We start from the raw sequence: 144,179 nt of genomic DNA on the forward strand, positions 1-144,179 counted from the left end.
AGAAATCACATTTCCTCTTTGCAGCTCTCCTCATTTATTACAAGGTGCTGCACTCACTCAACTTGAAATCAAGTAGAGACACTTGGGATGCCTGAAAATAAAACAGCTAATTACAGAGCAGCTACACAGGCAAGTAACAGGGCAAAGAAGTTAATTTTATATACAAAACCAAAATACTATTGTAATCAGTCAGGAATAATTCATCTAGTCATTGCTGCCTAGCAATTTTATAGCAGGTAACATAAATATGCAAAAGGATTGGAACAAAGGTTTAATAGACATAGGACAGGCTAGACACAGAAGGTAGACTGTATATATTTTGAATCATCACCCATCATAAATTCATAATAAACTAGGATGATTTCAAGTGTAAAAACCCTAGGCAAGACAGGTACGACCCAGAAAAAAAAAATCTGTTAATTGTTCTAAAATTATCTAATTTTACTAATCTGGTAATTCAGCAAGTAGTATTCTCTTCAAAAGAGAAAACAATCAGATATTTTCTTATCCTTTCATTATGAGTTGGATTCAGACCACTGAATACTGTAAAATCAATAGATTTTAGGTAAGCTATAATAAAAAGAAAGAATTAGAGAAAGATTAGGAATAAAAACAATACTTGATACAAATCAACAGTGACTGTTGATTATTAAGAACTTTCCAATTGTTCATGATTGGCTTCTGAAGTTAGAAAAAAAAAAGAAAAAAGAGCTGAATTAAGTCAAACAATAATAAAAGTAAGAATTCTGAATAAATGAAAATAAAAGAGTTCATAGGATGGTCCAGGACAAAGAAGACTTAGATAAGTCTTGATTAATCTAACAAAATAGATGCTGAGAAACAAGTATACACTAGAGAAGTCAAAGAGCTAGTAAAGCTGAGAAACCAACATTTATCCAAGGATGATCAAAAAAAAAGTATTCTTGGTAAAGATTAGACTGGAAAATTAGAAGGAGGTTTTTAATTGCTAAAGAAGTAAAACAGCAGCTTAGCTACTTCTAAGACCAAACTGGAAAAAAAATTATGGCTGCCAGCAAGAGCAGAGAGCTGTTACCCAGGAGGTTGTAGCTGCTGCCCATTACCCAGGATGTCCTTTCACATCTCATGTCCTTACCAGACGGAGAGGCCAGTCAGCACTGTTTGATATTCTACAAACAGAAAAAAGAGGCTGAATATGTCAAATGCACTTTAGAAGTAAATTATCCACAGCAAATTATTCACACGTTTTATTATTCTATAACTCATGCAGTGAATGAAGTTCATCTACTATTAATGAATTCTCTTAGTAGGATTAATTTAAAGATTTGTGGTTAAGCACTCAAATGACATGCATCAGACTCTCAGAGAATGCCGGCTACTATTTAGTTCCCCAATATCAAGATTTTGCAGTCTTCCTTTTCCTTTCTTTTTCTGTGACACATATTTTCCATCAAGTATTTATGCAAAAATGTCAAAGTTAAAATGTATTTTGAAAGTAAGAACTGGGTCCAAAACCCATGTGTGTTGATACACCCCCAAGTTACTCCACGGAGGTAGCACCCAGTCTCTCTGCTGAAAGTTATCGATATATGATGAAAGATATATATATATATATACACACACATATATAGTTATAGGCAAATATCTATATTGCAATCCTAAAGTTGTAGGTAGACAATCACAATAGACTTACTTATCAGTGGAGAGAGCATCAGTAATGGAAAACATTAAATGTGTGGCAAAAGAAGTGAACACACTAAATCAGCTTGGAAATGCCTGCACACAGATAGTAAAAATGAGAAAGAGAAACTCTATATTCTGACTTAAAGGAAGGATCCAGAAGGCTGCTTTGAAATCTTAAGCATCACTTTGAATGAAATTGATAGAAGAATGGAGAAGGATGAACTCTGACCAGAGAAAGATGCTGAAGCTTAATGAAGAGTCTTTTTGTCATCACACCTGGGGATTTGTCAGCTTCCTATATATTTACTAAGTAAGAGACTGAGCTACAGGTTTGGCACAGGGACACTAAAGTTCAATGTTTAGTTGTATTTAATTTATATAAGAGCTTTTAAAGGAAAGTTTTATTTAATTTACTTGTAATTGTTCTTCATTTTCTCTCTGATTTGGATCTGGTTAACCCATTGTGGTTTATAGATAAGAAATTATTGGTTTAGGCATGCTGTTGATGGGAAACACATGGCTTCTTGTTTCATTTGTTCCTATCACCAGCAGCAAGCTTCCTGCCAACAATATTCCCACCTTTTGTTCAAGGATGTTTAGAGATACTTAAAAGATATTAACAGCCCGACAAGCAGGAGCAGAGGCCATGTATCAGGTACATGTCCCAAAGCATCATTCACTCTGCTCCCTTCTCTTTCTCAGCCAATGGTTGTTTCTATTTCTGCAAAGAAGAGGAAATTTGGAAGACCTCTGAAACATTTTACAGAACAGACTTTGAGCAGTAGCTGGAGAGTTTTGAATTCCTGGAAGCTAGATCTCACATTACCTGGGTACCACACACACACTTTATGCGTTACCCAGGCTTTATGCGGTGTTCATGATCCAGAACAGTCTTCAGGCAGGCATGCAGGTGTGAATCACTGAAATGAGCCTGGGCATGCTACAGTTTGCCAGATTTTCTCCTTGTCTAAATCTAAATCTGCACTCTCCAAAACCAGACAAGTGGAGAAAGTGGAAGAGCCTACCCTTATTCAGAGGTACTTAATTTACAGTCATGTACCTTCAAAATGAATTACACATTTGCACATATAGGTCGTTGTATTCTCTTGTTTATAGCTCTAAATTAAAAGGAATTTTTACCCAGCAAGTTTAAGTGATGCTACGGCTTTGTAAACTGAGTGACACAATCAGAAAGACATAGAAGGAAATAACACCTAAATAGTGAAATGAGCCCCTTCCTTTCTTGCAAGAGAAAGAGAGAGGGAAGTGAAGGTGTGAGTCATTTCCAGATTTAGTTCTGGAGCTCTCTGGGAGGTACTCAACTACAGCTAAAATGGCTGCTATTATAAAGTCCTGGATAGATGAGATGCATAGAAGATAAAGTGGTAACCAGAGTCTCCCCTGGAGCACTTTAACAACTCGGTTTGAATTCGTAAGCGGCCTGATTGTACATGTGCAAATACTTCCATATAAAGGTTAGGCACCCATTGTTATTGCAGCGTCTGTTAAAAAAAGATAGCCATATCGGTTGCTAGGAGATGGCAGACTTCTCCTGGAGAAAAATCGCTCCTGATAAAAAAAAAAAAATATTTTACATAAAGACCCTCTTAAATATAAATATCTTTGACAGCAGCTATTACTATTCACTGAGTTTCTTCACAAATGAATAAATGGCAGAAAAATATATTATTTGAATACCATTATATTCTAAAGTGTTAAATAGATTTTTCTCCCACTTCTCCCCTCCCTTTTTTTGTTACACAGAAGCGATATTTACTTCCAGCTAAAATTGCTGCCTTCCTTTTTCTAAAGACCATTCAGTGAAAGAAACATTTGGAGAACTGAGCTCAAAAATTGAACTCACTTGTCTTTCCTTCCACTGTAAAACCAGCTTTGATTAAAATGAACTGTACTGTAGGATAAATACTTTGTGGGAAAGGAACTTGATGCAAAATGATGAAAAAAAGCTGCAGCAAGTCTTCACAAATGGATAGCTGGGAGAAAGCAGGTGGGAGGCTGTGCCACATGAAAGAAACTAACCATCCAATTTCATTTCAATAATGTTTGGAATTTTCATCCTACTGAGGTGGCTGGAAGTACAGCTGCCCTATAGCTGTGTCCATGTGCCCAGCTTTTGGTGAAAATGACCTTAACAAATAAAACATGAAACAAGCTATATACTTGCTGTTTTAAACTTCTGTAGTCAACAAATGAAACAATAATCTTTCCTAATTTAGTGTGCTCAGATTGGCTATTGTGGACATGAGAACTCCCCAGCTGCAAAACACAAAGGCACGCTGCCTACACAATATGGGGATTCAGCAGCTGTGCCTTCCATTGACCAGAGCTGGGAGAAATGTAGATCAAATACCGACAATAAGAGATCGATGTTGTAGATATTAGCATGAGAAAGAGTGCACCAAACTCTGAGTGTGTGCTTCTTTTTTTGTGCGTGTAATAAAGTTTCTCTAGAATTTTGCATGCAGTGGGTGTGTGTGCGCGTGCATGTGTGTGAAGTGCTTCCAAATCAGGGAGCAGCATGTTTCCTTATACAAATATTGACAGGAATCCTTCAGTTTATTTGGAATTTTCCTGAGAAAGCTGCAACAATATGGTAATACCTCTTCACTACTTTTCACACAGTTGTTTCAACTGTTGGCACCAGGAAATCCTTATTGTTTTAATCAATACCACTTGGAGTGATGACATGTTTCTTTTTTACTTTAAGTGACTGACACAGTGCATTTCCTTGCACAAAGTTCTCATGAGACACTTTTGTGCTGTGCTCAATATATCCAACAGAAAATATGTATTTGCCAGAAGGCTGAAAGAATGGGCCGCTATTTTTTCCTCTTACATTTTTCATCCTGATACTTTATGCTTCATTGCTGTACTTTCAAACTCACAAATGACCCCAGGAAAAGCAATGAGACTTCTGTCAATGGTTATAATGAAACATCTGAGTAATATCTGGAAGATCAGGATTTGTTCATGTAATGAAATTTTGACTTTAACCTTGATGGTGCCTTCCTCCTCCATCTCCTTTCTATTGCTTACACTTGAACAAAAAACCTATACAATAATGCTTTAAATGTATTCTTTGATGTTTTACATTAATTTCATAACTGATTAAATTTATTAAGACAATTTGAATATAATATGCATATACTCAACTAATAGACTATGATGCATGAAAGCAGCTCAGTAGTCTGTTCCTGTGCTAGAAACAGCAAACAATACTCCATTTTGAGTACTCAGAGAACAGGCAGGACCCTCATTCCCTCCTCCCACAGACCCTGAGCAGTGAAGGAATTCAACACCCGCAGCACAGTGTTTGGGATAAATAGAGAAAATGCACTTGTTTGCATATGTTCATCACCCAACACAATGAATGAGCGTGCAAAATAAACATTTCTGAGTTCAAACTTTTACAACTTAACACATGCCCCTTAATGAGCTTAATTGCCACAGCTGCACATCCACTGATCTGCTGAAGCTTATGTGCTATGACATCCTCTCTGTTCTTTTTTTCCTGACTTGATCAAGCAAATTTGTAGCTTCCAAGCTTCACTCAGCTAAGTACTGCAAAACAAACAGCATTTTGTGCTTTCTGAGTTTGTTTGTTTGGGTTCTTTTTTCCCATTTCTCCTCTCTTTCCATGACTGGGACTTCCTGTTTACCTCTCTAGGACCTTCAAATCATCCCTCAGTTGCAAATTTCTTCTTTCTGAGCCATCTTGTACCACTCCAGACAGCAAAACAATTAGACATCTGCTTTAATGAAGGTGGGATTAAAGCCCAAATTTTATCTATATCACAAGGCCCAAATTTCTGAGATGTTGACTTTCCTTTTCATGGATTCTTGAGTGTAAGTGACGGCATGATGGTCCACATTTCTATAGTTAAGGCACAAAAAGTGACAACCATCTCATCTTATTTCTCTGGTGAAAAACCAATGTGGGTAACTAAAGGAAGTGGCAGTAAAGCATATTCTGCTTTCTGACAAGATGCAGCTATGAGATGGAAAATACAAATGGTTGGATTGCCATTTCTTTAAACTCTGAACTAATTTCTTCATTTCAAACAGAGCCAGTCTTAAAAGAAGATCTATACCAACCAGTTCAATGAGTTAAAAAGTAATTATCAACATTTAGACTTTGCAGTAATACAACACATGAGTATAATTTTTCCATTCTGTTAAGTTATAAACCAGTCACTAGGTAAATTCCCCAAAATAGTTATGTTTTAGAACACTCATAATTAACCATCTTATTTGGGGCAAATGCAGGGACTTATTCCTTAAAACAAAGTTTAAGAGCAAATAGAAATCATAGCTATTTTCCTGGGAATCCTTCCAAAAAAGAGAACTATGTGAGTGAAAAATTATTACTGCAATGTTGTAAGATTAACAGGACATTCTGGAAAAAGTTTACACACTGAAAAAAAAGTATGCATAGCACTTCTTATATTTGTAAGACTTAAATTCAACAACAGAAAGTTCAAAATAAAGGGGTAAAAAATAAATACATCAAGAAACATGTCTACAGCCCTAAAGATTACCTTTATTTTTTTTTTTCCTAATTCACAAAAAATTTATTGCTGTTTCACATGCAGCAGCAGCTTTGGACAATGGCATTCTGACTGTAAAATGCTCTTGAAAGAGAACTTGGTGAGACTTGCCCTTGTTAAGCTTGAAGAAGTTTTTTTTCCTTGAAAAATAAAGGAAAGGAAAAACAACTCTAGACATGCAGGAAAATACCTGGTTTTGTGTTGTAGTCAGTCATGAGAATTAGGAAATATATTTTGAACTGTACTGAACTACAGACCATTTAACTATGCTAGACATTTGGCTCTTATGTCACTGGCGTTTAATGCTGATTCTATGACTAATAAATGCACAGAGTTGGAAAGGACACAGCTGGGTGCATGGCTGAGTACAGCACGAAATTTTCAAAGTGTTAGGGATGGTGAAATTACCTTTGACTTCAGTCAGCATAGTAGGGCATACTTCACTTAAACAACTGACTTGCAACACTTTTGACATTTATCCCGTCCACCTCTTTAAAAACACATCTAATTAGTTTACCTTGATCCGACAACTTTTAAAAATTACAAAATAAACAAATAAATCCCCTGCATCCCCATTTTACTAGCAATAAGTAGAGAAAAGTCTGAGTTTAAATGCTAGCTTTGACCCCTGCTCCTCAGAGAAAGTTAATGTGCAAAAAAAAAGAGGAAAAAAAAAAAAGGGAGAGAATTCAGTATGTCTTTTATCAAAAGTCAATTCAAATCTCAATCTAAAGTTCAAACCTCCTGCAGCATACATTATCATTAGGATGAAATATTTAGTGGTTCTGTATTCTGGTCATCTTTTGACAATAACCTACAATGTCTCAGAGGTGGCAGATGCTGGAGAATTAAGTGAATTTTTAAAGAATATCTCATTTTTCAGGAAGGATGGTTGAAAACTGCTAATTTATATTAGCATGCCATTGATTAAATTGCACCTTCCATTTTAAAAGTCCTGAACAACTCCTATAAGTATTAAAAATTTTAGCTGCTTTGAATCTTTTACACGCAGTTTATAAAACTTGAAGCATTGCTATTTAACAGCCATCTCCATCTGTTGCCCCAGTGAATGGGTATAAGTCTTTGTCCTGTGGAAAATAGGAAGTCACATTTTTGGACTTCATGCAATGTGCTTTAGAGATAAGCTTTTCACAAATCATAGCTACTAATAATGTTTCGGGCTTCCCTGTGTGATAGCTGCAAGGTGAACACAAGGTTGGAGGAAAATTAAAGTAGAACTGCTTTAACAATTTTTTTCAGATTAAAACCTCACTAACATTTAATATTTGAATTCAAGCAAGTGGCAGATGTTTAAAAAGTAAAGCTTTTGTGATCATTAAATGAGCACTAACACAATATGAAAACTTGCATTGCTAAACATCCCATTGCATTCATATGGATATACACACAGAAGATAGTTCACATTTTGGAAAGCATGTTCCAAGGAAAAAAGCTTTTAAGTATTTATTTTTGTGTGGAACTCTATTCACAGAATTAATTCGCACTACACACAGGGCAGAGCAAAATGTACCTCTCTTGGGGGTTTCAGAACAGCACTCCAAGCTCCCTGAGACTTTCAATATCTTCATCATAAATTGCATTACATTTCCATGAGTCTTTACTAATCAAAGGGAATTAGGCTGATCTGGTACCAAGGGGTAAGACCTCTGGGGCTGGTACCACACTTCATGTCCACTGTTACCAGCTATGCTTACAAAAAGTGTCTCCTTCATGAGTAGTCCCACTCCATCAGCAGGTTCAGCTGTGACAGCCAGATGTAACTGGAGCATGTGACAATGCAGTCATAAATTATACAATCATACAATCATCAAGGCTGGAAGAGACTTTTAAGATCATCATTAAGTCCAACCATCAACCCAGCACTGCCACTGCAGCCCCTAAACCACTAAACCATCCCCAGCATCAGACCCAGGCATCTCTTAAGCACCTCCAGAGATGGTGACTCCACCACGTTCCTGGGCAACCTATTCCAATGCCTCACCACCTTAACAGTGAAAAAGATTTTTCCAATATCTAATCTGAATCTTCCCTGTCTCAGCTTAAGGCCATTTCCTCTAGTCCTCTCACTGTAGGCATGGTAGAAGACACCAGCACTCACCTCACCACAACCTCCTTTCAGGGAGCTGCAGAGTTGTGCCACTGCAGGACAAAGTAAAGGGGAAGCCTCTGCCTCCAAGATGTACAGCCCAGGTCTCTCTGACAGGGAAGGAGAAGGTAATCTTGGATAGTTTTGTGAGATCTGATGAGCAGTAAGGGCTTGATATGAGCACGACTCCGTTGTCTCTTTCACTCCCTTCATCTTTCTTTTCTTTGATGCCATAGAGGACAAAAAAGCAGCTATTTTGCACTTGCCTGAATGAAAAGTTCTGGGTAATACTTACACATGCCACACTTAAGGGGATACCCGTACATTTTAAGAAAAGATCATTTCTATAAATATTTCAGCCTCAATATATGCAAAGCAAAACATTAACTGAAAAGGGTGGGAATGAAGCTGAAGTAAGCTTACAAAACCAGCTATATTAACAATGGAAAGCTTCTTTTCTTCTTTTAATTTCCTCTCCTCTGGCAATAGGATTCCAGAGAAACCAGCTTCATAGAAAATGAGCAAGTGAACAAGTGCCTAGTAACTAGACCCACACTGGAAATAAGGACTTTCCAGATGTAATCTAATGCCATTTTGAGACTGACTTCACAGAGGAAATGAACCCTTCAATTAATATTTGACTGATTTTGTTTCCTTGTCTTTAGTGATATTTTTTTTAGTCTGAGAGAGTAAAATCCAGATTGTTGTGACAATTGTGAGAACAAGTTAGTCAGCATTTATAAATCACTTGGAAGAAAAATTGGTATCGCTGATAATTATGAAATTGTATGAAATCAGCAAAACATGTTGCATTGAAAAACCAGTTGTTTTCTGCTTTTTTTTCATCTCAAAGTTAGAAACGCAGAACTGCAGTAATCTCTTCTTGGTGATGTGGTGGTGGAGGCTCCAGTACTCCAATTAAGGCTGTTGGAACTCATACTCCTAGCTCAGTATTGACATAATTTTGCCTTTCCAGTTTTGTAGGAATGTGAAGACAACTAATCATTTGCACAAAATATCAGAAGTCTGAAAACTTTAATAAGTTTTCCCTCAGCTTACAGCCACCTAAACTGTGCAAGAAATAACTTTGATCAGGCTTACAAATACAGCAGATGACTCCTGGAGTCTTAAAAGTATAATTCACACCTCAGTTAACCCATATCTCCTAGGAAACACTGGCACTTGACTGTGTGTGGAATTGAAGGTAGAAAATTATTGGGGAAGGTAAACCTCAGGGATCTGCTTCCCCTGCAGCCAGGCAGCCACACCTGCACACATACATGTACACATACAACCCATGCCTCTCATAGCATAGTTGTGTTTTCCCTGCATTTTGTTTACATTTTATTTTATTATCTTACTTTATTTTATTTTTATAGTTAACCCAAGGCTTGCATGAACAAAACTACAATAGTTCTTTCTTAGCTGTATGATGAATAAAGGCCACTGTTTGTTCTTGAATTACAAAACATTGGTACTGAAATATGTAAGAATAAACACTGGAAAGAAGGGATAAGTTTTTGGTTTTAAACATCTGTTTTAAAGTGATATGAGGGAGTGAAATTAAATTTAATAATCTCTCTTCCTTCCTCTGCTTTTGAAATCATAAGACAATGTGGTAGGACATGTGTTTCAGATCTAGTGTGGTATTTTCAGATGTAGACAATTCATTATCCGTGGTTCTCCTTTTCTGCATAAACCATGATTTTTCTAAGTACAAAATTGTCTGCTAAATTGTCCCCAGGTTACACAACATAAAACAGCATTTATGTATAATAAGGCATTACCTCCACCTGCTATAGACAGTGTTTATTCTGCACATTTTGTTTTCCCTGTTGGATTGTAGCCAGTGAACTCAATAGTTTATTGGAAAGTAACGGATCTTACGTGTCAAATTGTCTGATTTATTTTACATAAGTTTAATCATCTGTCAGCCTTTTTTTCAAAGGAATAGAAGGGAAGTTCTTCCATGCTTTTTAAGAGATATTTCTCCAGTGAGGTTTTTCCATGCTTTTTAATGGATATTTCTCCAGTGAAAAACTTATTTTTAATATCTTTGCCATATTCTAATCACACATGTGTGTGTTTAAATCAGGCCACAGGGTGTGAGCTGATTTAGGTACTGAGCTAGAGGACTTCTGCACTCACATTAATCACACACTTGAAAATACTCATCAGTTGTGCCAACCACCTGCTCATTCTGATTTATACAATGGATTATACTTATGCCCATTTTTATGCCTACAGCTGTATGCCTCAGGGCATCACACCTCCTTGGACCAGTGGATCAGCCTAATCAAGAGAACTTTATCACACAGAAGCTAAATCTTTTGACTGACTGTCCATTTGGATAAGTCAGTTGAGAAAAAAGCAGTAAGTGACATAACATTTTTCTGTTATGTTCTCTTCTGTGCAAGACAGAACTGTGCTTAATTAGGCATTTAAGAGAGACTTCACTTCTGTAGTTCTTACCACACGTTATTTTCAAGCAGCTCAATGATCTGAAACACCAATTAGTTTCAATTCACACCTATTATCCTCCTTTAGTGTACTATTAATTCAAAGTCCAAATTTCCCCTTGTCAAAAAGTGGTAATTTTCTCTTTTTGTAAGTGTTTCCTCTGAAGTTCTGAAACATATAGTGCCAAATGCCATTACTTAGAACTTCACACGGAGGCCTTATACCACTTGCCAAGTTTCCAGTTTTCATGTTTTTAGGCGCAGCATATTCTCTTGCTGTCTCTCCATTGATGAACACATTGTTTCAACTCCCTAGAAACATTCTCTCTTCAAAATTCTTCTTTCTAAACCAGTTATAGATTTTTACAGGACACCAGTGGTATCGCCGAAGACTACTCAGATGACTGCAGTCTCATAAACCACTTCAAACAAACACATAATATATGTTAGAAAGGTTGAAACATGAGGTCTTCATCCTTTTCACATATCACACTCCATTCTGCACTAACATCAGAAAAACATTCAATGCTTAATATGAAAAAAACTCCGGACACTTTCAGGTAAGAATGTCTAAAAAAGAAAAATCTCCATTATTTACCAGTCAATTTTCAGATCACTCATTTTCACCAAGCCATAGTCCAAAGATAGGAAAATTCTTAGCCAGGTTTTTACCATATATTAATACAAACCTGTACAATCAGTGATTCCTACAGCTGTAGCTAATACTAATCCCTTATTTGTTCCAAATATTTCTATTTACATAGCAGGTGAAAGAAATGGGGGCAATAACTTATTGCATAAATATGGCTTTTGTTTGAATGTCTTTAATGCAACTTAATTCAGGTCATGCTTAGAAGAAGAATCAGAAAAATAATGACCAAGTATCAAAATAAGCACTTAAAAATGCATTTGTTACTTTAGCTTTTCCTTTAGAAAACTATTGCTCAGAAATGCTGATGACTGATTATATTAATTGTCCTTATTAACTTTTTTAATAATAATCATGAAATTGTTCAGCTGTTCCTTAGCTTTTGAGTGCTTATTTTGAATTTTGGGAGAAATATAAGAGGTGGGATAACATTTCCAATCTCCCGCTTATGAATTGACAGTACAGGATTATCCATCACTATGCGATAACTTTCCTTCCACATAGAAAGTTACTTACATGTGCACCTGCTGATGTTCTTTCAGGCATGCTGTCTAAACAAGTTAGCATGTTTCATAAACTGCTTCCAGCTACTACAAACTAAAATATCAGTTACGCATTAGTCTTTTCAGTTAAGCTGCCAATGTTACTCAAAATCTGTTGGAGCTGCCACAGAGTGCTTTGTCAGTCCAGCCTACAATCAAATATCTGTACATTTCACATCTATCTGACTAGTTTTACGTGTGATCCTCTTCATTATGGTGGCAGATTGCATAAAAATTTATTGTGTTTGTAAGTAAGAAAACAAAAACTTTTTTTCCCCAAAAGCTGGAGATACAGATCTAGACTTCTTGATTGGATTTTCAGAAAAATATTATGTAAATCCATTGGTTTGGATGGAAATCTGGAATTACCTCTGATATGAACTATGGGCATGTCTTATTTCAGCATAAATGTAAATCTCAGTTTATATATATGCGCAGTATATGATACTGCCAAAAAAAAAAATCTCCAAGTTCAATTTTGTATGTGTACTGCACACTTCCAGTCAAATGTACATATGGAAACCACTCAAAGAAAAAAATTAAGTTTCCCTCATATCAGCAGCTAAGAGATCTAGCATATGTACAAGGGTCAAAATTTGCAGCTAGCTGTATTAAAGACACAAGTAACCACAAAGCCAGACAAAATGTAAAAACCAGACTAGAATGCATCCAAAAGGGACTATTCAATTGAGACCATTTTTATTTAGATTCATAGAACCACCTTCTCATACTCAAAATGAACAGGCTAGACAGCACAGAGCACCAGCATTCAAGTCCCAAAAAACTGTTAAACAAAACAGTCCCTCTCTGTATGTAAATTTGCACAGACCCTCCACAGTGTTTGAAGACATCATAACAAAGCAAGGACAAATCTCATCCACAAATGTAATTAATAACCTTCATATTTGTCTAAAGATAGTGAACAAGGATTAACAAAAAACCAAGCAAAGCACAACTATATATCATAATTATTTCTCCAAACCAACAAGTAATATAACTGCACTTTCTTTGCCAAGGGTTAATTCTGGATAGCTCAATAGCACATTTTCTAGAGATTTTTGTTCCAGATTGCAGTTAAATCTGGCCAGGGATTCAGACTCTTCAAATTGAGGATGTTCACCCTCTAAACAATCACAAATGCTCAGCTTTTCATCCACAGTTCCTATCAAATATAGAAACATCTTTCAAATGTTTAGTTTTTACACAGATTTCAGTACTCTTCAAACTTATTTTAAACCATTTCATTGCTATCCTTCCTGCCTGTTAAAGACATCAAGTGCTTCAGTGCCAGCTGGTGTCAGAAAAGAAAGTCTAAAAACAAAAACCATACTGCTGGCTGTCTTCTACCCTTGCTGGCACCCATTGCTTGAAGAGAGATTATAACACTACTTGTAGCTCTTCCAGCTTTCCACAGACACCAGAATTTTATAGTGGGACAGGCAATTAACAATACTGCTGTCCTGCAAGGGGCATTTTCTGAGTTCCTTTCCTTAGTTCCTTTATGACCTTCTATTCTGACCCCCTTTTGTTTGCAAAACAGCTTTCTAAAAAAGAAAAAAAAAAGAAAAAAAAAAAAAGGAAAAAAAAAAAAAACACACAACTGAGAGAAATGCAATGTAACTCTTATTTTTTAAATTCTATCCTGGTGTAACCAGTGAACAGAGGAAAAAATGCCTTTGTATTGGGTGTATTCAAAACTTTCAGGAGATTTGTGCATTCAATCCAGTAATGTCTCCACCTTCCCTTTCAGCTCTCCCACACTGTTCCCTCACAAAAAAGAGGCTTCAACCACCTTATTTCCCTCTGTGCTCACCATAAGAATTGGAAGAGATGCTAAAGTACACCACCACATCAGATGAGACAGAGCCATTTAGATCCATGTGTTCAAGAGTACAATAACATTGAAAAAAAAAAGGGAGATTATATAAATCTTTTCAATCTAACATGCTTGAGTTATGCCCTAGTTTGGCATTTGGTTAAAAAGATAATTAGGAGATGTCTCATTTACTCCATACATTGATCCTGGGTTTTTTTTTGCAAAATCATAATTTTTTACAGTCAGTGTGATAATTTTCCTACAAGCAGGAAAGTTTTGTACATAGAAACATTTTGAAAACACTCAGATTTGCAGCTCTTTTGGCTTTAATCGGATCCATGTTGTGGAGCACCTTTAAGTGAAGACTATACATTTTCAAACAAACTCTTACAGGTCCAAACTGTTATGCAGTAATTGTAGGAAGCTTTAATAAAGCAATTGCCTAATATTTTCAGTTATTATTTTAATTTTATTTTCATAAATTTATTATTTAAAATCATATAAAAATTAGATGGTAAGTGCATACCAGCTCTCTCACCATTAGAAATTTTAAAAATACCTGCAATGCTAGTCTGATTAGAAGAACAAAGTCTAATTCAGTCAATGTTAATCAAGTTTGTGGAAAAATATCAGCATATTAGAAATTACAGTATGTGTCTCCTAATTTTACCTCCTAGTAGTAAAATTGAATGATCTGCATGTAATGTAGTCATTTTTTAAATATAAGTAATGTGCACTTTTCTTCCAATAAAATGTTTTCTATCATGATTAAAATACTTTTATCCCTATTGCTGTTACTTGTCATAGACTCATGGGATCATTAAGGTTGGAAAAGATCTCCCAGATAATCTGGTCCAACCTTTGACTGAACACCTCCATGACAATGAAACCATAGCACGAACTGCCATGTCCTGCTGTTTCTTGTAAAACAATACCTTACATTTTTTACCAAATGCACTGAAATAAGTATATAAATAAACTGGTAAAAGTAGCTGCAACTGAATAGAAACATCACTTCATATAACTCTGGTTTGCATGACTACTACTTTTATGAGACACAAAAGCCTTTTTTACCTATAAATAGATATTTCAAATGAAAAATTCAACCCAAAGCATTATTAAAAGTTTAAATCCAATGTCTTCGGTTATTATTCATTGCTTGGAACAAAAAGAAACAATAGTAAAAACTTACATTGGCTATGCCCATTTTGGCAGACAGTTTATGAACCAAATTAATAACTACTTTGAAGCATAACTTTTGAACTTGCAGAATAATAGACATTTTGGCACTGTTGTAGATGTTCTGATAGAATTGCATTTGCTTCCAATTTCCAAATTTCTAGATAAAGGAGAATAAATCTTATGGCTCAGTTCCACCTAAAGACAGCTAATTCTAAATAAACTATCCAAATCAGGAGAGAAAGTATAATTGTCTTATGGACATACTTCAGCCAGACTAACTTACTTCTCAGAGAGAACCTGTTCCAATATTTCTATAGTAGAATTTTCTGCACTTTGTAGACAAAACTAAGAATGAGGACCATGGGAGGATGCAGGCATCTGAGGCAAAAGATAGGCCAATGCAAAGACCTGTATACAAAAATACCAGTTTCATATTGGAGGTGCTTACCAACAGCCCAGCAATAGGTAATAGAGAATAAAGGTTTTTAAATATATCACTGTACTCCCTGTTTTCCAGTTCACAGTTCTGTAAACCCCCTGCAAAGCCATGCCTTCTTCTCTCAATGGCTATGCTTAAACAACCAAATTGGGAATTCCCAAGCACCACAGTCCACTTACATTTGCCAAAGTGATCTTTCATATAGATGACAATTCTCCCTCTTCCACCCTTTTCCTTTTTCTCATTGCCAGTGATGAAACCCTACTGCATAACCACAGTCATCTTCCTAAGGAACTTTAATCTCCCTGCACATTGTATAGATATATGAGGTTTCCAATTCTGGCACCTGAAAAGGGAAGAGTTTCAGTGCCCAAGTCTCAGTAGTGGACCTATATCTGAAAGTGGTTACATTATATATATATATATAGTTTTATATATATAGTTGCAGCCAACTCCACAATCCTATTGCATCTAAAAGAAACACTATAAATGTGCCACACTCTATAAAAATAATCAGCCTGGATGCCAATCTCAATCTGGTCTTGTAAACAAAGATTAGAATGCCTATTTCTGAGCCAGTTAAAATAAAGCAAAGGGGCACTCTACAGTTACAGAATAAGATAACACCAGCAAATACAATTCAGGAGTTTAAACTCAAACTGGTTTAGTTAAAACTAAAACTAAACTTAAATCCAATTTAGTTTCCAAAACTCGTTATTAGTAAGTGTAGAAATTTAAAAATAAATATTTTAAATTAACAGATCAAGAATGCTCAAGAACATCTCAATTGAAGTGACACTGTCAAACTTTTGTGTGGTGTCAAAGTGCAAAGCTAAGACTTTCCAAACCAGGAATGATGTACTGATTCCTGCTCCCTCCTCCCCCTTTTCATGTAACCCTTTCAACACTTAAAAAATGAAAACACATCTTATTGCAATAGTTGCTGATGGTTACTTATATTTGCTTTTTCTAAAAATATCCAACTTTGACAGAATAACTTGGACACATGTCAGATGTTGATGTATTTTGAACTAATCTTAAGGTAAACAAAGATATTTCATCCAAAAATATTCAAGTAACTTACAAATATGATTCATAGGTGATTAATTATGGCCTTGCTATTACTTGCTATACCAATAAAAACAGTAACTCAAGACTTCAAACCTTTTTGAAACTGGTCCAAAAACACTTATGAAACTTTTTGAAAGAGATGTCCAAACCCAAAAGCATTAATCTTCAAAGGTATTATACAGTTTTAATATAAAACCTATACATGTACTCAAATTCAGGTTGATACTTGGCAAAATCATTTTTATAACAGTAAATACTTGTAATAGTTCCAAATTGACTATTTCTTACAATCCCCATTTAGAAATCTTATTATTCCAGGATTTGCAATTGCTGTTTTGTGAGGATGGAGAAAATTTCTCTCTTCTATACTGTTTATTATTTTTTCACTGGTTTTAAATGTTAAGATTCCTCTTTTGCAATGGATTTTAGGTAAAATTCTAGAAAATTATATCTAATTTTATGATTAACTCTAAAGTTCCAGCTTTTCAGAGACTGTTCATGTATAGACTATATGCAAAAATAACATAACCCAGACAGATTTAAAAACAAAACAAAGCCACTCAACTTCTGTGAACCAGACTAATGACATAGGTCTGTGATGTTTTTGTCCCTGTTTCTAGGCACTCTCTGGTGCCAAAAAGAATACAGTTTAAGCCAGTCTTCATCTGACCATGGGAAAGAAACAGCCAAAGATATATAGCCAGAACTGTTTACGAGATAAACAAAAAGTTTACTGCTTCCCACATACTAGGGAAACAGTTGGATTACACATCAGCATCTGGTTGCTCCAGACAATACTACCAGGAAGTTAATGAAATTGGAACAAGGAAATTACTATGACTCGGCACTCCATAAAAAAGTGTAATTTATCATCAGTAAAAAAACAATGGGAGCTTTGCTGATAAATTAACAAAAGAAAATAAAAAGGCGGTATTGCTGTAAAACAATAAATCTATTTTTTTTTTCTGGATATGTTAGTTCTGTTCCAAAAGCTGATGTCACCTAATATTAGAAAAACGGCAACCTCGTTCTGATGAGAATTGGTGACCTTTTCGGGTTACAAGTAAGATGTTTATCTGAAGTTTCAAGATATTAATGACATGATATTCAAATGAAAACTCTCTTTGTTCTGTTCTAAAGGGGTTTGATTCCAGCAAGATGAGGAAACCAGAACAAATTCAGCATTTAGGAAAGTTTATTCCTCCAACTATAGGCAAAATAAGTTTTTCAATTAAAAGACTCATTTCCCAGGAATTAAACTTGAGCTGGCAGTTTGGTCACCTGACAGGAAAAATATTCTGAAACTGGCATTTCATTGCCTGAAACTTCTCAACTTTACTTTTTCAATCTTTACTCAATCCACATTGTCTGTGGAGTACTACAAAATGTCTTGTATGAAAATTCCTAAGAAATAATTTCCTTCAGAGCCAGAGAATTTCTCTTTCGGGAATGTACTTTTCATTCTCTTTGGCCATTTCCACAGCAGATTTATTCCTGAATAAGATATCAGTTATGACACTACAATGGAGAAGACTATTTCCACTTCAGGCTCTTAAGAGTGTCTTCAGATCACTCTGGGCAGAGCACACCTAGGTCAGGTACACCCCGAGGGACTGCATTTATCCACTAGCTTTGGCCCAGAAAATTTTTCTCAGGCTGGCCCATCCCTTCTCCTGCATCTGCATGCCAGCAACCTGGCATACCCATGGCCTACACAAAATTCCCTGTCTGACTTACATCAGCAACTGGCAGCACTTTTCAACAAAAGGAGGAAACTTTGGCCCTGGACTGGGTTCCTTACTCATAAGGCATATTTATCCACATGCTAACACAGGAGCAGGCAGCAAGAAGTCACCCTAAAGGCTCAGTCTTCTCTCATTAGCAAATTCATCTTCTCTAAAGACAGCTTGAAGAGGATGGTGTGCCTTCTCTACTTATTTCTCATGCACAGACCTAAGAACACAAGTGCTCCATACCAGGTCAAAACCCTCCTTTGGATCAGTATGAGCAGATAGCAGCAGCAGGCAGAAACACAGCTCTTTAGTCTGGAGGGAATAAAGGATAGCACCACACGTATGCATGCTGGGGGCAGAAAATTGAGTTAATGGCAAAGAATCCCAGTTCTCTAGAAGTTTCTATTAGAAGACATGTATAAAATGAAACATTACCCCCTTCAACTTTAATAATAATAATAATAATAATAATAATAATAATAATAATAATAATAATTTAAAATCCTGTTGTCTTTGTTTGGTTGGGGGTTTTTTTGAGCAAATACATTGCTCCCCCTATTCTTGTAACTGCTGAGGAACATGTGTTCACTGCCAGCCCCCAAACTACATGTAGTTATCTTGAAAACCTGTAGCAGTAGACAGGATAGTCTCTTCCTCTAAGCAACCTCTACTCTAAAATAATGCCCACCTAGAGTCAGGCCAGTGTTTGTTTGCACTACACCCAATTAGGAAAGTCTGGCAATGTTACAAAATGCCTCTTCTTAAAAGACCCTCCAAAGATATTCTGCAAACTAAAGGTGTTGTAGCACCTACAGTCCTTGGTTGCAAGCAGTACAGAACTGCAGTAAAGACTCAGTATGTGTCCCTTGGGGCTGACCTTCAAATCAAGATGAATGAGGCCTCTTTTCCTGATTATCCAACTGACCAAAGTAAGTGATTTCACTCCACAAGGGAAGTTCCAGTGGGAAAATGGCACCCTCAAAGATGCAGACGTACGGTTGGCCTCTACTTACATTCAGCATGTGTTCACCAAAATTGAGCCCAGGGGCTCTTGGGAGAAGGTGGGCTGTGGGGAAGTTTGCTTCAGAGAGATGGCATGGTTTGTCAGAGCTCTTTTCTCAGACAGTTGTCAGTATAGAAAGTCAGCTGTCATCAGATCCTTTTGTAAGCCAATGCATTTTACTAATCTGGCAGAAAAATACAGCAGAAGAAAACCTGACTAGTTTTCTGCCAGACTAGTAAGACGAATTTGTCTTACTGCAAAAGCTGACACAGGGGAAGGGGTGGAACCATATGGCTAGAAATCGGAGCAGGGGTACAAATGAATATGGGGAAAAGATTATCCAGTTTTCTTGGCAGCAAATACATCGGACACTTACCCACAGTCTGGATACTCACCCGGTTCACAGCACAAGATGGTAAGAGCTTTAGAGAATGTGCAGTTGATGAATGGTAAAGGGCAGGAAGATGCAGCAGCATTTCAATGAGACACTAAGGTTCAGGGACATGGCCCTGGCTCCCCTCAAGTCAGTGGAACAACTACAATCTTCTCCATCTGGCTGGGCTTCTGTCTGTCTGTCTGTCCCATCAAAAATCCACTGCAGTGTTTCCAAAACAATAGCCACTCAGAGGAGTACTCATATATTGGATAAAATTTGTTGCTTTATCTGCAACTGCAAATAAAGGAAAAAAAAAAAAACCAACACTGTAGGATAGAAGTGCCTCTAGCATTTGAAGCTACAGTGCTCAAGAAATATATTGCCTTGTTATGAAAAATATTGCTTATTGGCAAACTTTTACCAACATTTTGTCACTCCATAAAATTAGTACACTGAGACTGTTCCCACTGAAACGGCAAAAATTTCCACTGTATAAAAGGCAGTGTATAAGTCATTACACGATTTAAGCCACAGATATGAAACTCTACAGCCTGGAAAATACAAACAGTAGCATTGTAACAACCCAGGAACTGTACTAAAAGTTAAACAATGCCTTTGGACATTAAAGATAAGACATAGAATAGGCTAACAAACTACACAGCTGATGAAAACAGTAATGAATTGAAGACTTGAACAAAAAGCATGAAAAGGAAGAACATCTGCAATACTTAACTACTGGAGGAAACAAAGGACAAATATTCCTGTTTCTTTAGCTGCAATCTATATCCCCACAACAGTTAAGTTAAAATTGAATGTATCTAGGAGGTAGTACAGCCCAGCAGGAGAAGTATACACAAGCCAAGGACAACCATATGCAATTTTATAACCCCATAGGCAAAACACTAATTCTATAGCTATGTGAAAAAGAGCAGACCAGTTGGAGATTTATAATTTTTCAGAGAGAAATATAAAGTATCCTTATTACTGAGAATGCTTTGCTAACAACTCAGTCGTTACACACTTTCACACACACATTCTAAGCAGGAAGGACCACACTACCACACTATTTAGTTGACTGATTTCATGTATAAATTATGAAAGTTTCTTAACAGCTATATTTTCAGTAAATTCCTAATTTCAGGAAACCATCAAGAAGGTCATCCATATTGTAAACCCTTCAAGAGATGGGATTATACTGCTAAATAAAGGGGAGCTAGCAGGGGGGCCAGGCATTAGACCTGACTTGTTGCGTAACTGTTATTCCAGTCCCTGGCTCTCTTTAGGGATGCTGCAACTAGTTATGTCCAGTAACCATACTCCAAAATCCATAAATAATGCCAGCTTATTGCAATGACCACTCCCAAAATCAAAACAGGGGCTGAAAAGCTGAGAAAAGCATGTCAGAATTCCAGTAAATTCTTTTTGCCATCAAAACCATAGAAATATTAATACAGCAAACATTATTTCAAAATGACAATTTTGTACAGTAGCTTTTAGTCCAATTTGAAGATCCTGACTCAAAATAGCATGAAGAGGAAAAACTTCTGATTTGAAGACAATTTGATAATGGGCGATTAGGTACTGAAGGTAGGTAGGAAGTTAGTAGGTACTGAAGAGTTTCTAAAGAAAGTACTGCTGAATGTTGCATACCACATAAAATCATCTTAAATCCTGATGAAAACCACAGGACATATATTCTCCCTATTAACGCAAAAGAAACAGACTAAAATTAAAAGAAGCACCAAGCCTTGTAATGATACTGTTGAGTTCTTTTAGTGAGACATTTAAAAAAGACATAGAGAAATGTAGGGCTGTGATCGAATTATTAATGGTGGGCAGAGCCCAAATACTAGAGAGATTGAAACAGATATTAAACAGATTAAAATAAAGCCGGCCTACACTTGTACTGCTGGCTAAGGAAGGCTCCACAATATATATTTATATACAGATGATGTTAAAGTAATGTGAAGCTTAGAGAAGGATGTTGCAAGTCCACTATCTCAGTCTTGAATATTGCACACTCTAAAGCCTAAAATAAAGGTTGGAAAGTCTAAGACTCCAATTCCCGAGTTAGTTCATTTGGCTAACACAGGATTAATACAGGGCACTGTTTGCTGATCACCATAATGAAATTGCTCCACATGGGATGCTGAGCCAAGGTAATTAATAAACTTAAGAATTTCTGGACCATGAATACTAGTGAGACATTTGACTCATGAACACTTTTTTTCTAAAAAGATTTTAATGGAATGTAGATTTAGATGTGTCTACATACTGTATAAAAGACCAGTGCACTCAGGTGGATAATTAATCTGTAATTAGATCAATAAGGCTAAACAGACAGATAAACCAGGAATGCTGTTATATGTCCTGTATTACTTAACCAAGCTATTGCATTTTTATCTTTATTAAATTAAAGGATTACTGCTATAGAAGGCATGCAGATATTGGAACAGGGAAAAAAGATCACTTTCCCTGATAATGATGTGAAAGTCTTTGTTAAGGATTTGTAAAAGGTCTGACTATGTTTCTGAAGGCTTAAGGAATTGCTCAGGATTGTTGTAGTACAACATGAAATATGCTAAATCTGAAAAAAAAAAACCAAAAAAAGGACAAGCAGCAGCCTAATTTGTCCAGCGCCATTAGAAGGGAATGAGGTAAGGAAAAAAAAATCAAACAAAAAAAAAACACTTAAGAGATTTGTCATTCTCTTTCTATCACTCTATTAATGCTGAACTTTTGACCAATAAAATATTTTGTGATCTGATAAAACAATATTCGGTCTTACATAAAATGTAGTTTTAGGTAGACATATGGATATGTGAGGGTGAAAAAAATGTTTACATCTATTTACCAAATTTCACTCAGACTTTTGCATATCTGAATATGTATAGACTTAAAAGTGTTTCAAATGATGCATCACTATAAAATATTTCAAGTAAGGAAAAGGATACACAAAATTGCAGCATCACCAAACCTAGTTCGGATGGAAAAAAACCCCAAAAATAACCATATGGGTTTAGATTCATAACATTTTACAGCTTGCTATCTCTCCGACTCTGTGCACAACAAGCAGAAGTTTTTGTGAAACCTCTGATAATATTTTCACATATTTATCATGTAGACTGAATCTTTTTCCACAGTCAGCAACCCTTCCACAAACTCTGCAATTAACTGGGAAGCATTTTCCCTCAATGGGAAAAGATAATTAATTAAGAAGAATTTTCCCTCCAAATTTAGGACCTCAGATGCACAGTAACTTCCCTGTTTACTTGTACAGAATGGAAAAATGACCTGACAACACTTCTCCCCAAGAAAATGAGACTGTAACTAAAATCTGGAAGAGCAAAATGTTACACCACACAATTGTTCTTTGTGGCCTAAAACATTTTATTTGTAATATGGCCTACAAGAAACGTGTGAGAAGCAGTATCTCTGAAATACAGCATATTTTCCAGTGATGAGAACTGTACCTCCTGGGTGCAGGTAACAGTAACCTGCTTTGTACAAAAGGCACAGAAGACTATAAGGAGTCACAAATTATATATTATTACATACCCAAATGTAAATGAATTACATAATTACTTTTACATTTGTAGTAAGATAGATTTCCTCTTCAGAACATAATGTGTTTGTTAATGTAACAAACCTCAAAGTCCTCTGCAGTAAATGCTTTTATGTAGAGCAAGAAAGAAATATGAGATACCTCAAATGGCAGCCTGAATGCTGCTTTAGTACCAGGGATAATTTAGTGGTCTCCCTCTGATTCAGTTGTTGTTTAGGTCAGCGGAAGTTGTGAATCCTTTAAATGAGAACTGTGATCAAATGAAGTATAATTTTCTAATAAAAGCTAAGTTGTTGCAAAGCTATATTTTATGCACTAATTCCATCCAGCAGTTAAAACTCGGGTCCCTGAACAATAAAAAGCATTTTGCTGAGCACAGTCCTTCCAGCTCCTAAGCTGCTCCTTCCCCCACTGTCTTCTATGTAACCAGGCAAATACAAAAGAGACCAATCAAACAAGATTTTTGTTTACCTTTCACTGGGAGATAGAAAGTAGCGAGCCTGCATATCCTCCTTTGTCCACAGAGGACATACACTAGATTTTGTTTGATACACATTTTTAAAGTTCCTTTTAAGTTTTCACTTCTTAGAGAATGGTTGTGTTGCTATAGTTTTTGGCCCCTTGCTAACAGCAGCTTTTTCCCCCTCACCAGAATTTGAAGCTTTTGATCTCTTTTATCTGCTGCTTGCTCATAGCCTAAGAATTGCATCTGTGGCAAAGCTTGTTCTCTTAAGAGTCCATTGACTTATTGCTAGAAAACAAGGAAATAGCTTTCCTTTCACTCAAGTCCCTGTTGAGATAATACATTCTAAGGAACACAGTCTGTGTGGAGTAATCAGAGCTATTGTTCATCAGTGTTTGAAATGCTGCTGGGGACATGTGGGGGGAAGGTGGAAATCCAAGAGGGCTTCTACCTAAGAAAAATATAGAGATGGCAACCCAAAGAAGGCTTTTCTTAAATATCACACATCAGGCTATGCTACAACTTGGACAATAGCACATATTGAACATAAACAGAGCAAAAAAGCTAATAAATACATATATTTTATTTCATTTCTGTGCCACAGGAAAGGCAAGGCACTCATCTTTCCAATACAGAACAAAACACAGTTCAGAAGATCATCTCATTGTAAGACTTGACCATGTTTTCAGGCTGATTTTCTAAACACTGGTGACTCTCCATAGCATCCCTACCAAGAAAAGAAAAAAGCAGTGCTGGCCTCCACTGTACTACTATGCCCAGAGTTCACTGGCAGAGCACATTTCACAGCAGCTTGGCCAGAGGGCTGACATTTCCCACCCTCAGCTGGAAAAGTTCTTCACTTCCATATCACATTGTTGTACACTGCAAACCAAGCAGCTGGACAGCTGTCACCAGTGAAGAAATGGTATTGCTCCAAATGGTCAAGACTGAACACCTTCCTACAAAAAATCCAGGTGCAAAATGCTCTAAATGTGGCCTACTGGCTTCCAATCAGGTCCTCACTGGACAAGCTCTGTGATGGTATGAAATTCTTCTGATACTGCCAGCCTATTGCACCACGATAATGGAACTATGGTCACGCAGCTCCTTATTCTGCAGCTTTCTCCTAAGGAAAGGGTTTTCCCAGAACAATTTCTTTATTTCCACTCAATAAGAGAGAAAAAGTGGGTTGAAACTATATTTATACAGCTTCTCAGCTGTGATGTTCACTCCTTGCAACAGCAAATTTTATTTTTAAAAATCTTTGAGTAGAATTACACTCTACAAAAGCGGGCTATCATTATTTTAAGAGCATCTTTTTTTTTAAACTTCCTTTTCACTTGTATACAGTGCTGTGGAGACTGTACAAACACTTAATGGGAAGAAATTTTTATATATCACAGCTAAATTCTTAATTTAATCCATTACCATGTAAAGGGCATGAGCCCACGCACTCATGCCTCAATTATGATGAGTGGAAATTGTGTGTGTGCATGTTTATATTTAATACCTCATTTTTTTATTTTATGCAAACAAGTTCATTTTCATTCAGGGGAACAGCAAATTTCAACCCTGGAAGTTGAGAAACCCTCTGCAAAATTCTGTCAATGCAACCTCTACATTCTAGAAAATTAAATATTACAGGATAAAAATTATTAATTTTATTTGGTTTTCAGTTTGGAAAAATAAATATGGCAATATTTTTTGGCAAAAATATTATGCTTAATATGGAAGCATATTAAGTCATTAATTTAATGTTCTACATACGGTGGCATAAGCGAATAAAGATTTAAAAGTTAGCAGAGCAAGAAAGACAACCACAGCAGAGCTAAACAAAAAAAAATCAGCAATCTTGCCGTCTTCAGAAAAAAAAAAAAAAAAAAATTAGTGTAGCATGACCACTACCAAATGAGTTCTTCACACTTTACATAAAGAACCGTAAAAAAGGATAACAAAAGGTGCTTCTGGTCTTCTATTTCCTCCCTATTTCTTGTCAAAAGCCATTCTTCTACCTAAGGAAACTATAGAAAGAATAGTCATTTGGCCCAGGTTTTTTTGTTTGTTTTTTACAGACACGTGGTGTCATTTGACTTTATTTCATTTGCCAACTCTCTTTTTACAGCTTAAGACATCAAGCACTAATGTTATTGGTGAAAAAAATTAAGAAAAAAATGGCAGAGACATACAACATTTGAACTCAGATTGCCCTTTCCCTTTGTAATTTCCACAGGACAAAATTTATTAGGTCCTGCATGAAAATTTTCTTACAAAGATTTGCCTCTGGAGATACATAATTTTGAGGAAAATTCCTCAGAGTAGTCTCATATCTGCTTGAATTTTGGTGTTTCCTTCAAGTGAAGCCATGCCGCACACATTCCCATGCTGGAGGGTTGTAACTCCAGTATCCACCAAAGAAATCAATGACTGTAGTAAGCATATATTTTTTAAGAGTTTTTATAGAAGTGTATAGAAAGAAAGAAAGAGAAAACAATTTCTATTTCTGTTCTTTGTTTTTTGTTTTTTTTTTTTAAAGTGGAATGTGTTTAGAGAATTGTTTACTTGCGGTGATTGCTTGATTAGATTCTAGTGAGGATTGTTTAAGCCTGATGGCCAATCAGATCCACCTGTGTCTAAACTCTCGAGAACAGTCACAAGTTTTTAAGAGTTAGATATAGTAGTTACAAAAGTAAGTATGTAGTTTTAGTATCTTCCTTTATATAGTATATTAATGTATTATAGCATAGTTATAATAGAAAAATCATTCAGCCTTCTAAACTGATGTTAGACATCATCATTTCTTCCCATTAGGTTTACCTACATTTTACAATAAATGACAAATTCAATGTTGCCTGAAGTTGCATCAATATGGAACAGGAACACTAAACATTTCCTCCACCAGCTCCCATCATAACTGAGAGACAAAACTGAGCAGCCAGGTAGCTTGTGTAACAGCTTTCCACAAGAACAGAGGGAATGGGGAAAAGCCATTATGGTAAGGAGGTGAGATAAAGCTCTATGCCCTGCAGGTTGTTTCCTATGAGTAGAAGTTAACCTAGACTAGACCTTCAGCTCCAGTGACAACAGCAAATGAGAATTTTGCTGCTTTTTCTTTTTTTTTTTTTTTTTTTTTTTTGTTTTTGTTTTGTTTTGTTTTGTTTTTAAAGAATTTGCTTTTCTAAGATATGCACTTAATGCCATAAATTACAAATTAATTCTGTAAAATATAGTTCAGCAACTGTAAATTCTCAGCAGTAGAACTGAATACTCACAATACTTTCAAAGTCCAAAAACACCCTCAGTAATTTTTCAGCCAGGCCTTCAGGCTGCATATCGCTTGGCTTAACTGTTTTGAATACTACATTGCAAATGTATAAAATGCACTTATTTATTGTTTAATTCCTTTTAGATTCTGTTATGTATGGACAATATTTTTCTACAGCAATTCTCACAAAAGTTTTAAATAAACTTAATTTGTAACATTGCAGCTCTACTAAGCTTTTCAAGGTTACAAAACAAATAGTTTCCAGGCTTAACACAAGGCTTAATAAAAAAAAAAAAAAAAAAAAAAAAAAAATCCCAAATCAACCATTATCTATTTTCTTGCATAGTCAGCCCCCTCCCCAAAAAAAAAAAAAAAAAACAAAAAAAGAAGTCCAGCTGCCTCTGAACTTAATAAGGTCTGCAATGATGTGTTACTACTAGCAATGAGAACACCACCAGTATCAGTAAGAATGATAGCAATGAGAAAATAAAATAACCGATCACAGTTACATGATCAATCAAAAAGCTGTCTCTGCCTTCCAGTATGGACAGTCTTCACAATTTCATCTTGGTTCATGGGGTATTTAATATCTTTTTCTTGAAAGTGTAGTCCCAAGGTTTGTGATACTGCAGCCATCAAGTTTAATTTTTAAAAGTTTCTATCCCATGAAACTGTTAAGAAACATTTAAAATATAAACTCCTCTAAATGCATTCAGAGGAAAACAAAACAAACAAACAAAAACAAACAAACAAACAAAAAATTCCCAATGAAAAAACCTAAACAAATAAAAAACAATTAAAAAAAAAAAAACCTAGAGGCATTTTATTTTAATTTTCACTTTTTAAACTTGTTCCCAGATTTTGTACATTTGAAAAGGGATTCAAACATCAGCTTAAGATCCTGCTCTAGGCAGTTGTGCAGACACCAGTTCCCCACAATAGCCCTTGCAGGCAAAAGAAAGACAGGCAGCTGCCAGGGATAAGGGTCCCCACTTACACTGCCACACTTTTGCTAAAATAGGAGTTGAGCAGGTCTCCTTCTCTTCCCATCAGCTATTTAGGGGATTTGGTTGACCCCTAAAGTTAGATGAGAAAACTTTCACTCCAAGTTCTAAACTAAGAACAAAGTAACAGCTAAATCTCCTAAGATATGCACCAATTAACTAATATTAAAAAAGATAAAAGTTCAGGAATATTTGAATTCTAAGGGACATTTTTAGTTCTATTATAATGCATTATTCATGTAGGATACAAGGATTACAATATATCCCATTAAAACAAAACCAATTAATTAATCTCTGACACTTAAGTCAGAGCTATGAAATCAATATGATTTTCTATTACAATAAAACCAAAATTATTTCAGGAAAAATGCTACATCATCTTTTCACCACCAGTGATCCAAGGGTAGCTAAAACCAGCCAAATCATAGAAAGGTTTAATTTCTTGTGCAGGTTATCATATGGCAATAAACATCTCTGATATGTCAGCCTCAGAAACAACAAATTCCCTAAACTGAGATGACTGCCAAGAATCAAGTTCTGTGTAATGAACTGGCCTGTTCTCTGATGTTTCATATGTTCCTCTTTTTACATGATAGCACAAGAAATCAGCATGACTTTAATACAGTTTTTTAAAAAGTTCCATGTTTTATGTTATGATTGCTATTAAAGAAAATCAGTACATAAAATATTTAATATCTCTAGTCACATTGCATTATTCTAACTTTTGTTTTTTACAAATGAGGGAGACGTTTCACTGGAATAATTCTTTTCCTCTAGGGTTTGGCAGTTCAGAGGTAACTACCTGTAAGGTGACCCAAGAAGATCTTAAATCCCTGTGGCTTGACACAAGTAACACTGCCAGAAAGTCTCACCCCTCACAGAGCTCTATTATTATACATGTTTGTAGTCCAGCAGAGAAGGATGACAGTGAGTCAGCCACAGTCAGTGCCCCGGGGAGATGATCCCTTTTTGATGTCAATCACAGTGAAGATTCTCTCCCTCTTTCACTTGCAGAAAGGTTGTGATGGCCAAGAGAGGGTTCAGGAATGCAGTTAGCACTGAGCCACAAGAGATCCTGCTCAAATGTGCTCATTTAGGGCTTAAATGCTATTAAAATGATGCTACTGAGACAATGTATTACAAACCCAAACATTTCACTTAAAGGAAAATTTTACTAAGCTTTATAGAAGATCAAGTGCTCAGGTACTAGGACAAGTAGATTCCCCTTCTGCTGCTACACAAAATATATTCTTTGGGTCTGAATTAGTGAAAGCAGCCTCTGCCTTTCCTAAATCCAAGATAGTTGGCTTCATTTTCTACTATGGTAGCTTAAACTAATTATATATACAAGAACAAAAAGGGTGGTTGGAAGAGCATAAGAGAAAACATTGATGCCTTCAGCCACGGAATAACACAGACATTCATCTGCAACATCTTCCTTGAAACTGTCAGGATTACTCAGTCTGAGGCCTGATTTTGAACTCTTCATAATGATGATAATCCTAATAATAATAATGTGTTTGGAACAGGCAAATGTATCTGAAGTAGTGATGCTGGAGTCATTATTAAACTTACTGCATGCTGCTGACATTAGAACACAGCAGGATTACCATGGATTGCTGGTATACTTTGGTTTCTGCAAGAATCTGCTCAGTAGGGGCAATCAAAATGCTGCTCGCATAGGTATTTGTACCTGTAGAGCCTATTAACATCACCCATATAAGACAGGCACACAGTAAACCATCTTACCTGCACTTTTCAGACCCATCCTTTGCTGAAATTCCCAAGGATTCAGGTACATTTAAAACACATCTGATATAAAACAGAGTATCAGACTGCATTTGTTCTGAATACACTTGCTTTCCAAAGTTTCTGTGAAGTGAGACATTGTATATTTATTAAGACCCATTATTATTTTCATTGTCACTGCTGTTACCATTATCACTAATTAGTAAAATGAAGCACAGAAATTGGATGGGCAAAGAAAACACTGATCAGGGAAAAAGTGCCAATTTTAAATATGCTGTTGCATCGACAGACTTACCTGACATTACAAATACACTTTGTTTCTATAAATTGAAAAGTAATTTAAACCAGTGATGAACTTATTTCTTCATCAAGGAAATTAATATGCTTTTCAGAGAATTGTGGATTATAATGTGTGAACAATGAAGGGAAAAATACTTACTGCTGTGAATTGTTAACTTGCTGGTGGTTCTGCTCTAACATTAATGCTCTGCAGGTATTGCTTACAAGGAGGTTTATGGTACAAAGAACATATATTGAAATATATAACATATATTGAAAACTCAGCTTTTAATGAAAAACTCCTTTTTAACTAATTCCTGCACTGTTACAGGAATATAGTAAGGCACCTGAAGCCATAAAAGCATTTATGATCTCCCAGAGAACTTAATAATGGACACATTTATTTGTCTCAAAATATACAAAAATAATTGGACTGAGAAGTTACATGCCAGGTTTCCACTTGGAAAAAATAAATAGTGATTCCTACTACTACAAAATATTGAAAATGAAGGTTCATAATGGAAATGCTGACCAACTATTTACTTCACCCATGCTAGCTAGACATATAAATGCTCTCAGACACTCTGTAAAAATCTGAAGCTTTCTTTGATAAAATCTGCTTCCATGACCAAAAATGAAAAACCACCTTTCCCAGCTTTTCAGATCAGTACAGATATAAACACAGAAATTCCTATCTTGCGAATTTCCTGACTTCCCAGAATAGTCTGGAAGCAGGAATTACTGTAAGACATCAGTGAAGATGTTTTATAAGAAGTGCTACAAAAGAATGAATTACACATTTTCTTTTTTTCCTTTTTTTGGGTTTTTGGGTGGTTTTTGTTTTGTTTTTTTTTTTTTTTTTTTTTTTTTTTTTTTTTTTGTTGTTGTTTTTTAGGGTTTTTTGGGTTTTTTGTTTGTTTAAGACACCATTCTATGAAGAGGTGACCAAAGCCAAAATATAATTGCAAAGTTAATATTTTCTTTTCAGGGCAAGTTCAAGGAATTTGTTTCAGATTATCTATACCATACAAGCTGGGGAAATAGCAATCTAATCAAATCAAGCATGGTTTATATTACAGTTTAGCAAAAGACACTGCATCTGACACTTTCAGAAATTAATCAGATATCTGGGTACAGTCATTTCTTTACAGCAGTAGGCCAAGGCCAAACATGAAATGAAACTCATCTTTAATGTAAAATCCCTTAGTCTATGCTGCTCTTGAGTCTTTTTCACTAGATCCCTTCAACAGGGAATCAAACAGCTTATTTGTGATTCATGTTTTTGCCTTTTCCGGGAGCGGTTCCCAGTATAACAATCTTTGCCAATGGGACCAAATCACAGTCTTCAGGAACATGTTCCAGAACTAGCCCCGTGATTCAAGCTCCCACCTGCTTTTAAAGGGGAAAACCCTTCTCTGTGGAACTATTAACCTGACATGTTCTCCAGTCTAGACTAATAATTATGTTAAGAATTGAGTGAGTCCATTATCCGCATGGAATGGGTGGAGGTTTTGATAAACCAGTAACAATAGGCGTCAGACTAGTCACCAGGGATTGTTCTTACTTGCCTTCCTATAAAAGGGAACTTTAGGCTCATTCAAGAATTCTGCTTCCATTGGGACTGACAGTGTGTTTATTTCCATCAAAGGCAAGGGACAGCCCTTTAGTGCCTATAAAATGGGAACTGGAATATTGTTCAACAAAGGTTGACCTGCTTGTGTAGATTTTTGTCAACACTGCTTTTGTTCAAAATGGGAAGCAGTGTTCCTCTAATTGTACTATTCTAATTCTTATTGCAGTATTCTAATGGATGAATTCATGTAATATAGTCTATGCTTTGGGAAAAAAAAAAAAAAAGGCAAAAAAATGCACAAGCAAAACAAGTGTAGAGAAGTGGAAAGAAACTGGTGGTCCTCAATAGAAAAAAGTAATGTACAGCTCACTGGGCGACAGTTGTGAAACGCAAGTTGCCCAGGCTCCATTTCAGAAGAGGCCCTGGCTTAGTTTTAACTAGGAGCACCAGGGAAGGAGTTTCAGTTGGGGCAGGAATCTGCCGCTCCATGCGCACGCCGGACCCGCGGAGTGGGGCTGTGCCCTCGGGTGCCCTCTACCGGCACCGGAGCACGCACTATGGATACCATCGTGTTGGCCATCATCAATAACGCGCGCAGTTAGCCCCGCTGTCCGATATCCACAAGCGAGAGTGCAAATCCTTCTGCCAGCCTCCCTGGGTCCATCCCAGGGAGCCCTTAAAATGCTTTTTCCAATTCAACAGTATTAACCAAAGTATCTAGATATACAGAAAACTCTTTATCCCCTTTTGAAACAGGCAAAAGCACTCTTCAGACAAAGGAAAATAAACTACATAAAGGACTATTATAAAATATTTGAATTATTTTCTTGCATTTTCCTTTCAAATATCTCAAAGAATTGCAAGGAAATTGAGATGCATTGTTAAAAACAAATGAGGAAACTAAAATGCAGCTGTTTTATTTCTTACAAGCAATGCTGTTACTGAAAAGGTAAATAAAATACTTCAGGAATTCTCACTTCTACATGCTATTTTCCATATCACTCTTAAAAATAGGATATTTGAACTGATTGCTTTCATATTAATTCAGGAATTTGACATTTTTAAATAGCTGCACACAAATGTCTAATGAAAGATAAATGTATGACTTCTTTGAAAAAACATTGCTGATATCTAACATTGCAGAGTTATGTCAGAAGTAAGAAGAGTTACTTTCACTTATAGTATAAATTCCTTTCATAAATGAACACTACAGCATGAAGCACAGTCAGTTTCACACACAGACATATACAAAGGTCCCAGCACAATGACCACTTAGCAGCTATCACTGTCAGCTATCATTGTCGTTTCAGGTTTGGCTTTCTTTCGATAACAAAAACATATTCAGCATAAAGCTTCAAGCCTACTTAAAAAAAAAAAAAAAAAAAAAACAACCAAACACCAAACCACCAAAAATATATGATTAGAAACAGCAATTTGCATGGTATGTTTCACTCCTATGCAACAAGTTCTTAAAGATTACTATGCTTAAAATCAGTATTCAATTTATAATGCTTTTGTAATAAAAAAGCTTGACAACTCAAAGTAATGTTTTTCTTTCTCTTCTGTTCTCTGAAGCAACTAACAGGAAATAGCAATCTTAAGAGACTGAACCCTTTTGGGGAACAGAGATGCCAAACCCAGATACAAAGAAGAATAAAAACTCTAAGATTCAGTTAAAAAAAGCAAAGGCAACCCTGAATCTCTTGTAGATACCCTAATGTAGTAACATGAGAAATGGACATCACTGAAACAAATAATGAAAAAAACAATCAGGAAAGAAGATCTAGCCACAGGGCTTTGTTTTCCTGCAGATGAGAAGAAGTGTGCTACAGTCCCTGTAGAAGTGCTGTAATTGTTGTGTTGGAGACATCCAACGCATCCATTCTAGAGCCCAGACGACTGAGTACATGTTACACAATCTATCCCTTCCCAGCAGCATTAGCCTGGACTCTTTCTGGAGTACTGCCTCATAGTCACTTTCAGCATTGCACTGAGGTTTGAGAAAGGGATACTTGCCATAGCACGCTGTTTTTATGTAAGCCCTGGTGATCGAGGAACAAACCTTCCCACAAATCACTGCTAGTAAAGATAACACCACTGAGAATGCAGAACTGCTTGCAGCGTGGCAGAGCAAAACTAGATAGTGCCATTCAGTGAGATTACCTCTGAGGAAGAGCAGAGTAAGGGCTGTAGCCACATTGTCAGGCGGGCTGGGAACATGACCAGAGCACTGCATAGCCTCCTTTTGTCAAGCTTATCATACACCTATCTGTTAATAAATAACAATGGTTGTTACTATTTGGCCTTAGCAGGCTTTGCCAGTTTTAACTTTAAATGAAATTGCATTCCTTTTAAATAGGGTTTTGCTGCAATGCAAACAGGCATTTCATTATTAATGTATTTTTCAAGGCTATATGGATCTCCTATTGAAATTGCTGAAGTGATGATTGAGGATTTTTTTAAATTTTCATTTTCAATAGTAAACTCTGTTCATTTAGTTCCTGGTAGGTAAACTTGACTGCTCAAGAAAAACCATTTTGTTTGCCTTCCCAGTACTAATATTCTACTACTGATTCTGTCACCTCAGAAAGTGAGCAAAGAAAGCCACTGGCCTGTGATTTGCAAAGTCTCTTGCCTGCCACAAGTTGTGCAGCTGCAAGCACTGCTCTCCTGCAGGCTCTGTCCCTCATTTGTGAAGCAGAGATAATAGCTGCTCCTTGCTTGCTGCACAATAGGTATGAGAAGTCAAACACAGTAAACCCTCGGGAACACTGTGGTCAAAAGAAGAGTAAAGCAGCAAAGGTGAAAAGTCAGGACATATTTATTCTCCTGGCAGAGCACTGCTCTCAGGACAGTAAGGCAAACAGGCAAATGATCCTGGTATAACAGCGGGTAGGGTTGGTTGCAAGTAAGATGCATTTGGCCTGTTGCTTTTAACTGGCATTGTTTCTGTTGCTAGCTTTGTAGAACACTGTGATCAAATAATTATTGCTTCCTTGGTTGCCAACTATTTTTCTTTTATTAGTAATACCGACCTTTGTTTATTCTTCTTCCTCCCATGGGAAATTTCAACACATCTCCAGAAGGGATGTCGTATGACTCTCAGTTATAATGGGATCCCTCCCTTTCTTCCCAGGCAAGGCTCTCTCTTTCCTTTTTTTTACCTCCTCTATATTTGTAGAGAGGAACACCAAGTCAAATCTCTGATGTGTTCACATTCATGTGATCTGAACAAGATGAACAGATCAGCAGTTCTCACACATTTGCCTAGGAGACGTCCAACTGAAGAGAATTCACCTCAGACACCATTCCATTTGAACTGTTTAACATTAATTCTGACAACATTAGCAAGAGACCATGAAGAAAATTAGTGTACATATATGTATATAGCATATATTCATTTTTGTGGGGTTTTTTCCTTCCCTTAATGTAGTGAGTGTTTTCAGGGATTTTGCATTCTTCATTTCTTGGCTCTTTTGCTCTTAATTTCCTATTTGTTCTCCCACCAAGCTCTTTTCCTTTCTCACCAATGCATTTTACTATCTGTCCCCAATATTGCTCACTCACAGCCTATATCTTGATGTGGTTTTGTCAGCTTTAGTTACCCCTTCACCCCCCACCACACACCTGATCATCCTCTATGTGGTTGATTTTGCCTTCATATCGTGAACTACTACCCTTTGTCCTAGAAAATCCTTTTCTTTCACTAGGTCTTCATGTACTTCTGTCATTCTCATTTGTAGCCCCCAGTTCCACTACTGGCAGCTCCTGCTGATGACAGATGTCTCACAATCAGCTGCAAGCCTGCTCTTGGCTCCAAGCCTGAGGGAAGCTTGAGACTTTTGTTCACATTTTCTCTTTGCAGCAGCACTTTTATACAGATGCAGCAAAGTCACCTTTGCAGCAAAGCTTCCTGAAGTACAGCTTCTTAGAGAATTCCAGGTCTCTCTGCACCACCAAGACTGAATACCTGTAGAAACAGCCTGAGAAAAATTGCAGACAATGCTATCCAGCAGGGTGAGTAAGCATGGATGGCATTTTGCCCTGGAAGTCCTGTTTTGAGCAGTCAGAGCATGTTGGTGCATTATTTCATTGCCTAATATACACAGCAGGAGCTCCAGAATTGAGTGTGTAGAGGAACCTTCACCATACCAACCCTAGGCTGCATACATCCTCCCCCACCATCTAGTGCAATACTTTCATCTTTTCCCATGACTCCTATGCCATTCAACCTCAGTATTATTTTCCTCTACTCATTTCTTCTACTTACCTTTGGCAAGCCATAAAGAATACATAATTGTCCAACATGGAGCTAAATGAAGAGAGTCTAGGATGTGCTAAGTCATCAAGCAACTAGCAGGAAAGTCTATACACTCGGTTTAACTAGCTATTCCAATGCTATACACATTTAGATTGGCCTGGTGCCTATCTATCAGGTGCTGACAGCCAAATACCACAGTCTTGTAGCCTGCAAAAAAATGTCTTAAGGGGCTACATCTGTACAGATCCAATATATAAAGTAATTGTATCAACTTTCAGCCTTTTTTCCCCATGTGCTCCCAAGCAAAGAACCAACACCAAAGGACTTGCTAACTCAGCTCTACATGATGATACCACATTGGCAAGTAGCACTTTGCAATAAAAAGTCTGTGAACTAAGACAGTGGCTGCTGAGAACTGGATGCCCATGTGACTTGCTTTTGGCAAGAGCTTTACTTTCCACTAGCTCTAGACTAGTCCTGCAGACTTCAATGCCAACAGAAGAGAGAGCTCTAGAACATATCATCAGATATCACAGAAACACAGAACAGTTCAGGCTGAAAGGGACTTTTGGACGTCACCTTGTCCCGTCTGCCCTGTTCAAGCAGGACCACGTACAACAGGTTGCCCAGGACCATGCCCAGAATATCTCCAAGTATAAATACTCTAAAACCTTCTGGGACAACCTGTGCTGGGTCTCCCTCACAGTAAAAAAAAAGTGTTTGTGTTCAAACAGAACATACCATATTTCAGTTTTTTATTTTAGATTTAGTCTTATCCAAAAATAACCCAGTTCACCCACTTTGAGACCACTCCAAATGAAATCAAATTGATGTTTGAGATATTTGCTTCAACACCAAAACCAAGACTTTATTCTAGCTGAAATGCTATTGCATATTTGTTCACTATTTCATCTATACAACCACGTTCTGCCACTCTTATGCACAACCAGCAGTACCCACCTTTAAAAAGTGGTGTTTAACATAGTATTTCTTCAAATGTTTTAACTTTGTATGGGCAAATTTTTCATCTTCCCTTAGCTGCTTCCTCATCTACAAAAACAGGACACAAAGCAAAATACAGAGAACTGGCCAAATGCAAATATTGCAAATACTACCACACTACACATTGCAATAATTTAAACAATAGAAACGTATGTTTCATCCATTCAAAAGCTGGTAATAATGCAGGTAAGAGATAAAGAAGAAATGTGCTTTCCATTCCACATTTACTTTGTTTCCCACATTACCAAGATTATATCCTGAGACTTCTTAAAGCCACAATTAGCATCTGTGATAGAAATGTGAAAACAACTCTACCAAACTTGTACGTCAACACGAAACACTGTCAATGAAACCACATAGACATTGATGACATTGATGGCTGGTATATCCCTGGAATAGTACATCCAGGCAGTAGATACTCCATGCATTTAGGAGCTGTTTGTGTTCTAACACAGTGCCATCTTAGACCCAAATGAACCAAACCTGTTGTGAAATCAGTGCCCAGCAGGGCTGACAGCCGATGAAAGAGACTGTGCAAAGACACTACAAAGTGTGTAGCTCTGTGCAGTTTGGCAGGACACTATGTAAGCAGTGGTTTGGATGCTATGCATGCTGAGGGTGCCCAGTGTTCAGAGCTTTGCAAATCACCAAGATAGCCCTGTTCCGGTTCTGCTGAGTTATGGTTACAGCTCTGTGGCAGATCATCAGCAGGGACAAGTCAGCCAGATCCCTCATGAAAATACTATTCAGTTTGACCTGCAGAATTGCTATAACTGCAGTTTAAAAATTATCCAATAATCTGCAAACAAGTACTACTGGTAGAATTTAGGAATAAAACATAAGGAAGAATACTAGAGGAAAATAACACATGCACAGTATTTCTGGTCTTCCAAAAAGAGTGAAGAGACTCTATTCAAGAGGAATAGACTTCAAAATGCCTATCTCCTCCTTAGTATTTTATTACTCTTCAGATAATTAAGAAAGACATCTACAAGTGCAGGGTCTCAGCTTTTGTCATTCTAGTGAGATTTTTCTCAAGAAGTTTCAAAAGTAAAATTTCTGTTAAAACAAAACTGTACAATAAAATTGCATCATGCCCCAAAACTTTATTCCTTCAACCTTTAACCTAACAAGTCAGGGAAATTAATTAACAAATCAGCTTGCAAAACAAAGCACTACTTTCATGAATACAGGAGGCAGAAACTGGCACTCAGCAGACTTCCTGCTAAACTGGCTTGCTCATGTCTTATATTTTTTAACTAAGCATAACTGTTATTTTCTGCCCACTCTAATACATACAAGTTTTAAAGTTCACCAATTTACATGGTGAGTAGAAGGAAAAAAATAAAAAAAGGTTTAATCTGGCCTTTTTTTGATAAAATTTTAACGGAATAGCCATAAACATTAAATAATGCTTCAGGGTCAATTCCCATTAATTGATTTAATTTTGAAGTGTAGGTAGGATGCTTTTCCTGTACCTGCAACCCTATTTTTATCATAAACAAGTTGCTTCTTGACTATTGGGAGGGAAAAAAAAAAAAGTAATCACTCCCAGTCATTTTCATACAAGAAAAGTGGTACTACTAGAGATATTAGTGTGTTTAAGGAAATAAGCAGGGAAAAAAACCCAGGAAAAATCATGGTTACAGATAAAATATGCAAAACATTCTGGATATAAAATTTCCACAGTCAGTATTTAATCCAAATACTTTTTTCAGAATTAAACATAATTTAGGAACTCATCAAATACACATGCTAACTAGAAGACACCAAGCCAAGAGGAAGTGCTGTACAAGGAGGCGTGGCTGTCGCCGTGTCAAAGCCGAAGTGTCTTGAGTCAGCACCACAAAGGTGGCATCTTCATCTATTCAGGAGCCAAAAACTGGGAGTCCTCTCCTGAGGGCAGGGCCTATGGTAGCCTTTGAAGAACAGAACACACTCAGTCCTTTTGAAACACAGCTGCCGTGGGAGGGGAAATGTTATACAACACCCAAGTAGTTACAGCACCTGCCAAGTTTTGTGATCCAGCTCTCAGGTTAGCCCTGTCTCTTTTCTCATGATTATGGAACAAAATTTAAAACTAGTCTGTTGAAAAGACTTAAATCCAGAGTAACTTGCTCCCCCGCTTCCAGAGTGCCACTGACATTAGGTTACAACATGTTGCCTCCTGCCTCTGAACATTCATTTTCTGTTTTGTGAAATCTGTGAGGACATGGAGGGGAACTTTGCCCCTAGCTCCCTTCTCACCTTCCTCCAGCCTAGACATTGGCCTGTGATTAACATACGGTCATGGGAAGGAAGAGACATTGATATGAATGAGGACACACCTGAATCCCATTTTCCTGCTTGTCCAACAAGTCTAACCACTATGTTAACCACTGAATCATCAGCAACCTGGTTTTGAATAACAGTGTTCTTTGCTACTCTGGTTTGTTTTGTTCGTGGTTTTTGGGGTTTTTTTAAAGGCATTATCCCAGTACTCACATTGGATCAGTCCCTCATGAGACTTAGATGACACCTCAACTCATTGCTGATTCGCTTAAATCCCTAGTCACACATACCAGAACTATAATTGCTATGAAATCCTCCAGATAAATAAGAGCATGCCTACAGAGTTAAAGAAACTCTATGCAGCTGCTCAGGAAGGTTGGCTGAACTTCTTTTATTACCAAACTTTATTTATATATGGACCAAGTTCATATATAAATAATTATATGTGACCTTAAATGTGCATACTTCATATGGTATCAACGATATTGAAAAAAAAATACTGAGAAAATGGTACATTACTATGAATTGCTATGGTTTGCAGATCAGTGTCTCAAGTTGTGATCAGAACTTATGTTCACCACTTCTAATAGCATTCAAGAGCTTTTGTTTAGGACCTAAATAGACCGGGCACTGCAAACAAAGCATGCAAATGAACGTTCCTTTCCCTTCTTCCATGTAGACAGAAAAAAAAGCAGTCCAAATGTTAAAAAGAAGTGGTTAGTGGGCTTACATAATACAAAAAACAAATAAAGTGTCCTCTGACATTGATAGTTAATGTAATTTTTAAATTCCCACACTGATAATTGATTTTTAAATTCCCACATTGATCTAAATTTGATAATTTTATTTATTTTCTACAGCTAAATCCACATGGGAAAGAAACCAGATATTGTTTTAAATTAATTTGAATCTTGTATATACACATACTAGTCCTGATTACTCAAGCTGTGCATTTTTGCATATTCAAATTACAAAACACTTTCAACAGCATTCTGTATAATATTGCTCATTTCCAAGGACATGATTATCATCTGAACATATGGAAAAGAGGAAAATAGTTATTTTACCTAATAACTATACTTATGTATACAATCTACTCAACTTTCTTTTATAGGTACCATGTGAAAACTCTTTCCATTTATTTAATTTACCTCATTTTACAGTATTTCCTCTACATTCTTTCAGTTAAAGAATTTTAACAGTCCTTTGAAGCAGAGCTTTGGTGACTTAGTCTCTAAAGTTTTAGAAAGGATATTTCTCTTTCTGCCAACTGTTCCATGCTCCTGCCATGCCTTCATCACAGCTGTTCTGTCTCCCGGGTGCTTCATCTCCCTACCTCTGCAGCTTAGCAGCTCAGAACTCCACAGAGCTGCTCAAAGAGAAACAAAGCACCTGACAGAAAATGCATAAGGACAACAAGCAACTCCAGCATTAGGTATATAAGAAAAAAAAATCATTTAAATGTGACTAAGTGATACAACTTCTACTCCTGTACAGCTTCTGTGATATATGTGACATGAATCTCAGCGCTGACTCACTTGGAATAAAAAATAAAAATTAACCCCCCCCAACCTGTATTCAAAGTTTCTGACCTTGTAATAAACTCTGGTTGAAACAGCTACTTTGAAAGAACCAATACACATTTAAACCACCTTTTCTTCCTTAGCTCTTCTGTGCTACTTCTGCCCTCTTACTATTGTGAGGCAGACTATACTAGAGGACAGCAAATTACATACCAAACACCTTATCCTATTATGCTCTTGCTGTCTTCCCCTCCTTGCCCTCCAGAGTTCTTCTATTTTAGACCTATTGCAAAGATCTCCCATCCAGCTGTGCCACACTAGCACAACCCAAAATAATCCATCTTTAATCTCCCAAGATCCCTCTTGACCCAGCTAATGACAGAAGTGGTGGTGCAAGCAAGAGCAGGTACAATTTGGAGATTATGAGAACACAGTATCACCATGGAGCTACCCCCAATTGCCTATGGTTGAGAGATTTCATGTGATGACAGTAGCCAAGGTAAAGAAGGGTGAGGTGCTTTAATTACGCCACCATTTGGCTGTCAAATAAGGTATTTTCCAACTCCAAGGCAACCATTTTAAGAAGCAAATTATGCATTTTAATATACTGAGATGGGAAAAAAATGCAAAAACATGAGAGTGCATGGAAATTCAGTATGTCATGCAAACTGAATGTACTTACATGGGATTAAAAACTTCAAAATTCTAATATTTAATAAAAACAAATTGCATTACTTTAATCAAATATTGAAAATTTAGAATGGAAACTGATAAAGGAAAATACCATCTTCTTTTTTAATTAATTGAAAACAAGAAATTAAGTTATGTAATTAAATAGATTTTAAATTAAGTATTTACTAAAAAAGTTCCTTTTGGTACTGTAATTCCATATCAATTGTAATTATATCCAGAAAAAAAATCTAAATATTAATATTTTATTACTATTAGATATTTTACTACTATTAGGCTAGGATAATTAAAACAAACAAACAAACAAACAAACAACCCCAGCAATCAAACAACTACCAAACGTTAAAATAAAAAGAATCATAGATAGAAATGTTCTTCTACTAATTTTTCATCTATTAGGAATATTAGGAATGTACTTTTAAGAGGACAAGGAGCTTTTTCCAGAAGTACTAGAATTTAGTCCTCATAAATAGCAAAGTAAATAGACTAATGACCTTAAGCTATTACAGGCATTAAAAATCTTGTGTTCTTATTAATTTGGAAACTTTAAAAAAATGAGATGGGACAATGCAAGAGTGGATTGGGGAAAATTGTTGCATTAATCTATATAATTCCTTAATTCTACACAATATATCATAATTAATTGTTCTCACAAAATATTGCATATTACATTTTATAGTTCTGATGAGGAATAAAATAACAATAAATACAGGTCCAGATTATAATGACTTACCAAGGAGAAAACTTGGTTTATGATAAATAATTTTAAAACTAATTTATAGTTATAAGTGACTGTAAAATAATTCATTCTGCCCCTTCCTTCCTGCTACATTTCAGGTCAAGTGTGGTACATCTGCTATGACACGTAGTACTAACAAAATTATGATCTATTTTTCATCCAGAACCTGATGCACCGTGTAAATTTAAAAGCTCCAGTACACACTTGCAGACAAGCTGCTGCAGGAAAGGTGCCAGCTAGAAACTCACCTACCCGGTCAGAGGCCAAAAGGTCTGATTATCAACTTCCTTAGTTACCTCTTGCATAAGCTTCCCCCGGGCTAGGGACAATCAAGAGTGCCCAGAGCCTGTGGCACTGCAATTCCGGCCGTGCAGGTTTCATCGTGTCCATTACTCCGCTGTTACTTGCACAGTGACCCGTCAGAAAGAATCTTCAATTTGATTTATTTTTGGTAGTAAATAGACTGAATTTCAAAATAAGAAAGTCCGCCTTCGAGAAAAAGAAGGCAAGTCAATCAAATTAATTAGAAGAAAAGACCTTTTAGTGAGATTGGATTATGTCCAGTGGCTAAAGGAATATTTTGTAAGTTTAGTAAAAGGACTTAGAAAAAAGGCAGACCTATTTTTAAAAATAAAATTTAAAAAAAAGCACACAAATTGTGAAAGATATCAAGGAACTAAAATTGCGGCTCAAAGTAAGGAATGAGGTTAACTATCTATAGATTGCACCAGTTTACTGAAACAACAGTAATAAAGAATAACACCAGTTCCAAATTTTGTCATAGAAGAAACAGCTAACAATTACCTGGCAGAAGTGGGATAAAAACATCCTACACAGATAGTTATAGAACCTCTGAGTTCATACTCTGCCTGACCCGGATACCAACTGAGGTCATACTCCCCTATGCCTACACACCTGTAGCTAACAATGGACAATGATGTCTACAGGTAAATACGACCAAGACAGCCCTTCCCTGTGCCACACTGAAACCACCAGGAAACAGACCCCTGGCACCCTGGGCATCTCATCGTCCAGACAGTCAACGCTGGAACCAGGACTCTTTTTCATCTTTCCTTCTTTAATTCATCTTTCCCTCTTTGATTCCTCTCTTCCCTTTCACCCTGCCCCTTTATCCAAAACCCACTGCCGTGTGCTTATACAGTAGGTCAGGGACCTACTATAACTTCTTTGCCAAGTATGTAATTCACTGATAAAACTTTCTGGTTGTTTGCGACCCCTCTGACTTTTGTCGTTCCTTTCGACCACTGAACATTTACGAATCTCAGGTGATTCTTTCCCTTTAAGGGTGGGTCTTCACAGTGCTGCAACCGAGGATTCAAGAACTCATTTTCACAATTTAGTGGGGGCTCTAAGTGTTTTTCGCAACTTCCTTAATCTGCAGCGATAATTCCCTCTCTTCCCCGTATCAAAACAAAAGAAAATAATCAATATTTGAGAGAACTTTCAATCAAAGGAAACACAGCAATAATCCTCCCTGAGGCGACCCCTCGGCCGGCGAGCTCTCCGCCACCGCCGCCGAGGGGCCCGCTCCGCGCGGCGCTCGCCATTGGCTGCCGAATATTGCCGAGTGCTCCCGTGGTGCGCCGGAGGCGGCGGGGAGGGGAGCGAACGGCTCGAGTACGGCGCGGTGCATTGTGGGGCGGGAGAGGAGAGTCACTGCTTAGCCAGGGCCGCCATCTTGGCTGCGTCCGGACTCTCTCCCGCTCCCGGGGCCTGTTCCTTCTCCTCGCAGCGCAAAGCGGTGGAAAGGGAGAAGACGAAGGGCCCGCCAGGGCGGTGCTGATGCGCGCAGAGCCTCCTCGCACCTCTCCCGGGCGCCGCTAGCAAAGGGGGCGGGGGTGGTCAAGCGGTCGCCGGCGCGGCCTCTTCTCTCCTCTGCCGGGATGGGTCGGTCCCGCAGCCGGAGCTCGTCCCGCTCCAAGCACACCAAGAGCTCCAAGCACAACAAGAAGAACCGGAGCCGATCGCGGTCCCGCTCCCGAGAAAAGGAGCGGGCAAGGAAGCGCTCCAAGTCCCGGGAGAGCAAGCGGAACCGGCGCCGGGAGTCCCGCTCCCGCTCGCGCTCTAATACGGCCCCCTCCTCCCGGCGCGACCGGGACCGGGACCGCGACCGCGCCTCCTCCCCCCCCGACCGTATCGACATCTTCGGGCGCACGGTGAGCAAGCGCAGCAGCCTGGACGAGAAACAGAAGCGGGAGGAGGAGGAGAAAAAAGCGGAGTTCGAGCGGCAGCGGAAAATGTGAGCCCCGGGCCTGCGCTGGGCATGAGGGGTGGTGAGGGATGGGGGAGGGAAGGGAAGTGCTCGGTGCGTCTCTCTCCCCGTGGGCTAAGGCCGCCTGCGGCTGGCTGCAGGCGTTCGGGCCCTCGCCGAGGCCGGACCAATGCCTGTTTTCCCGCCATCCGCCCCTTTCTCAAAGCCCGGCTCCCTCAGGTGCGTTAGGAGCCGCCCACTGAGGTGCGAGCCCCCCGCACGCCTCCTCCCTCTCGGCCGGCTCTGCCCGCTTCCCGTCCGCTGTCGCTGGTCTCTCCCTCCTGCGCTGCTCCTAAACTTCCCTGTGCGGCGGAGGCCTCGGCGCCCCTGAGGCTTTGTGCTGCACTGCTACACGCCCGCCCCTCCCCTTCGTGGCGTGGAGCTTGTTACGCATCGAGCGGAGGTATCTGGAGGTGCTCGAGTGAGAGTTTCAAGAAACACTATGCAGCTGCTATATTAACACTGTGGGATTACTTTCTTGCCAAATGGGACGGTGAGATCCGGTGACTTGTTTCATTTAAAACCTTTCCCTTTTTTCAGTTTATGTTATGGGGAGTGTGGTTATTTATTAAGTCTGCAGATACAAATACTAGTTTAATAAACGATGGGGATGCATGAATATGTTTAGCAGCATATAAAGTTATAAAACAGACCTTTATGCAGCAGAGAGAAGAATGATTTGTAATCAGGTGATTCTTTTTCTTTGAACAATATCCTTGCTCATTGGACCACCTTATCCAGAAAAAGCACTTGTTTGTACATATGAAGCCAAGTGGTGCTGTTAATTCTTCGGTGGAGCTTTACTTAAGCCATATCGTTCTCAGGAAATACTAGTTGTCGAGCTTGGTGGGCCCAAGCTGTCACTTTCATTTTCCTTTGAAGATAATCACCTTTGCTAACTTCAGAGTTTTGACAGTCAAAAACTTCCACAGTAATACAAACATGTGAAAATTGACATATTTTGACATACTGATCTAGTTTTGTGGTTTAGAATTTTATTCAGTACCTAAATTAAGAAAACTATTCTGTGCATATCTAAAATGAAGAACTGGAATGTACTTAAAAATTTGAGAATACAATTAATAGTTTATTCTAGTACTTAGGAGCTGGTTTAGTTCATGTGTTAGTAAATTTCCTATCTAATTTAACTTTGAAATTTGAAAAAGCTCATGAAGTCTGTATAGAAGGAATATGATATTTTGGTGATACTTGCTACAGAATAGTAGATGTTTGAGGAAGAACCAGTATTGGAAAAGACGGTATAGAGTTTTGATACTTCTACAATACACTTTAAATTATAAAAAGAAAAAGCAATGAAACTTCTATTAGAAAAGTATGGTATTTTAGTAAGTCATCTGTAAATTGTATTACGTATGTTAGTATAGATTCATGTTAGATAAGGAAAGAAGTACTTCCTTTCTGACTGAATCCATTAGTGGACAGTTCATAAATTGGAACTGACTTTCTTCTCATGTCTTGTTCAAATCTCAATACACAGCCTAACTTCAGCCTTTTCCTATAGTGCTCATTTCCTTGCCTTGCAGGTATGACTTTTTCCCCTCAGAAATTTGGTAAAATGTCAGTTGTTTCTTTTCTGCAGATTTCATACAGTTTGTCTTGAAGAAGTAAATAGATCATATGAAAAATCGTTTTTTACATTAGTGGCTTATCTGATCCTCTGGAATCATAACTCAGTAGGCCAGAATGATAAAATTATAAAATACTGTAAGTTCATATGATTAAAAAAAATAATTGATATGCTACAGAATAAATTATATCCGTGTTTATAATTTTATTTTATTAATAAGGTCTAAGCCATTGTAATATCATTGCCTACAAGTCTAAAAATACATTCATTTAATTCAATTTGAATGGAATTTGTTGGAGTGAGAAGAATGAAACATGTGCAGGCACAGTGCTTAATTTGAGTGCATCATCAATTCTGAGGATATTTGAAAACCTATTTCAGATATGAATGCAGTGGTATTTTTGTAACTATGCACTGTCTTTATTCAATTGGCTAACTTTTTTTCTAGATTTCTTGATGTTAAATGTAAAGCTATGTTTAATAAATGTAAAGCTATGTTTAATAAGACATGAGAATATGAACTTAATGACAATTTATTTTCCTGGAACTAGCCTCTTAAGTATACTATGCAGTATTGTTTCAAGATGGTGAGAGTAGTCGCTGCTGAATAAGAGGGACAGGAGACCTTTTAAAATAAAATAATATTTATTTCAGTGGGGTTGATGCATTTTTCTGGGAGTGGTCTAGTTTTTTTGTTTGCCTTAGGTTGCTTTGGCTTTTTTTTTTTTTTTTTCCTGAAAAAAAAATCACTTCAAGATATGTTGTGTCCATTTTGGAAAAATGAATGCTGGTCTAATATGCCCCTAGCTAAATTTGCTATTTCTTGGGGACTGTAAGCCTAAGATTGGTCTTCTCTGGCCAAATGATTGAGTTGAGGATTCCAAAACTTTCTGCTGAAGGAGATCTGCTTAGTTCAGTAATTATAGTAGATCCATGTAGTTCAGTAGTTTTGAAAAGATGACACATGACTATAGGCAATTGGGAGCCTTTCACCTTTGTATTTCCCATGGTTATCTACATAAATAATCTTCACATCTCCTATTGCATATTTGCAAGTTGTGCCTTGGGTCATCTAAAAGTTGGTAAATTATGTAACTTTTTTTTAATTCGTTGTTTTTCCTATTAAGATAGATTAGATATCTCCAAATGAGATAGGAAAATGCAAACATTCTGAAAATGACAGGATATTAAGATATTACAGCAGTAGTTGTTCTTCTGAATCTTGGATTTGTGTTGCTGACAGGCCAGAAGAAAAGTTTCATAAGATTGTTCTGTACTTCATGGAATATTTGAAACAGAAGTTCAGTATCAAGTTTAAAACCAAGAGTCTTCTCCCCAAAGCCCATAATGAATCCAGATGATTTGTACTGCATGAAATATAGATTATTCACTGTTGTTCATCCTTAGATATCTAACCGCTATGTTGTACTTGTGATTACTACCTGGAGTTTTTTTCTTTTTCTCTATGTTGTAATTAACCTGAAAATTTACCTGATTTTTGTATCCTTTTTAATGAAAAATTAAAACAGTGATCAGGCTGAGTGATAATACTGCTGCTCAACTAAAATAAAGACAAGACATTTGAGAATATTTCCAAAATTCAGAACATGGAAAGCTGCAGTTTGCAAGGATTTATTTAGTGCTTGGTATTTATATAATTTATTTTTGATCATTATGGTAGAAACAGTCCTTCAATTAAAAAAAAAAAAAAAGTTAAGAGCTGAAGTTACTGAAATTTGTTAAGGTAAATCATTGGATAACTAGATTACAGGTATAACACCTGGAATTCTAGGTAAAATCACAAATTTGAAATCACAAATTTTATTGCTTCTCTCTTTTAAGATACTGGAGATAGTTTGGTGCCTCTAAAGTGGTGGCTTTAAGGCAAGATTTTACACGTTATTATTGCTATATGTGTCTTGAAATTGAGACCATATAAACTCCTGAAGGGTGAATGATGGTCAAAGTTGGGTGGGGTTTGGATTTTTTGGAGGAGGGGGTCATGGTGTTATAATTGTTGGTTTGAGTTGGGTTTTTTCCCTTTTTCCCCCTCTCTAATTGTAATCAGGAAGTAGGATGATAAGTTGTCTTCAATTTAGTCTGTTGTTATAGAGAAAGATACTAAATATGGAATGGTCTGAATGGATTCCCTGTTACAGGAACACTGCCTGAAGATTCACTTTCTTGAAATGTAGAGCAAAATATTCTTTAAATCTATAATCTATATGTAAAAGTTATTCAGTAGCATAGCTGATGCTGCATGTTGAAGGAGTTTGTTTCAGTGCCAATATTATTGAGTAAAAATGTAATCCTCATGTTTTCATTTTTGCAGTCGTCAACAAGAAATTGAAGAGAAACTCATAGAGGAAGAAACTGCTCGAAGGGTGGAAGAACTTGTAGCTAAACGTGTAGAAGAAGAGTTGGAGAAAAGAAAGGATGAGATTGAGCGAGAGGTTCTCCGCAGGGTGGAGGAGGCTAAGCGCATCATGGAAAAACAGTTGCTCGAAGAACTCGAGCGACAGCGACAAGCTGAACTTGCAGCACAAAAAGCCAGAGAGGTAACGCTCGGTCGTTTGGAAAGTAGAGACAGTCCATGGCAAAACTTTCAGTGTCGGTTTGTGCCTCCTGTTCGGTTCAGAAAGAGATGGAATACAGCAAATCTAATTACCTTCTCATATAAACTTGCATTGCTGCGAAACTTAATTTCTAGCCTATTCAGAGGAGCTCACTGATATTTAAACAGTTACTCTCCTAAAACCTGAACAAGGATACTTGATTCTTAATGGAACTGACCTACATATATTTCAGAATTGTTTGAAACTTTTGCCATGGCTGCAGGATTTATCAGCAGTCCTTTCATTTTGGGGAAGGGTATTAAAAAATATGTTATTATGTATCCTTCATTTGTTTCATTTTGTTTACCTAGACTGTAAGAGGCTTTTGCCTTCAGCCAGGCAAAAAGCAGGGTCCAGCAGTGAGCTGCAGTACCTGTCTTTAACAAATAGGTTTCTTATTCTTCATTTAAAATGAACATTTTCCTTGAGCATACATTGGACTAATTCTGGGACTTCGAGCATAAGCCCATCCACGTCTTCATGAAGGATCTCTGTCCAAATCATTATATCTATTTTTAATAACTACTAACAACTCCTTTTTTTCTCCCTAGAAGTTATAAAAGAGCAGGTTGCCCTTGTCTGAAGTCAAGCTGAATGTGTGATTTGGGTTTTTGGGGCCTTTTTTTTTTGTTGTTTCGTTTTGGTTTTTAATCAGCAGCTGGAGCAGAAGCTGAAAATGTCTTTCTGTGAGACAGTAATTTGCTACTAAAGGCTTTGATGCCTGCCTGCACCAATCATTCCAGGATCCAGAAATTTCAAGACAAACTTCAAACCGTAGAGGAAATTTGTGCTAAATAGTCATAAGTGTTAAATGCTTTTTTCACTCTCTACGTCCTACACAGTTTATTTTAAATTAATATTTTGATTGGCTTGTGAAAGGAGAGACAGTAGCAATGCAGCTTTCCCCTTCATACTAGATGTGACTTGTCAGTCACATAGTATCAAATTAAATGGAAACAAATGGAATGCTGAGTTACAATAAATACTAAAAAGAATAAATAAATTATACTTTTCTTGCAAATTCAGACTTTAATATCAGAGTTTAAGTTGAATTTATGTGTTCATAGTCAGCAAATTCTTCATTTGTAGAGGTTTTCATTTGATCAGATGGATTACTTGTTTTTTTAAAAAAAAGTATTTTTGGTATCATCGTCATGTGGAGAAGTCACACCAGTTCTTTGTAATACAGAATGAACCTCCATGCCTGGAGTGAAGTGTGCTAGCTAGTAGCGGGTTACTAGTCATAGTAAGAAGTTTTCTTATGCTTGCTTTGTTCGTATTAACTTTTTTTTCTTACACAGACACAAACCTCTGGCTAACTTTAAATCCTCCAAATATAAAAATAATTTGGATATATATTATGTGAACTGAAACACTTCAAAATTTTTCACGCAGTCTTCATATTTGAGTTGCATAACAGAGTTCCATAAAATTCACCAAGAAAACAACAATTACAAGGCTTTATTTCCTGATCTTGCCTTCCCTGGACTCCTGAATTCCAAGTTCATACTGCAGACAGTTTCAGCTGTCTTAAAATTGTCAAAATACTGAATGTTAAGTCCATTCTCCCCATGAAAGAAGCCCATAGCTCCATGAAGTATGGATTACCATTTGTATTTTTCACTAACAGTAAATGTATTTTTCTTATTAAATGTTTGCCTTAGGAATGATTTACATATTTTTGTTCCTTCTTACCATAAACATCTGCATTCCTCAGCTCAGCCTTCCTTGTATGTTGTTTCTTTATAAATGGTTGAGCTGCTGATGCAGGTATTGCCAAGCTAACAGTACAAATCATTTTAAAGAGGAAGCTGGCGCGTATGGCAGCCGAGGAGCACACTCTGCAGGACACTGGACAAGACAGTAAATATTCAACTTTTAATGCTGATTAAAGGAGTATAGGTAAAGAATACGTAGGTATACTTAATTGGTGAGACAAACTATTAACTTTATTTATATTTTCTATATTACTTTTTAATTTGGTAAATACTATCCAGTTTTTGTAGTTGTCCTTGTTGATTTGTGTGGTATTAAAATCCTAGTAATAAATTGTCAGGATTCTGTGATTAGGGAGGGTTTAGTTGGTTGCTGTTTGGACTGGGCGGGATGATTTAAATTGAGTGCTAGAAACCAGTTTTAGTGGCTGCACAGTTTACCGTTGTGAGGCAAAATAGGTGGCTGTAAAGCTGCCACTTTAAGTCAGTTCACAAAAGAATTCTGAGAAAGATTAGTGAACATGCAGAAATTAATATTTTACTTTACTAACATCTTGCCCTGTCCTCCCCTTTAGGAAGAAGAGCGTGCAAAGCGTGAGGAACTAGAGCGAATACTAGAAGAAAATAATCGAAAAATTGCAGAAGCACAAGCTAAACTGGTATGTGAAGGTGTAGTTAACTGTTCTGTAGGGAAATACAGATGTCTCTGCCAGATTTGCAGCACAATTAAAATAAACAAATCAACCTTTTCTAGAGTTAAACTTGTGTATTGCTGGTTCCTTCAGTAACATTGCTTTCCTTTCCCTGAGCATGAATGACCAGATTCTTAGCAGTAACACTAGGCTGGTAAGTAGTTTGGATGCAGTTAGTTTAGAGGAGAGATGGCTGCCTTCAGAATTTAAAAAGTACATTTTAACTATATCTTATGGGGAGGGTTGAAGTAAGTTTACAAACATGTTCAGCTTTGTGTGACTAATTCTGTTGAGCGAGACAAGTACAAACTAGATTTGATTCTAGTATAACGATATAGAAGTGCTGAAAGGGACTTTGAGCATAAGCTTAAGAGGTGTAAGCTAGGAAAGTCTTAACTTATGTTGGTCTTCTTAAGCACTTTTAAATCAGGTGCTTGCCACATGAAAACATACAATATGATTTAGCTGATTCTAATCAATTGATGATAAGACTAACTAAGCTGCTTTTAAGTCCTGATTGAACTCTGTCAGTTTCAATTGCCCAAGTAATTACACCTCTTTCATATAAAAATGAGGCTTCTTAAATCTTTTTGCTTGAACTACATCTGCTTTAGATTTCTTTCTGTTTTACCCTTTTCTCAACCTCTTATGGTAGAAACAGGACAAATGGAAAATGTAAAGTATTGACTGATGTAATGAACTAAATAAGCACCTTTAGAAGACCACTGGGAGCACTGTAAGAACCATAGGTCAATGTAAGGATTGACTAGTTGTAAATCAAGTGAAGATTATTTTGGATTAAGAGGGGTTTTTAGATGGGTTTTGGAGCAGGGAGACTTTGGCTTGAAGATACGTGACTTCATTATGTATGTATGTTACTTCAGCTTACACAAGTGACAAGTGTTGGGACAATCTCTGTATGTATCTAATGTCTTCCTTAATTAAAATGTAATGTGTTGTTTCCAAAGCAGTGCTGAAAAATCTCGCATGTAAGCACTCCAGATTTCAATACACTAGCTGTAGAAAGTTCTCAGTGTTTCTTTTAAACTCAATTCAAATAACCATTTTATAAATGGTTTCACTGAAACCAACTATGGCACCCAGCTCAGGCGGAACTGCTTACATACTTATGCAGGATTCGACCTGTTTAGAAGTTAATGCAGACTTGTAAATTGCTTTTATGACTACAAAATATGCTGGCCTAAATTTTACCATTTTCCTGTACAGGCTGAAGAACAATTGAAAATTGTTGAAGAACAAAGAAAGATTCATGAGGAGAGGATGAAACTAGAACAAGAGAGACAGCGTCAGCAAAAGGAAGAGCAAAAAATTATCCTGGGCAAAGGAAAGTCTAGGCCAAAACTGTCCTTCTCCCTAAAAAGCCAGGATTAAATTTCAACTCTGAACTCTTAAAAGAAAAAAAAAGAAACAAACAAAAAACAACAAAAAAACCAGGAAAACAAACAAAAACTTTGTATGGTAGCTTCATGTTGAAGTGTTTTTTGTTTTTTGTTTTTTTTTTCTCTCAATTTTTTTTTTGTCTTTTTTGAAAGTTGGAAAGTTAGCTTGTTCTAATAGGGGCTGTGCTCTGCAATTCTTATTTTTTTTTGAACTTCCATTAAGTTAAACCCTTATCAGATCATCATTGCCTTTTAGAGGATAATCTGTTTTCATCAATTTTGTTTCTGTATTGGTGGTCTGAAGCAACTCATGTAACTTGATGAACTGTGAATGATCTGATAAGGATTTACTGACCTACTCATCAGAGTTTGACTCTGATAATTGACAGAACTTTTTACTGGGTATTGCTGACTTTTAATGTTTTTATTTTAAAGTCAGTAAATACATGAGTAAATTGCCATAGTATTACTGGACCTCTGTGGTTTATTGTTAAATCAGTGTCCTATGATACTGTCCCGTTGTTGCGCTTGATGTTCCTGATACAGGTAAGGAAATAGTTTGTCATTTCTGCTATGAATACATAGAGAGAGTTCAGTATTGTCTCTGTTAGATTTGTTTTTATTACATTGACAGCATTCAACCAGCGTTCCCCATTGTGTAAATAAACCAATTTGCTGAATAAAGTGAAAGTCTTAAATACATATGTTTAAGTAAATTTTTTTAGTACACTTCTATAAACAGCTATAAGAGTGACAATTCACATTATTAAATTCAGGACTATAGTGATATTTTTTTAAATTTTGCTTTAAACTATTGTGGCTTCTACTTAAAATGCAAAATCACACACAGTAAAAAATCCCTGCAGTTGTGAATGTTATTGATGGCTGCTGCTGTTTTTATGAATGTTGGTTTTTATTCTGACAGAGACTTATTTCAGCTGTAGTATCATGTTTAAATGGCTGTTTGGCTTACTGCACCCAGACTGATTCTTCCGATATCTAAACCCCTTCAGTTCACTGCATAATATAATATATTGTGTAAGTTAAGGTCATTACCATATAATGAATCTGATGGATCCTAAAGGATTTAAAAATGGAAGTTTTTTCTCCCAAAGGACTGGACTGGCTAGTATATTTGAACTGAAAAACAGAAAGAAAGTGAAATTCTGTCTAAATATATTGTTTTAGCCAGAGAGCAACTGTTATACAGATCTTGAATCTTATCCATTTATATATACAAGTTTTATTTTAAAAAATGAAACTACAGATTAAAAACTATATATATTAGGTCCCCTTTTTTGTATGTAATTCCTCTACCAAAACCTAGATTACTGTAGCTTGTCCAGTTCTAAACTTTCTTTTTCCTGTAAGCATGCAACTTCTGTAGTAACCATAAAATGACAGTTACCAGTAGTTGCCTGATCATTTGAATGTCACTGGACAAAGTTGGAAGTAATTCCTGATATTTCCAAAGGGTCTGTTTCTGTAGATTTAGCAAATTAAATGTGGGAGCACGTTGAATGTGCTACTGAAAGCAGTATTCAACAAGCTTTGTATGAAACTGGGGCTTGGGGGCAGACTGATGTGTATTGCTTTGTCCAGTATGTCAAGAAAATGTGAAGATGGTAAAATACCTACACTATTACTGTACTTAAATTTGTCTATATATTGTATGACAGAAGAAGGTTGAAAGTTGCTTAATGCATAAAACCAAGCTGAAGCCAAATAAATCATGTACATGACCTGTTGGCAGGAGCAGGCTGTATTTAAAGATCAACTGATACCTGTATTTCTAAAGCAGAAAACATCCCCTGTTCCCTTATGAGAAACAAGCTATTAAAAGTCAATACTCAAAACAGACCTATGCAGTTTTGTTTCCTGTTCTAAAAGTAAGAAGCTAAATAATCATACATGCAGCTGTGGTATCAAGCATTTTGTTGTGCATCACGTAATTTGCTGCTAAAGAGCAACATTTGTTCTCTGCATTTAACATTGTGTAGGCTTAGATGTTACCAGGTTATTTTCAGTCCCACCTCTAGGACTATCTTGTGGACAAAATGCCCATTCCTAATCAGAGTGATCCTTCTGCCATGCCACATTTCACTACCTGTTTCTCTTTCCCCTGCCCTCAAAAAAAAAAGGAAAAGCAGTTAGGTCTTTGGTTTGGTTTGATTTCCTCTGTTGGGGTAGAAGTTCAGTTGGTGGAATTTGCTGTCTCTTTACTGTCCTAAGACATACTCTATGTCTTATATCTTTGTAGACCTTGTGTGGGTGAATGTTACGTTTGCATTGCTGTAGCCTTTTCTTTTTTAAAATTATTGTAGGACTTCAGAGATACAGATGCATATAGTTTGGAAAGGGGGCAAGTTGACATTTGATGGTAAGAACTTGGGATACATACCCTTTTAACAGAAAGTATGCAGAAACATAGACTTGACATGTAGTGTTTTAACCTGTATGTGTCTGCATAGAGAAAATGCTGTTGGTGATTGTGTTCAGTGTTTAATTTTTATTTCATTACAGTTTGAACTTCAAATTTTGGTTAGACAAGTTTTGGGTTGTTCTGGAGTTTGGTGTGTCGTTGACCACCCCAGGGAGGCAGGTAGGCATTTTTGTTGCCACCTGCCTTGAGCAGTATTGATTTCCCTTATATGGGAACAGAAGAGATCTTAGTTTTCCCAAACTTGTTCATAAATGTCTTGGATAATTATTATAATATGAAACAGTGTATCTGTCTGGCAAAGGTAGGAGCATGGAAGGCCTTAGAACAGCACGTTAAACATGTGCTCTTACTTTGGTGATTTGCTAAACTGCCCTTTGAACTTTGCATGTTCATTTATCATCATTTTTCCAAGCCCGAGTGGAAAGCTGACTCGTGAGAAATGTATTGGAGGGATGGCATCCTTGCAGCTCAGCAAAGTAGAGACAATTACGTTAGTGAGATGTCTAAACTGCCACGTAACTGTATTTGTATGTATAATCTCACTAAAGTTATCAACAGTTCATCCATTCCTATCTTGTCTTGAAAAAGAAGGTTTTACCTTTGATGTCTCCTTTTCTCTTGAGCTATGTGCCACCTCATACACCTCGCCCTATCAATTGTCCTTCCTGACCTGAAGCTGATCTCACCCTCTTTGCGATGCTATTAACATGCTCTCAGGATTCAGTTTCTGCCATTTTTGCATGTACACCAAATATGGAGGTATTGGTTATTACTCACTTTTAACTGCATGCAGTATTTCATTAAACATTTTCAGAGTATTTGGGGTCTTAGCTCTGTCATTGCAAGGTCTCAACTTGGTGCAAGTGCAGGTGAAATTGAAGTCAATAAAGGTTGCGTTGAAGTCCAGGTTGCGTTACAGAGGGGATTTATTTCAGAAGAGAGCTGTGGAGCTGCCTGTGTGCCCAAGGCTCATTCCAAGGCAGGAGGATATGGTTGAAGTGCCCAGGTTGGTATGGTTTCAGACTGACGGGCCAGTCTAGCAGGAGCTGAACCATGACTTTAATGCATCTCTGTTCCATTCTCATGCTGGTATTGCCACGTGTGCATTTCAGGGTTATCCCATTCTTTCCATCTCACCATTTTGTTAGCCTGCTGAAGGGTGCTGAGTTTCTGTTGACTAAACAACTTTCCATACTAAACAACCTCATGCTTACAATCATCTTCCATAGACTGACACTTAGAATCAAGGGTTATGCTAGCTCAGCTCTGCTTGAAAGGACATAGATCCCCTTTGACAATAAAAGGCCTGCTGTGTAGCAGAAGCTTGATCCCAGGTCATTTTTCCTGCCCCTTATATCACAGACCATAGAATAAATATTTTTGTTTTCAAGGAGCGGTACAGAGAATCAGCATAAGTCAAGTCAAACAGAGTTAAAATGCATGGTTTGGATGTATGAATGTCTTTGATTTTTCTTACAAGGCTGCTTGAATTCTATGGCTGTATCTGGGAGAAGCCAAGCTCATTTTCTAAGAAGCTATGTTGACCAAAACTACAGTTCTAAAACAGACCTGGTGAAGGCAAATTAACATCTAGACATGTACTTACTCTACCATAAGTGCAGAAAATGCACTGTTACAGTGTGAATGATATATTAAGAGCTGTTGCAGGTATCTGGCACACTTGGCCTTTTGTACAAACTATAAACAATCCATTTAAGTGAATTAGCATCAGTCATGATCATTTCTCTTTATTGAATTTAGCAGTAATTGTATCCATTGAGTTACATCTTTTCAACTTTCAAAACTGGTACATTACACATGTAATGATGAATTATGGTGAGCTTTTCCACTTCAAAAATTTCATGTTTAGGCTGATGTTTAAAAGAGAATCAGGGACTGTGGGCCCAATCCATTCAGATTAGCTGCCCTTCATTATAGATTTTGTAGTACCAGAGCCCGTACCTATGTAATTGTCGTCATCACTGTTGGAAAGAAGGTGAAAGAGGTTATTCAGTGATGAACAGATTTTATTTTTTTTAAGCCAGTGTGAGGTAGAGGAAATAAAGGTTTAAGCGGCACAAACAGCAAAGTCTCAGTTTTTCAGTAAAAGCAAGGGATAGGCAGGTCTCACCTGCTCGCTGGCAGCGCTCATCCACCCATCCGTCCATTTGTGCGTCCATCCGCGTCCGCCGAGCCGGGCTCCCTGGGCGCCGTGGGAGCGCGGCGCCGCTCCCCAGGCCGCGGCAGGATTTCCCCCAGAAGCCTGTTCCCTGTGCGTTCGTCTGTCAGGAAACCGTGCTCCTTGCGAAACCCGAAATGTCTGCTGGGACCTCCTCCTGAAATAGCCCCCAGAGAAGCGGCGGCTGAAGCCGATTTCTAACTTCCGAACACTCGTCGGCTTTTTTGCTTTGAAACCCCCGTCCCCAGCCTTTACTCTCACGTTTCTCCCGTGTCCGAGGCGCTTCTCGGACGGGAGACGGAAAGGTTGGAAGCCGATGCAGCGGGCGCAGGAGTCGGGACCGGGGAAGGATTGCGGTCTCAGCGCGGCTGCCCACGGGCTCCGCGCCGCCGCAGCCCCTCCGAGCGCCGCCTGCCCCCGCCCGGCCCCGGCCCCCGCCTCCCGGTCTGACCCGGCCCGGCCCTGTTCGGAACCGTAAGTAACTCTGCGGCTGTGGAAGGGCCCTGCGGCCCGACCCAACCGCAGGGACCGGTTCCTCGGCCAAAAAGGGTGACCTGAGCAGAGTAGCCACCGAGCCCGCGGTTCTTTGAAAATCTTTGTTGATTAGGTTATCTCGGAAGCAAGCGCCCAGTTTTGTCTTGGCTTTTACTGAAAAATGATTTTATTAACGTGGCTTTTTATACTCTTACAGTATGCATCGGTAGGATGCTGGACAGTAGAGTAAAACAGCTGTATTTGCGTAAAAATGATTAGGCACTGGACAATAGGAACCGTGTGATATATTTAGCTACAAGAGGATATTTTCAGACAATACCAGGGCTCTTCATTTCCTCTGGTTTACTTAAAGCAAGGATACGAAGAGTTAGAGGTCACAGTTTACTCACAGCTTCTACAAAACACCGCTCGTAACCTTTTGCTTCTAAACAAACAGAAGCAGCAGCAGCACCACAAAATGAGGTAGACCTATTTTACACGTCTCTGTTGCTGGAAGCATTTATCAGGCTCCGTGTTTACATTGCATCACGACCGGCTACACACCACACATTTGTTTAAAAGTTTAATAATTAAGTACTTTCCTCCCCTCACTGGTGAAATTCTCCTTTGATGCCCCTCGGTGTGCATAGATACCTAAGCTCCCACTTGAGTGCTAAGTTTCCGTCCCGGGAATCAGATCCTTTTCCACCAAATTGCGTCGCCGGATCTGCAATTCCTTCCTCGCTGCAAATTAAATTTAATTAAGCAGTTTACTTAAAACGTATTCGATGTTTTGTGTGAAAAGCAAACTGATTTTCTTGTTTTCTTGAGTGGTAGATTTCATTAGAGAACTACGAAACACAATTAACTCAAAATCTATGGGGCTTCGAGAGCGCTTCCAATTTCTTTCCTCTCTGTTGCAAGCGAGAGGAGCAGGCTCTGCCAGGCTGAAACACCCGTTTAGTTCAAAAGGGGTCGAAAGAGAACACTGGGTTCCAAAATTTATCCAGGAAATACATTACAGTGCCAGTTGTTTTCCTTATAAGAACTTCTTGGCGTTCGTCTAAAAGTCGAACGAGTACCATTACGAAGACGATTTTTAAGTGAATACACATATTTCTTCAGGAATAAAATTATGCGAAATTGGCTCTTTATTTGGGTTTTTGGTAGGATGTTCTTCGCATGCCTCGACTAATAGGTATGGAAATGGCAGAAAAGAGCGCGGTAATTTACTGGGATTTAACTTTTAATCCTTTTTGCAGATACTATTTTGGCAGGAAATCCCTCCTGGAATAAATTCGGTAACTCCCTTAATTTCACAGGAGCGACTATGCCATTTACACCACCCGTATTTAACCTCGGTACAGCTCTTGTCGCAGTGTGCCGCCTCCCCAGCCCGGTACGAGCTCCCGGGGCAGCGGTACCGCCGCCCCTATTGGCTTTTGCCGGTGACTTTTGCGGTGGAACCGTGCGGGCGCCGGAGCGGGCAGAACACGGTGGAGCAGCTCAGGGGGACAGCCGAGGGGGACCGCTCCCCCTGCGGAGGGCAGCCGCTGGCCGCTAGTGGGAGCTGTGGCCCCGTGCATGTGCCACGGGAGCCGCGGCAGGTCGGGCTCCGAGCGCGGCGTCGGGAGCACCCGCGACCTCCCTGCGCCCTCCGCACCCCCCGGGGGACCTGCCAGGCCACGGGGAAAGCATCTCCAGTGCTGCCCGCAGGTAGCCCCCTCTGGCCAGAAATTAATGATAAAGTGAAATAAAAGGGCAAGGTGCCGTGCCGTTGGGATACGAGGCGTCTGTGTCCGAACCCCCTCCCTACGAAAGGGGGAAGAAATGGTCTTTGAGCAATCGCCAGAGAAAGGCGAGGGAATCCGCAGCCGGCCCCGGAGCCCCGCATTGCCCGCCGTTCTGCATCCCTCTGAAGGGCTCCGCATGTCCGACTCTTCTTTATTCAGTGACTGCCCGTGGCTAATTGTCGCGCAACCAGATAAATTCAGAAAACTCACAGAAGCCGTGGGAAGGGCCGGTGGGAACTTGGCGAGGAAGCACCCCCAGACCTCCTTCCCGGCAAGGAACCCGCAGAAAGTTGTGCACGAAGCTCCGCGCCAGTGGGAACACGGCCCAGCCCTTTCCCGCGTCACGGCGCGGAGGTGGCTGCTGCCGCGCAGCTCCTGCAGCCGCGCTCCCCCGGGGTGCTGCGCTCGCAGCGGCGGGCAGGGTGAGGGGCTCCCGGCCCTGCCGCTGCTCCCCGCTCTTTGAACGGCAGCGTACTTGGGAAACAGTTTTAGCAAAGGCTGGGTTTTAATGCTTATTTAATTTAATTTCTTCCCCCTGATTTCGCTCCATCTGGGCCCGCCGCGCCTCCCGCACAGCCCCGGTGTGAGTCAGAGCGAGTGGACTCTCCGCGCACGTCGGCCAGCGGCCGCCCGCGGCGCGGCGGGGCCGGGGGGTGTTACCTGCCGGCCCGCTCGGCTGGGCTCGGCGCGGCCCCGCCCGCCGCTCGGCGGTAAGTGACAGGCACGGCGCCCAACCAGCGCGGCGGCCCGCCGGCGGCCCTATGAGCGGCGGCGGCGGGGCAGCGGGGCCGCGCTTATATGGCTACGGCAGCGCGCTGCCGCCGGCCGCGCTCCTGCGCCGAGGACTCGCAGCGGTGGCATCGAGGGTTGGAAGCGCCGCACTGGGAACGGTAGTGGCTGGCGCCGCTTCTCTTCGCTCCATTGCTTCTCCGCGGTGGGTTGCGCGTCGGCGCAAGTCCCGCGCCCGTCGTTCCTCCTTCTTAGTCGGCCGCCGCGGCGCGCACTGCAGGTCGCGCAACGGGAGAGGGACGCTTTGACGCTGCGACCCCCCCTCCCTCCGCCCCCCCGTTTTGGTCTATTTTGTTTTTTATTTTTGTAGTCATTACTGTCCGCCCCTGTTTCTTTCCCGGCTCCGCTCCGTGGTCTTTGCCGGCGACAAGGACAGCAGTGCCCCTCGGGGAAGCCGGAGCCCTGCGGATGCGCCTCCCTGGGACCGGGGGAGCTGACTCGGAGTGGATTTATTGACTCGCGGTTGCTTCCGAGCTGCCCGAAACGGCCCGGGCTGGTGCCCGTGCGGATTGCGAACTGCGGGGAGCAGTGAGAGACGTACAGGAGGAGCCGCCCGCCGGAGCTGTGTCCTTTTCCCCCCGACCCTTTTATTTCTCCCGCCACCCTTTATTTTACCTTTTTGTAATTTATTTTTTGTTTTACTCCTTTTCACGCGGGCCTTAGACACTGTGAACGCGTATGGCGCTCTGGATCCAAATGGGAGTTGGCAGTTTGAGTGGCATCTTCCAAGGCAGCCGGGAGACCCTCACTAAGAAGAGGGACTAAGGCGTTTGCATTTTTTTTTTTTTTTTTTGCTACTGCTGTTACTTCGGAGGTAGCTTGGATCTGACCTCACAGGAGATATTCCTACATGCGAGTGGCATACATGACTCAGTAGATCTGCTTGCAGCTCTCGCCAAGTGCATCGTCGACTCTTACCGATTTTTATTTTTTTTTAATTATTCTTATTTTTCCTATCAATCATCCCGTCTGTTGGGATACCAGGCACCCACCCTGCTGTTGCCGCTCAGGTGCGTGGGAAGGCGCACGGCGGAGTTGGCGAGGCTCCGGGGAGGGACTCGGTGCCGCCTGCGACCATGGCAGCGCGGAGGCGAGATGCCTCCGCCTGGAAGTACTGCTGGGGAGCCGTGATGGTTTTATGCAGAACTGCACTAGCGCGGTCCATCGTTTTAGACCCCATATATTGGAATTCCTCTAACCCCAAGTAAGTTTCCATCCCGCTCCCGCTCGCCGTCTCCCCGGGGACCGGCGCTATCCTCCGTGCGCGGGGGAGGGACGGGATGGTGCCGTAGGTCGGCCGCGGCCGCCGGGAGACACGGGGACGGGACGGAGTGCGCTAGCGGTGAGCGGCGGGGGCTCCGGCCGTGGCTGGCAGCGGGATCCGGCTCTTCCCGGGGCGGGTGTTTCGTGTGACGGCGGAGCTGCCCCGTCGCCCCTTGCCCCCGGCAGGAGGGTCTCAGGAGGGAGGACCGGGGCGGCGGACCGGTAGCGGGCTGGGGAGTGGTCCGGCGGTAGCAGGATAAAACCTGCGGGCAAAGTCCGGGCTCGCCCGGGCTAGAGCAGCGGAGGAGCCGGGCTGCGCTGAGTTGCCAGGAAAGGGTGATACTCTCCAACTTCTCCGTCTGCAGATGCAAACTCATCCCATTGACTCCAGCGAAGTTACATCTGCTTATAACAGGGCTAAATTTGGTTGTGGAGTTGATGGTATCAAGGCACATGTCAGTGAGTAATGAACTAAGCATTACCCATCACACAACCATATAGTGTCATTCTTCATTAACAAACCCAAGCAGAAATGTACATGCGTTCCCAGGACCTCACGTTTAAAGCTCATTCTTAAAAGAGATGCGTTATCTTTAAAAAAAAAAAAAAAAACCACACCAGCAACCTCTTTACTTTAACTTACAGAATTATTAGAAAGAGAAACTTTTTGAAAAGTGGGCTGTTCTTCTAAAGAAAAGTCTGAGGCAGTGATGTAAAGCTACTTACACTTCTCTTTTGTCTCCTTGAATTTTTGACATACAAAATGGAAGTTGGCTTTGCTCACTTGTGAAATCCTCTAAACTTTTGCGATTAGAATCACTAGTTTGGAGAACAAAAATCACAATAGGAAGACGTAGATACTAATAAGTGACGGGAATTTTAAAGAAATGTGTTAAATTTTTTTTTTATATACATGCTTCATCTTCAGTTATATATATTTAAAATTAAATCATATGCAATGTGTTAATTGAATTTAGCGTTTCCCATTAACTCCAGTAAGTACACGTCTTGTTTTCCCGGAGGAGTTTGTAGAGGAAATGTTAGGTGGTGATGAGACAAGTATTAATGGAGTATTTCCTGGATCTGGGATTAATCCTGCACAGGTGGCAGGATCTCTAGGAGTTTGAAGATTTCAAAGTTTGAATTAGGAGTAGCATCTCAAGTTTACCAAGTAACCTTGCCTTACAGTCATCATCTATTGTTGCTTTCACTAAAGGAAGAAATCACTATAGATCATGCCTGCATTATTTTTTAATACTTACTCTGTTTCTCTTTACCAAGAAGTTTCCTAATCTTTCTTAAAGAAAAAGAACTAAAAATGAAAAACTGGCAGGAGCGCACTGGACTGCTCAATTCAGAGTCTTTATTTGTAATATTGATTGACAAATACTTATTTTGTATATATGCATCAGGTGGGAAGCCTGTTAAAATTTACCTCAAGTCACTGGCTCAGCACTTCCATGATGTTACACAGCTGAAGCCTTTCTTTGGCTTAAGAAAGGCACGGCGTCACTTCGGAGGATAAAGCGGCCTGGCCGGTTGTAAAGCGGGCTTTATAAGGCTGTTTAGGCTCTCGAAAGGCAAAGGCTGAGAGCCGGGGTTGCATTGCAGGAGTGGGCCTGCTGTGCTGGAGGAAAACAGCCTTGGCTCGGCCTAGGAGGAAGGGGAATGCTTTTGCATCCCAGCCCTCGTTGGGTTTATGCCTACAGAGGTCACTCTTCCAAAGCAGAAGAGCCGGCTGCTCGGGGCTCTCCTCTGCCAGCCCCAACCTGCTTTCGCTTCTTTTTTAACTTACCTTGATCGCTTTTATTAGCCATCAGTGAAACGAAAGCATCCGAGCAGCTGAATTCTGCCCATCTCACAGAGCCTGGGGATATGCTTCTTTTGTCAAACACGATTTGTGTTTCCATTTAGTTAATTCTAAACTGTTTGATTACAAAAAAGGTTTGAATGTTGTTAATGGTAGATCCAATGATAATGTCTAATTACTTTTTTAACTTAAATGCACGCTTAAAAATAGGTTGTGTTGCTGATGTAATTGAATTTTCTTGAGTGATTCATTGAGGCTTAATCACCACAGTGAAGAAGTACACTATTAAAATTAGTCTTTTCAATTGCTGGGGCTAGTGATTTATAGGCCTCTTGGAGGCCTGGAGTTTGAGAAGGCTTGCAAATGCATTCCTGCCACTGCTTCTGGTGAGGCAGCTCTACTTCTCCAAGCAGAATTTCTTACTAATTCTTCTCACACTTGTTTGCCTGAAGGATCCTGAGTAATTTCTCCTTAGATAAGGTTGTCCTCACTCTGGATTCAAGCTGAATGGTAGCTTGGGAAGTAAAGCTGTTGAACTAGGCATGGTATAATAATAAAACTCCTTTCTAGGTTTGAAATAATAACTATCTTTGATGCTGGTTAATTTATTCAGGGAAGCTGTGCATTTAACTCTATTGACAGTCTCGAGGCAAAAATCTGCTGAACAGGTAGGCAATTAAAATGGGAGAAGTTGTTAGGTTAATATGAAGTATGAAATAATAAATTTTAGGTTAATGTGAACATATAAACAGAATTGGTTTTGCACTGAAGTCTAGAGGTTATAGTTTCTAGCAGGTGGCTGGGATGGAGAGCACACAGTAACTATTTGAACATAGTGCTCCCCTCCCTGTTCCCCCCTTACCTTTTTAGAGATCTGCTTTATTGCCTCTATCAAATAATGAAATTGAAGTGACCTCCATAACATAATTATACTGTGACTGTATTGCTTGGGAGGTTACATCGTTGTTGTAGATGGTCTTGGCATACTATGGACTTATCATCTGAAGAACTTTAGATCACCTGGTCTTGAAAACACAGAGGGAAAATTACGCTATGTTTAACTCCTGTTGACACTTTTTAACGGGAGACTTTCTGCCTGTGTTGTTTCTGCCAAGACAAGCAATGTATGCAGATAGCATGGATTACCTCAGTTTCACCAGGGCTCTGCACTGCCTTTGACGTGCAGGACCACGTTATGGGGCACCTTTTAGTGAAGCAGTTGAGAAATCTCATTCAAAAAAGCATTGCTTATGTCTAAGCGTCACTGTTTCCGTGCATGCTATAGGCCAGCGATCAAGGTGGGTCTCCTTAGTGACATGTGGAAGGTTATCCTCATAAGTGGTGCCTTTGACACTGATGAAGTTAGATTATATAGCTGGTTTTCTCTCCCTCTGATAACCAGTTATATATATGGGATATTTCACAACCTGCCTCTGTATGAATGCCAACATGTCAGAAACTGATAAAATAAACTACAATTGATGACCCTGCTAAATGTTCTATTCAGTAGCATATAGACTAGTCTGCCTCTCATTGTATCTGAAATTCTTATTTTTGTAGGTAAACAAATGCACATTCACTACCAATTGAATAGCCCCTTGAACTATGCTCTGAAGTTTGCATTTGGGTTAATCTTGTCGGTTTTAATACAGAGGGGAAAAAAAGGAGAAAGCACCAGGGGTGGAATTGTTAGTGCTTTCACATCCACATTCCTCACATTTTGTCAGGATGATAAACTGTAGGTAATGGACAGCCCTTGTTTCACAGGACAGGCAAGCCAGCCAGAGCACAAAGAGCTTGCTAAAACGATATCTCACAACATGCTTGGGAGGCTCTCAGCTAGACATTAATTTATTTGGGAGTCCTGTGCTGTGGGACTACACTTTTTAACCTATGCAATTACAGCTTCAAGCTGAAGAAACAGGAGTGGAAGGTTAAAATTGTTTAAACACATGCTCCTAAATTGTACCCAAAACATAGCTGTTGACACTTGGCGTGCTAATAGATGGAGTGAGTGGTGGCTTCCAGTCAGTCCGTTTGAGAGTTCTAGCATTTGTAGCCAGGTCTCTGAAGCACAGATGAATTAATAAAATGAATTCAGAATAAACTGAAGGCCGATTTCTTGAGCTGTTTTTTTTTTTTTCCCCCAGCCTATTATATGTAGAGTATAATTGCTATATTATTTATAGTAATTATCTTAAAGCATGTTATCTGTAAGCTGTGCTACATTATTTCACTTTGTGTAATGAAGTAATTGCCTTTAGAAAGGCAGTGACTAAAAGTCATGCTAAAATCACTTAAGTTCTCCCTCTTCCCACACATGAGAATGCCTTCCTCTCCTTTTTTTTTTTTTCCCTTCCCTTTTTTTCTTTTACTCTTCTGTGTTTTGTTGTAAGAAGATCACATTGCTTGAGGTGTGACATTCTGTATCCTCTCAAATTTGGCCAAGGTTCCTGGCATGGGAAATCAGGAGCGGAGGAGCTGATGTGACTGCTTGGACATGCTGGCATAGACAGGCCTTTCAGCCCTGCGCAGCAGCCGCAGGCAGGCCTCCTTTGGGGACCTTTTTTCCTTTATGATCTGGTCTTCATGCATCATGCAAACCTGCAGTACTTGAAATTGCTTGTTGCAAATGAGAAGAAAGTGTTCTTCTGAGAAAAAAATAGTGATTAAAATGTTATTCATGTGTGCCTAATGTCTGTCTGCCTTGGCTGCTGACATAAAGAAACCTGTTTTTCTGGTCATTTATCATACATCTACATGGATTTGCTTATGAGCTCATTCTTTGTGAGGCGTTGTGGAAACTTACATAGGAATGTTAAACTGCTTGAAATATTTTGATTAAAATACTGAGTGCCACAATACGTAGCCTTTTAACTCATACACTGTTGTCTTGAGGGAGGGGAAGTTTTTTTGGGGGAGTGGGGAAGGGAGCAGCAAGGGAGAAGAGTTTGTGGGGGAGTTGCATGAAAAAGCAGAGGAAAGGAGGATGGCCAATGGACAGTGTTAGAAGAGCTTGGAAAAATCTCCTGTGGCTTCATTGTCTCCTTAAAGCCAGAGAACACAAAGACAAATGCAGTTCAGCCTTTCTCCCATGATGGAAAATGTAAACCGTTGACACAGCTCCCATGTTTAACTTGTTTAATTCTCATTTTAAATTCAGTAGTATACCAGCCGTGTGAACTCTGAAGATTTCTTTAGTAATCCATTTTGTAGTTCCGAATCAAAAACAAAGTGAAAAGGTCTGACACAATTTGCTTTTATTTTTAGGCAAATCAACCCTGGTCATAGTTAATAAGGGGATTACAACCCAGGCTAGGTCTTTACAGATGTAATGTAAATCAAGGGCAGAGTATAAAGAAACTGATCCCTTTTGATTGAAGTATGGTAAAAAGGCATAGAGAAACTAGCAGCAGTAATCTGATTGTATGGCAATAAAACCACCATTTTCTGTCTTTCAGATAAAAATAATGTGGTAAATCCATGCAGTTCATAAGATGTAAAGGCAGATAAAGGGTGATGCCATGGCAACATATAGATTAGCTTGATGTTAGAAATGACATGTCTCTGAAAGGGGTGTTATAAACTAAGGGCCTTGCTCCGGGCTGTAAGGTATTATGTGAAAACCGCACAAAACTTGGGGGCCGGGATTAGGAACTATGAAAGGCCTACTTGTGGCTTGGGGTGGTTGGAGCGGTGAAGAAAAGCTGCTCAGTTCTTGCTCATTGGTGGTGTATAATATGGCAAAGATAGATTTCATTTACTGCTTTTTGCTGAGATGGGGGCCGATTAAAACTCGAGATGGCTGCAATTGTGAGGTGTGGAAGGTTCTCATTTTTAACTCCTGCTCTAGCAGCATCCTTTCTGAAGAATTGGCTGCACTTGGGATTTGTTGCCTTAATCTATTTGGGCTTCGGGCAGGAGCATGCTGGCAAGGAACAGAGAACAGAGGGGAGAGGTAGTATTGGGGTTATCTGGAAGGAAAACAGAGAGCTTTTGATTTCAGCTGTGTTTAAGTTTGTGGTCTCCATCTCACACTCCACAGGAGCAGCAAAGATAAACATGCTGCATTGTCTGTGCCTAGGCCAGGTGATACTTCAGTATCTCTTGTGTTTCCCATCCTGCAAAAATATAAAAGAAAAGAAACCTGAAAAACCAAAAACCGAACAACCACAAACAAACCAGCATCCATTCCTATTTACGAGTCAAGCTGCAGATAACCAAATGTCTCTGGCTCAGTCTCTAGGTGGTGTTTATTTCCGAAAGGCTGGCTGAAATCTAGAAATGAATGAGATAAGCATCTGCCTTTCCCCCCCTTCCCCTCCTCCCCAGCCAACTTACAATCACTGGGATGAGTTTACTGTCAGCCCCTTGAGTTTAGCCGGCAGACAATATAGCTATTGTTTAATCATTTATTTTAAGTGATCTGCAGCTGTAAGGTAGTAATATACCTCTGCTAGTGCGGCTACTTGGATGTGTTTTTTCTTGCTTTTTCTCTTAAAGAACCTTTAAATAGTTAATACTTGCTTTTCTACCCAGCTGACAACCCTTAAAGCCCACAATTTAAAGTCAGCATTACATTGCAAATCAGGGGTACGATTCAAATGAGAAATATCTACTTTATTGCCTGTTCATTTGTCTGCGAAGGAGGGGAGAAGAAAGCACTCTGCATTTGTTAAGCGCAGTCTAGACACGGGGAAAAAACACCGAAGCCTACAATAACAGTTGTGTCTTTCTTTACTGGGAGTGAGCCTGGGATGAGCTCGGCAAAATGGAATTCATGCTGTTTGTTTGGCAGTGGCTTGGACACTTTTAAAATGGATTGGGTTTTGGGTTTTTTTTGGTTTGTTTTTTTGTTTTTTTTTTTGTTTCTTTGTTTGATTATTCCAGGTTTTTTTTATATAAAGATGTTAATTACGTGCTTGACTTTATCATTCTTACCCTATCCCATAGTATGCTGGAAATCTTCACAATTCTGACTGAAAAGGGGACTCCAGACCCCAAACTGTCAAGCTGCTGATGTGATTTAACAAATGAAAAATAAACAAGTGCATGTAGGGAGCCGAACAGATTGGCAGAATTCACAGGACCTGAAGTGCTCAGATGGGTTTCCTGTGTTGAAACTTAACCTTCACAAATCTATAGCAAAAGATCCAATTCATTTGCTGAAATTCTCCAAAGCACAGGGGCAACCTCATCTAATTTACAGGCCGGTCACATTCAAGCACCTTGCATTCTGCATTTGACAATGATTGCTAATGGGCCATTCAACTAAAGTATTTGCTTGTTAACAGGGAACAGAGCATGATAAATGTCCAGCAAGCTTGCAGCCTCCTTCAGCTTTTCAAATGCAGACTGGTGCATATTTATGGCAGGCAAATGACAAAGGGGGAAGCTGAACTACTCTGGCCTTATGCTTTCTGTTCGAACAAGGGTTAAAGTAATTAAAGAAATAATGCAAAAACCGATGTCTTTTGTTTGCTCACCATTATCCAACGTTTAGCTTTCGAACCTGCCTGTCATGTCACATTTCAGAAATGTCCCAGATAAGGCCGGACAGGTTCGGCAGGGCACAGGGAGAAATGGGGAGTCATCTACGGAGCGCATCCTGGACAGTGACCCCAGCTCTCCCTGCATCCAGAGTCTTTCCCCTCCAGGTTCCCTTCACCTTAAGGAGTTTTCACTGATTGAATCTCAAAGGTGTATTTAAAACTGCAATTTTCACTCTCGTTTTCTAAACAAGGGGAAAAACCCCCAACACTGAAGAGTGGACACGCTTTGAGAAAACATGTATATTGAGCTCTACTTCTGAAAGCCAAGTATGAAAACAAAATGGCAGTACAAAAAACAGTTTTGCATTGTTCCTCCACCCCCAGGTAAACTTAAGACCCAAAAAGATACATGCACACAGAAATTTCCTAAACTTGAAGTGTCTTCAGAGTCATTTTGAATTATCTGGGTTGGGGTTTTTTTGTTGTTATTATTTTGGTCCTTGTAAATTCAGGCTTAATCTTAGTGCCTAGTGCCTATTCAGCTTAATGAAAATACCTCCAGTGATTTCAGTGAGTACTGCAAGTCCTGCAAGCCTGAAAGAGCTTTACATTATAATTATTTTTCATTACAGGCAAAATTTAAATTTTCTTGTTATGAAAAAAATCTATCATTTTACTCTAGGAAAGGGAACATACAGATTTTTTTTTTTTTTCTGTTAGCTGTGATGCAGAGAACTTTCCTTTGATGTGATTATATACATTGTCAAAGACAGCAAATAAGGGCAGGACCTCTATCTTTTTTGGCAATCCTGGCCAGCCAACACCCAGTGTTTATTGAGGTATCAGTATGATAATTATAATGCAGCTGATTTAAACTTTGATGTAATAGTCTATGCTTTCTTCTGGTTTTAAACATAAGTTCCAAGCCAAAAAAGATAAAGGCTAGTAGAGGGTTGTGTTGCTAGGTGAATCATTCCTGATGTATGACATATACATAACTATAAGATGGGTTTCCTGCCTGTAAGTGTTCTTTTAAAATGTCTCATGGGTGATGGCTAAAATAGGATTTACAAAACTTTATTTAGTAGCATCAGAGCTTTGTATGCTTTAAAGGAAAGTCAAGTTTTACATGTGTCAATGGAAAACAAGAAATTATTTGGCTTGTTTTACACAGCAGGATAGGTTAGATGGTGAAATTATGTTAGGCTTAAAAATTTGTGATGCTGCAAATTGCTTCTCACTGTTTTCTTAGCTTTTGTTTGAATAGGGCTTTTATTTATATACCCAAACCAGAAAACAGCAGTGGGGAAGGTGAACTGTAAAGAGAAATGCATTTTAAAGCTAATAAGAGTGATTTGAAATTTAATTATCATTATTATTATTGTTAGTTAAAGCCCAGTATCACTTGAATGCTGTTTTATTTTGGATTGGGATTTCTGCCAGACTCCAGCCTGTCAGAGCTAAGAAGACTCAAATCAAGTCCAGGCCTATTTCTGCAGCAAACGGGAATCCTGGCTCCTTGCCTGCAGATTCATTCAGGAAGACCCATCTGGCTTTTGATGTTCTCCAAGTTTGAAGCAGTTTGTTTAAGGAACCTATGCAGTGAGCACTGGTGGAAGCACACATAACTGCGCTTCTTCTGACTCCTCATCAGTGGTGCATCGTTTCACAGTTTCATTTTTGCTTGGTGCTTGCCATCTGCTTACCTACTGCCTAAGCAGCAGTTGGTTTCTATACCTGACTAGATGAAAGTGTAAATTTGGAGTTGGGAACATCTTGACTCTTTTTGAGGATTTGCAGTCCCATAGCATTCTCTGTCCACACTTCAGTTGCTTTCTTCATGTTTAATTAATTTCAGTTTAGTTCAGAAACAGTCTAGCTTAATCACTGCACAACACTTTACCTTCAGGTTTTTGGGGGGTTTCTTTTTCCATGGTGTATTTCTGAGCTGAACAGATTAGCTGAGCAGGGAAAGTCACATTGGCATACAGATTACTTCACTGCCTGAAAAAAAAATTTAAAAGGTGTTTTTTTAGTGGTAATCATTATTTGTATCAGACAGTTTTCAGGCACTTTTTGAAGAAAACCAAAAGCCACATCTTAGATTTATAGTGAATTGTAGTCTTCCATTCTGTGGATCAGTGTGTGACACCAAGGCAAGCAGGACTGCACTGTGCTCCTACAGCCTGACTTGGGAAACTGTCCTTATTCAGAAAAGCTCATGTCGAGCATGTGCTGAATGCTGAATATTTTTGCTGAAGCAGGACAAATTAAGCATGAGCTGTCTTAAACCAAGGCCAGTGTAAGAGGTTTTTTTGGGGTTAGACAAATACAGATCTCTCCAAAGCTTTGTTGCCTTTTTTAAAATCAGAAAATGATGTCAGAAGCTACATCCCTGTCTGCATTTGAAAAGAGATATATAGCTTGCCAGTAGTCATTGTGTCCCTTGTGCCAGCTGGGAGCTCAAGCAGATCTATCAGCTGTGCCTCTGGAGTCTGGCTGCACAGGTAGCCCTGCTTCAACTGAGTTTTCTGTGCATTTTTTAGCTCACTGTTTGGTATAATCCCAAACGAATCACTGAGAGTGACCTGAGAGCCCAGGTTTCCCCCTGCAAGAGAGGGCCTAGTTTGTGAGGGGTGCACTGGCTGAGCCTCCCTGCAGTAGAGGCTGAACCAAAGGTCAGTATCTCATGAGTGCAGGGCAGTGGGTTAAAACGGAGTGGCTGGATCTCATGTTATCCCCAGCTTTCTGCTGAACCCCTCCAGTGGACTCTTCCATCTGGGGCAAGGATGTTAGTTGTGTCAAATGCACATTTTTGATGTTTACAGATTTTTTTTAGCTACTCTGGTGTAGTTTAGCTTCATTTCAGAGGCTCAGATTTTGCAGTGGGCCAAAATCTGTTTCTTCATAGGTCAGACATTACTACTGCCTTGAAGGTGGCTGTGGCCACTGGTTTTATTCTGCTTCTGCACGTCAGTCAAACCTTGGAAAAGTTGGTACTTCATGTAAGAACATAGGATCTTTGTGCTTGCAAGTGGCTGAATCTTGGGTTTAATGTAAAGAAGCAAGTACAGACTAATTATAGGTCTCCCATTTGGATTTATGCTCAAGGACGTTTTCTCCTTGGCATAAAAATGATTTGCCAAAAAAGGTTTGTTTGTTATACAATTCTGTTACTGATTTGGCATAACTTTTCCTGAAAGTTGTGAGTTAACAATTTGTTCTACTTCCAGTGTTTACTTATTCAGGCAAATGGTATGCAATAATACATTTTCTAACAACTGCAAAGCAGATTAAATTCTGTCTTTGAATTGGAGATACAATCACCGATTATTAATGTCTCATCAACTAACAAGACAGTCCCCGCCCTCTTTTATAGACTTTGCTTGGAGCATGTCTTGAAACAAGACTCTACAGGTGTGAGCAAACTGTAGTTAAGAGAAGGAAGACTGCAAACTTTGGTTGGCACCCTTATATTGTGGCTGACATAAGACGTTTGTTTTTCTAACAGGAATGGTAGAGAAGAGCACAGAATAGCACAGCAATAGAACAATCTGGTTTGCACTTTTCAACAAGTAGTTCTTTGGCAAATGCCAGCTGCTCTTGGTTAGCTTTCTAAAAGCAAAGGCTTTAGTGACTTGTGTAAGAAACACACATGGTTTGGTTTGACTTTCTGTTCCATGCTAACTACTGCTCTGCATCTTTTCAATAAAGTGCCATCTCTAGGGTTTGGCACACCCTGCCTCTGTGAGCAGAAGTCAAGTAGAGCAATGGTTTTGTGTTGAGCTGAATTCATGGCACAGATTTTTTTATTCTACTTTCTTTTTTTTTTCCCTCAAAATTAAACCCATATAAATACCTGATTATCTTTGCCATAAGAGCAAAGAACTACTTTAATATTCCCAGTAGCATATTTTGAACAACAACAATTCTTTAATTAAAACAACATTGGTCTCTTCCTGTATTTCATGGCTAGCAAATGAGAGAAAACACCAGTGTTAATATCAAAGGGAGTCAGTTTTCATTACAGTAATGGTTCAATTGTGCAATGCTGTAGGCACTGAAATTTAATATTATTGTGACTTGTATTGTAATTGTAGGATGACAGAGGAAAATGGATTAAGTTTAAATATAAGTGTACACAGCAGCACATGGACTTTTTCAAATGGAAGCCGAGGGTTGGTACAGGATGGGTCCCCCTCTGGCTCTGTCATAATGAATTAGTATTTTGTAAATAACTGGCCACTAGACTATAGATTTATTACCTTTTGCAGATCTATGTGGACACACACAAACATACATTGATTCTGTAGTGACTGTAATTGCAGTGCGGAGTTGCAGAACGGGTTTATGCCTCTAGGCTTGCAGGGTATTTGAATGTCTAGGCTTCTTGTCTTCACCTTTCATGGAAATATTCTTGCCTGCCAGTTTGTGTAGTTTTGTTCTGAAGGATACACCCATCCTTTTAGTTCAGGCATTGCTAACATATGCATGGCCTCAGACTGGAAAGCCCTTTGTCATCCTGATGAATAAACCGAATTCAAGTTGCAAATGATCTTTGCTTTAGAAAATTGTGCTAGAGACAACAAGTGTTAATGAGCAATATCCCCCTCTTTTCCAGTTGCCCATAAACATTCAGATTGCAATGGAAGACAGCAATTTAAACTATCCATTACTGATCTCTCCCATGGAAGATTAAGGACAATGAAAGCTAGATGTTTCAATTGTTTGCAGTGTAAGCAAGTGGAAGATGTCCCTAAAGCAGTGCCTGAGAGTGTATTAGTGACTAAACATGATGCCCTGTCGTTTTACCCCTTATCTTCACACTGTTCCTCAGATGTATGTTCACAATGAAACCTGTTCTAATGTTAAAGTGCAAAAGGGGGCAGTAAAGTGCTATCAAAAAAAAAATGTTTATTTTTATGGATAATTTTTGTGGTAAAAGTTGCATTTTTCAATAGTCTTATAATTGCCTATATTAAAGTAATGATCACAAGAATATCTTCTGTTTGAAAATCTTACAAATGTTACTAAAGTGTATCATGAAGTGTTGTGGAAGTAGTGTTTGTCCTGTGTATTTCCATGTACTTCTGTCCTTGAATGGAGCCCTGAAACATGCTACATATTTGGAAGGAATCAAAGGCAGGAAACTTTCCTCAGATATATTTAGGACGTAGCTATACGAAGCACTTCTGAAAGAATTCCAGCTTTGCTAATCATCTCTGATTCTCATGTTGTGCATTACTTAGCACCACATTTCTGGAAAAAGCAAAATGAAAAGAATGCTGAGGCTAGGGGTTTCTGCTTGAAGTACTAAAGTGTGTAGTGGTGCCATGGGTCAAGAGTTGGGCTCTCACCCAGGCCCACATGCATCATTTGTCAAGAGGTAACTAGAAAGAGCAACTAATTACAATGCACCTACTGAGTGTTTTTTCTTTCAGAAATTTCTCAGAGCAAGCCATTTATACAGACCGGCTGCTACTTCCCGCTGCAGCCACTTGCAGTTTTTAAACTCCACACAGAAAGCATATTTCTGTTGAAATGAAATGAAATGAAATGAAATGAAATAAGAAGGAGAATGTGCTTGTGTGTTTCTGTGCTTTTGTATGAGAGCAAGTGTGCAATGAATCCATTTGCTGAAGCTGAATAAGTCCAGCACTGTTGTGAGGTTCATATTTCTGTAAATGCTGATGAAATGTTAATATAATACACTTTAAAATAGAACATTGGTCATACTTATCCTTTTTTTTTTTTTTTTTTTTTTTTGCTCCTTACTTAAAAGACTGTCATGAAGCACATTAGTGGTTCTTTTGTGGTAACAGGAATTGATTTAGTAAATGGATCAGAATTCTCTAGTGCTTTAAGTACTTTAAGCAGAGCAGTAATGGCTTTCTGCATATAATACAAAAAGTTAATTGCTATTAATAGCACCTTATGTGGAGGTCATATATGAAAACGGAATATAAAAATCTATATTTTTTTGAAAAAAATCTTTAGATTTAGTAAAAGACTGGATTGTCTATCTTTGCAGTTTTCAGGCCTTACCCTTGTGGTAAATGTTCTGAGCCAGGTTTCACATTCTTGTGCAAAAACCCATTGCACAGGAAAAGACAAATAAGTGTTTGCTCTCAGAAGTTTTTTAAGATAGGGAAAAACATGTCTGACTTTTACATGGGGAAAAACAAGCATTCATTTTTGTATTCTGGATTTAATGGGGGTGGAGGGGTAAGACACAAGTTGGTTTGAAGGTTTTAGTTATGTGAGTTTTTTTTTCTTTTTTCTGTGAGTGAGAGCCAAAGCAGCAAGGGAAAGGGCAATTTTCCAGCAAAACTGAACCACCTCTCACAGGCAGAAATGACATCCCCTTGAAACAGATATGCTGCCTAACAGCAGAACCCTTCTGGCAGCTGCACACCAGGTGGCTGATGGCAGGATGCTGCCTTGCCCTCCACATGGTGGGCTGGGAAAAGGGGGCTCTCAGTGCCCCTGCATTTGTGGTCACTCCAAGATGCCATGATCCCAACCTGAGATGACATGATTCTCTGGAGAGGGACTGCAAAGTGACCTACCTCTGCTGGAACCCAGGATTAAGGTAGCCTTGAAGGGGAGTCTGCAGCATTTGCTTTGGCTTACTTACTTTTTATGAAGAACGAGATCACGTCTGTAACCTCATGCATCACAGCTATTAAGGAAACAGATTTTCTCCTTGAGTGTCTCCAATAAGACATGCTTCGTGCTGGGTTGCAGGTGAAGGGTGAAAGGGGTATGCTTTTGCCAAATATCAGGTCTTGGCTGTAGAGTTTGTACTCTCTCAAGTGCAAGGCACCTTTAGATTTGGGACGATTCTAAGCTGAGTGGAATAAAAAAGTGTCTGTATTTCTGCAACAGCACTAGTCACAAGAGTTATTAGTTGAAAAAAGCTCATGACAGATCTAGGAGACCAGCTAGGGCTGGTGTTTCTGATGTGTTTGAAGACGAATGGTGTCTGTGGGTATCTCTGTACAGTAGAAGCTCTGTGCCTTTAGAGCTGTGTTGTGATGGTACAATTTGACTGTCAAATCTGGCAGGTCCATGCAAAAAAAAAGATTTCCTTTGGGGAGAAGCATATGCACTCTAAGCCCATCCTTAGTTTACATGTATTAGAAATCCTTTGTTGTATTTACATGCTTTCCTCTAGTATTTTGCTAAAGGTAGTGCAATGAAAGGATAAATGAAATTACTAAAATTTCATACATGTTCCTAATTCCCTGTCCACTAAAAATTTTGAGAAAACACAATAACGCTACAGAATCATTCTTGTGTAGGTTATTAAGAATTTACTTGCAAACATACTGCATCGTTTTGCCCTACTGAAGTCAATGGAAATCCTGAAACCAATGCCAGTAAGACTAGGTCCAGGAAAAGGCACCAAGAACACTGCCCATTTGCATGGCTACTTGTGGCACGTGAAATGGTGGCACCACTGACAAGTTGTGTCCAGTGTTATGATTAAAACAATATAAAATCTTTACCATTGCCTTTTTCAGTGCACTGCAAGCATTTGTCTGAAAGATAGGCTCCTTTAGAGGTGAGGGAGAGTAAGGAGAATGAGGTACCCCAAATCCTAGGACGGAGATCAGCTATGGTTTCAGGGAACTGCTTCAAAGCACTTAGGAGCTTATTGCAAGTTTATTTCAGGGGAGGCTGAACATAGTTTTTTCCCTTACAGTAGAAGTGAGAAATACAGGACTTGCTGCTTTACCAATTTGAGTTATAATATTTTATAATTTGGCCTTGTATAATGTGGTACTTGCCATTAAACATCTTAAGGGATGAGTGTGAATATATTTGTTTATTTATTTGTTTGAATTCCTTTTAGTTTCTAGCCTGCCAGTGCCATTAATGCCAGCAACCATTCCTTACATAAATTGTTTCATTAACTGTGTGGAAAAATGTTACATATAAATAAAGGTTAGCAGACTAAACTTCTTCAATTTTATTTAAATTCAAAAACATCCCTGTTTAGCATGTTTTATAAAACTTTCCTGTAGTATTAAAATGATTTAATAAGACTGCACTGGTAAAGAAAAGTAGCTTCCAAAAACTCACTTAAAAGAATTTTAATAATATGAAATACTATACTTTTTTTTTCTCTCAAAGTTTGATTTGCTAGTCTGTGTATAAAGCCAGTCTGTCATCTTGCTCTGTCACGCTATGGTATTTTTTCTTGTAAAGATTTTGTGGAAGCATAGTGCCTTTTTTCCTCATAAAATTATGTATTCATTTTGAGACAGACTCCACATTAATCTTTTTTTGAAGAAGCTTGTTTTTCTGTCTGTCCACAGCAGTTACTGATCCTGTTCTCGTTGAATTCATGTTCACTTAATCTATTTAAAATGGAATGAGATGAGTCTTATAAAATCACTGTTTCTGTACAAAAAGCGTTTACAGCCAGGTGTATACCTTATATGCACATGCATATTTTTGTACATAGTATTGAATAGCATAAAAACATGAAAGTTTTGTCTAGAGCTTTTGCAGAGAGCTCTGGTCTTTGTTTTTGGATTTCATGCAGTGCAGTGTTTTTGGGAATCAGGAAACAGTTTTTCTGCTACTTCACTGAAATCACTAGCCTTTTCCTGAAACTTCTATTTGCTTTGCATCAAGCTGGTAGGACTTCTGCCTTGCTTAAATATTTCTCCTGTGGACAAAGTGATATTTGAAATATGGATGTTATTTTCTCAAAAGTCAGATGGTTAATACATATACTATTTAATAACCATTCTTTTTAGACTGTAAGGACTTGTACATGGAATGTAAGTCTGTATTCTGTTTCAGTTTGCAGTTTTACAAGTAACGGACCAACATACTGTGTTATTAGTATTCATGATATTTCCTTAATAAACTTTTCAATGAATAACTTTATAGTCAGGCTCGTAGTTAAAGCTTCATAAAGTTAAGTGGGTAGGATTCCCCAACAGTAGGTTTCAGGCTGCATTTTAAGAAGCGTCTTGATTGTTCACATTTTTAGGATTATTTTTGTGACATTAATTTAAAGCTAACTGCCTACACCAATTAGTTCGAGTGAGTTATTAAAGCACAGAAATTTGGCACTGCCTCTCCAGTTAAATATACAAGCCTTGCATCAAGTACTAACACGCTTTCTAAAATCATATTTATTTTATAATTACCAGAATATAGTTAAAGCTAAGTGTGCATATATATTCATAGTATATGTACATATATGCATGTGTATAGTTTCGCAAGTTGGAAAAACCCTGACAAAACACTTGGTTACATCACTCAATACTGATTATCAAAATCTCTTAAGAATTTATTTCTCTAAGAATTTTTTCTGTTGATAATTCTACAATTGCAGAAATTTCTGCACACTAAGAAATGATAGAATATTCTCAGTGAATGAAAGTGTGGGCAGGTTAAGTTCTACTTTTTTTTTGAGAATTTGCTACTATGAGGTTAGGCAGGTTTGAGTGGTTGTCATTAAGCAAAATTCCTTTGTAATTTAATATGGTTGAATGTGCTAGGTTTCTCTAAACAATAAGTAGATTCTTCAGACATTCTTTGGAAAGTAATATACTTTTTTTTAAATATAAAATTTCACAATCAAATTTAACTTACTGAGGACCTTGACAAGTAAGGTTGCATTAGTGCCAGGAACTGCTGCTGAGACTTAAAATGTGTGGTAGATAAAATAATTGAGGCATTGGTGTGGGCAGGGAATGAGCTACTCTGTTCCTAATTTCTGTTTGTGTGTCATGGGACCTTCTGGTCAAGTACAACAATTATTTTAAAAAAGGTTTGGGAACTCTACAAGTTGTTGTTATTTGATGAGCTGCATGACTAGTTGGACATGTGGGAGGGATTCACATCCATGGGCTTTTGCACAGATGTCAAATGTCGCCCACAATGCACCAGTTTTGGGCTGACAGTAAAAATGCCATCTGTACCGAAAAGTGCCAGACAGAAAGTGCATGAATTTCATCGTACAGCTTATATGGTACTTAATATACTTTACTGTGCTTTCTCACAGCAGGCAGCAGGATTTTTATTGTGAGCAGGATTTTTCAAATGCTCCAAGAGTCTCTCTGTATCTGACTGCTGACAGAAATGAGTTGGGAAGCTTGCTAAGCTTTTCTCTTAAGTTCCTGTTGGGATACAGGGACCTGTGTTGGTATTTAAGTTTTGCAGTAAATCATACTTAGGGCTGAAATGCAGAAAGTTAGAAGGGTTTTTATAGAAAGCAATGGTTCCAGTACTGTCACTGGAACCTGACTACTTGTAGAGCATGTCACTGTCCCAAGCCACCATTGGAATAACAGCCTCCCCAGGATCAGTCACAGGATTCTGGAAACACCTTGCTTCATCTTTATTATATCTCTGTTTTGATGGGAAAAAAAAAAAAAAGCTTTCTAATTAGTTCAAGGTACATTTTGATCAGACTTTTAAAGCCATTTTGTTGACTTAATTTTTACAGACACCGTCTTGCAAACATTTCATCAGTCTTGATGCTACTTTGGAATACTGAAGGCAACATCAACACTTTCAGAAATGAAGACTCAGGATTAATCCTGATGTTTTTTTAACCTCCACCAAGGCTGAATGTACATTGTCCTTTCTTTTTTTTTTCTTTTTTTTTTTATTTTCAAATAGAAGGTCTTCAAAAATAGGATCATAAAACAGTAATCTTAATCCTCCTGACATTTCATAAATAGCTTCAGAAAATGCTTAGTACCCAGCAAATGATTTATTTAAAGTCTTTATAAAAAGTACAGTAGCACAAGTGTTACACAAATGCAGGGATAATAATCATGCCTATGACTAATCAGCCACTGTAAGATTTGTGGTTGAACTGAAATGCATGAGGTGAAACTTTTTTATTAACTCCAGCCATATTGGGCTTTGTTGTTGTAAGAAAATAAGGAAAATAAATTGGAAAAATATCTCTCATAGCAAAAGTCATGATCAAAACTGCAAAGTGTGGAAAAATTTCAATACAATCAAGTTCTCAGATTAATCCTTGCATTTTAAGCCTTTTTTCTTCCCTAATCCCATCAGCGTTAGATCCTACAAGTTCAGACACTCAAGAAGAAGGAGATTTAGGAGTTTAGTTCTAAAACTGTACAGGCTTCAGAGTCATAGCAAGAATATTCCCTGCCATAAAGTCTAACAAGTGCATTCGTTTAAAGCTCTTGTAAAATGTAGTTTTAACTGTCTGTTGGGGACACTTCTGTCCTCTACCTTTTATGGGACAATTCCTGGCTGAAACTAAGGCTCACTTAAGTATGCCCTCTTTCCTGTAGATGTTTCTGAGGATTGCCAGGCATACCATCTCTCAACCCATCCTGTTTGTGCTCAGAGTTTGCATGGAGAACATATACTGTGGCTGTTATATGTATATATGCAAAATCTAAAATTAGAGTCAGTGTATTTTGTTTCTCAGGGCAGATTTTAGGTTATATGATTGATAATGATGGACAGGTACATTTATCTAACCTTAAGAATTTCATATTTGTTGTGTATGGGAATCTAACTTGATTAACTTACAAGCAAAGATTCAGTCCTCTGAAATTTCATGTTTCCTATTACACAGTCCTGTTATGTGAAGAAGAATTGCTGGCAAGAAGTATTTGCAGCAGTGGGATTGTACAGTGACCAGCCTTTGTCCTGGCATGCAGATGGGGGAATATGAGTGATTGTCATCTTCCTGATACAGCAGCACTGCACAGGAGCAAAGTTAAAATGGGGCTGTGGTCAGACAAGGTGGTAAAGTCAGTCACAGGTGACGCAGGTTGGCTTGGAAACTCTGTCCCTCTGCTTTTGCCTGGTCAGAGTTGATCCCCGAGGAGAGCCAAAATCAGAGTACATGCTGCTCCCTTGAGAAGATTTGCTGATTTGCTGGCTGGGATCCTCCTCCCTGCCTTTTCTTGTTACCCTTGAAGAGCTGGCCTCTCCCACAGTCATAGGATCATAGAATTGTTTAGGTTGGAATAGACCTGTAAGAGCATCAAGTCAGCTGTTAACCCAGCACTGCTGTGTTCACCACTAAACCACTTCCCTAGGTGCCATATCTACACACACATCTGGTTGTCCTTCACCAGGCTGGTAACTCCGAGGATGCATTCCCACCTTTCCATTTGTTTGACCATTTCAGCTTTCCAGAGGTGGTAGTCGCTGCATTCCTTTGGCATGTCTGAAAACTGGAGGAGGAGGCGCAGCTTTGCTCCATCTCCACTTCAATCTCAGTTTGAACAGCCGTGGCCAAGCCCAGTTTCTGCAGTCTGGAAATTACACTGCACAGCACAAAAGAGCGCAGTGATTTATACATCAACAGTCGCTTTTCTTGCCATAACATTTCATTGTTCTAGTTCCCTAAATCTGTAATTACATGTCTTTGTCCTGCTACGTTCTGCTTCACAACAAATATAATTCTTACACTGGCTTTCTGAGTGAAAATAATCCTGCTCAATTAGCACAGATCATAAACTTGAATTGTGTGGAGCAAGCAGTTGTAAATGATGGATTCAAAATTTGGGGTGTTGCATCATCCTTTAATTTAGTGGGTTCTCCCCCACCAGTACTTCATGCTGGTGGCTCCTTTTGCTCAGCCAGAGGTTGGAGGTCACGGACGCCTACAGCTTTGTTCTGCGTGGGCCTTGATACTCTTAATTTAAAGTTTCCAGGAAGGCTGCCTGTGAATAAGCCAGATTTACTACGTGTGCTGTTTAAATATTAGCACTTGGACAAGGGTGTTCATTAGACAGGAATTGTTTCACTTGGTTTTTCAGGCCGATCCTCCATTAAGGAAGATCTTTGGAAAATGCTGGCAGGCAGGAAAAAGAGGAAAGAAAGTCTTTTAGGTCTGTGCATTCGAGTACATTGGTTGTTTTCTGGCTGTTGTTCTAAAACATGCACTTCTTGGCCTTAATTGAAACAAATATGTCTTAATGGAGAGAGAAACAAACAAACCTGCTGTGGCTTTTGTCCTTGTGAGAACATGACTCCTCATTTTGTGTATGAATCAATACTATAAGTAATTATTTATATTTTTCTTTCATGAAGAAGTGTCCATGTTTGCCTGTTAAGTAATATGAGTAGGAAAGACAAAATTCTATGTCTAACTACAAATATTAAATCTCACTGCCAGTTTGTGTAAGAAGTCTTCCCATACTTAGAAAAACAGCATACCTGTCTTTAAGTACTAGCGTAAAAATAATCAAAAAAGAGCTGAAATAATGACAGCAATAGTGGAATTGGTGAAGAGAAATACATCATTGTAGTGGAATGGTCACACTGTCCTGGATATGAGTTTTTTTCCCAGAAGCATGTGTGATCCATGGATCAGGTAGATCTCTGTCCATTGCAGAGATCTGTAAGCACGGTCCTGGTTGAATGTCTGATGTTCCTTTGTGTTACACTAGTAATATTTATCATCATGTTAATATACTGTAAAAGTCTTACATTTTTTCCTGTCCCACATGGCTGTTCAACAGTGTTGAAAGTTTATTTTTGTAATTCGCCCATGTCCAAAATTAACAAAATGTGTGCAATAGTAGAAATATTAGCAAAACAGAAAAACAGAATCATAGCTCACCAGGTATTGTGTTAGCTGCTCTGCATGGCTAAATGCAGTGCAAGAAACAGCAGTGCCTGCCAGAGAGACATGTAAAATCTGCTAATGTGCCCAAAACTGGGATAACGACTAAAAGAGTCAATCCATGTATAATTTCCAAGATCTAAATAAACTTCTTGTTGATATTGAATCAAGCCCAAACTATTAAGATTTGGTTTGCTCAGTCTGTCATTTTGGTTTTGGAAACTGTTTATTCCTGTCTGTTCACTGCAGTTGCTACTTTTCTGCATGTGATTTTATTAAGCATCTCAAATTTTATCTCTTCTTCTCTTCCCCCATCCCCCCTTTTTTTTCCCTTCCTTTTAGATTCCTTCCTGGACAAGGATTGGTACTATATCCACAAATAGGAGACAAACTGGATATTATATGCCCAAAGGTGGACTCTAAAACTGTTGGCCAATATGAATATTATAAGGTCTACATGGTTGATAAAGACCAAGCAGATAGCTGTGCTATTAAAAAGGACAATACACCTCTACTTAACTGTGCCAAGCCAGATCAAGATGTTAAGTTTACCATCAAGTTTCAAGAGTTCAGTCCTAATCTCTGGGGCCTGGAATTTCAGAAGAACAAAGATTATTACGTCATATGTAAGTTCAAACTTTCAGTTGTTCATTCTTTTAAATATAATTGTTCATTATTTTGCATGCTGTCTTGTGTATTATAAGCAAAATAAGATGAATATGAATGGGTTTATGTCTTTTTATCTGAAAATTATTTCTTGCCAGCATATTTTCAATATTGTTTCTGATTTCCAAAGGGTCTCTGTCTCTTTTTTCCTTGGTTTGTGTAAACCACATTCAATTGTACTTCTATGCCTGTAAAAGGCTTTTTTTTTTTTCTTTTTTTTTTGTGCACGGTATTGTGTCCTGTGTTTGCATTAGATGTTGTGTGCAGCTAAACTGTGACGTGTTTTCCGCTCACAGCCCTGGTGATGTGCTGTGCTGTTGGCCTTGGCTTCTCTTATGCCAGGAGCAGTGACCCAGCTGTTCTCAGATGAGGCATCCTGTGTGACATGGCTAGCCATTACTCCACGTGCTCTGGGGACTCTCACAGAAGCATCTTTTGGCCACTTTGGTGCCAATTTTGTCAGTATAGTTTCCTCACAAGGGTTAGTGGTAAGGGCCAGTAACTGAACATGCCTTTCCTCAAAACATACCTACTATGTCCATACAGTAGCTAGGAGAGCTCTTGGGTAAAACCTAGACTAGCATGGTCTTGAATTTTATCCATTTTCATGGTCCTGGCATGCTAAACAAATATGCATGGCAGAGGCCTCTGTGCAGCAGTACAAACTTTGTGTGAGTTTCTGATCAGGGATTTATGGCTGAAAGCAAGTCTGGAGGTAGCCACTGTGTTCAGTGATTCAAATTACTTATGATGTATGAAGTTAATGATGTGAATCAGGAGTTAGCATAAGCTGAGACCTCAGCAGTATAACAACAACTTACATTCGTTTAGGTTTTGTCATGGTAATATTATGCCCTGTGGATCTCATTTAGCCCCATGGGCACTTTTGAAGTATTGAGCAAGTATTCGCAGTTATTAGGTGATGGAACAAATTCTGCAAATACCTGGCTTTTCTGCAGTTACAAGAAAGTTAGATACTTGAGTGTCTTATTTCACAGAATCATAGAATAATTTGAGTTGGAAGGGACCTTTAAAGCTCATCTAGTCCAAGCCCCATTCAGTGTGCTGGGACATCTTGAACTAGATCAGGTTGCTCAGAGCTCTGTTCCTCTGTTCCTAGGTATGGAGTGTCTATCACCCCTCTAGGCATCATGGTTCTGTGTTTCACACACTCACTGTAAAACATTTATTCACCTGGTGAACATTTAATACCTGGTCTAAATCTATACCCTCTGTTAGTTTAAGACCATTAACCCATATCCTGTCACAACAGGCCCTGCTAAAAGATTAGTCCCTGAACAGATTTCTGCCACCTCCTTGAAAACTGGAGGATTGATAATTGTTTCGTGTAATGTCTGCCAGTGTAATTATTTCCCAATTTCTGATTTAAAAATATTGGCAGTTTTAAAAGTGCTCTGATCAAGTACTTTTGAAATGGAAATGGAAATTAATTCAATATAAATTAATGCTCACTTCCCAGTTATATCCATAATGGTATATGGTAATGTATAAAACAAGGTTGTATGTCACAGAAGCTTAAGTATGAATTCACTGCATTATTAATATTAATTACTAGTTTTAGAAATTACTAGGAAAGAGTTACAAGAGAAACCATTTTTTTGGTTTTAAAGATTGCTTAGTACGAACACTTTCTCTGTTTATCTGGGTACTATATAAAAATGTGATTACACTTAAACAATATTCACTTTGACAAACTTCCCACTGAAATACAGTGAGATATTTACTAGGGTGAAAGCAACAAATTTACATGTTGAGAGATAGTTATCTGTAACTCCTGTGAAAATGTGTAGCATAAAAATGGCCATGCTCAAATATTTGGTTTAAATGAAGAAATGTGTTCATTATTTAGTGCTGCTTTTAAAAACATCCACAGAAGACCAACTGTAGTAGAACAAATGGCACTGTTACAATTATTATCTGAAAATTATGGGCACAAATGGAGCTTTCTGATGCACTGTCAGTTCTGTCATATCTATGTCATGGATTTACCCAGAGAATTATTAAGTACGTCTCATTTTCATTAGTTTTGTATAATTATTTCATTATAGCAATAAGACATAATAGACGTTGCATTTCCTGGAAGATTACAGCATAACTTGGTTGAAAGAACTTACTCAGCCTTCAGTCTAATGCCTCGAAAATCACTCTGGCCTAGCAGTAATACTGGAGTGCCTCAGGGTATTATTTTTCCTACTCATTGTGGCATAAACAAATGGCTAACTTATCACTGTTGCTAGAATACTGACTGAGCTTCAGCAAGGGTACATTTTAATAGGCTGGATAAAAAAGCACCCCACCCTTGAAAACCCAGCCATCCTGAAGCTAAAACCCTCACCTTTCTGTCATTCAAGGAGAAAACAATAAACTCAGTGATGCTGGTCTCAGAAGCACTAAGAAGCATAGAAAACTAGGCCAGTGCTCAGCTAGGACACCATTTTAGAGTGTATTGGAGCTAGATAGGGTTTTATTAGTTTGTATTCAAAAGCTCATGACGCAGCCTTGTCAGTCAGTGCAAGTTCTGGTAGTTGGGACATTTGCTGTCATTTTTATAAGTAATAAAATGCATCTTAGTCATGTATGCAAATCAGGCTTTAAATTGTTAGCATATATTCTTATTCACAGACCTGTAATTCTTTCTTTTCCTTCCTTCCTTCCTTCCTTCCTTCCTTCCTTCCTTCCTTCCTTCCTTCCTTCCTTCCTTCCTTCCTTCCTTCCTTCCTTCCTTCCTTCCTTCCTTCCTTCCTTCCTTCCTTCCTTCCGCAACTTCCTTCCGCAACTTCCTTCCGCAACTTCCTTCCGCAACTTCCTTCCGCAACTTCCTTCCGCAACTTCCTTCCGCAACTTCCTTCCGCAACTTCCTTCCGCAACTTCCTTCCTTCCTTCCGCAACTTCCTTCCTTCCTTCCTTCCTTCCTTCCGCAACTTCCTTCCTTCCTTCCGCAACTTCCTTCCTTCCTTCCTTCCTTCCGTCCATTTTGCCTTGCTTTTTTTGTTGGGTTTTTTGAGTGGTGAAAAAACTGTGAAATGAAGGCAATGATGCATTTTATGTGCCAGCTTTTGATTTTTAAGTATTTTACGATCTTGCATTCCCTCAACTAAGTGGCATCAAACAAACCTAACACAAGAGCTCACTGAGCTCAGCATCTTTGCAGTGCTTACTGTGGCTGCGCCTGCAGCCTAATCTCATGCTGTTTATGCTGGTACCTGTTGTCAACCTTTTAAATGTTTTGTGCATCGTCATGCACCTTTATCATCTTGCCATTATTTGAAAACAGAGTTTGTTTTTCTAAGGTAATAGTATGTGGTTTGTGGAGCTGTATTAAACAGTAAAATCTCTATTTATATTAGGGGTTAGTCATTTTGGGATGAGGAATTGCAACACAGGATGAAGCAGCTTCCTGAGCCCTTTAGAGACATATGATTACACAGGAATTCTTCAAGCCATAATTTTTATATCATCCAGATGTATTCATGATAGGTGTAGCAGAAGGAGATCTTTTCTATTCAGTGCTTCCCTAAGCCTAGGCATATAAAATCTTTTCATTTCACAATTCCTGACTTTTTAAAAAGTAAAAGTGTGGGTAAGTTTCTCATATCTGTTTTCACATTTAATGGTACTTTAATAAATAAATAAATAAAAGTAACCCATTTCTTGGCAAGATATTTCACAATATGACTATCAGTATCCAAAGAGTTAATTCTATGAACAGCAGTAATCGGAAAGACGATACTGAATGGTATTGTGAAAGTGACTGAGTGATGTAGCAGTGTCCTTGCTTTTCTCTTCTTTGCTATCATCAATTTTTCGTTCATTGGAAATGAATTGATTCATTTTTCTACAGTTACCTGATTTCTTTTCAGCAGAATTGGAGAAGGTCAAATGTACTTGAGATCTCAGAAGTATTAATGTTTGATTATCCTAAAATATGTGACCATTTAGCTAACATAAGTCGCTAAGGAAATCCTTAATCAAATACATGAAGGAAGATACATCATGTCCAACAACATAAATATCTATGTGAAGGGCAAATTTGAGCAGAAGGGTGTCAAGATTTGCGACTGTGATGTTTGCTTTAAAAAGTCTTTTTATGTCTTTGCATTATTAGGGAATAATTTTATGCTGTTGTGAATTGCTCAGAAAAAGTAGTGAGTATATTCGCTCTACTGAGGAGACACTCAGTACTTGATCCGCAAGTACTTGGGTCATGGTGTCACTGCTTCAGTACCCCTCTAAGATGCAGATTCTTCTTGTTTGTGAGAGAGACACATTAGCATAGTACAAGTGCATTTCATATACCAACGATGTTTACTCTTGGTGTACAGGAGTCATCCTGAACCCTTCCCAGTAAACTTGGCCTTTAGTCAGAGGGCCTAGAGCACCTGGTGATGCACTGGGTTTGTGCTGGGGGAAGCTATGCCATCGGGAAGGGAGAAGTGCCGCCTGCCTCCAAGCCACTGTCAAGCTCCTTAGGTAGTTTGGCCAAGCAAGCACATATTTCACGCCACCTCTTCTTTTGCATAAGTGAAGTTTATGGGCTGACATCATCAACATTAAAAAAATAAGTCACCTGCAATGAGGTCTTCACCTGTTCCAAATTTGTAATAGAGTGACTTGGGACTTGGGAAGGCGCTACAGAATGGTTCTCTGAAAGATTCCTCTATAAGGCTTGCTTTGCCTGGACCTCATTAGCTGAGTTTGCTGAGCTAATGATGCTCATTGGCTTTGACGTTGGCAAAATTGAATATGCAGCTTTCCTTAAATGTTTTTTTGTCAACTTTTTTTCAAGTGACCCACTTACATAATTGGCTTCTGGCTTAAATTAAAAAAAGTATATTTATATATATTTGATCCCTGACTGATTTAAAGGTTTATACTGGCTAGCAGCACTATATTTTGGATAACTGCTTTAATAGTACTGTGGCTTTTAAAATCAAAACAGTAATTCTTAAACTTTAGCATTAGCTGTGTTTGAAAAAACTCAAAAGGCTTTTTATGTTTTTGCTTTGTCATTCTGTTACAATTAAAGGGCAATAACTGTCTGAGGAAGAACATATTAAAGGACAATATAGATTGTGCCCTGAAATATGGCCCAGCTGGGAAGAATAAATCTCTTTGCATGGCCAAATAGATTTACATTAAAATGTTATTTTAGTATTCTGACCAGTTTAAGCGCTGGCTAATCTGTCTGTCTGGGCATTCTGAAAACGTTCTGAGGCAGATTTCAGCCTGCAGCCCCCTGCAACCTCCAAATCACCTAGTGAAAGCTGCCTAAAAGGGTACAGTAAACAGGTTTTTCTTTGTTAATGCCAAACTAGCCAAAACAGGAACAAATACTGTATCAGAAATTCAATCCCTTTACTTTTATAACAAAGACATTTTTCCTGGTTTCTGTTAAAGACTCTGTGGTCCAGAAATCTACTGGTTTGGGGTTTTTTTTGTGGTGATGGTGTTAATGAAAGCCAGTGTGATAATAGACACGCTGATTCCATTTGTGCAAAGATCACTTTTTTCTTTCCTTTCTCCTCTTCCTTCCTCAGAAAAATAGATAAATAATTTCTCCTTAGTGTAAAATGATATCCAGAGGTCAGTCTTTGACTTTGCTGAAGAGTCTTTTAAGGGATGTATCAGCAATACCACTTAGCTCTTGTTGAATGAAATATAAATACAGCTTATACAAATAATATTATTAGAGAGAAAAATCACTGTCTGTGCAGCTTCAGATTTCTAACAGAGTCTAAGACCTGCAGGATTAATGGAGTCATGGTCCTTTGGGGTTTTGTCCCAGACCACACAGGTCTTGTAAGAGAATAAGGCTATTTTATATTGATGGACTTTGTTCATATTCGGTGCCATTACCTAGGCAATACCAATCGTTTATCTCCTTTAAAGTAGACAGAGATAGTTCAGCAGGAAATCTGTTATTATGTCTCTATTCCTAAGGGAAGGAAATGAAAGATACGAATTCTCCGTTTGTTAATTGATGGCATGTTGTGGGAAAAATACAGTTATCTTCCCCCACACCCCCTGCAAGTATTCTGAATAGATATCGAATCAGATGAAAATGAAGAATAATTGTTCAGACTGGAAGAAAAAAATATTCAGGAAGTACTCATGAATTTAACAGATTTTAAAATTTCATAAGAAGCTGTTTAATAGTTTTAGTAGCTATTTTTATATCTCGCTTTCATAGCTCCTCAGAAACAGTTTACAAATACAGGAAATATAATGCATTCACAAAGAAAGATTCAGTATTCTCCTTAGAAGTCTTTATGTATGAAGTAGTGCTTTGAAAAAAAAAAAAAAAAACTTAAACCCTGATCTTCTCCAAAATGTGTATGTTCTTTGATTTGAATAAACATCCTTAACAGGGCTACATGCAGAAGAAGAATGCGCTGAGTGTGTATTTTATCCTTTATATTCGGGATATGAGTAACTGTTTAAATCAGGAGGGTGTGTATTGGTAAGATGTGCCATGCTATGAGGAAAGCATGAAGAAAGTATCTGTCTAAACTGAAACTTAAGAGTGCACTACCACACTGAAACACATTTAATTTCTATTTTGTATGTAAGTTTGGTGATGATCATTTAGCTCATCAACTGGAATGATTATTCTTTATACAGTTGCTTGTATCATATGTGTTACATATTGCAGTATTTGAAGTCCTAAAATTAAAGATGAGGAGCTGCATAAGGATTTATAAAGACTTTAATGAAATTCAATTTGAAGTCTTGAAATTGGTTGCCTCATTAAAGTCTTTACATGGCTGGAATGGAGGGAAATGTACTTTTGTCTGAAAACTGCATTAGTTAAAACAAAAGGCTGGAATTCTTGAAAACCAGGGTTGAATGTCAGTTTGGATTTTCTTTCCTGACTTCAGTCCATCCTGGAAACCTTGGATGAAGAATATTTTAGGATTTATTTCTGATAAATCAGACTACAAAATTAGGCCCTAATGGGCAGCCTTCCAGTTTCTTTTTTCAGTCCCAAGGAAATCATGCAAATTTTTCTGGAAATAAAAGCAGGATTAGGCTTAAGGTAGTCTTAGCTGTTCTTGGAGAAGAGTCCGTATTAAGCTGATAAGGCTGGTTTTTAAAAGTATGTTTGGATCTTTGTTAGCATGATTTGTTTTCTGTTTGGTAGATGAAGACAGCAAAAATCACTAAACTGCAGCAGAAGAGTAGTCCTTATGTCCTCACTGGGCTGCTGTGAGAGAAACAGAGTTCTGATTCCAGATCCTGACAGGAAAACTTAAAATTATTTGTTTTTCAAGTATTTCATGTTAGCACATAAATGCATTAGACCACCACAGCCCAGCTGATTGCAGAATTTCAGAATGGATTGGTTTGGATGGTACCTCTGGAGCTCATCCCTGCTCAAGCCTTTGCTCAAGCAGGTCCACCTGCAGCCAGTTGCCCAGAACCGTGTCCAGCTGAGTTTTGAGTGTCCCCAAGGATGCAGCCCCTCCTGCTATGCAGGTGCTCCCGGTCCTTCATCTCCATGAGCATTTACTGCACTTACTCTTGTGAGTCCATATCTGTCTTGTGTTGAGGAGCCTGCGACTGCACCCAGCTCTGCAGGTGTAGCCTCACCAGTTGAGAGTGGTGTGGAAGGATCACCTCGCCAAACCAGCTGCCAGTGCTCTTACAGATTGAGCCCAAGAGCTGTTTGCTTCCTTTGCCACAAGGGCACGTTGCTGCCTCATGGTCAACTTGATGTCCACCAGGACCCTCATGGCTTTTTTGCAGAGTTGCTTTCCATGTGTTTGGCCCCAGCCTTTGCTGAAAGTTGATTCCACATGCCATCCAGAGGCTGCCACAGCAGGTTTGGTAGCAGAATCAAGACATTAGCAAAATAATTTTCATTGCAACAGGAAAAAAAAAATCAAACAACTAAATAATGTTATACTGTTAAAACCCCAGTGAATTTTAAAAAACTCTATGAACATAAGTATTAAAAGTATCAGTTTGCCTGTCTAGTTGTGACTTTTCAAAATTCCGAACACTGGTGGAATTAGCACTGGAGTTTCTTTTACGTGAAATTACGTGATAATTTCTAAAGAAGCTAAACCTCTTAATTTCTTAATGGCAAGTATTTGAACAGGAGATCCTCTAGAACCGTGGAAATTCAGATTGCTTTATTTCTACAATGTTCCCTCATTAAGGTTTACTTTGTGGGTATTTTACAGCTCTAAACACAAACATAAGCATACTGCAGTCAAAACAGTGCTTAACTTCTGATCATCTTTGCCAAGTGTACAGTCATTCAATAGTATCATAATTGATCTCAGTACTAAGGTGCCAAACTCTGTGTTGCTGAAGGATAGTTAGATGATGTAAATAGCTTTTTGTGTTTTGCAATAAAGCACACTTTTGTTGTGCTACATGTAAAAGCAGGAGATGAAGGTATTCTTTTATTGAAGCAAACATGTGGAAAATTGCTCTAGATTGTTATAGTACAGAGCATCTCCCCTGAAAGGAATGAGGTTCATCTACAGGGCATAGTCTGACTGTGGTACTTTATTGGGGTTACTTCTAGACTCCGTGTGGTCAAAGCAAATAACATCATGTCCATCTAAACTGTTATAACCGTGAGACTGGCACATTTTCTCATTTGTAGTGTTATATTCTAAACTGTCACTAGGCATTAACTCAGTCACTGGTGAAGTCCTACCACCTAGAGATGAACTCTGCCTCAAAATGATGTTTTCCACTTCAGTGCTACTCGTATAGCAATTACTGGGTCATTAATATCATTGCATGCAATTAGTGACAGTAGAATGAGCAAGAGGTTTGTTATTTATTTAATATGAACTTTCACTATAACCCTTTCTTACCCAAGTGCCACAGACAAAAAAACAGAGAGATTTTCAAGGCAGGTGAACATCTTGTAGAGTGAAGTTGAATTTGTATGATACAGAAAGTAGGTCCTCATTTAATGTTAAAGCTTCTGCTTTTGTTTCCAGCAAGCCCTCTTGTCATTAGCAACAATCAGTGTAACTTGAATGCTAACTAATTCTATTAGTTCTGTTCAGCTGAACTGTTAAGCAAAGCTTGCTGTGGTAGTGGGAGACACTTCTCCCCATCCATGAGAAGCTTTAGTCAGTAGCATGCTGGGAGAGAGGATAAATTTGCGTAAAATACCTGTTTGTGAATGGTGAAGTCAACTAACTAGTAATCTGTTTTAGATGCATACTTTTGGGTATACACTAAATACATCATAATTAGTGGGCTTACATCTGCCACAGTTACTTCAGCGCTCACAAATATATAATTTGTTTATGTAAACTAGAAGCAACCATGTGTGCAGTGGATCATTATCTGACAACATTTCTCAGAGTATGTGAAATATAGAACTGAAATTCTTTTAGAAATGCTTAACTGTAATGAAAGACTTGTCGTTCATAGTGATACAGCATTGAGATGCTTTTCTGGTTTGTTTTTATATAATCTCTAAATCATTCCCAGGGAGTTTTGGAAAGGGGTACTGCACTTGACAGCAGTGAAGCAAGTAGGATTTTATTGTGGGTGGGTGGAACCTGTGACCTTCAGTAATGGATAATAATTCAGTAAATAGTTTACTGTTCAGTACACTTCAGCTGTGATATTCCTTAACTCAGTGAGAAAGTGGTGGTGTTTTTAAAATGATAGGCAGCAGTAACCAGTCAGAATTCACAGCTTTTATTTATATTTTCCAGCTCTCTCACTGTCTCTTTTTCCCTTTATGGAAAGACTTTGTTGACATAAGCAGCTTTTTTTTTTTACCACATATATTTTTCTTTCTTGGTCCCATGCCTCACTGGAATTAATAAAGTGATTCTAATTGTAGAAAACTTTACAACTCTCTCCCTGTTTTGTGCTGTTAGATGACATGAGATGTGGGAAGGAGAGTCTGTGGATTTCCAGAGATGTCCCTGGAATCATACAGCTGGTATATACCAAAGTATATTACAGTACAAAACTGATTGGCTCTGTCTTGATTGTGTCCTCTGCATTGCACTCTCAAAAAATCATTGAAACAGTAAAAAATTTGTCCCTCTCTTAACATATGAATACAAGTGGAGAATGGGGAATTAACAGGGAATTATATAAATACCCTTGTATCATGATCCCATTTAAGTACCAGAAGTCATGCTATTCACAGTTGGACAAGACACATTTCAGAGCAGTGGTTAGAAAAGTGAATTACAAAGTTTCACTGCAGAGCCTTTGCTTCTTCCTGGCAAAAAGAGGCCTGTTTTTTATTTTACTTTATTTTGCTCTGGTTTTAGCTTGACTAGAGAGGGCATTGCTGCTTACTTGCTTGCTTACTTACTTACTTCTCTACTTACTTGTAGAGAATATAATTTGTGGATCCTGTTTATATATAAATCCTGAGACATGCATTATAAGACTTAATTTAAAAAGCAAGAATGCAAAGTGAAAACAAAGAATACAGAATTCTTGTCCTTTCCCTCTCATTGAAGTTCTGACTCACATGTGGATAGAGGGGGGAAAAGGCTGGCATCAGGATTATTTTTAAACTCCATTAGCCCTAGTTTAAGGGGAAAAAAAATTATCTTAATGTGAAACAATGTGTGGAATAAGGTAGAATGAGAGTTTTTTTAATGGTTTTTAGGCTGAGAAAGTCCTCAAAATTCTGCCACCTTGACTTTGTAAATAAAAAAAACAGACATTAGAAAAAAGCAAAATTATTGGTAAGCTGCTTTTATACATTTTTCATTATAGCGTTGGGGTCCTAAATTATATTGAGCAAATTCAGCAGGTTTTTTGTTTGCTGTTTTTTTTTTTTTTAAGATAATTTCTTTGTCTTTAAAAGATCAGTAGAAAGTTTTGATTTTATTGTCTGTTGTTTAAAAATACAGACAACATAAAACAGCACTCCATTCAACTATTCATAATGCATTTAGATTTTAGTACTTACACTTCAGGTTTGGGACTGCTGACGGTTAAATTTTAGAAGAAAGTTTCATTTTTTTTAAAAAAAGTGAAGGTTTCAGTGTCAATCTTTTTGTCACTACAAGAAAAGGGAAAGCATTAGTTGCTAGTATTTTAAACTAGGGTATTTCTCTTCTCTCTAAACATTCTTCAGCTCACCCAGAGTAATGGGTGCCAAACTACCTGTTCTTTGGTGAGAAGCCTGAACATTTTTTTTTGTTGTTGTTTCAGATCCCCATGCAGATCTGGCATTGTTACCGGGGGGGGGGGGGGGGGGGGGAGAATTTAATTTGATTTAATTAAAACACTCTTTTTGTTCTCTCAGCTATCTTGTTCTTTCGTCCATGGGTAGTTTAGAAACAACCTCCCTGTTGTGATGAGTGATTTGTGGTTTTGCAATGTGTGATTTCTGGTGTTCTTAAACCTCTCCCATAAATTATCTAAATTTTTGGAAAAGAAGAATTATTTATTTGGTGCTTTACTAAGAGGATCATTAAAAGGACCAAAAGCAGATGAAAGCAGTCAGAGCACAAACAATGATGTCTGGCCAAAATAGTGTTCTATTACTTGATAAAAAACTTTCAAAAATTTTACATATACTTAGTAATCCTGAGAGTGCATGTGAGATGGAGTGCAACTTTGCTTTAAGCATAACTTCTTCCTACTGTTGGATCTAAAGCTTGTGTAGATTTTTTGCTGCTGTTTCTTCATTCTTTTTCTAAGCACAGCAGGGAAAAAGTAGAAATGAGTAGTATTATTTGATTTTATTTTACTCTGATTTTGAGAAATCTCTTTTCTGTTGCAGTATTCAAGCAGTATTTAATGAACAAAAACTGTGAAAATCATTACTATTGGATAGTACTGATCTGCCCCTAAAAAACCTGTAATTCTCAATTTGCTATTAACAGATCCACATCAGCAGCAATTAATTCGTCGTGACCTCATTAGTGATGTGTCCTTAATATATTGCCAAATTAGTTTTTTTTGTCCAGCACACTAAGGAGGGACAAAATCAATTTTGCCCTTGCCATCAGTAGACATCATTCATTTATTCCTACAGTCTGTGGTTTAAGGTCCATTTAGTTTTCACAGGAAAATTAAATATGATGATCATCATTTCTCTCATCAGCTATGTAATCCATTCCATGTTCAAGCTCTAGAAATAGATGTGTTTTAAAGTTGTGTTGGTTCAAAGCATATGTCATTTAATTTGCAAATAGGTAATGTTTTTCATAATCCTAAAACATGAAACTGTGGGTAATAAGTGTAGCAGAATTAAAAGGCTGAGATTTTTGTCTCCTCGTGTTTTAAGTAATTGTGATGGCTTTTTTTTTTTAAACTAATGTGTGTTTTTAGGAATGAAGGAAGTTGAATTTTTGTGACTGTGCCTTCATTTCTAATCTCTTTGTGAATGAAAAGCTATATACAGGCACAAATCCAGCAGCTTAATTCTCTGTCTGATTAGAGCAATGTTACCAACCTGGTAGGTTGAAAACAGCCATGATCCATGCAGTGGCGTAGCCTCCTGGGAGGCAGAGTAATAACAATCAAATGAAGACATATTAAAATGTAATATTACTTCCTCTCCATGGGGACTGTATAAGAATCATAGCCAGGAACTGTTCTTGTCAGCTGACTCTGCTATGCTCACTGACTCCCTGCCTCTGCATTTATGACTAATGCACTTTGTACAATAAACAGCACTTGTGGAGTTTTAAAAGCAAATAAATGTAGAACATCATACATTGATTTACATGAGTTCCAGCCTTTTTTGTTTGTTTGTTTGTTTTATTGGGGGTTTTGTTTGTTTTTATACAATTCGTGTATTTAAAAGAGGGGGAGGCAGATCAGAATGAGGTTTTTTGGTCTGAATAATTTAATTTCTCCCATGTGTATGGAGGAGGATATGTTAAAGTGGTGTGTTATGAACCTGCAAATGTATACTAGCTTCTCTAAAGTAAGTATGTATCAGCAAGACTCTTAAACCATAATTTCATAAAAGATAAGTGTTTTCTGAATGTTGAAAAGCTAAACTTGCATTCCTTATAAAATGGCAGCTGGTGTTGTATTCAAGGAATACAGACAGACAGTGTCTAATAAACTACTGTAAAAATGGCCTATAAGTTATTACAATTTTGTTAGAAAGTCTTAAAATTAGTAGAGATTTTAGCACAATTATATGTGTTCATTTTTAGGTGTGGACAAACTGGTGAATAATTAATATGGTTTTGGCTGTAATTATTAGTTTTGCAGTTGACACCAGTGGAGCAGGACAGGTCTCAGAAAATCAGAGGTATTTAACCATCAAAAGATTTAAAAATATTTTGCTACCTGTTTAGCAACATTTTACTTACTTCTACGTTCCTATGTATTGCTGTATTAATAGAAAGTGAAGTGTGGGATCCTGAGAACAAACTAACACTAATGAGAAACTTCATATTAATCATTAGTTATGCTTATTAATGTTAATATTTAAACATTTAGTCTTCTTAGCAGAGGGATTTGTAGGGTAGCTCATCTAAGTAATTAACTTTAACATATATCCATATTTAGACAAAATTTTTTAAAACTCTATTCTTATATATATATGTATATAACAATAAATTGGAGGGAAAGTTTAAAATCTAATTATATAAACACACTGGAGGATAACATTTCCATTTTGGATACCAGAAACTTGTGTTACATTTGTGTTTAAATCCAAAACTAGTATTTGGGGCACCTTTTTCCTTTTTTAATATCCTTTTAGTGTGAGCAGAGCTGCAAGTTCTGGGTCACTTTCCCACAGAGCTGTGGATGCAGTGGAGGAGCTAAAATGACAGTGGGTGTAATTTTCATTTGGAGATCAATATAGAAAGGCCACAGCAAGTGTTTGAGGAATATTTTGTACTCACTCCCTTGTTTGACTTCTGCACACTACACTGTCAAGGGGCATTAGCAGTATGAAACTGTGTTTTCTCTGCTGTCCCAGATTGCTTCTTTTTTTCAGTGAAGCTTTTCAAAGCTTAAAATGATGTGTTTAAAGCTACCCACTTTCTTCCTGGTACACTAGGGATACGCAAGGTTGTATTTCGATAGTCTTAATGAATTTCGAAAAATAATTTCCTCCAGTGGCCTTGGGTAATTGTCAGTTTAATTACAGGAAAATCTGAAAAGGAAACTTGCTTTGTCACTGAAATGCTTCTCTTTGAAAATTCCCTGTTCCTCAGGACGTAGCAGTCTGTACTCTGAGCTACAACGTAGGCTTTCCTAAAATCCCTTGAAGAACTGTGGAAAAAGTGAATACTTCTGCAAATTCATTCATCTGACATCAAAGCTATGAAAGCATTCTTTTAGCAAGCAAGCGAGGCGGATTGCGCTGGCGTAGGCACACAACCAGACTCATTGTACATCTGGGTCTTCCCATTTGGAGACTGTATTTGAAGTCATTTTGCATTCTTTTTTTCATCTTACTTTCTTATTCTGTACTGAGGTCAGACTGCATCCTCTGCATCCTGTTGAGGTCTCCTGCTCCATGGGTTAAGTGGATAGGCCTTTAAAGAATAAATAGGCATTGGTGTTCAGAAGTAGCATTCTATCCAATTAAAATCAAGTAGAAGGTGTTTAAGGAGATGTGATTCCCTTCGGCTCAATTTAAAAAAGAATCAAATAACAAAACCACAAAACAAAGTCAGTGTTTATTATTTGTACATTCAGTTGGTGCTCAGCTTTGGTATTTCTATTTACTGCATTTTTTCTCTGTGTCCTTCTGCTGGTACATTGGCAAATAGATCATAAAAAACACTTTCAGCAAAGACACATTTGATTTATGTCCAGGATGGGTTCTTGGTATCGATTTTTTTTCCCCTCTGGGAAAAAAACAAACAAACAAAAAAAAAAAAAAAAAAAAAACACCAAAAAAAAAAAAAAAAAAAAAAAAAAAAAAAAAAACAACTATATGTCTCCATTATTTTCCAAGCCTGGCAATGCAGTGACACATTTCAGATCAGCTTTTATCTTAAATTACTCAACGTGCTCCTTTGTATTTTGAAAAGCCTTTTTGCCATACAGCTATTGTCATGTTTTTACAGGGGGGAGGGAACAAGAGGAGGAACTGGGAGGGACCACGTATTAGAAGAAGGGAACTTTAGGAACAGAAAGCACAGTTTGGGAAGTTTGTATGGTGGCTGTAATTCGAGTTGGTCACAAAAGAGTCAGAAGTGGAACAAAAACAAGACTCAGATCAAAGGCTAGGAAGCAGGGTTCAGCAGTATGGGGTTTATATCTTTACGGCTAGAGAGAAGATTAGAGCAAGAAAAATACTGCCATGGGGGTAGGAAGACATTGTGAAGGAAAAAGGAAATATACATAGACTGCATTTGAAAGAAAATCCCCAAGGAAGGTGAAAAAGAAGGAGCAAGAATTAAAAACAAAGACCTGAAGAGTGTAAAGCCCACAAGCTGAAAGGAGAGGGGCAGAGGGAGGCATGTGCTGCTTAAGCAGTTCACCACCGCCAAGCCAAGCAGTGAGCTCCCTGACATCCCATTTTCCATTTGTTTTCTCCAGTTGGTGGCCCAGCGCACCCTCTCATAAGTTTATTTTGGGCCTCAGATAAACAGCCCCAAGAAGTGACAGTGAAATTTCCATCCCCAGGACAACCAGGGTAGGAAAACCCCTGGTGCATTCCCTGCATGGTGAATCCAGAGCCCACCGTTTGCAGCTGTGCCCTGCTCATGGTGGCCGGTGGCCAGTGCAGTGCAGTGGCTGCAATACCTAATGCTGAGGAGCTGCTGAGTCCTTTGCCAGCAGCTGTTTTGCAACCAGCAGCTGGCTGGAGCAGCAGCGGCGCACCCATGCACCGTGATTCAGCGTTCTGGGTTCTCCAAGGGAGTGGTGCACAGCAAGGCAGTGTCAGCCTGCGCCCGGATCGCGTGGCTCCAGCTGGCACCTAGATAAGCATGAACAATACCGACACAGGGGAAAGCAGCCCGTTGTTTGTATGAGCTAAAAGGTTTCCCCGAGAGTAGAGCGTACTCCCCTTCGCCACCTGCCCCCGCAGAGGCTCCTCAAAGCTGAGAAAAGTGAGATTGTGCTTTAAAATATTAAATGGTTTTCCAATCAGTTCAGAATCTTAGCTTTCACCTGGGTCTTTTGTATGCGTTCACTTATTCCAGCAGGAGATTTGTAATAGAGGAAGCAGGTGTAACATGGTGATTATAAAGATATTGTTGGGAGGGGGAAAAAAAAGGGTGATTTTTCAGTGCTTTTCTCCTCTGAGCCTGCCAGAGCTTCCTTTTCAGCTGACTCCATCACCTTTTTAGCAAGATGGTGTGTTTTTGTCCAAGTCAGTCAGTCAGTCAGTTGTGCATAGGAAAATAAAAGGCTACTGGGTAAATTTGAAACCTTGATAACACATTCCTCCATTTGTATATATTGTACAGCTTACCAGTGTATTCATTCCTTTGGCTTTCAACATTTCATAACTTTCCATAGGTCAGCCTGAACATCAAAACCAGGTCCTGGTAGATTGAAAGATCCCTGCTTTCAGACACTCATATTCACATCACTTTGCCTGTTGATTTCCTGATTTTTATTTATTTTTATTTTTGTTTATTTTTCTTTTATTTTTAATCAGCAACATCAAATGGGTCTTTGGAGGGCCTGGATAACCAGGAGGGAGGGGTGTGCCAGACAAAAACCATGAAGATCCTCATGAAAGTTGGACAAGGTAAAGACCATCTGCTGTTTCATGAAATCACTTTGATCGGTCTCAATGTCCTTTTTGGTTTTCAGGCTTCTTTTAGCAGTGTAGAGCGGAGAGCCAGTCAAGCCTAGTGTGGTCATTCCTCCCTTATAGTCTGAAAGCATAGCCTATTTTCTCTTCCTTGGCTACTGACAGATTTCTTCAGAAGGAGGGTTAGTGTAATAAGATCTCTTCATTGGAGAGATCCCTAGAAGGAAAGGTCACCTGGGAGTAGTGTGTTTCAGTCATTTTTATTTTTATTTTAAAAACAAAAGCCACAACTCTGCTGCTCAGAATTATTTAAAATACATGAAAAGAGGGAAGCTAATATTTCTATAGTTTGCTTGTTATGAATTCTGATTACAGAGAGGTTTTTGTTCATTGTGTCTTTTCACATATAGATAACCTATTGTGCAGGAAGAAAGAATTATTCTTCTAAGTAGAAGTTGGTTTAGTAGTCAATCAACTTCCTCAGTTAAACTGAAATGTCATCTGCAAAGCTTTTCTTGCCAATTACAGGAGACCCTATAGTTTCTGCAGATGGCCTCACAATTTAGACCTGAAATAACTAATATAACCATTTTGCTTTAAAAGGAAAATTACATTCTTATATCTCCTAGTCCTTTGTATAAAGGTTCTTCTGTTAAACCATTTGTGTCTCACGAGGTACCTAGAGCCAGCTTGTAAGGCTCCATATCATCAAGTGCCAAAGCTGCATGAGTCCTCTTTCTCTCCCCAGATCCCAACTCGGCAGGGCAGCCACGGCACACAGATCCCACCAAGCGCCCTGAGCAGGAGGCTGGCACCAACGGGAAGAGTTCCACCACCAGCCCCTTTGTGAAGGACCACTCAGGTAGGTGTGGTAGGACTTTGCCCTGGAACATCTTCTCCTCCTTTGTCCCCAAATGTTTTCTTTTACTATTAACATGACAGAAAAGCAAATGTTTTCATCATGAGATGAAGCAAAAGCCGGTTCTGATTGCTCCAGTGGATAGTGTGTGGGAGCTGCAAGTTTTGGCAACAGCTCCTCTCTCCCCTCTTCCACTCTGCTGTAGAAGTTAATTGCATTTTTTGACAGTGTCTCTCATTTACAGGAAAATTTTTGGAGAGGACATTTGTTAAGCAGCTTTACAGTGGTCCGTGCTGCCTTACATTTAGTACTCTGGCAGATGAACGAGTCTCATTCTCTTACCGCATAGTACATTATCAAGTGGTTCTTGACAGCCATTTATAACATTTATTTCAGGGCATCTATAATTAATGTCCTGATGTTTTAGCTGACCATGTGAAGTCTAGACATGTATGGCTGGTCTTCTACTAAATGTAAAGTTTTTGGGTTTTGTTTTATTTTTTTTTAATAATTATCTAAACAAAATAAATAGATTACTCGAAACAAATATCTTCAGGATGCATTTCACTCATAGGGTGAACAAGAGAAAACCTAACTCTTAAGACTCAAGCTGTCCAGAAGAAAATTCAGTAATTAGTAATGCTACAAAGCAAAACTTTGCTGACAGGTGATTCTGGGTTTCCCAAAAAAGGCCACAAATTTTCCTTGCCAGCTCTGTCTTTAGTTACTGGGATAATGAATCTTTCATACAGTGAGTGGCTTTAGCTGATCCCTGCAGAGGCTTTGGTAGGAAGAGTTAACAATTATGTGAATATAGCATCTGTATAATTTTTCCAATGTGAGTGAGCATCAAGAGAGGGAAATAGGTTCAAACTTAGAAGTGAAAAAGTGTCAATGAGCATTCATGTAATTTTTGTGACAAATAATATGATGGTGCGATAGGCGGCAAATATTCAACAGGCTGTTCAGCACATGAGCTTTTCCTGACTACCAAATGCGTGGTATTGTTTCCTTTTAAGTAAATGTAAGTTAATACTAACAGACATGCCATAACCATTCTTCCTGTCTCCCATGCTGCCTCAAGCTCCTTAGTTTCATTTCCAAGCAAGAGGAGTCCCTGTAAAGAGGCACTAAGGATGGTTTAACTTAAATCAATATGCAAAAGATAAAATAGCAGAGGGAGCAGTATGGCACTGAACAGTAACAGTTGTTCTGAGAATTGTCATTTCCCTGTGTTATTTTCCCTTCCAGTCCTATCCCACCCCTCTCTTGTGCCTGGGGCTGGCCTGCATCTGTTAAAAGGTGCCGTGTGCATCAAAGGCTGCCTTGTCAGTGACAGTTCTCGCTGCTGATGGATGATGATGTATGAAACAGAGTGGTTTGGGAGCAACACAAAAGTGAGACCAAAAGGCTCAAAGTCTTGCTTTATATTGATTGCTGACTTCGGCTGTTTGCATTTAGCTATCTAACAGGGTAATTGGTTTGTCAAAGTTTAGCTGTCAGTTAATTCTTCCAGTCTTGCTTACTCTACACATTTTTAAGCGACGTAAATGGGTCACAGGATGGCAATAACTTTTGTCTATTGTATTTCCGTTCTTTCCAGGATCTAGCACAGATGGCAGTAAGGCTGGGCATTCCAGTATACTGGGTTCAGAGGTGGCCTTATTTGCAGGGATTGCATCAGGGTGCATCATTTTCATCGTCATCATCATCACTTTGGTGGTTCTTTTGTTGAAGTACCGGAGAAGACACAGGAAGCATTCCCCGCAACACACGACAACTCTATCACTTAGTACATTAGCCACCCCAAAACGCAGTGGCAACAACAATGGTTCTGAGCCCAGTGACATTATCATTCCTCTAAGGACTGCAGACAGTGTCTTTTGTCCCCACTATGAAAAGGTCAGCGGCGACTATGGACATCCGGTGTACATAGTTCAAGAGATGCCTCCTCAGAGTCCAGCAAACATTTATTACAAGGTCTGAGGAACACACAACCAGCTCTGTGGTACAGTTGAGTCATAGAGGAAACTCACTGGTCAAATGCTTTCTGTTGGGGTTTGTGATGACGCCTTGTGCGCTAGCATTGACTTAAGCACAGGGGGGAGAAGGCAACAGCTCTTTCTCCAGGAACCAACGCAAGCTGGACAGCTTACCTAGTCTGTAGAATCCCTATCTCGGTGAATAAGTATTCACTAAAAGCTGGAAGACTTTTATGTAGAAGATGCCCATTCTGATTGCTGTACTCTTGTTACATTCATCATCCTCAAAGCCATGTGCTGTGGGCATTCAGGCGTGTACAAAAGCCAAGGGGGAAGATGGAGCAATCTGTGGATGTTAATAGCTCTAGGCATCCTGGGAAGGTGCTCTAGGATTTATCAAGCTTGAAATGCAATCTTCTGACTTTTGTGTGTCTCTCTCAGTGCGTACTGGATTTGTCACACAGATCTTGGTGTCTAAGTAAGACTTGTTAAAGTTCTCTTGCTTTTAGTCCGTCACTGTTCCATTTGTTTCTGTTATCCAGGGCTCTGCCATCCTTCACATAAGATTTCCTTTCACTCCACCTCCTGAATCACTAATGGAACATTAATGTTTGGAGATCCACTCTCCATCCATCTGCTACAGCAGCCTCACTCGAATGGGTAATGCATTTATAAAAATTGTGTTTGATAGTAAGGAGCCTTCCAGCCAAAAAGTTAGGCTGTCAACAAAGTCAAGAGCATGACTGGGTGGTGGAGGGAAGGGCTGATTGAAGTTGCAATTGAATATTGCTGCCTCAGAAATAGAAGCTGGGAAGAAAAAAAAAATGCATTTAGGTAGCACAGCACTTTGGTATGCTAAGTTTTAAGAGGCAAGTAGGAAACACAATAACATGTGCAGTGTATTAAGGCTGCATTTGAAGGAATTCACGGTTATCAAATACCAGTGTGCAGAAAAAAATAGTACCTTCAATACAGTGGAACAAAGGGGTATTGTTAGTAAGTCAACAAGCCTGGAGAAGACAAGACAATGGCAGGCCACTGAAGAGGTATTAGGGCAGGGCTGTTGTGGTACTGGCAATAAAATACACAGCTTTGAAGCTGTAGCAAAAACGTAGTCTGCCTTGGATGACTTTTAAGCAGACTCAGCTGCTATACTATCACATTATACTAAACACAGGGAAAGCATTTAAGAAAACAACTGAGAGCCAAGTGCCCAAGATGATTATAAGCCAGTGGGTCAAATGAGCTATAATTCTATCACTGATAAAGTTGAGGGGAAAAAAAACAACAAACCACAAAACCTTGCTCATCTCTGAAAGTAAGGCAGAATTTCTTTGTGACTGACCCATTTGGCACTTTGGCTTATTGTAGTGCTGTCCCTGCACACTAAGTGTAGGTACTGGCTGACACAGCAGTTCATTGGTGCTCTGTTGCAATGTTAAAGCACATATGGCAAAACTTTGGCAGTCTGTAAGAGTAAAATAAATTATGACACTGATATGGAGAAGGAAAATATGTCTTATTTATAATAGGTGTATAGAACACAAGGGATATAAAGTGAGATTTTTTCTTTTGTTCATTCTTTCTTACTTTTGGTTTGGATTTTTGTACTAATATATATTTTGAGATTGCACAGAATCTACACCAGAAGATGTGAAATTCATTTGCGGCAATAGCATAGTCTTAACTTGTCATCATTTTACATATATGTGTGTGTGCGTGTGTGTGTCTATGTATATACACACATATATAAGTATATATGCATACGTATGTATTTGTATGTATGCATATGTGCACATTTTTAAAAAAAATAAAATACTTCTGGAAAAAAAAATCAGCTGTCCTAAACCACCAGTGGGAGCATAGTTTAAAAAAAAATTCCAAAGCATCTTGTAAGAGGAAAGTAGAAAATATAAGGTCCAAAATATCAGGAATTCAGTGTTACTGCATCACATATTTAACAGCAACAAGATGTGCCAGCATTTATTTTCTGTGTTGTGTTTTCCCTTGCCTTACAGGCTGATGTGTTCTGTAGATTTTGTTGAGGTTCGTAGAGGGGGCTTTCAGGTTAAAGTTTTCTCTTTAGCATGGCTATTCCCCTAAAGCTCCCACCCTAGGGAGGAAATAAAAAAAAAAAAAACTCTACTTTTATATGTGCTATGCAAATAGACATTTCTAACATAGTCATGTTACTATGGTAACACTTCGCTTTCTGATTTGGAAAAAAAATGTAGCAACAGCATTTTAGGGTTCTCAGACCTCTGGTGAGCACCTGCAAGAAAAAAACAAAAAGAAAAAAAAAAGAAAGAAAAGAAAAATATCTGTCATAGAAATGATCACTGTCTTTGTTTTCTGAACCTGAAGATAATGTTGGGATGTTCATCTAAAAGAGAGAAACAAAAAACAAAAAAATTACAACCCATGGTTCTGTGGAAGGTTACCATGGTGACTAACTACAGTACATATGTAATTCTTTTCAACAACCCTTCTTTTCTATGAATCCATCCATACAAGGTTCTCTTGTAAGTCATTAAGATTTTATTTTGGGGGAGGGGAAGGGAAAAGATAGGCTTACTGATCTTTATTTTTATTAAATCATATCTATGCTTCATCAGTTGGCTACATTCTAGTTATATACTAAACTGTGAACAAAAATCAGACTAATTGCTCAAAAGCAACCTGCAACCAATTGAAAAAAAAAAAATGTACTGTGCGTCTGTTTTGTGTCTGGTGCAGAATTATGACAATCTACCAACTGTTCCTTTCTTTGACGTTGGTCCAGCTTTGAAAAGTTACTGTAAATGCCTTGCTTGTATGATCATCCCTAGTCACCCAAATTGGAATTTGCACCATCATGTCTAAGTGAAGATGCTGTAAATAGGTTCAGATTACTGTATATGGATTTGGGGTGTTACAGTAGCCTTATTCACATTTTTAAATAATTAAAAAACCCACATGAAAACAAGATAAAAAAAGGCTTTTCTTAACCAGATTGTGTATATAGAGCAATGTTGGTTTTTTATAAAGTCTGAGCAAGATGTTTTGTATAAAATTTGAATTTTGCAATGTATTTAGCTACAGCTTGTTTAAAGGCAGTGTCATTCCCCTTTGCACTGTATTGAGGAAAAAATTATATAAAAGGTTGCCAAATTGCCGCATATTTGTGCTGAAATTGTGTACCATGAATATTTATTTAAGAATTTCTTTGTCCAGTTTGTAAGTAACACAGTATTATGCTTGAGTTATAAATAATTTCTTCTTTCTTTTTCTTTTTTTTTTTTTAATTTTATTTTTTTGTTTTGTTTGTTTGTTTGTTTCATTCTATATTAAAAGTAGCTGGTCATAAGTTTGAAATCTGCTTTAGTTCCACATTACAATTAGTTCCCAGAAAATGAAAATTATGAAAATCACATTCCACGTCTGTTTCAAACTGAATTTGTTCTTAAAAAAATAAAATATTTTTTTCCTATGGAAACCTTGCCTTCTAAGTATTTTCTTTAATTTTGCAATTTTTTTTAAAGGATGAAAATAAATAACAAAGTCACCAAGCTTGCCTGCCTGCCTCCCTCCTGTTTCTCTCTTCCTCCTCCTCTCCCCGCTTCTCTCTAACCTGATTGCCAGTGGTTTATAGTAAATCTCCTTAGAGTACACTGACTTCTGTTAACGTACTTCTCTCAAATTCTCTCTTCCATATATCAGCAGATTTTAGAAAACACCTGGGCATCTTATGCCCTTGGAAGTCAGTGAACTGCAGTCAGATGCAGTAGCCAGGTTTCTTGGATGATCTTGGATTTGGGAGTACAACCCATAAATAATTACCAGACATTATGTGGTGGATGTACTCTGTGGGCAGAATCAGAGGGAAAAAAAAAAGCCAAAACCTGAAGCCTTCTGGGTACTGTTTCTCCTAAGGAGGAGCAGCGGTGAGCCTGGGGTGACAGGGCTGAGCAAGAAGGGACGGGAAGTGAAAGACATTGGGAGGATGACAAAAGATTGGAAGTGCTGCAAACTCAAGACATCTCTTCATGGTTCTTTTACTGCAGCCTAGGGGAGATAGGGGCCAATATGCAGGTAGCACAAGCCTTAACACAATTCCTCTGGTTCTGCTGCCCTAATTTTTGCTAGGGTAACAAATTCATTTAATAAATAATACCTTAATTTTCTGACGAAGCCCAATCACCCTGAAAGTGAAGCTTTCTGTTTGTTAGCAGCACATAAATGGTATGATGGTCCATGGAGTAACAAGTGGGAAGGTCTACAGAGGGCAAATATGCATTTGTCACTTTAACAACAGATGCCAATTAGCCATAGAAATTTCTCAGTTAGCTATTTGTAGTATGGGTCATGCAATTCCCATTTGTCAAATTATTTATTATTTTCTGAATAATCTGGGAAAAATAGTATGGCTAGGACACTTGGCGTGTGGCAATGGCACAAGTACTCTGAAATGGGATGTACAGAAACCCCTGGACTGGGAGATGGTTGAACTAGTATGACTTCTTGCAGTTGGAGCTCATTTTGGAAATCCAGTTCACAGAATCTGTGCTGGAAGTTGACCTTAAAGGGAAAGTCACAGTGGCGCTTAGATTCACCTCCTGGCTCTGGTACAGATGACTTTGGGAGATTTGGTCCAGCAGAAGGCATAAGAGTGAAATGTGAGCATCCTCTGGCATCTCAGTAAATCTTAGGCCTAATCCTCTATTTATGTCTGTAGGGCACTTCAAAGGAGATAGCCTTGTGTTCTTTGAGCGCACAGCTACTCGGCTGGATTGTGTTTTCATTCCCTGCTTCATGGTTGCACACGGGCAATTCTACTTGCTGATCTCTGTGGGTTGTCGTGAGGGCTCCCACGTCGGCATCTGCTGTGAGGTGCTCAGGTCAGGTGTGTGCTGAAAGCCTGTCTGGCACAGCCATCTGTTAGAGCTGTGGCTCTAGCTTAGTTAAGGCCAAAGCTATTGTTTGTATTTTAATCCTTGTTAAATATGGGAAGATGTTGATAAACAAATACTTCAATAGTGTCAAGTTTACATGGCATTTTCATTACTGTGCCTCTTTTTTCCAAGTATAATAAACATATATTATTATATATATTTATAACTAGCATGTATACTGACACCCATGGACACCTATTTTTCCCACTGTCTTAGCAATAAGGGAAAATTGGTGTTGCTAAAAAACTGTGTCTCCACTGGGAGGGAAAAATCTTTGCCGGTGTAATAACTATCTCTATATTTATGCCTGAAGCCAAGGATGCTTGGTTAACAGGCGTGCCTTGCACGCATACCTTCCCAAACAGAGCAGAACCTCCACTGACTTGCTGAACTCATTTTAGTAAAAGATGCCTTAGACACTCAGCATAAAGTCATTGTCTTACAACCCATCTTTTATAACTTGCAGAGGAAAAAAAAAAAAACTTTAATTTTTTCCTGCTGCTGACACCTCACTATTAATTATCAAACAAGCACAACATCAGAATTTACTGCCTTTATTGCAAAACTGGTTCTCTGGTAAGAGCTAGTCCAAGTCAATAGGCTCCACTAAGTGGAAAATAAAATTATAATTCACAGTAGTTCTCCATCTAGAGTGGAATTAGGATCTGTTATATAAAATAGTGCCTCACAAAGTAAGCATAACAATGTTACTGCCTTGGTTTAAAACGTTATACCTCTTGTTCAGCCTGTCTCTTTAGCTTTGCTGTGTTGCATTGATCAAATGCTCACTCAGTCAGCAGCACACTCATTTTGATTCTATGGGCACCATAAATTTTCTTTTTGCAGAAAAGCTTAAAATTTTGTAGTGGTTAGCAAAATAAAGGACAATGAAAATTCAGTCTTTCTAACTGCTGCTCTCCATCTTCACAGCCACAAGACAAATTTTGGTGGGTAAAATGCCCAGGGTTTAAAAACACCAGAAAAACTCCTTATGCAATTGGTATGCCATTACATGAAGCATCAGACCAGAAATCAAGTAATATTTGTTTTGGAAAAAAAATGGATGTTGAAGCATATACCAGAGTGTATTAATGGTTGTGCTATTCATAATCCAAATGGTGCTGGATTCAGCTGACTGAGCTATCGTCTATGAAACAAAATAATAATGCCTGTCTTTCACATGATTCATGCAAATACTTTGATGCATAATTAAGGAGTAATGCAATCCATAGGAAACCCTCTTGAGAAGGAGGGGCAAGAGCCTGCCCATACACAGTGAGAATGAGGAGGTAGAGCTGCTGATGGCTGCTTCTGGAGGAAGGCCTGATGAGGCAAGAGAGGGAAAGTGTGTGAGAGGGCAGAGACTTTCTGAGTAGGAAGCTCAGGGAGATCTGCAATGACAAAATCTAGAGAGAAATCAGAGCAAGGTGGCAGCTGTGGAAGTAGAGAAACAGGGTCTTCATAGTTCTGGGAAAGGATTTGGTGAAAAACATGTGCAGAAGAAAAGTGCTGACAGATGAAAAGCAAGTGTAGTGTTTGATAAGTATTGGTTGTTGTTTCAGGTAGGTGAGATCAGGCCAGGTTGTTCTGCTAGACACTGGGAGGAGACTGAGCCTAAATAAGGAGGAGAACCCAGGCCAAAACTCAGTGCTTTCTGCAACTTTGGATCCTGTGAAAAAGGCATCAAGGATCTGCAAGAATTTAATAACTGTAGGACTAGTCAAACTCCAAAAAGCAGAGAACCTTTTGCACAGTTGTCATAGGCAGCTGGAATACAACTTGTGTTTTCATAAGTGCATTGAAAAACCCTCATGTGCTTAGACTGCTGAAGAAGTGCAATTATTAAATTAATAATATGAGGAATTCAATGAGGGTGGGAGGATAGTTGCTTCTAGATCAGACCTCCAATGGATATAAATTAGCGTAGTTCAGTTTGATAGTTGATCCTGCTTATCACAGTTCAGAATTGAACACACATAAGCAATACTCATACAGATTTTACTATAGCCCTCAGCTATGAGAAAATGCTTTATAAGAGTGTTTTTCTGAATATTATGAAGATTGTACTCAAAAACGTACCAACAGTGACTTGCTTTTATAAAAGACTGCTATCAATGCCATAAAAATTGTATTTTGTATTTTATTGAACATTGTCAGCAATTTGCTGTATCTGTTCATTAAAAGTAGGTTGGATTACTAGCAAATGTGTAATAAAAATTGTTCATGTTTTAATGAGTCTTTTTGGCCTCTCTTTAATATTTAAACTCATTCCTTCCTACTCCTGCATTCAATTCTATTCCTTATGCATAACAGGCAGGTCAGCTGTGCAGTGTTGTTACATTATCTGTTCATGCCCACATGCTACGTTTCTAGTCTTCCCAAATCTCTTAATTCATTCAACGTACCTAATTCTGACTGTCTTTAAACTCAGCTGTTGGACACAAATGACCACATGAATAATTTAGTAATTATTCAGAATCAATAGCACTTCAGCTTTAATTGCCATGAGAAATATGGGTGTATGTGAGGCCAGGAGGCCAAAAGAGCCCTTTGTCACACTAAAAGATCTTGAGATTTGGGGAAATACAAATGGTGATGAAAGAGTTAAAAATCATGCATGTGCTGCCTTTGCTTCACACTTTCCCTTCATTATGTGTTATGTTTTCTTTTTGTACATAATCAGCAAAGCATATCTGAATTTTCCAGGCCTCAAAACAGTGTCCAAGCTGTAGAGATTCATGTGGCTGGGTCTGTAAGTATTTTCGCAAATTGCCACTGTTGAGTAAATGCTGGCTGCTTTCCTTCAGCCTGTTTATTGCACACCCAGATGCCATGCCCTGATCACTTGCTCATCACACCAGCCTTGCCCATCACACTAGCTCTTGCTGGGGCTTCATATGTTCCCAAATAAAGTTTAATTGCTGGACAAAGCTTTTGTTACTCACCCTGAAACTTTCTTTTCAAATGTTGCCCTAAGCTTTCCTCCTTTCATATGCCTGTCTCCGGATTTCAGCTGGTGACAACATTTCCTGAAAAAAATAAGGTTCTGAGGGAATACAGGAACCATACCAAGAGTGTATTTTCTTATATGCCCCTTATTTTTCAATCAGCTTTAGTCTGAATTTTTATATGGCTTTATCTCTTCCTTTTGTATTTATTCAGTTGTATCTGAAGGAAAATAGCTTGCAGCAAAATTCCTAAATTCAATTAAAATATAGCTTGTTTCAATCCACTTGGTTTTACATTAACATTCATCAGTACATTAAGCTAAAAATATCTCAGATCACTTTGTCTTCCTTCTTCTAATTTAAGAAAAGTTTTCAAATATGTTATGATTTCTTCTCAGAAAAGTGTAAGCTGTTCACTTTGGAAAGCATCATTTAAGCAGAATTAAGAAGCAGTTATTGATGTGCAGCACAAAAGCGAGTGAGCATATTTGAAAAAGACAGAATGACTTTTGGCAATAACCAATATTTGGTTTTGGTTTGTTTCTTTAAGCCAGCTCAAAACTGGAGAGGAGAAAGTGCTGTTGGTTTTACTGTCAGTGCATCGCTCTGGTGGCAGCCAGCTTCTTTATGTAGCTTTGTCCTTTCAGTCTCTTATGAAGAGCAGTGATAAAACTGAATTCTGGATGCTTTGGCCACCGAAAGGTGTAACCTATGTGATTACACACAATACAAGGGATTTATACTAGGACATTGTTCCTGCAGAAGAGACATAAATCCCTTTTGCCAGCTCCCTTCCACTCGCTTCTAGTGCTGCATTTCAAAACAGCAGACGTTTTTACTTTGGATTTTTTACTCAGCCTAAATATTTCAAAGATAGCATCAGAACTATATTTATCAAGTTATACAACACTTTTGTCTCCCTGTGTAGCTGGCTGCTTGCAATGTTTCCACAGCATCCTCTTTACACAAGACACCATTAATAGACTGGTGCCTACAAGCATCCAGATGAGACTTGGGAGACTAATTTTTGCACCAGCTCTTTGAGAGACATCTTACCACTGCACTTTAGCTGTGTCACACTACTGATGGATTGATAAAACAACATACTTTGCTCCAGAAAGACCCCATCACTGCCGGCCAAAGTTGCACGGACTGGTTTTATTTTCCCTTTCAGTCTCAGTCAGGGAGGGATTGCTGTGGGCTGTTGAGGCTCTCGCAGGGAGGCGGAGAGGAGGTGGCGAAGTCTCACTCCCCAGCACTTTGACAAGTCTTTCTCAAAGGCAAGAGCTGCTCCATGCTGCACAAGGCAGGAGTTTCACACAGCCCTGGCCGCGGCTCCGAGCGCGGCACACGCAGGGCTGAAGCTGCCGGCGATGAGGTTCAGCCGTTCAGCTTTCTGCGCACAGCCGTGAGAGCAACTGCTTGGAATTCGAAAGATTCCTTGGAAGTGGGCTGAGCCTGTAAAGGAGGCACGTGGGGGCTGCTCCCGGGCTCTTGGCATGCCTAGCTCATCTGCTGCGCTGCTCTGCCAGACGTGCTTTGCAAAGAACAATGAGGAGGATCCGCCTTAATTAAACCCTTGGAAGCTTCCCGGGTGGTGAGAATCACGGGTGCAGGGATAACCAGCTGTGACTGTCACAGCAGTATCTTCTGCAGACCCAGAGGTCGGCACCTCTCTGGAGATCTGTGAAGGTTTACACTTCCTACTTACTATTTGATGGCTCCACTTAACATTACTGCCGGCTCCTGGAACATCGGCTGACCCAAACATGCTTTCTTCATGCTTTCTTAAGCATGAAGTTTCTCGTTGGTGTAGCAGACTGATTTCAGTGCCCTGAAGAATTTGGCCCCTGATTACTAACCAGCTGACAGACATGAATCAGGTGGCAATTAAATCCCTATAAAATATAAGACCCATTCAGTAACATTTCCAAGTCCCTTAGAAATACAGGCTCTTGGAAATATCCTATCCATTGCCAGCTATTCTAAGATAAACATAATTGTTATGTGTACTAAGTTTTTTTTTTTCTTTAGGGGCGGTGAAAAATCAGAACTCTAAACACTCTTAATACGTGTTGAAATTATGATTTTTAAAAATCTCCCTGAATTCCCAGCCTGTGTGGCTTTCTGTGGAGGTGAGTTTTACAGTTCAATCACACATCATATGAAAGAGTGTTTTCTTTGATCAATTTTTAGCTTTCCACTTTTGAATCTCTCTATTCTTCTTCTGAAACAGGAAAATCAACTCCTAAATTCTATCACTTGTTAGCATATTTCTGCCTCAAAGAAAAGTTAAAATTCATTCATCTCATTCTCTTTCTTGTGGTACCCATGCTTCTCTATTTCCATTTAGTGAATTTTCCATGCTCCAAACACTTTTTTTTTCTGTACTTTGAACTCTCCCTTAGTTCTGCTTTGTCCCTTAAAAAGAAAGTGAGAGAGAATATATAGTAAAAATTGCATGGCTCTTTCTTATTGTATAACCTTAAAAACCTGAGGAGGAACTGCATGACAGTTTGGATGCCATCCTGACCAGTTATTAGTTATTGTGTCCCCAGCATTTTAGGAAACTGCTCCTGTAAAACATCCTGGGTGGTGATAAAGCACTTTAAGCTAGCATTAACGGTAGTAGGATTTGAAACTGCTCAGCACCTCTTAGCTATCCTATCCAAAAAGAGAGGATTATATTTTTGCCTGCAGTTGCAAAGCTTAAGAGGTTTCTACCTATGTTTCTCTATAGCAAAATCAGGATATTTCCTTTATAATACATTAACAGGAAATATTTATCTGAATACTCTGTTGTATCTTTCAACCAGATGCATAAAGCTCCTTTCTCAAATAGGCCTCTTAATCCATTTTTTTTCCTCACAAACCACATGAATCACCCATGTACCAACAAATTACCTCATTTCTCAATCCATCTTTTTTAGACAGACCACACCCTGAGCTAAGTCTGGGTCCTTTCCCACGTCCTAAAAGTCCCTGCTAGCAACCAGACTGTCACCATGTCCATGACCTCTGAAAACATGCAGTTTAGGTCATTCACCAGTGATGTAGGAATCCTGGGTTGAAATATACTGCTAGCATGACTCAGAACAGAGGTATGGTTATATGATTTCAGGTTAGTACCCTGTCAGTTATTTTCCGTCAGTTTTATCACTTTTGGTAGATGAAACAGCTGTTGCTCAGAAAAGCCTTTAAAAGTCATGAACCAGCAGCCTAGGGAGTCAGGCTGCAACACTGCTCACAGTCACCTGCAGAGGCATATCCTGTTGTTGTTCAGTGAGAGAGGTGGATCAGGGTTATCGCCAAACCTGACATTTAGGGAGTTCCCCTTTAATATGGAGGGCATGGTTCACGTCTCAGAAAAGACTGCAAGCCCATTTGCACAGCTTAAATCTTGTTTGATTAGACCCTCACATTGTCCCCAGTTTGCCACATCCTAAAGTCAGAGATTGGGTCTTACTGGCAATGCACTCTCCTCTGAGCTTTTGTCTTGGGCTGAGATCCCAAACACTTCCCTAAAAGTGGACAGTGGACTCCTTCAGGAGGTTTCTTTTTTCAGAAATCAAGGCACCCTCTGGGGCCAATGACAGGGAGAGGAGTCAGGGAGTCAGCAGCACCAATTAGACAGATTCAGATGAGAAAATGCAGAACAAAGAGCCTTACTGCTTCTGAAGATCCAAAAAAAGATGAATCTGTCAATTTTTGCTCTAAATGGGAAGCTGAACTTTAAGTCATGGCTTAACCAAAGGGCAGCATATGGCAGCACTACAGCTGTTTGAAATCCACATGCACTTCACACTGGCACTTTGACAAACGCTATTGTGTTACAAATACTGGATGACACAGTAAATCTGGGGCTGCATTCAGCTCTGCCCTGCGCAGGCATAATTCCCACTGACTTTGTACACGTCTATACCAAAAAATGTATGGAAGTGCGTAGGATTGAAACAAATGCCCAGTGCTTGTAAGGAATCCTTCTGGCAGACTGAGCAACATTTGATATGGTTAGACCCCTGTAGCAGGAAGCGTGAATGCTATAATATGGAACTGGAGGAAAAATTAGGGAATCCATGAGGCCTAGAAGACGCCTGGTGATTTTAAAGACAAAACTTGAATTTCTGCACTGGAGCAACAGACATGCTGGCTGGTCATTATAAGGGGAACAGGGCTCCTCCTGCTGAGATCCATTTACTCTCTTTCATACTCTGCTTTTTGTCTCTCTGCCAGTTTCTACAGGGAAAGAAAGAATTCTGAGGGTTGTTGGGTTTTTTTTGGTTTTTTTTGTTTTTTTTTCTGGAGTGAAAGCCTACAGGAGGCCTAAAAAGAGTGCTACACAAATATATCAGAGAAGAGATCATGTTGCAGGGAAGCTGTGGCTGCCAATGATGAGATGTTCAGTTTCTTAGCCACTTTAGGTCAGAAACCAGGTGTTATGTTGTTGATCCCATGGCTGCTTGCCATCCCCTGTCTCCTCCTGTAACAAACAGTCTCAGCCGAACAGCTTTCACAGCTCCAGATGTTTAAAAATACACTTTTAGGGTACTTGAACAAGAAAGTGCTCTTTGCAAAGTGCTGCTTTCTATGTTCAGTGGCAGAGCTGGTGCTGACTCCTCTGCACTGATTTTTAGATGGCATTTTAAAAGCTTCAACAAGTCTGGACACATATTTTCTTTGCTTAAAACCTGCTTACCTCTTTCAGCACTGTGGTCTTAGATCCCCCTGATGTTCACAAAGGGCTTAAAATCCAAACAGTGGAAAATAAATGGAAAATCAATGGCCTTCTTTTTTTTCAGAAAGAGTAAAGGCAGAAAGTAACAATGTTGTAAACATATCTATGAAATCAATTTACCTCTGCATTTTCTACCACTAAGAGACAGAACAAGCTGGCTTATGCCAAATGGTCAGACAGCAGGGACAATTTTTGCAAAGGGTACAATAACTGCAGAAAATACCATCCCACTGGAGCATTTGAGGCACTTTAAAACAGTCACAGCTCCAAATTTATTAAGCCAAATTACATTACAAACTGTGGGGAAAACAAAGCAAGAGTTAAAAATCATTTAAGATTTAGGTAAAAATCTATCCTCATGTTAAAGACAAGTACTTTATGCTAAAAGAGGCAGAGCTGGTGCTGGCATCAAAGACAAGGATGTCAGCAGGAAGTGCCAAGGAAACAGCTGAGGCCTTGCACTTCAAAAAGCTTAACTCTGGGTGAGGGATGTTCCCACCAACAGTCAAGATTCACAGATGACATTTTCAGATGTCTTCGGTTTTTTGCATCCAGGCAGTCACATGATGGATCCTATGCCATATGTCTGCCATGGGCTCCAGTTTCTTAGGTGCCTACAACTGCTTTCAGTTCTCCACTATAAGGTGGAGAAGAAAGCCTCGGTGGTTTGTCTTGTTATTTTAGAATTAGTTCCGTGAGATTTGGATGGATTCCTATTTCTCTTCCATTAGCAGAGACAATTTTTAGCTGCTAAATGCAGTGTTAACCAGTTTCTCTGACTAGGACATGGCTGACCCCTTAGATCTTTGAAAAATGATTAATTTAATCTAGAAGTGTCTATTTATAAACTAATGCAAAAAAAAAAAAAAAAAGTTAAGAATGAGTAAACTAATAAGCAGTGTATTCCTGCTGGCAACATGAATAAAATTACTGCTAGGTCAACAGAGAATTCAGCATTGCTCCATATGCTTCTTTTAGTGGTGTTCAAATAGCACAGGTGTAAACTTTGTGTGACCTTATTTATTTCATGTTTAAGTGGGTTATTAAAGGAAACTGTCACATATTAAAGTAATTGCTTTTTTTATTCCTTCCCTTATATGAAGAGGAATAATAAGTTTCTTGTCTTGTTGATACATCTAGAGTTCTTATCAAACTTTTCCTGCTTTTGGAAAAACTCCGTATCCTCAGAAGTGAGGCCGATTTTCCCCAAAAATGAGGCTGAATTTCCCTTAAAATCAGAGGCACAATCTTAAACATTTATAATTTGAATGAGGGAAAGAGACACCCTGACTTTATGTCTTTAATGCCCTTCATTCATTTATTTGCTAAGGTGAGGCAATCAGAAGGGATGGGGGAAGGGCAAGCAGCCTAAGGCAGAGCTGAGTTACATCCCTGTGCCCCAGATGCAGAAAGACTTGCGGGCATTGCAATGCTCAAACCTAAATTTTAGGTGTCTGACTTCTGTTGTGGAGTCCAAGACCCAAATGGTGCATGAATTCTCCATTGGATGCCTGGGGAGAAGTGCTAGGTGAATCATAACCTACCCAGCTAAATTCATCTATTATGTACAGGCTCTGAAGCCAGTAGTGTTAAATTAAAAATTACATGGAGAACACTTGGCCTGTGGTTTACTTGAAAGAAAAAAAAAATAAAACAACACGAGTGAGAGTGTGTATTTCTTTAAATTTTCTGCTGACAGACCAGAGATAATTAGCCTACAGCTGCAGACTGGGGAGAGCAGCTCTTTTTTCTGCCTAGAAGCAGCAGGTGAAAACCCTGAGAGAGAAGCTGGGTGCCACTGACTTAATTTAGTTGCTTAGATTGAAGGCAACATACAACAAGAGAAAGAAACAGGGAGGTGGCAAATCTTCAAGCCCAGGATTTCTAAAGAGTGGCAGTTAATAAACAGAAATGGGAGTACGACTAGAAAGAAGAAAGGATTAAAAATATGTACTTATGACACCCCTGTAGTATCACAGATGCCTTTGAGATGTGTCAGCTAGACGCAAGCCCAGACTCAAACATAGCGCACTCTGATGAGAGATGTGATGTGGCAACGGAGAATTGTAAACAATAGAAGATGGGGGAGTGTTACAAAAAACCATCATGAGCCCATATACAGTTAGACACATATCTTATGCAAAAAAAAACCTTTCCCAGTTGTCTGATGTGCTCCCACACATCGTTCTGCACCTTACCAAGGCCTGTTGTTTTGCAGGCACTCCTTGTGACCCCCAGATACTCACTTCTGTTGTGAGCCAAAACACAATCATGCATTGCTTGCAACATTTCTTGTATTGTGAGTACCTTTATTTTAGAAATGTATTAACATGAAGATTATTTCATTTTTGTGAAGGGGAAATTACTTATCTGTTTTAATAGGCAATGGTTTAGTAAAAATAAAAGGCAATAATAAAAATGACAACAAATCAACATAATTATCTACCCACATAAATTCTTATGATACCTTTTCTATTGGACATCTGTTTGAAAAGATTTTTTTTATCTGCATGTGATGATAAAATGTATAGAGATGAAATTGCTCCATTTTTTCCAGGAAGGATCTTCAAAGTAGCCTGATCACTGTATGCTGCCATTTTAATAATATCAATGGGAGGTCTTTGGAGAAAGCCTAAGTGTGGCAAAGTAAAGTACAAGATTAAAATGTATTAAAATGAAAGGGTAGAAGTTGTCTTTCCAACACTTTCATTTGAAGGTGAGAAAGAGCAGTGTCAAAGAATATTGTGCTGCTTTGAGAATCAGGAGATAAGGAATACTGGTCACTGACAACCACCAGTCTCTCCTCCTTCCCAGGTGCTGTGTACACACATGGTCAGGTCTAAGGAAGTGAGAGAAATGATTGTTTTGGGCTCTTAGTAGGTACAGTCTGACATGACTACAGCCGTGATGTAAAGCTAGGTATGACTCCACAAAAGAAACATAGCTCTAGCCATACTTAATAGATCGGGTATGCTGTTGCACGAATACTTGGAGTAATTGTCCAGAAACAACAAAGTCACATTTGAACAGTCTTTACCCAAGAATAATATTCTGGCTATGAGAGGGCTCTCTAGGTGAGGCACAGATACAGGTGGGAAAAAAGCCACAAGTACCCAGTGGCGTAAGTTGTCTCTCGTACCCACACTCTGCTCCACCTGAGAAAACAACTAGAGCAGCAGGTAACCAAGAATAGGTGCAGAGACAGTAGGTCAAATCAGGAAACAAGCCTTTAATACTCCTGTTTATTTTGTTTATTATTTCCCCATTTTAAAATTTCTCATTATATCAAGTTATAGAGGATTTGTTTCTTGAGATGCCATAATGAAGCATGCACGTCATCCAGTGCAATGTGTTACAGAATGTTGTGGGTTTTCTTTAAAGCCTGCTCTAGCAGACATTGTATTTGATATATCATCAGCAAATTTATATGCTTTTGATTAAACTTTTTTGGTTGAGAATGGCACCTCTTACTAACACGTAAAAGCAGAGCCAAGTAGAATAGCAAACAGAAGGAGGAAGAATGCTGGAGGAAAAAACCTGCAGTTCTTGGATAGCTGCTTACAGATTTTGTATAAAAACCTGTGAAGATCTCTTGTCACCGAGCAAAAAAAAAAAAAAATTGTTTTAGAGGTTTATAGGAAGTGTTAACAACTGCATACTAGGCATTATTTTCCCCTCGTTAAGCAAAATAAATAATGAAAGTACCAAGGCTTTTCAAAGATTGTACCAAGAGGCAAGTGCCAGCTTTTTGTTTATTTATTTACATTTATAAATTAGTGATATATTGGACGCAAAATCATTTGAAGGGTTGCATATTTTTCCAGTGTGAATAACTCTCAAGGCCTGTGTTAAATTTATGGCAGCACAGTGAAACTCAGCCATGCCCACGCACCTGCATGAAGTGGGTGTTCTTGTTCCTTGGATCATGTGGATTATCTCCACTGTAAACTATGCATTAATAAAGAGCAGAGCAGGCACTTACCATATTCCCTTTTAGAATTAAGAAATAAAATGTAACTTGCATACTTGGCTGCCTTTGAAGAGGCTTCCAGAAAAAAAAGTTCAGAAGGTAAATGAGAGGAGTATAATGACTAACAAAATAAGAAAAAATACTGTGCCATTTAAAACTTGGAAATACCACCCCAAAATGCTGCTGAGGAGCTAAGTCTATGCATTGTCTTTTGCTGGCCATTTGAAAAAATAAACAACACAATCACCAGACCTAAAAATCCTCTTTTGTAGGGACATCAAATATAAACTATAATTTTCTGTTAATCTTAGACCTGTCAACCAGTTTGATTTTTCCAGCCATTCTGGCCTCAGGAAAGGAAACAGAATCCAGAAAACCTGTCCCCCACCTGACACCTATCTCATCATCAGTTTTCACAGCACAGTGAGGTGGCAAGAAACACGTTCATCAGGAGATCAGGAGTTTGGAGAGCTGCTTGTGCAGGGGGCAGGTAATCCTCAAGAAAGACAGGAAGCAAGATTGGGGTGGATTTAGCAAGTGAGGGAAATAATGTACAGGTCCAGCAAGAAAAATGCAGAAGGGAACTCTGGTAGGCAGAGAGCAATGCTCTGCAGAAATCCAGTGTTTCCACTCAGTTCCCTATTCTCTGTACGGGCAACTGGAAATCAGCCTGGCTGTTCACAGAGTATGGTACAAAAGATATTAAAAACTAGTCTCAGCTAATCAGAAATATCCTGAAGATTTTTAACCACTAAGATCCAATGTAAAATTGGAAAATTGGAAAATTGCTGGAAAATTGGAAAGCAGTACTGTTGGCTATATTTGATTTCTTACTTGTTTTTTAGTAGTATATACACCTGGTATAGAACAGATCAACTTCTTTTGTTGTTATTCTATCAAATATTTTAATGCATTTTCCATGTTTTTTTTTTTTTTAACCAAAAGTGTCACAGTAGTCTCTATTAGTGCCACCTTGTTTCAAGGAAACATATTTACATTGCCACAAGAATAATTACATGATTCAAAAGCCCTTCATTGCTTTGTGGCTGTAGGCTTACATTGCGTCTTGCAGGAGGATTATGGTTGCTGGGGTTTTTTTTGTGCAACTTCTCTCCGTTTTCTTAAGGCAAAAGAAAACTTCTGTGGATAGACACGGCACTATCTTCCTTTTGTCTCTTCATTTTTAGGTGTGCTAACAATATCAAATACTGTGTCATTTCAGAAGGATAGAAATGAAAGAAAATTAGCCAAAAATTAGATAGTGGAATCTATTTTTTTTCCTCTCTAGATTTTTATTTGAACATTTGTGTTAAAAAATCAAATTCACACTAATTGAGTCTGCACCTTTGTGCATATACCTTTTCCTGAGGCAGAATTATTAGACAGATTGTTGTACTACTGATTTGTGGGGGGAAAAAAAAGGCGCCCAAAAATAAGAAAATGCAACTTTTTTCCAGTTTATTTTTTGCAGATGGGTCAGGATAAATACCAACTCTTCTTACGTGTTTGACTGCTCAGTCTCATCTGATTTAGCTCAATGAGCTTTCATGCCAATCTACTCATGGGCCAACTTTGCTTGCAAAGTGCTAATTGAGAGAAGGCACCATTGCTCAGGGCTATCTGCTTTCTGGCTAGGACAGCTGATTTTACTGACAACATTACAGCCAATGTTTCCAGCCCAGATGATGAAAATGGGAGGATTTGAACTGGGTCATCATTTTGATACAATTAAAATGAAAATGTTTTAGCATTGCCAGGGTTTAGGGTAATCCGCTAGTGGACACTGGAAGTTTTAGCATGGAGCATACCTGTGTCGGATTCAATTCAGGTAATCACAGGTAGGTTTAAACACCACAATTTCAATGTTTATATCTCTTTGTAATAGAGCTCATTTAGGCTCTCATTTAGGCTTCATTGACACTAGGCTCTTGTGCAAGAATTTAGGCAGAAGAGGTTCCTGGAGTACTTCATAACTGTGAAGGCCTTGGTCAGCTTTTAAAAGAGCAGTTTACAAAAGCTCCTCTGAGTGAAAGCCTGGAGGTATCCTAACCCCACACAGTGAGGGTGCCAGTCAGTCATTGGGGTGGGTCACAAAGGTTACTGGAGATAAAGGAATTTTGCAAACCCTGCATAGATACCGCATGATTCAACACACCAAGAGGGCAGTGTGCTCACTCCACTGAGCAATTTAATGTCCTGGAGTAATGAAATGATAAGTCTGCTTCACACAATGGGCCTGTCAAAAAATCCCAATAATAATGATAATACGATTCCTTTAGAAGAACTTCAGAAAGATTTACTTGGAAGACTTAAAATTGTTATTTTTTTAATGCAAAAATTGCAGTTAACTCAAATAAGCTCCCATAGCACAGGGTGAAATAAAGATAATCACTGACATTGAGAAATACTGATTCAGCCATTTTCATCCATTGTACATAGCTGACATAGTTAATTCCTGTTGTCCCTGTGAAACGTTGTAGATTGCTAGAGAGGAAAACATAGCTGGGTCTAGAAAGTGCACTTAATTTTACCCTAACTTATGTTTCATTTATTTATTAGTTTAGCCTCAAAATAGATGGAAATTAGAACCTTCCAATTAGACCTTATCTTTCACTTGCAGATGTACTGCACCTCTCCTAAAAGTAATGTGTACACATGCATGTACCACAGTATGTGCTTTCATGTCCACACTTCTGTAATCTTCAGATGCTTGTATTTAATTAATACTTATTAAATTAATACTTGGGGGGAAAAAAGGTGGTTAATATGTAACAACTACTCTTTTTCAGAACAATAGCCATTTATAAAAAGCATGGAGAGTATTTAAACTAGTAAACCCAAGTAGCATATTATATATTCTTCGTATTATGCATTCACACTCTACAAGAAGGTCGGTATACCTAGACTTTGACAGGTTGCAACATTTTTTTCTCTAGTTACAGTTCATTATTACAAGCTTTGTTCAGGTAGAACAAGATGAAGGGTGACTCTGCTTCTATCTAATGAGCACTGCTACAGTTATGCCCTCAAAATATTGCTTTAAATTTAAGCAGTAAGATGGAGCCTTTGTAAGTGTGAATAAAGGTGTTTTATTATCATTACTGATAGAATACAAGCTTTAGATAACTAATTATCTCAATTTTTTCCTTGCATCACACACCAAGTTTTGCTTTGTTTAACCACAAATTTAGGGTAAGCTTGTCACTACCACAGCAAATACATTAATAATAGCCATTTCATTTTCAGCAGTAACTGGGCTGTATTATATTGAGTAATATCCACTACAGAATGACTTGGAATGAAGCCATTTCTCGAATACAGCTTTCAAACTTTTTTTCCCGAAATCATGCATAATGGGGGGATGAAATATGGTTGCAATACAGGAGTAATGTTTGGACAGTTATATTGTAATTGTATGTTGTATTTCCTGAAGGGAAATCCATACTTGAGTACTTGCAAATGTGAACCTAAGTTCCAAAATTTGCTGATTTTCTACCAAGAATCCTTGTCTGTTTTCTATTGTACTTGGTTCTAGTCTTATGTCAGAAAATTTGATGTCACTGTAAAAGAAAAGGAAGGTAATCCACAAGCATATATATTATCTGGTTAAGCTGAATTGCATTTCCCACTGAAAGATGAAGTTTTAAAGAAAATGCTCAATGTTTCTGAGTTTCATAAAGGATTTTGCAAGCGATATTACATCTGTCCTGACACTTAAAGTGTCTTTATCACCTAACTTAGCAACAGAACTGGTCAATTACTTGATTATTTTTCTCTCTCTTAACCTTTTACTTTGAAATACTCATTTCTAAGTGCAGTGCCAGCTTGTGGAAGGCTTGATAACAGCTCATAGGCCCAGATAAATATGATAATGCCTTTAACCTTTATTTCAAATCCACTTATTTGTTACAGGCATCAATCACATCTAAAAACTTGGAGATGAATGTACAAGATGCACTTAGATGTGTAGTTTGTGTGGTCAGGAGCATAAAGACATGAAGCACAGATGTAGTGCAAGCTGAAGCTGGCAGCACAGACAAGGTGTAAAATTGCCACCTTGCAGCTCAAATACCAGGTCAATGAAACATTTTGAAGCTAGTTTAAGGTATCTGCTACTAGATTTTTGCTGTTTGCATTAAATATTTGTTTTGATAGTTATTAATGTTTAGCTCATACAACTGAACATTTTTAGTTTCCTTCAGCTGTAGACCTGGGGGGTTTTGTGCTCTATATCACAGAGATTCCATGTCAAACTATAGTTTTCTAATCCTATTAGAGCTGCATCTGTTATGATATTAATTGGTGAAAAATGGTATTTAATAGTTATCCTATTATACAGTCTTTTCCTTTATCACTGGTTTGTTTCATATCTCTAGAGCTCAGATTTTCTTCTGGCTTTAGTTCAGTATGTTTGAAAAGCAGAGCCCCAACAAAGGCATGAATGGAAGCATGATATCCTCACTCCCTCTTCTTGGGTAACACAAAGAAAGTGTAGTATATCTCTCCTTTGTTTCTACGTAAGGATTTAGAATGGCTTTTAAAATATCTCACATTACTTTTCTCACATTGTTTATTCAATATGACCAATCATAGGAGGCTCTCTTCCAATCCTCTTGTTTAATTTATCAGCTTGTTAGTTCTGTGGAATCTTTCTCATACATTTATTTCCCTTCACACAACACTCACCACAGGTGAAATTCATTCCTGGGTCTGTAACCAATTCAAGGATCACACTATAAGTTATTGCTTAAATTTATAGCAATATTATGAGGGCATAAATTAATTTTTAAGGACCTGGTATGGTCCTCTGAACAGGTGTGAGTTTTAACTATTAAGATAGAGTTTTTTTCTGCTAGAAAACTTGCAGCTTTGCTGGTACTTTCAAACCATTTAAACTTTCAGTCTCCTTGGCTATAAATGCAGTTTGCAGTGAGTGAAGCCCATGGTAATGTGATCCTTAAGCCTCATTTGTATGGAAGGCAAACAATGGCTGTTACAGAGTTTCTGAATGGTGTGGAGGACCAAATTATCTGGTAGCTTCAGTATGAGCAATTCAATGAAAATATTTAAAAATTTCAGAAAAATTAACTGACACCTGCATGCTTGGTATTATCTACAGCTGAATTAACTGTGAGAAGCAGCTATGAAGAAAGTGATTATCATAATGATAAGAAAAAGAATGAACTAATTTCAGTGCTTGACTCATTTCTGCAGATTAATAAGCGGTACTAGATTTGGTTTAAGAAAGATCAAGAAAATATATTTTTTTTTACTCTAGAGAGAAAGGAAAAAAAAGACAAACTTATATAAGTCTAACAGGTTTTTTTTTTCTATTTTCAACCAAGAAACAAATTTTCTGTTGGAAAACTAAACATTCTCATAGTACATTCTCTGTTCTATATCTCAGTCAAAAATTCAAGATTACTTAATGCACAATATGATAAGCTTGATTTATTTCTATATACAGGGCCATGGTTTCTGATACATTTAATTACAATGCTCTGCCTAATATAAAGTTGGGATCTGGGCTAGAGACCTTAAGATGGATATAGACCTTTTCTTGTGGATCTGCAATGCAAAGCCTAGCATATTTAGAATATCATATTGTGTTTTATTTTTGGAAGTTCACTAAGAGGGTTTATAAAAAAAAGGAAAAAAAAAACTCAGTGCAGCTTTCACACCTCATGTTTTGAGCAAATCTCTATTTTGCAAATACAAATGGAGTGTGTCTTCTCATCAGGCTTCATGTGAAAAGGACTTCCCCTAGAATAGTGGCTTTGTGGACCAGGCCTTCCTCCCTGATGTGTCTTTTTCTTATTCCTCTTGAGCACCTTTCCTTTCTCTTCACCTTCCTTCACCTTTCAGACACAAATCTGTCACGAAGGTGTGCCACATGTCCTGGTATGTTGACTGGCGTTGTTTGTCACACAGTGGAATATCTGTCTGGTTTACCCAGACATGTCCTTTGCTGAGGCTGTGGTGTTCTGCCCACCTACAGGAGAATAATACGTGAGGGGCAAATTTGGCACTGAGCATGCCTGCTAACAGAGGTGTATATATATCAGTCTTTATGAAATGCTTCCCAGCAACAATGTGCCTGTGAAACAAAAGCAGCTATTAACTAAACACAAGTTTGTAATAATAGCAATACCCCTCCCCCAGTACAACATAAATAAAATTCAGAAATGAGCAGCACCTACTGCTGACTGAGACAAAAGAGCAGAGATGAACTTTAATTAAAGGGAAAAAATCACAATGTTTTTGCTTCAATATTTTTTCTTCTTTGAAAAGTCACTCTCTTTCTCGATGCTACCTTCTATAATTTCCTTTTTTCTCTAGTGAAAAATATTTTAGCCTGCATTAAATTCTTTCATCCATTCTTTTCTTACTTATTTACTTAAATACATGTTGTATTTAAACTTGTGATTCACTATCTGTGATATCCAATAGTTGGTATATTAGACCCTGTTACTGCGTACACTGTTCTTGCCATGCTTCCTTCCTCTCTTAATATGTCTTGACAATTACTCAATCATGATCTTTGTTATTATCCTGTTTCTCTTGTGCCTTATCTCTGTTTCACTCATCCTTTCCATCCCTGCAGCTGGTCTCCCTCTCCTGTCACTTCTTTGGAGTCTAAAACTAGGCATGTGTCATCAAAGAAATATTTCATATGCATTGATTTTTCCCTAAATGCATCTGGTTGTCTCTTTAGTTTTACTACTTGATATTTCAGTACCACAAATGATAATATTTTTTAATGTTCTGTTTTGGTTTACCATTTCATTCCTTCACAGGAAAAAAAAAAGTTTTATTGCATACCTGAAAAACTGACACCACTTGAAAAATCCCCAGTAGATTACACAAATGTTCATGATGATTTACTGTGTCCACATTAAAAGCTGACTTCAAGAAGAGGTTGTACACTATGTCTACAGAAACTGGCAATTTCTTATTCTGTGACTATCTCCTCCGAAGTTAGAGCAATTTGCTCTGTTGAGGAAAAGAAATTAACTCGGACTACTTCCACTGCAGTGGTAATGATGTCTGAGCTAACTATGTTAAGATAGTCGAGATAGCTCTGTGCTTCAGGGAACTCACTTCTGAGCAGCCATATCCCAGGCATAGTGAGATAATTAGGAAGCAGTTTCAGATAACTGATGGCAGTGCTTCACATTGTAGAGGTATTGCTATATATGCTAGAAAAATGAGATTTTTGAATTAGTGGTTTCACATGCCTCAACTCCATCCTCTAAAAATCAAGCCCTTTAATGCCAGGATGGTTGCGTGAAGTCAGAGCAATCAAAGTCATACAACACTGTTAAACAGAGTGGTACTATGAATGTTCTAAAGGGCATATTTGGAATTACATTATCTCCTGATTAGCAGTAGCTTTTCTGACTTCCTTCATTGTGAGGATGACAAAAAATTTTCTGTCTTGGATGTGTGCAAAAAATCCCTTGCATGGCCAAACCTTCATAGTACCTCCACTTTTTGACTTCTGATTGTGAGATTCTTTTCTATAGTGTTTCAGAGTGTGGGAAACTTTTATTTTTTCTTTCTTTTCATCTCAGAAAGCCTAATTCTGTCTCCAAGAAATCCCTAGAGAAATAAATCTAGACCTTCAGAACCTCTTAATTTTCTCTTTTTCAGACCCCCTTTTGAGTATATGGAACAATGATCAGTGAATGGTTAAAATAAATGATTAGTGTATCAGTCTCTACCATATTAATCAGTGATGTTTCTTTAAATGCTGTTTCACAGCTATTAAACAATGCGTTCTTATGAAACAGGATTTTCATAAACAGCATATGGAGCTGACTGCAAACCAGATTTGCTTTTTACTTTTCTCATAAAAAAATCAAGCTGACTGCCAGTATTAGGCAAAGTTGGTAATCTCCATGAGATCTTTCTGGAACAAACAATAAGATACTTTTATGACATTTCCCTTTCCCACACCCCCAGCAGTAATTTTCTCCTTAAACATTACATTTATGGTTGTATTTTAGCCTTAATTAAAAATAAACAAAATTAATTTAAAAAAAAAAAAACTATGGAGAAGATCTACCTAGACTATTTTGAAATGTTTTCATGTGTATACCTCACGAATTTGAGGGTTTTCATGTGTATCCTGCCATTGAATGAACAGCAGAGAATAAATAAAATATACTGTGTTTTTTCCACCTGAAACCAGCACAGAGTTGAGTAAAGGCTACACTGTGTGTGTGTGAAGTGCTTCCTTATTCCTGTTTCAGAGTGCTATATCTAAAGTGAAATCATACAAATGCAGAACAGAGAAACCTGGAAGAACAGAAATCCCGTTACCTCAAGTGGGAGCAGTGACTTATCCTCTTTTGCCTTGCCCAGTCATGAAAACCACTTGAAGAAGGGCAGAGCTATTACGGATATAAAGGAGCGAGAAAGAGAAAAGCATAACAATTTACCTCTTCCTCCACATAGTTTTTATTATTATTTTCATCTCCTTTTCCTTTTAAGGGGAGGTACTATACAGTCCATCACATTGTAATGTAAAACATTTGTGTCCATATTAAATCTTGCGACTGCTACTTGCCCAGCACTATTGAGTAATGATGTGAATGATGGCTATCTGCATATTCTATACTCTAAAATTATAATAAAACCTCTAAATATTGCATTTTGCTGTCATTCTCCCCTCTGAGTAAATATATATTGAAATGAGGTAAAGTTCAAAAACATTACACTGGACTATGATTAAACCAAGATGTTAAGGACATCTGTCAGAAACAACCTCATGGCTAATATTTTCAAAGGCTAATTTCTCTTTATTTATATATAGAGTGGGAAAATGATTCTCGTATATGATTTCCCCTTGTCTCAACTACAGGTTTTTCCTGAGGAAAGGCAGTTGGCTCAGATTTTGACCCTTTGTCCCCTTTTGTTGTTTTCATTGGCTACTTGTATAGCAAAAATTATTATTTTTTAAATTATACTCAATTATGTTACTGGCTGCACATGTCTGACAGACCATCAAAATTTAATTGCCACAAAAATTGCTTGCAAAAAATCAAAGTTACCTACGTAATTTGCAAGATAAAGACTTACTCTGATTCTGCAAGACTATTTGATTACAACAGGTCACAAAATAGGGAAAATCCAAGGAAACTAGAGGTGATAATTGCTTATTATTGGTGCACCAGCACCAGCATTCTTGTAAATCCTCCCTCAAAGATTAATACAAGAATGTCAGCCCTAAATATTTTACAGTTTAATCGAAATCTGATTTATTTATGATTTGTTCTTCCTAGAATCAATACATACAAAACTAAGCTATATATAAACCTATGAAAATATAGAGGACGCAAAACAAGATTAGTATCTCTTTGTGCCAAAGAAGTATGCAATTTTTGTTATGCCACTTTATTGACAAGTGCTTTATACTTTTGACAATCTCTTTGAATGTTTGGATAACTCAATGTAAATATTTCTTCCTCCAATCAACATTATCAGAATTAGAACAGTGTCATGAGGACTGGCTAAAAAAAAAATTAATGATAAACATAAAATTATTTAGTCATAAGAATATTTTCCAGCTTTTCAGCTGATAAAAGAATTGAGCCTGGAAAGCAGATAAAACAATCAAATAATATAAATATTCTCCCCCTACCTCACATATGTGAAGAATTAAAAGTCCATGGTTAAAAATACATTAAAAAAAACCTACAGAAGTATCATTTTAACACAAAGCTGGCAAGAGTCTACTTGTCATTTTACAGATAAATTGCTTTTGTTGTTATTTCACTCTTGCAAAACAAAGATTAGTGCTTGATTGAAGTGGAATTCTGACACCTGTGAAGCCCATTTTGTTTTTTAGCTAAAGTAGGTCATAGCTTCAACCTTAAACTTTGCGGGTGGGGATTATGTTCTTTATAGCTATAACCTGCCTTGACTCAACCAGTCTTTGATGTGTTGGATGGACATTAATAGAAAGAAGGAGAAATGCCATTCAAAACAAGAGGATACGATGTTACTGCCTTACACTAACCTGTTTAGGTCTGGATCCAGCACCCTCTGAGCTTAATGGCAAAGTTCCTCCTGATGCCAGTGGAGGAGGAAACATAAGGGGAATAGACATAACAATTAGTTTTGCTTGCTTTTCACACAGAATAGGACTCATAACAGGGATGGGGACCTCCGTGAAAATAGAGAAACTTGTATAGATGAAAAATTATCTCTAAAGTAAACCATAGTCCTGAAAATAGTTAAACCCTCATGGGACATTTTGTGATTAATTTTATTTAAGGTAAAGAAAATGAAGCTTATGGATTACTGATTGCAGACTGTATGAATCAGTAGCAAGAAGCAATAGATCAGACTCTAACCTGCATTGGGAAGGAGCAGAGGTGGGTTGTACTACGTAATTTAGGTGTTTTCTCTGCCTCTGAATCTCCAGTATGAGAGTCTGTGTGACCTCCTGCATGAGTGCATGTGTGCCTGTATGTGTGCGTGCATCCAGGGGTGTGAGGAAGCAAAATGGATGAGTAATTTCCATCCAGCTGGAAGGAAAATCTGAAGTATGGGGAGATAATTGAAATAAATGGCAGATGGCTTGAGCTTGTAAGACTGAAATCCCAATCTTACATACCATTTAGGGAAATTAAGATTGTTCATGACTGTCTCAGATAATTTCAATTTAGGAAACAAGAAAGCTAAATGCTTTTTTGAACATGAAGTTCATACTAAAAAAGATCTAGGCAAGTGTTTGTATCTGTATTTTAGTTAGAGCTGTTCTCTTTGAAGAAAACTGAGACATGTGAGCAGAGAAGGTGCTGACACACATGCCAATAGGTCCCTCCAGCTTGGGTGGTTAGGAGCCTCCCTTTATGGGGTGTACCATGGAAAGTGACAGTCCTGTGGTCAGGGGCTGGTAGCCACCTGAAATTACTGATCACATTTCCAGTCACACCTGCCCCACAGGCCAGAGCAGCCCTTATCAACTACCGGGAACATCAACATTTTCTTCAGTGAAGTCCTTTGGAAATGGGATGCACGACTCACTCACTGTCCTTTCTGCAGCAGAAGGGGATGCTCAAAAATTACTGTTAAGCACTCCTTCCTCTATCTAAGCCTAAAAGAAACCCTGATTTTCCAACATAATTTCAGTTTAATGCATTTTTTTACCTGACTAAATTGGGTCCAGACCCTACAGAAATGTAGCATCAAAGTGAAGGAAAGAGCTTACTAAGGGAGTAAATTGTCACTGAAAAAAAGTATTGTTGTAATTACAACTAATGGAAATGGAAATTTGTGTGTGTGTGTGTGTGTGTGTGTGTGTGTTTTGTGTTGTGGGTTTTTTTTTTTTCTGGTGGTTTTTTTTTTGTTTATTTATTTGTGTTTTTTGTTGTGTTTTGTTTTATTTTGTTTTGTTTTGTTTTTTTTTCTGTGACCAGATCTCCCAGAAGATTTTCCTAGTAGAAATAATTGTGTAATTCACTAGGGAAACCAAAGCTATGAACATCTTACCTTTGTTTAAAAAAAAAGACATAAATACATATATAAAATATTACATGCATATATACATATATATATATATTCAATTGCATGCCTCAGACTCTGCAGCCAGATTTAACAAGCACTTTAAATCTTATGTCAGCATTAGAATTTCAGCCATAAAATCAAATTATTTTGCTGACCTGCTTCAATTAGTTTACAAAGATAATCTGTGTTTACAATAAAACTTCCATGGCAGATAACCATAGGAAAGATAGAGCTGGTTGATAAGTATTGATTTTTTAAAAAAAGTACTGTGTTTTTTAATTTTTAGTTGAAGCCCAAAGTAATATATTGTTTTGCTTTCAGAAGTCATAAATATGAATGTTAATCTATAAAAAGAAAAACTCCTTCTATAAGTGCATGATCAATTTTCATGTGTTTAGTGAAAAAGTGAGCAATTTTTTTTTTTTTTTTTTTTTTTTTTTTTTTTTTTTTTTGTGGGTAACATAACAGCCTTAAGAAAAGAAGAAAACAGCCACAAAAGAAATGGAAAAATAACCTTTTTGTTTCAGTGGTCTTCTGTATGAGTATTTAAAGAGCATCTATCAACTCATACCATTTTACCTGATAACAGGACCGCCGTTGTTTGAATTTGTGATTTGTACGATTGTCTCTTTGAACTTTCTCTATCAATAAGTCATCTTTAAAGATGCAGATGTTAGCAAGGTTAATATATTTGACCAACATGCTTTTACAATCTCCTATAGAGGTAGAATGTCTGCAGCATATTATGTGCAGTAGAGCATCACAGGCGATTAATATACAGGCAGAACTTTCAGAGAAAGGCAGTCCTCATTGACTCGCTGTACTAACAAAAGAGAATCAAATTACAGAAGCCATCAAACCTTGTGCTTGGGGAAATAGGTAGATCACCATCTGTACTTTGGCAGAAATTTAGCTTTATCATACAGAAATCTAGGGCTGTATACAGTGTAAGGAGTTGATAGCTTCTCCTGAAATATCCAGGTTTGGCTATTGTAAAACACAGGAAAAAACTGTTTGAAATTGATTTGTGTAAGAACTTCTGATCCTTCAAAAAAAATTCCTGCGTTGTGCTGTGTAGCTACTGAGCCTATTATAATATGTATAGCACAATCCATCCATTCAGTGAGATGTACTTAAGCTTACTGCAAAGTTATATTAATTAACAAATGTTGTGAGGGCTGAGAAGCAAGAACTTTTTTCCTAGTGAATAGGACTTTTGTTCTCAGATTTTGTTGTGGTCTTGATAAAAGTCTTTTAAAACCTGCTGATAATTCAGATTCAGTAGTATTATATTTTATAGATTTTAAAAATATATCTATGGTTAAATGTTATAACATGTTATTATGCTTTTTTTCTGAAACATATTGTGGTCAAAAAAACTTTTTATTTGTCAGAAAGTATAATTTAGTGTTTCCAGCTTGTCTGTTGTATATGTGAACATTCATGTAAATTACATGCTGGCTGGATGAGTGTACACTATGCCAAGGACAAATCAGCTTGTAGATGAGGCAAAATGAAACTCTGTATACAATATCTTGAATAATTCCACCTCATTCATAGAGCACTGGTTACAGTTTTATCTTCTTCTTAATTTCATTGAGGAATAACTGTATGGGATTAGATCAAGTGTACCTGATTGCCTACTAGATACAGATGAGAAGAAAAAAGAGAACAAAAACATTAGTAAAGATGCACATGATTGGTGGATAATTGTCTTAAGCACCAAACATTTCACCAGAACACTAAAGCGTCCTGTAAGATCGGCTTGCCTTCTATTGTTCTTTCCATTCATTCCATTGTACTCTGTTCATTTAGGATTGACCCAATATGATTCCTATGCAATATATCAATCCTTTAATAAATCTGATTTAGGAAGTTATTTGCAATTTTGCATCTCATAGAAGTATGACATCGGATTTCACGGTTTTATCCTATTTTACGACACGTTCCTGGGTTGCTGTAGCAACACTGTTGCTATGGATTACACAATGGGAGTCAGCAGGGTCAGCAAAGATCAGAGCCCCGCCATTCTTCATTCAAAGGCAATTGTCCCTGAAAAATGTGACTTACTTCAATATTTAAGGCCTGGGTAGTGATATTAAACCAGAATGATACTTCTGTTAAAAACCCATAATTAACCTTGTCTTCAACTCTAGGTCACACATTAATAGCAATTTCATAAAGTGGACATTCCTCTGTCTTTCATTCTCAAAAGCAGAGACAGGTTTTAAATAATATGTCTCTTGGAAAAATACATGGGTAATCGTTGCAATTTATTTTATGTCATTATCTAAGCCCTTGAGACCTCACATTCCCAGCTCCTCTCCCTGAGGTAATTGCATACATCTTGGGAATGTGTGAAATGGTGTTAATATTCAGTGCACCATGCCTCTTCAGAGGATCTGCAGCCTACAATGGCACACTGTCTAGATGTTTCTCTGCAGAAACTATGTTTGGGCAAGTGTAATACGAAGCAGTTCTTCACAAAATGGAGTCCTGGAATATTTAATGATTCCCTGGATCCCAACAAGGTTCTTAGCAATTTCTGTTGTATCCTGTGGAAATTGGTGGTGCAACTGACACCAACTGATACATTCCATCAATATTGTTTTCCTTCATCAAATAATCTGCAGTATCATTCCTATGTGTAAATTATTCTGTCTAATGCATGTTTAATAACATTTATGCCCTCTCTGAATATTCTGTGATAAAGAATTATATATAGAGGGACTTTTTCAGATTCAAAGCTTTAGGATGCAATAACAGAACTCTACACTCTTGTGTCTTGTATTGTCATTACCTTGTACAAACTGCATGCAAAACAGTACCATCACTCAAGGGCAAGGCAATGAACAGTCAAGTTCTGGGTGCTAAAAACCATTAGAATTGACTTTATTTCCTGTGGAATTTAACTTGAAAAATAGTATGTGACCTAATTTCTTACTTTCTTCCCAGTATCAGTTGAAACTACATAAGATACAACAGCTTATGTAGAGGTAGAACAAACTTTGTCTTCACAGTATTTTTATTTGTTGTTTCTTGATTAGAGTCTTTGATCAAGAATACACTCCCATGTCTTAAACACACAGCAGTTAATAACATTTCTTTCTAAAGTAGTTAATTACCTTACAAACTTTTAAAATTAGCTGTGAACAGCCCAGAGAACCTCAAGGTACATATATTTAGCAGAGAAAGCAGCTGATGCATACCACAGATGTGATTTTTAAAAAAGGCATCATTTACTTTTCTAATAGCCAAATACATTGTCTGCAAAAGAGAAGCCATTCTTTCACACATTTTTTTGATCAAGTTGAAGTTTTGCTGTGTTTTTCAAACCCCACCTAACCCAGTTATTAAAAACTAACCCATTCTCTTATTCTCCATAGATCCTGAGCAGCTAACTAAATGCTGGTGGCCTGCTGCAAAACCCCCTTGAAAGAGCTCAGAGCACTCAAGATTCATCTCACCCATCAACTGTGCAGAAATTAAAAGAGTCTGCTTTAAGTTCGTTATCTAAAATTTCTGTAGAGTAGTAGAGTGAGATATGCCATTCACTCTGTTCCAGCAAGATGTTTAGGATGGGTAGATTTTGGAGGGGAACTCACAGCCCTTTTGCCCACCTGTGCTCGAAAGTGCTATGTAATTTGCTGAGGAAGTAGATTTTATTCAGCATATGTTCCTTGTGTAATCCAGTCTCCATAGGCTAAAATCCAGCTGTAAGTTTCAGAGGAGATCTCTTTTTGACTCGGTGTTCTCTTTTTTCCCTTGCATTTACCTTTCCTGATTATTTTGGGTATCTTAAATGTTAACCTGTGAGTGTTCCTATTACAGCTATACCTTCTTATTATGGCTGAAAAGACAAGGTTTGCTTTCCTCTGAAAAGGTAAGCATTTATGTGATAGTAAACTCTGCAAATCTCAATTAGAGGTGTGGCTTCTGTGAGTTCTGGAGGGCAATTTAAACAATATTTGCCTATCATGAGTTAAAGAAAACACAGTACTCTTTTGACATTAGTTATGCAGATGAAACATGAAAAATAATTACTTTCTCCAGCTACCATTTTTTCCTCTAATTCAATTCAAAAGGGGTATCAGTGACGTGACACGCTCAATTCAGAAATCATATGAAGAATATGACTGATGTTGAAAAATGAAGTGATTCAACACTTGTTTGGTTATTAGAAATATCGACTTCTAAAGTCAATTACTTTCTTGGGTAATTCATACTCAGAAACTCAAATGTAATTTTGAAAAATGTAAATTATTCCAACATCATGCAGTTAAATGAAAGTTGTTATAACTGAGGGACTTGTTAATGTCATAACATCACACAAACTATTGCACATGGGAAAACAAATTGTTACACATTTTCCTTGGCTCTGAACTTGGATCCAAACTTCAGTCATACGTCAACTCATCTTTTCCAATTAGCAACACTGTTTGGAATGACTTTCCTTTTTTTTTTATGCAATCATTTTTAATGAACCTTCTGATCAAATACACCTCATTATCTTTCATGAAGAACCGAGACAGGCAAGCTGATTATTTAAAACAGTTAAAGCTGCTTTACATTCATTTAACTTTGATGGGGTAAAAAAATGTGAAGGAAAATAGAAATATTTACTTTGTCAAATTCTTAAAGACCTTTATGCATGTTCAAGTCAGATTATCTTTTGGACCATAGGTAGCAGAATATAAATAATAGTTTTTATCTTCAGTTTGTAGAAGGTGATGCACTTAAATATAATACTTTTTATTTCAATATATTTTTTCACAATATCCAAACGGGAAACTATTTAGCAATGTCTAGAGAAAATCAGAAGCTAAAGGCAAAGGCTATCACTATTTGATACACCAGTGTTATTATGTCTAAATTCTCTATTTCTTTTTCAGCAAACTCTTTCTTTGGTTTGGTTGTCTTGCTTTTGTAGAAGTCAGCTAGGGTAATTACTGATCTTTCTGTCTGGTGAACGTCACCTGTAACTCCAAATTAAAATACGTCATTGTAATTAGATTTTAAATAAATTTCTGCTAAAATAGTGAAATGACCAGTTCTTACTATCTAAATCATCACAGTGCTGTTATAATCAGTTTAACCTCTCCTGCACCCTTGTGATTTCTGTAGAAGAATATTTTACAAGTAGACCAATTCACTTCAAAATAAGTAGGCATAGCAGAATTTAGCTCTATGAAAAGTGTGTTATAAATAGGATCTAATTTCTTGTGTGTCTCTCTCTCTCCCTCTTTCCCCTCCTCTTCCCATTTTCCCATCTCTTTTGTAATTATCTGAACTTAATTAGAAATAATATAAAATTGAGTCACAGCTTTCCTTTCACCACACAGGTCACTTAATATTGTCCTCTCTTTTTGCGTGTGGAGGGAAGCTGAATGGTATTTCCTGAATGACATTTCAATAGAAACCTACAAATACAGTTTAACAAAGAGATCAAGGGATACTGTAAGGATGAGGCAGATTCCTTTTCTTTTTTGATGGTGTGAAGAGTCCCACTAATTACACACCTACATACTTATGCACAGTTTTTTCCTCACTGTCCGTGACTGCTCTTCCATCCTTCCGTCACCTCTGTACCGAGGGGGTTCAGAGCCCACGCAGGCACCAGGAAGGTATGCTGTTTGTTCTCCCTGTAAACAAAGCGTGGGGCTCGTCCTCTGCCAGCTCACTGTTGAGTGAGATAAGCAGACTTCCTATTGCTGAATTATGATCTTTCTTTCAGGCATATGCCCCCAGGATCTATAGCAATCCTTCTAACAGCTTGAAAAATGGAAGCGTTTTCAAAGACAAGCTTGCTGGTACTGAGACTGACAGACTATGAAAGCTTGTTGTTATTCACACTCTGAGAAAAGACCATTCGTTGGTTTTCAGCTCGTCTTTTCATCCAATTGTTTCCCTAGCAGTTATTTAAGTGGTGATAACATTTTTTTAATTGCAGGTTTAATTACAGGAAAAGTCAATTATCTCACAGGTACAGCATTTTACATAATGAAGGAGCCAATTTTAAAATATCAACAACAGCAACTCAGTTATGGCTCTCTCAAATATTTAGTTCTTGAAATTTAATAGTGTGATTTTTTTCAAATAGTCTTTAATAAGGACATTAGAAATGGTTTATTCTATTTAAGATGTTCAGGAGCTGAGGATAAAAGCAGCAGCAGCAACTTTTCAGAAAAAAAAATATTTAAATTATTTCTTAATATATTTACTGATCTCTGCTTCTGGATCAAATCTTCCACTGAAGTAAACCAAGCCAGCTTCCATGAGGGCTGTGAAGTCACCTTTATTTCAAAGCAGTATTCGGCCAATTTTGTCAGGCACATTTCTCAGATTGAGTAAAATTTGTGAACAATAGGTAGGAGTGCTGAAATATTTGTTCAAACAAAAGTCACATTTACTTTCTCACATAACAAATACAGTGCTTCACTGAAGTTTCTCTTAAATACAGGTTGAGCCCAAATTTTATGCAATATTGGACCGTAAGTATATTTAGTTACAGCTTTTGATGTCGGTCTCGCAGGGAAAATCCCAGTCATTTTTCAAAATTTTTTCCAGATCACTGCTACAATAGCTGTCTGTTTTTCAATACAGTAAATATTTATAAGGAAAACTGACTGTTCAAAATAATATAGCAGCTGTCTGCTCCAACATCCCCCTAGTGATTCCCTCCATTACTGTACTGCTGTTGCAGTCAATCATCCTGGTCTCTTGAAACAGCAAAGTCCTCAAAGTCTCTTGTTCACACAGCCAGATATGGAGAAACCTGTTAACAGAGGACCCACTCCTAAGAGAAAAGGAGGAAAGAATTATCTCCAAAGAAGTTTAACGCTAACAAAATGGAAAAATGCCTTTAAAAGCATTATCGGCACAAGCGCTGTGTGAGACGCTGCTGGTGGGAATGCAGGACAGATTGAGCAAATGTGTTCATCGTGCATCTACTCAAATAGGAGAATGAAGGGGCCTTGTTCTCCTGTGAAAACCCAAAAATTCAGCTGCAGTTTTGCTATGGGTTTGATGGTGGTAATCCTTGATAGTATATCACGTGATGGGTCTGATGCTCAGCTGTGACTGCTACCACTGCCCAGGGCTGATGCGGTGGGTGCCCTTCTCATTCCTACCACAATCTGTCATAAGCGGTGTGAAAAGCTGGGAAAGTCTACGCAGAGGACACTGGCCACAGAAAATACCTTTGCAGTGATCTCAGTATTTGACTCGGATACCTATGCAAGTCCAGCTCTGGAGCAGCCTAAGGCACCACTGAGCAGACTGGAAGCAGCATGCTCAGGCATGACTGGGCATGCTCATGAAGCTTTTCCCAGCCTCAGCATGAAGCAGTTAAATTTTTTTGTGAGATCACTGGTAGAAGGTTATAGTTTGCCTTTGCATCTCCTCAGGGGGAACTCTCAGTGCCCTTTCAAAAAGAGATGTACAATGGTGCTAAGAGAAGGTAAGCTGTCGTTTTTTTTTTTTTTTTGTTAAATTAGGGTTCAGAGGTTCAAATTTAATATCAGTCTTTCAGTGTAATAACTTCTTTCAAAAAGAGGTATAAGTGCTGTGCTTAACCTAAGGTACTAGAGAAAGGACCCCAGACACGGAGTATCTCCCAGTGCTCCTGATTTCTGAGCACAGCTGTTTAGAAGAAGACTGGGTGTATTTCAAGGCTTATCACCTGGAATGCAGGTAAATACTTCACTGCCTATTTAGCCACCTGTTTAACACCAGGTTTTCTTAATGGCCCTTAGGCTTCTTATTATATGGTCTTTCTAGGCAACCCCAAAAAGGAAAGTGAGATGGAGTCTGAAAGCTCTCAATTACAAAGACTGAAAGCAAATATGTTTCATTTTTTTACATGGTTCTTTTTTCAGGACAGATATGCACCTTCCAGCCATGATTAAGCAACATGTATAATAATTATTACTTGTTTTCTTTCTTTCTTTCTCTCAGCAATTAATGTAGTCAATGCTATGGGGCCAAGAATTGTACCTATTATGTGTCATTTTTTATTGTACAGTGAAAGCTGCAATGTTGGTGTCTCTTGATTAAAAAAAATTAAACCACCGATTTTTTATCACTGCTTTCCTTCTGCTGGCATTGACCATGAAGAAAATGTAGGGCTCTTATCTTAAGCTACATGGTATTCAGAGGAGTAAGTAAGGGGTAATTAGGCCACTGATGTATTTTATGAATCTCAAGTTGAGACCTGAACAGAGATGACAGTAGTCACAGACATTACAGCAGCCATAGAAATGAGATTTTAGAAGATTACCTTTCCAGTTGTCATTTAGTTAGCATGTTTAATGGGGTTGCCACAGTTTGAATTTCTAGGCAAGAAAGATGTCGTTTTGCCCACTCAAGATTTCAGGGCACAATGAGTTTCTTCTGAGGTTGCTTTTATTTTCTTTTTTTAAATTAGTTTAGAGCTTCTAATAATCTCTAAGTTATTTCTGCAAAGATATGAGCCTAAAGAAGAGCTAAAGGATAGCTATTAGCTATTAGCTATTTAGCATATTTATACCATATGGATTTGGAAAAAATCCTGAAAATGCCCTAAAGTATAGCATTCCTTCCTTCAGAGCAAGTGTGAAACTCTGCAGCAATCTTTGGCTGCCCTCATAGTTCTGCCATAGCTGGTGGGAAAACATGGGTAATACAGAAAAATAGACTATAATTACAACTGGAACTAAAATTAACTAATTTTTTTTCTAAATGCAAGCTCTGAAAACAATTACTATCTACATAATTGTGTGTGTGTGTGGTGATCCATAGCCTGTGGAAATTCACACAATAATTTGACTCAAACTAATATTCTAATAAATTCTTCACTAAGAAGTATGCATGGTACATAGTATTGTCTTTCCTGGGACTTAAGAAGTCAAGTGTAAAGAATTTTACAAATCTTTCAAAAGCTTCTCCTGATCCATTGAACTTAAAATAGATTAGTCTCAAGGGAAAGGCAACTTTCCAGACACTGCAATTATAGTGAATGATAGCAAGCCAGAGACATCTGTTTAATGGAAACCTTCAGACCAGTACAGCTAACTACATAATTCACTTTTTCTTCCTCCTTGCAACAGGGATTCTGTCACGTGCTGCTGATCTACTCAATACCAACATCTCTGCCCAGGCCAAAAGAAAAAAAGAAGTAATAAGAGATGTATTTGACATGCAGTGGGAAAATGAAAAATTACAGGTGATTGAAATTAGCTCTTCACTCACCACAGGGACTTGCAACAGTACACTATGAAGAGACATTTTACTCTGCTTCTGGAGGTAATCACCCAGATATTAATAAAACTGCAATGCAGTGCCTCGAGGACTCAACATCATAACTTTCACCAGGCAACTTGCTGAAGAGAATAATTATATACAAAGCATGTATTCCTCTCTATAGTCTTTGAAGCAGTGGGATTAGCTCTTCTAAGCACAAGAAAGCTCCAAATAGAAGCAATTTCAGGGGATAAACCTAATGCTAAGAATTCCAAACCCCACCTATGCAATGACTAAAGCTCTGCAGCCATAATATATTATACTGTACTCCTTCAGAAAAAACTTCATGGTTTAGGTTCTGCATCTCACGGAGCATGACTGCCACTTAGAAGAGATCTTAAAATAGGCCAGAAAACACTTATAGGGCAGGAAGCACAAGTAAATTCAGTGAGCCATAGCCTGTGTTAGGGAAACTTCCCCATGCAGGAGCCCCTCTGGCAGTCACACCCAACCACCTGAGCTGGGACCAAGGCCCCTTCCCAGCTACACACCCCACACTCACTCAGTCACACCAGGTTTCCTCACTGGCTCAACTCCAGGTTTTCCTGGGGTATAGCTTAGTCACAGTTAGAACATGTAATTCAGATTGCTGAAGTGTGCAGAGAAAGCCATCACAGCCGTACTTGGCTTAACACTGGCTTTTAAATGGGCATAGAAATGGCTTCCCTGAATAGTTCCAAACATGGCTCATTTTTGGGCTTTCTGTGTAGTATTATTCTAATGTTATGCCATGGTGATTTTTTTCTTTCTTTACCTTCCTGCAGGGAGGGTGCAGAATTTATCATGATCCGAGGATCAAACAGTAGCAACTGATAACTCTCAAAAAAAACCCCATTCTTAGGTTAACTTCATTTATTAGAAGACTGTATCCTGAAAAGATCTGAAGCAACTGTAAATTCATAAAGTAAACAATAGAAGAAAGAGGATTCCGGGTAATGTTTTTTTGCAGCTATATATCACAAGAAAAACTGTATTACCAGGAGGCTTCCATTGGAAAATTCTTGAGCAAACTGATGATGTAGAACTACCGTTTCTGGAATATAAATTCTCACCTATAGCAGCTCCTAGTACATAAATTTTGTTATGTCAGTGGCTGCTCATAAACCCTCATCATGATTTAGCCTACTCTCTCCTTTATGCAGTAGCCCTTTCCCACTGAATCCTCTTTAAAAATACTGAGATAAGCAATTTGCTGGGAAGTATTAGGAACTCTCCATATTAATATACAGTCCAGAGAACTACTAACCACAAAAATATAAGGAAATAAAAGTGTATTTTCCATCATGCCAGTTTGTTGGCTTCTCCAGAGACCCATCTCATTTCATGGCCATTTCATGCATAAACTAAAATCATCAGCCATATCTTGGCTCCTCAAGGTGCTCACCTTTCTTCAGTCTATTTCTGGACTACTGGTTTTCAAAAGAAGATGCTAATCTGAACTCAGGCAGCAAATAAAGGGAATCAGGAATAATGTTCCTGGGCCTGTCAGTTGATTTTCAGGACTTGTGATTCTACAAAGCTTTTGAGCCTAATGTGCTGCCTTAATTTTTAAAATTTTGAGCAAGATGTTTGCAGTCAGGAAAGAATATAGTTATCATTAATCCTGTGCAGCCCTTAAAAAATCAAGCTGGGGTGATTTGGCTGCCCAGATTCAACACTGGAGTTTCTGGTGTTAATAGGGGAATGTGCTACAGACCCTGTAGTGCCTCCTTAAATCCACCAATGATTTTAGATCTTTCAGAAAAAGAGCTATTCAACCAGTGTTTAAATTTAGATATTTGTTTGTGTAAGAGGCTGATGTTTGAATTCAAATGGAACTATTTTGTCTTCCTTAAAATAATTTAAAATAAAATCTTTATCCATTATCACTATGCCCCTTAAAGTATGCATTTAATGACAGGTTTGTAATGCCACATAACAATCTATTCTATAACTTATATCTAACACATTTTCTTTTTTCTCAGAGCATCTAAATATGTTTTCTAAATCTTTCAAACCTGTTTTCTTCCCTGACCTATATCTTATCAATCTATGATCCATAACAGTTTCTCACACCTTTGTGGCTTAATCAGAATCTGTCTGGATGAGACAGTAATGTTGCTCCAAAGGTCTTTAATAATTGTACTGAATTAATGCAATTACATGCCTGATGCATTAGAAATATCACCTCTGGTCTCCATATTTGCAGCTCCTTTTGAGCCCTTTGCAGGCTTTTTTCCCCCCTTATTGTGGAGGCAGGCTTTCCAGACTCCACAGGCTTATCTGTTAATGCTACTAAACAGAGCAGTACATACAGAGATGTTTGCAGTAGAAAGAAGGGAGAGAAAGAATAAATAGCACACTAGCAAATAAAATAAGTGTTGCTTTATTTTCTAAACTAAATGGAGTCACTATATGTATAATTGAAATGGGTTATGTATTCAAGAAAGAACTTTCACTGTTTCAATACCGTACTCTCAAGGTTTGAGATCCAAGTGCTTAGTTATACATTTAAATTGCATAAAGGAATTGTTCCTTGCAATAATGAAACACTGGGATCTGTGCATTTCAAAGGGAAAAGGCTCCAAGGGAGTTGAAGGTAACTCAGAAAGAAATAGTCACAAGTATAAAATTTAATATAAATCTACAAAGAAATAACTTCCTTTCGTAAGCAAAGTGGATTCTGATAAGGGATAGGTCTGTGTTTTTCAGTGTTCCTTCTGGCTGCAGGATGTAGTACTACTTTTCAGCAAATTCTCAGCAGAGTTGGATCAATAAAACCTTAATGGTATCAGTGGACTAACAATAACAATTTTTGTTATCTGAAGATCTGTCCTTCATACTTAATGCTCAACCTATTCAATTTTTTCCTCAATTTTTAATGGTTGGTATTCCCAAAGAGAATTCCACAATCCATGATTGCTTTAACCTATTTTAAATCAAAATGCATGAAATCATGGCAGATATCTCTATAGGAAAAAAAAAAAAAAATTCAACCCTGTCACTCGTAGAGCAGTACTGACAAATGAATTGGCAAAGTCTAATTAGAAATGCAACACTGATACAAACCAGATGCAGAATGATATGGGCACTCTATCAATAGGGGTTTAGCTGATATCCTGTTGTAAAGCTGATTGCCTGCTGATTCACAAACTTCATCAGAACTACTAATTTTTTCCCAGGGTATAAAAAAATTATTTATTCTAAATTTAGTTCTGTATAGCTAGGTAAAACTCAGATTAAACCTATTGTTTCTATAATACGTGGTTGGGGTTTAGTTTTAATGAAAAATGTATTTTCAGTTAATGACATCAGTAATAAACTTAACAATTTAGCTTTGGCTTTTTTCTGTAGGTTTTGGTAGGGATGACCTTTTAGTATTATGAGGGGATTTAATTAGGAGCATTCAACAATTTGGTTTTAAATATATGATATTTACAATAGGAGGCTTTCAATTAGAAACTGTTCCCTTTTTTTTAGTTCCAGCTGTTTCGTGTAAGATGTGAGAGGGAGGATTTAGGAAACCACAGAAATATGTGAGGAAGATGAAAACACACATGTCTGGTGGACAGTGAAGAGCATTGTGATCAGGATATTGAGAGGATGCAAATGGAGCATGAGGGAACTGAGATCAGTGGAGGATGTAGGAGTAGAAGAGGTCACAGCAAATGGGAGACATCCACAGGGTCAGAGAGACAGAAGGTGTGAGAGCGTGCAGTGATTAGGGAGATGGAGAACTGAGGTAACAGGAACAAAAAAAGAAATGAAAAAATGTTAATTTCCCTCACGTATTCTTACCATATCCTGTGAAGGCTTAACTCCCACACTAAGAAAGGTCCTTTTGCATGGTTACTATCCTCAGTACATGATCTCTGGTTGGGTCAGGCTTGTATAAAGTATACTGGGGTTTAACCTTTCTCCAGCAGACTTTATGATTAGCCCAGTTTAAACTGGTGTTCATTAAAACAAATCATAAGCAGAAACTGCTGCCAATAGGGAGTTAATGTTGAAAGTATGCTTCAGTGGAGTCCAGCCAACAAAATACCCTTTTCCTCACAGAAAATCATCACCTTTTGAAAACCCAAATGTTAGGGAGTCTGGTAATGAATGGTTCAAGAGATGCAGCCAGTTCACAACTGAAATTTAATCCTTCCTTACTCACTGCTACCCTACTCAGCATATGCCCACCCATCCCAACTTAAACGGTCCCAGAGTAAAGCTTGCAAAAAATGTATGCAAAGGTCAGAATAGCAAATTGCTATAAAAGGTCCACTGTGGGAATCAAGTATGACAGGTGATCAGTGTTAAGGAAACAAAGAATGTACTGTAAAGGCATTGCTCTCTCTCCCTGCCCCAAATGGCCTTGAAATGCTCTAGCTCAATAAGAAAATCTAATAATGTTCTGCCTTATTAATAAACACACCATTTTTATATTGCAATAGATTTCATTAGGACACTAGATTTGGCTTTCCCAATGTTAGTACAGGCTGCATATCAAATTGTTTCATATTTTTTGCCCATCTTGCAATGAAAAAGC

At 38.3% G+C, this 144,179-nt stretch overlaps 2 protein-coding genes and 1 long non-coding RNA gene across 7 annotated transcripts; 2 read left to right on the forward strand and 1 right to left on the reverse strand.

The window, feature by feature from the left end:
• Nucleotides 1–43,600: 43,600 nt before the first annotated feature.
• On the forward strand, nucleotides 43,601–54,130 carry ARGLU1 (arginine and glutamate rich 1). Of its 3 annotated transcripts, XM_053969924.1 has the most exons (4): nucleotides 43,635–44,248; nucleotides 48,181–48,406; nucleotides 50,754–50,837; nucleotides 52,098–54,130. In XM_053969924.1, the coding sequence occupies exons 1-4, from the start codon at nucleotides 43,893–43,895 to the stop codon at nucleotides 52,260–52,262; spliced, it is 831 nt and encodes a 276-aa protein (XP_053825899.1). In that variant the 5' UTR covers nucleotides 43,635–43,892; the 3' UTR covers nucleotides 52,263–54,130. The 3 variants fall into 3 exon arrangements, 2 of the variants coding, with proteins under 2 accessions (XP_053825900.1, XP_053825899.1); XR_008435659.1 differs by lacking the exon at nucleotides 52,098–54,130 and having other exon boundaries at nucleotides 43,601–44,248; nucleotides 48,181–50,326; nucleotides 50,754–50,793; XM_053969925.1 differs by lacking the exon at nucleotides 52,098–54,130 and having other exon boundaries at nucleotides 43,603–44,248; nucleotides 50,269–50,835.
• A 2,305-nt stretch (nucleotides 54,131–56,435) lies between these two features.
• On the reverse strand, nucleotides 56,436–57,275 carry LOC128803962 (uncharacterized). 2 transcript variants are annotated; one of them, XR_008435882.1, is made up of 3 exons: nucleotides 57,154–57,275; nucleotides 56,845–57,049; nucleotides 56,436–56,695 (listed from the first exon to the last, which is right to left on the reverse strand). It is a non-coding gene; the product is annotated as an uncharacterized LOC128803962 (long non-coding RNA). The 2 variants fall into 2 exon arrangements; XR_008435883.1 differs by having other exon boundaries at nucleotides 56,845–57,076.
• A 3,565-nt stretch (nucleotides 57,276–60,840) lies between these two features.
• On the forward strand, nucleotides 60,841–105,758 carry EFNB2 (ephrin B2). 2 transcript variants are annotated; one of them, XM_053971825.1, is made up of 5 exons: nucleotides 60,841–61,152; nucleotides 82,450–82,733; nucleotides 99,344–99,436; nucleotides 100,191–100,304; nucleotides 101,905–105,758. In XM_053971825.1, exons 1-5 carry the CDS (start codon nucleotides 61,025–61,027, stop codon nucleotides 102,285–102,287), a joined length of 1,002 nt encoding a protein of 333 aa, XP_053827800.1. In that variant the 5' UTR covers nucleotides 60,841–61,024; the 3' UTR covers nucleotides 102,288–105,758. The 2 variants fall into 2 exon arrangements, with proteins under 2 accessions (XP_053827800.1, XP_053827801.1); XM_053971826.1 differs by lacking the exon at nucleotides 99,344–99,436.
• The last annotated feature ends 38,421 nt before the right edge of the window (nucleotides 105,759–144,179 follow it).

The sequence above is a fragment of the Vidua macroura genome, chromosome 2, assembly GCF_024509145.1.
Source record: "Vidua macroura isolate BioBank_ID:100142 chromosome 2, ASM2450914v1, whole genome shotgun sequence".
Lineage (NCBI taxonomy): Eukaryota > Metazoa > Chordata > Aves > Passeriformes > Viduidae > Vidua > Vidua macroura.

What these genes read in the sequence shown, in the direction of transcription:
- ARGLU1 (XM_053969924.1), top strand. Translation starts at nt 43,893, where the DNA reads ATGGGTCGGTCCCGCAGCCGGAGCTCGTCCCGCTCCAAGCACACCAAG. An exon ending in CAGCACAAAAAGCCAGAGAG is followed by an intron (nt 48,407 to 50,753) that starts GTAACGCTCGGT and finishes CCTCCCCTTTAG; the next exon opens with GAAGAAGAGCGTGCAAAGCG. An exon ending in CAGAAGCACAAGCTAAACTG is followed by an intron (nt 50,838 to 52,097) that starts GTATGTGAAGGT and finishes TTTCCTGTACAG; the next exon opens with GCTGAAGAACAATTGAAAAT.
- EFNB2 (XM_053971825.1), top strand. Translation starts at nt 61,025, where the DNA reads ATGGCAGCGCGGAGGCGAGATGCCTCCGCCTGGAAGTACTGCTGGGGA. An exon ending in CCTCATGAAAGTTGGACAAG is followed by an intron (nt 99,437 to 100,190) that starts GTAAAGACCATC and finishes TTCTCTCCCCAG; the next exon opens with ATCCCAACTCGGCAGGGCAG. An exon ending in CTTTGTGAAGGACCACTCAG is followed by an intron (nt 100,305 to 101,904) that starts GTAGGTGTGGTA and finishes CGTTCTTTCCAG; the next exon opens with GATCTAGCACAGATGGCAGT.